This window comes from Vipera berus (assembly GCF_964194415.1).
Source record: "Vipera berus genome assembly, chromosome: 3".
Classification (NCBI taxonomy): domain Eukaryota; kingdom Metazoa; phylum Chordata; class Lepidosauria; order Squamata; family Viperidae; genus Vipera; species Vipera berus.
Genome location: NC_138204.1, coordinates 36,853,847 through 36,998,025, shown reverse-complemented (window position 1 = coordinate 36,998,025; position 144,179 = coordinate 36,853,847). Strand labels below are relative to the sequence as shown.

At 38.5% G+C, this 144,179-nt stretch overlaps 1 protein-coding gene across 2 annotated transcripts; it reads right to left on the bottom strand.

Annotated features, from left to right (window-relative positions):
• Positions 1-45,355: 45,355 nt before the first annotated feature.
• Positions 45,356-135,008, bottom strand: NGF (nerve growth factor). Of its 2 annotated transcripts, none has more exons than XM_081325695.1 (2): positions 134,836-135,008; positions 45,356-47,418 (listed from the first exon to the last, which is right to left on the bottom strand). In XM_081325695.1, the coding sequence occupies exons 1-2, from the start codon at positions 134,836-134,838 to the stop codon at positions 46,672-46,674; spliced, it is 750 nt and encodes a 249-aa protein (XP_081181821.1). In that variant the 5' UTR covers positions 134,839-135,008; the 3' UTR covers positions 45,356-46,671. The 2 variants fall into 2 exon arrangements, with proteins under 2 accessions (XP_081181821.1, XP_081181820.1); XM_081325694.1 differs by lacking the exon at positions 134,836-135,008 and adding an exon at positions 80,105-80,236.
• Positions 135,009-144,179: the final 9,171 nt, after the last annotated feature.

The following is a 144,179-nucleotide window of genomic DNA, read 5'->3' as shown; positions in this document are numbered from 1 at the left end:
AGCATATCATTATTCCATGATTCCTTTTATTTATATAATGTGGGGCTTACATCACAGCCTCTTTCAAGCCTCTGATGATAAAGTTTTCAGTAGACAGGTACAGTGAAAACACTGGTAAATTTTTGGATGAGGAGCACATTTAATGTAAAACATACTTTTTACCAACAAAAATTTTAAAAAAACTCTTTGAGGAGCAGATCTATGTTCAGGAAAACTTTTGCTCAGTGGACTGAATGAATGAAAATCTGGGGTGCTTCCACAGAATCCTTTCTTGATGTATTTATGGCAAGAAAATGCAACGTAGGGAAAGGACAGTGAAGTTGAATGCAGGGAACAGAAGATATGGAGGAGATATGTGTTCAGATCATGCAGTCTGTACTCTGTAGCAAGTGACTGATGTCTATTGGTCTGTGGATCAACTGAAGGTACCAATGTGATGAATGTTGGTACTGAATTTATCTATCAAGCCACATAGTTTTTATTAAAATAGCAATAAGAATAAAATAATAATTTAAAAACTTCATAACAAAGTATAACAATATCAAACAATCAAAAAATATATGTACACATACCTATATATATAAGCCTTATGTTTTACTGTCAGTGGCCAAAGTTCTTCCAGAAGCCTTTGTGGGACCAAATGGTTTGGGAAAACATAATCAAACAAGCTTTCTGGTCATCTGCACTTTCAAAACTTTCCCAAGCTTCATTTATGTGACATAAATTTGTATAGCTACCTACCCCCCATATGAGACTGTGGATGGCTCAAAAACAGTTAAAAGCAGTATAAAAATCTCAAGACAGTAATTCTAGAAGCTGAAAGTATAGAGGAAATTTTTCAGGCAGCTGTTGGACATCCATGCCAGAGAAGGAAAAGTATTCTTAGTTAGATAAGAAAGACAGGTGGTTTTTCCTATTGCCTCTTCCAATTACTAAAATCGCTGGTGAGGCCATAAGAACACTTATGCCTCTGGGTGCCTCCCTAAGATGAAGTGAGCTTCCTTGCACAGGTTTGCTGTTGAGATCCTTTGATATAGAACACACATGCTCCATTATGGTTGGATTTCAGGGGAATTTTAAAGATTTGTTGAAGTCTGCAAATGGTTAATTAGAGGGTTTTGAATTCTATTATACTATTATTTTCTCTCTCACAACATCTGTGTTGGCTTTATTACTGATATATTTATTTATTGGATTTATATTTCACCTCTCCTTCATGATCTCAAGGTAGCATGTGTAATATTTTCTCTTCCATTTTTCCCCCACAGCAACTCTGTGAAAGAGGTTGAGTTGAGAGACTTTACTAACTCAAAGTCACCCAGTGAGTTTTTGTGCCTGTGTACAAAATGTTTTCTTTTAGTGATTCTACTTAGAACTAGTGTTTCAATCTCACTTCCCCCTACTTATTAAAAGAGTAAGTTTTAAAAATGCAGATGTAATTCCATGACATACAAATCTGTGGATAAATCTCCTTTCTCGAATTGTCCATTGTACATGGAGATGATGCCAGAACTCATTTGATGGGAAGGGTGATTTCTTCATTCTCTGTTCCTGTGGCTTCTGCCATACTCCTGGGGGAGGGGGGAGACTATGGATGCTACAATGTATCCTCTCCATTTTCCTCTATCTGCTTGCTATGGGTGCTACAATGTATTCTCTCCGCTTTCCTCCATCTACTTGCTCTTTGATCTATTTCCTTTGATGCCAGCCTGGAGTGAGAATGGAATGTGTCTCCAGACATCTGCCTTATCCCTAGCTGAGGAAGAAGAGGTGTGAAGACCTAACCATTTAACAGCGTCTTATCATCCTTGTTCCCACAGCAGGTTCACACCTGGAGGTTGGTTCATTTGAACTGACTGGATGGACTATTGGGTGGGGTTTGCTAGTGAGTCTTTTAACCTACCGATTTACATGTGAAACTGTCAGATCCTGCTTCTATGCCTGCTGTCAACTTCTCCTAATAAAAGTTCCTTTTGGAATGAAGCTGTTCCAGGAGTTCTGCTTTCTTGGGAAGAGGGATTTGGGCAGGTCCTTACAGATGATTTCACACTTCTGGGTGGGATAGTATTATGTAAATGATGGTAATCACAGATTAAGCATTTCATAAATACTCAGCTATCATGACCAGCATTAGACATACCTATACAGTTGTCCATTATATGACAATGGGTGGATGAAAGATAGATCTTTATTAAAAAATTGTAGGTGAAAAAGTACTATATGCTTTCTATATTATTATTACTGTGACCGCAATGCTTGGTTGGTATATTTTGATTAAAACATGTTAGCTTTTTTCTGTACGTATTTTCTCTTCTATTCAGTGGCAGCCAGTACACACTGATTCTTACAGGAATAAAGTTTTCACTTTCACTCTGCTATTCCTTCAAAGTTCACTGCTGATATAGTTGAAGACATTGTTTGCAATATAGATTAACACAATTCATCACTTTGAAATACCCGGGCATTTAGATTACTTCACTTCATTGTAAAAATAAATACTAGAAATTTTAGATTGACCTTTGACTCAGAAATGAAGTGGGTTTAAACACAAGAGAATAAACAATGAGGAGGCCACAGCCATCTCAGCAGCCACGATTCTTCTTGACACCTCTTCCCATTTAAGCATTTGCACTTGATTGGACTTGATAGTGGGCCCCTTGTTCTTTTTTTTCAGAACAAAAAGGAATAAAAGTCCTTAACATCATGTTAAACTATATTTAGCAGTATTAAGTAGCAAGCAGCAATCTGATGTCTCTGGCCAGTAGTGATCTTGATATTAAAAAATATTTCCCCCTTTTTTTTCTTCTTTTTCTGGTAGCTCTGCATGAAAGATGTATTTAGGAAATACATTTACTTATTCAGGGAAATTTTAAGAGATTTTCTCTTTAATTGCATATAAAAAATGTTATACCATGATGCAGATTTGATGGAATTTTTGTAAAAAGCAAGAGGTAGCAAATATCTGAAAATAACAAAATATAAATGCTTACTTTTAAAATCAAATGAGTTAAACCTACCTATAGTTTGAGAGGTACTCAGTCTGATGATTTGATCATCAAAATGTTTATAAAATGACATTATTCAAGTATGAAAAAGAAGATACAGTATGTGATATGGTGGTTAAGGCATCAGGCTAGAAAATGGAAGACCATGAGTTCTAGTCCTGCCTGAGGCTCAAAACCTGCTGGGTGATCTTGGGCCAGACACTTTCTCTCAACCCTAGGAAGGAGGCAATGGTAAATCACTTCTGAAAAGAAATGGGACTTGTACAGAAAGTCTCTGAGAATCGGACATGATTGAACAGAAGAAAAAAGAAGGCAAGACTAATGGAGATGGAGATCAAAATGGAAATGCTTAGATAACTTCACACTGATTTTCACAATATGTTACTGTGGAGAAAAATCATAAATTATTTTAGATTAAAAGGTAGAAAAAACAAGAAAAAGTGAGAAATGCAATGCACATATTTTTGCAATTCCTGCAAAAATTATACTGGGGTTCTGGAAAGATAGACAAATATTACAGTGAAAGAACTACCATACCTGAAAATTGACTCACCTTCACTGCTTAACTGATCATCACACCATAACTAAACTGGAGTCTGTATGTCATTTTGAGCACATGATTATATCCATTTATTTCTCAGTGCTGTCTCAACCTTACCAGTGAAGGATTTCCAGATGGAGAGTTCCTAAGACTATCAACACATTTCTTGTGTTTTCAATGTACTATTTGGCAGGTTACATTTTAATGCCTATCCTGTGAAAAAGCAGGGAGTGTGCAACATATGTCCTATTGCTACATATATACTGCTCAAAAAAATAAAGGGAACACAAAAATAAGACAAAATAAGACATCCTAGATCTGAATATTTCATTCATTCCGATCTAGGATGTCTTACGTATTTTTGTGTTCCCTTTATTTTTTTGAGCAGTGTATTTTGTATGGATGTGCTTACTTTATTACAAGTGGCAATCAAGTCAAGCTGAGCTTTGTACTTGTTTTGTAAAGAAATAAAACTGATGCTAATTAGGATTTATTGTAAATAGGCACACATGCTATATCAGGTTTACTATAAATCCAGTTCTTTTTAAGCAGAAGGTCATCTTGAAAAATCAATGTTGGATAACCTATCACTTTCACATAAACTTAAAGCAGCACCTTTTTTTAATGGAAAATGAAGGTGAAAGACCTCCATTGATTTGAATACTATAAATATTCCCTGAATATAGAAGAGACTGGACAGCCATTTGTCTGAAATGGTATAGGGTTTCCTGCCTGATCAGGGGTTTGGACTAAATCAGACATTTCAAACTTGCGACATCACGTGACGTCGCGCGACATATCAGTTTCTTCATGATGCGTCCGACATCAGTTTGACACCTCTGGACTAGATGATCTCCAAGGTCCCTTACAACATTATTATTATGATTATTATGATGATTCTGATTCTGATTATTATTTTATTTATATTTCCTATTTCTTAACAGGATATTTCCATCAGATAGGGATATTTAGGTACTATAAATAAATATAAATAATCATGACTTTTAAAATTGTTATTTGGTAAAAATACTTTGGAAGCATAATACATCTTTGAGTATAGTATAGTTAAAAATAGGACTTAATTATGGGTGGATAAGAAGGGGAAAAGGAAACAATAGGAAAAAAAATCCCACATTTTTCTCCATGCAAAACATTTAGATTTGAATCCCGGTCATACCTAAAAATAGGATATTTTCTCCCATCCAAATAGTATAAAAGCCAGTTCTTCCTTACAAGCTTTTCCTCCTGAAATGGATACCAGATGGAAAGATTATGCTGCAATACAGAATCCTTGTACCCACCAGATCTCTAAGAACTCAGAACCAGAGTATATTGTTTATATTTAATGTAATGTATTAGTTTCAGTTTTTTTAAAATGTCCAACTTCAAATATCTGAGCAATAAAAATAATGTATGCCAATGCTAGAGCCTTACCATCTAAAAGTGTTTTTATTTATTTACTTCCTCATATGTAGTTAAAACCTTTTGTGTCTATCATGGTAGTTATATTCTTTGCTGTCTACCTTGGTTAACATGAGCTTTAATTTAAAATCATGCACAGTATAAAAGAAAAGGTGACATATTTTTACACATGTGAGGTGGCCACATATGCAGCAGAGTGGATAACTATGCAGTACTTATTATATTTTAGTAAAAACAAAGAAGTCACTTTTAAAATATACACAGAAGACAATAAAAAATACCAATGCACATTCCAGCTTTTCAACAGAAACCAATGCATATGAATGTTTACTTCAATGAGAACAGCATGAAATGGAAAAAAAGATTCAGTGAGAATAGCATTTGGTGTATGTCTAAATGGCTTTGGTATTTGGTTTTTGAGAAAGTGTCATATGCTAAAAAAACAGAAAGCAGTAAATGTATTGTATCTTCTGGGGGGAAAAATCATTTTTTTTCTTACTTTAAACCACTGCTACATGAACAAATAGATGGCTTGCTTAATATGTGGAAAAACAAGAAAGAAACAACTTTCTTAATCCCTCTTCTGAATCAAGAGGACCAAAAAAAAATGAAAATGTAAACTGAGTGGCTATTTATCTGCCTGTTTTAAATGATTGATATGGCCACCCATCTCACAGCAAGGACCCTGGTTAGCATACAAGGTTAAAACAACAATTTACAATCCAAACCACAATATCCAAGGTCAAAACACTAGACAATGCTCAGCATTTAGCAAATGAGAAGAATAGCATATGAGTCTGAGATTTACCTAGGTTAGTACTCCTATATTTATTTATTTATTTATTTTATTTTTATTACATTTATATCCCGCCCTTCTCCGAAGACTCAGGGCGGCTTACAAGCTTAGCAGTAGCCTTCATTCTATGTATATGCCTGCTTGTTAGGGCTTTCACACACACCCCCAAGCGGCATTATTACAAAGTCAGCTTATTGCCCCCAACAATCTGGGTCCTCATTTTACCTACCTCGGAAGGATGGAAGGCTGAGTCAACCTTGAGCCTGGTGGGATGCGAACCTGCACTAATTGCAGGCAGCTGGTGTTACTTAAGGAGGCATTAGCCCACTGCTCCACCAAGGCTCTAATCTTATTAAGACAGAGTTGTGATTTGTTCATTGCAGTGTATTGTCTGCTCCAGTGTTATCTCTTTAGCTCTTCATGCCTATAGGAAATGACCAGATTGAGCCCAAGGGAGATGTCAAACACATCATCAGTCTCCAGTCTCTTCCCGACCACAAGAGAATTAATTCAGCCCACCTTGAATCTGTTAACTCTTAGCTACTGCCAATTTCCTTTGACCGTTCAGATTCTTGTAAAGAGCATTAGCATACAATAAACCTATATTCATTTGAACTGCCTGGAGTACTATTTCCCATGCTTGACACTGCCCTTGAAACAGCATGTTTGTGGCTTGGGAGTCCTTCTAGATTTGTGGCAATTGACTCATGGATGAGTCGAGGCTGTATGTGGGACTGCATCTGAAAATTTACAAACATATACATAAAATAATATTTAAAATATATTGGACTTCACTACATTTGTTTAGAAAAGAAAAAAGCATTTTGCTGAAGACATAATAAGCATAATGCTTCTTTAAATTACATGTTTTAAACAATGTCTTATACTTACTAGGTTTGGGGAGAATGTACTGGATTATATAAATATATTTGTATGACAAAAGCTAGTTTTTTTTCAAGTGATAATATTCTGTTGACCTACATACTGTACCTAGTACTTGGATATAGTCTTCCAGAACCTGTTGAATACTGAACTATCCTGGAGAACTTTCAATGAACAAAATGATGCCCAGTATTGTTTGATTTATTTACAGTTAGGATTTATAGTTTTGACTGTAATTTTATATTTTATCTTGCCATTTTATTTACTTTAAATCACATAACTATTGACATTTAAAATGTAACTGAGTGACTGATTGATAGATAAATAATAATGGAACCAGTAGGAACTTTAAGAGCAATATAAAGACTATACAGACTGAGTTATCAAACTGAGGACACAGCATCTTTTTTCTTTTGGTGTGTTGACAAAAGACAGTCCAAACAATGCCAAATGTTAATATGCATTAATATTGCAACTTGTTAAAACAGGTAATAGAGAAATGTATAATGGGGATTCCTCCAGTAGCAGAACAGGAAAAAAACAGTTTACATTGATTTTGTTCTGAAATATAAGCATGAACAGGAGTTCAATTTCTCTGTGGCAGGATTGGGTAACATTATATAGTATGAATAACTGGGTGGTGGATCTCCCAAAGTAGTTTGATCCTTTTGTTCACAGAGGAAACATAACTAATAAGCACTGAAGGAAAAATCAAATACTTGAGACAATGATCTTGATACATAAGGATGTTTTTCCAGATACACAGCTTGGATGTAGAAGACCTTTGGTTCCTGAGAAAACTAGACCATTCTGAAAAGATTGTAGCTGAGATTCAGTGACCTTTGAAGGAAAAAAAAAAGACAAGGGCATTTTGTAATATAAATACTGTTTTGTTTTTATGGTCTAAATAGAGAAAGGGCTTGGCAATGTTGGATTTTACTCTTGTGCCTTTTGCTGAATTGATGTGGCAACCACAGAATATATAATCTGCTTTTTATGCTTAATTTTTTTAAATGTGTCTACCAAGGACAATGAGCACCTACATTTTAAATGATGATAGATGGCATTCTAAATACAGTAGGAAAGAGATTTGTGTATTAAAATAACTTACAGCTCATCCCTCACATTCATTTAGCCACCCTGGAGACTGTGAATGGGCAAGGCACGTTATTTCCCCTCCACCAAAGTGACTATACTACTTCCTGTGTTGCTTAAAGTTTTGTACAGTTTTGAGCAATTGGTCTCTTGACTAAAACTACAGAGGATGGCATGCAAACATATTGTGAAATGTTTCTATTAGCCCATCTAGGCTACCACTGATTCATAGACATGATAATTGAATGATATTAATCATTGTTAGATATAGAAAACATTTTAATCATTTGCAAACTTGTAGCATTTTGAGCAGCCAAACTAATAGGATAATTTGACACTGTAGGTAATTGAGGTGGGCTAGTAAACAAATTTGAAGCTGTACTAGCATGCAATAGATTGATTTGTTTGATTATATCCAGTGAATAGGATTCAATAAGTCTCTGCTTGAAGGTATGTGATGCATTGTTCAATTGTCACATTGCTCTTAATAATGCAAATATAACAAATAATTCTAACTGTTGTGTACTGGGTTTATTGCGCAGGAATGAAGAGGCGAGTGAGTTCAGCAAAGATCATGGTTTATTGCTTGCAGGATCTGAACTAGAGAACAGGGCTGCAGATGCAGCAATTTATACCCTGGCCTCTAGGCAGCGGCCAATAGGTTTGAAGCAACTTATTGCCACCTAGGGACAACCAATAGTGATGCTGGAGACGGGCTGTCTGAGATGCAGGGAGCCAATACCTCCCTGCTCCAGCAGCCTGCCAACCATTACCACGTGGTGTTAACAAGCAAGCCCAATACATTACATCCCTCCCCACTTAGAACGAATAACACTATAGCAACAATAGAAAGTAATTACAGCAATACACTTTACAAAGACTTAACACTGGTGTGAATAGGTTCCATTTAGTAGCACAATAAAGTACCGTATTTATCGGCGTATAACACGCACCGGCGTATAACACGCACCTCATTTTAAAAAGGAAATTTCAGGAAAAAAACTTAAATTTCAAATAAATAACTTTAAAGCAAAATAAGGGTAGCTCAGAACTCTTTGAACGGGCAGTGGTGCGCGCGCACCTCTCCAAATGGAGAGTGGCACCGCCCGTTTGGAGAGGTGCGCGCGCACCTCCCCGAATGGGCAGAGGTGCGCGCGCACCTCCCCAAACCTTTGGAGAGGTGCGTGCGTACCTCCGCACGAACGGGCAGAGGTGCCGCTCTTTGAGGAAGCTGTTGCGGCCCGTCTCCGAAGCTGCCGCTTTCGGCAGCTTTGCAGACGGGCCGCGACAGCTTCCTCAAAGAGCAGCGCCCCTGCCCATTCTGAGAGGTGCGCGCGCACCTCTCCGAACGACCGGAAGTGCGCGCGCACCTCCCCAAACCTTTGGAGAGGTGCGCGCGTACCTCCGCGCGAACGGGCAGAGGTGCCGCTCTTTGAGGAAGCTGTAGCGGCCCGTCTCCGAAGCTGCCGCTTTCGGCAGCTTTGCAGACGGGCCGCGACAGCTTCCTCAAACAGCGGCACCTCTGCCCGTTCGCGCGGAGGTACGCGCGCACCTCTCCAAAGGTTTGGGGAGGTGCGCGCGCACCTCCGGTCGTTCGGAGAGGTGCGCGCGCACCTCTCAGAATGGGCAGGGGCGCTGCTCTTTGAGGAAGCTGTCGCGGCCCGTCTGCAAAGCTGCTGAAAGCGGCAGCTTTGCAGACAGGCCGTCGCCGTCGGGCAACCGGGAACTGGTAACATCTCACTTTAAAAAAAATTGGCAACCGTTGCCGTGGTTATGCTCCGACGGCTACGAGATTTACTGCTGTGACGTATCCCTGTAGCAGGAAGGAGGAAGGCTGCCCTGGAGGTCTGTAATGCCGATGTAACATTACACCGCACCATTCAAGAATTCCACTTGCTTATATTAATGACACATTCCAGTGTAGCAGAGGAAGGCTGCCGGGGACTGCAATGCGCGCCGATCACATCCATTCGCGCTGCTGTGCGGTATTTACTATGGGTCATTAACATTATATCGGCGTATAACACGCACACATCATTTGCCCCCTATTTTCAGGAAGAAAAAGTGCATGTTATACGCCGATAAATACGGTACTTACAACATTATAGCTCCATTGTCCATTACAATCTTGTAGGTCAGCATTAAATACAAGGGTACATACAACATTATAGCTTTATTATTTCAGAACAAAATCTTGTAGATAAGCAGGAGGTTTGCGTGGCCTTGTGGAACGCTTGGGGGACCCAGGCACGTCCTGGCCTACCAGCTTGCCCGCCGGGCTGGGTAGACCAGTGTCTCTTAGTTCAAGTGATTCAGAGTGGCTTGGTGCTCTCTGGCTGGCGTTTCCAGGTTGGCCCACCCCAGAGTCAGTTTGTTCAGCAGAGTTACCACAGTGGCTGTAGACATCAGGTTGGCTTTCTCCATCAGGGGACCCATGTTGCACATCCAGACTCCCCTCCTCCACGGCCAACTCCTTGTTGCTTTGGCTGTGTGAGCCTTCAGGGGCTATGCATGGGCTGCCTTGGCTGCCGGTTTGTGGAACTTGGTAAGGACTTGTGACGGTCCTTGCTTTGTGGCTGTTCTGGGAAACGCTTTCTAAGCTGATCATTGTGGCGCCAGACAACTCGCTTGCCCTCCAGCCCCACTTCGTAAGAGAGGGGGCCTGATGTTTTAGTAATTTTGTACATTGTATTTTTTATTGTATTGCCCTGTACACCACCCTGAGTCCTTCGGGAGAAGGGCAGTATAGAAATCAAATTATTATTATTATTATTATTATTATTATTATTATTATTATTATTATTATTATTATTATTATTATTATTATTATTATTATTATTATTATTATTATTATTATTATTATTTCCAGGCACCCACAAATTCCCATGCCCATAGTTCCTGGCCCACACCCCATCGTCCACTTGCAGCCCCCTTGGGGGTTTTGGGTGCGAAGCTTCTGCTGCCACCCTATCTGGATGCAACCTGTCCAGTTTCATGAAAAGTCGCCTCCCCCAGTGCAGCTCTGCTGGGCTTTTCCCTGTAGCCGTGCAGGGTGTGGAATGCTGGCAAAGTAAAAAATCTGCCAATCTGTGATGCCAGTCGTCAGTCAGTATGTGCTTCAGTGACTCTTTTGTGGTCCGGACCATACGTTCAGCTTGACCATTAGAAGAAGGATGAAACAGGGCCGATGTTGTGTGCCTGATGAGATTTGCTCTCAGGAATGCCTGAAATTCTGCTGCTGTAAATTGGGCTCCATTGTCAGATACTATGACATCTGGCATCCATGTGTGGCAAAGAGTTTCCTAAGCACCTGGATAGTCCTAGCAGTAGTCATGTTAGCAACTGGAATTACTTCAAGCCATTTAGAGTGGCTGTCAACCACTGTAAGCTCTGTCCCTGAAAGGGCCCAGCAAAGTCTATGTGAATTCTAGACCAGGGAATGTGAGTCTCCTCCCACCTGTGAACTGGAGCGTGCGGCATTTCAGGCCTTGATTGTTGGCATGTGTAACATCCATGCACCTGGGCTTCAATGGCCTTGTCTAAACCTGGCCACCATAAGTAGCTTCTAGCTAAAGCTTTCATACGGATAATACCTGGATGACCTTCATGCAGTGATTGTAAGACCCTGTCTCTTAGTGAGGTTGGGACTATGACCCTGTTCCCCCATAGGATGCAACCCTTGTGAGCTGATAGCTTGTGTCTTCTAGTAAAATAACTCTGAAATTCAGGGCCTGGGCTTTTATCCAGCCACCTTGTGTGCACCCAAGAAAGCACTCTACTTAGTGTCTTATCAGCTGCTGTTTCTGCAGCTATATCCCCTGTATGGAGGGGAAACTCTGGCAAGTCCTGAATGGACAGTATGCGGGCCACTGGGGCTTGATCTGGTTCGATTTGTGGCAGTGGAAGCCTACTCAGGCCATCTGCATGGCCCATTTCTTTGCCGGGTTTGTGAATCAGCTTAAACGTGTACACTGATAAAAAAATAGACCATCTCAGCATTCTAGGGGATAATATATGGGGTGTCTGTTTGTCTGTGGTGAATAACCCCAGTAGCGGTTTGTGGTCTGTGAAGACTGTGAAGTCCCTGCCATATAAATAGTCATGGATTTTTTTTAACTCCAGCTACCATGGCCAATGCCTCTTTGTCAATTTGAGCATAGTTATACTCAGCAGAGGACAGTGTCCTCAAATAAAATGCAATGGGAACTTAGGTTCCATCTTTCTCTAAGTGACTCAAGACTGCACCCACCCCATATGGGGATGCATCACATGCTAAACAGACTGGTTTAGACTCCCTGAAATAAGTGGTAGTGGAACTGACCAACAGAAGTGCCTTCAGGTCCTGAAAACATTTTTTGTGAATGCTGGTCCACTTCCAAGAAGCTTTTTTTATCTAAGAGCCTGTGAAACAGCTCTGCCACTGTGGCCTTGTTAGGAAGGAATGCATGGAAGAAGTTGAGGAGGCCCAAGAATGCTTGCAGCTCTCCTTTTGTTTTAGGGCTAGGTGCCATCTGAATGGCCTTCACTTTGGACTCAGCTGGGTGGATGCCATTAGCATCAATGCAAAACCCCAAAAATTCAGTTGAGGGAACCCCAATGCTGCATTTGCTCTTTTTTAGTTTGAGGCCTGCTTCACGTAGCCTCTGCAGGATGGCTCTGAGCTGCCTTGCTAGCACCTCTGTGGATTCCCCAGCAATAAGCACATCGTCAAAATAGGGGCAAACCCCTGGAATGCCTTTGAGTGTGTGTTCCATGATTCCCTGAAAAATGCCCGGAGCTACACTGACCCCAAATTGCAAACGCTTTACTCTGAAAGCCCCCCTGTGGGTCACAATTGTCTGTGCTGTGGCTGTGGCCTCATCAACAGGTAGTTGCTGATAGGCCTGCACCAAATCTAATTTCGCAAAAGTGGTGCCACCCTGCAAGGATGCCAAGATGTGGCTCACCACTGGGACTGGGTATGCATGCTGTTTAAGGGCCCGGTTAATTGTGAATTTATAATCTGCACATATTCTGACTTCCCCGTTGGCTTTAATTGGTGTTACAATAGGAATTTCCCACTCCCCACCATCTACTGGTTGCAAAACGCCCTGTTCCACAAGCTTGTCTAATTCCATGTCTATTTTGTGCTTGAGGGCAAAGGGGACCCTACGAGGCTTACTCCTGATGGGAACCACATTTGGATCTAGTTTGAATGCTATTGGAAGGCCCATGTAAGTTCCTAGGGCTGAATCAAATACGTCTGCGAAGTCCTCGCAAACTGATGCTAGACTCGCGACTTGTGTCCGGTTGATACTGGTTACTTAGATGCCTAGTGCATCAAACCAATCAAGCCCAATTAGGCTCATTCTCTGGCCCCTTACTACAACAACATCCAGGTGCCCTGAAAACCCTTTAAATTTTAATGGCCAAGGTGGCTTCACCCTTGACTACAACTTTTGCGTTCTGAAAATCTGTTAAAAGTATGTCAGAGGGCCTCAGCTTGGCCCATCTCCTACTGTGACTGCACATGAAATTAAATGTGTCCAGAGAAATAATGGAAACAGTGGAGACTATGTCCAGCTCCATCTTACAGGGGACCCCTTGCAGCTCCACCTGAAGTCTATACTTGGATTTAAGGTGTTGGGCCCCGGTACAGCAGACACTTCTATGGCTTGAGCAAAACCCCATGCTGAATGGCCCCAGGGCCCCAGTACCTCTCCTGATTGGATCTTCCGACTGGTGATTCGATGGCCGGTCCCTCTGGCGACCTCTGCAAACTGATGGGATGTGGCCAGTTTTTCCGCAGGCCTGGCACATGGCTGTCCAGAACCTGCAGTCCAAGTGTTGGTGGAGGCCACCGCAACCTGGACATCTAGGCAAGTGATCTGCCTTGTAAGTAGTCTCTTGCTGCTTGCTGCTGCGGAGCTGTTGGTCAGGTTGTCTGTGCAACTTGTCAACTTTGGCATCTTCTTCGGAGTCCTCTGTGAGTTCTGCATCCTCGTGGTGGACAGCTTCTTTGCATTGCGTTGTTCTGGTGGGCCAGATCATTCAGATAGCTCCACTGGCAGCTTCGTCTGCCATGACTTTGTTCTGGGCATCTGCGAATGACAGGACCTCTCTGGCAAAAAGTTTCTGCTGCAGCTCTCTGTTGTGGAGGCTGCAGATGAGCCGGTCTCAAAGTCGCTCTTCGACGTCTGAAAATTGGCATAGCCATGCAGCCTGCCTCAAGGCCGCGATGTATTTGGATGCGGTTTTTCCTGGCTGCTGTATTCGTTGTTCGAAGGCCTAGCGGCATGCAATCACTGACATCTTCGGTTGGAAGTGTTTTCCGAGCTTCTTCTTCAGTTCGGCATAGGAGATGGATTCCAATGGCATGGGCACAAACAGGTTTTCGGCCAGATCGAACGTCACTGGGCTGCACACACAAAGCAGCGTGGCGCCCTTCAGTCTGTCCTCTGCGACCTTGTTCACCCGAGGGTAGTTCTCGACCTGGGACAGGTACGAGGGCCATCCTTCTGGTTGCTTGATGTCGAATTCTCGCAGTCTTCTGATCTTGGGCATTCTGCTGGTCTCCATGGCTGGATCTCAGCGTCTTCGAATCCTGCCTCTCCGTTGCCCAGGGACTGTTCCTCTGAGCGCGTGGTCACTAGTGTGGCTTAGCTAGATGACTGTGGGGGGGGGAATTTGCTTTTCCCACCAGGTGTGCACTGCCTCTCCCCTAGTGACTTTCAGCTTTGACGGAGAAGCAGGATCCCATCCTCATTGCCAGTGTTGTGTACTGGGTTCGTTGTGCAGGAATGAAGATGAGGCGAGTGAGTTCAGCAAAGATCATGGTTTATTGCTTGCAGGATCTGAACTAACTAGAGAACTGGGCTGCAGATGCAGCAATTTATACCCTGGCCCCTAGGTGGTGGCCAATAAGTTTGAAGCAACCTATTGCTGCCTAGGGGCAACCAATAGCAGCACTGGAGATGGGCTGTCTGAGATGCTGGGAGCCGTTAGCTAGCTCCCTGCTCCAGCAGCCTGCCAGCCATTACCACATGGTGTTAACAAGCAAGCCCAATACATTACACTAACATTTAACTGGCTTCAGTCTATTATTTTGTGTCCTGTTCTTCACTATAATAGGGAACAGGTGTTGGTTTTCTTACTCTGTATTGCTTCCTTTCAGGTGCTATAATATCCCTTCAGTCTTTTCTTCTCAAGGATAAATATTTCCAGATCTCTTTTTGTAAGATTTCATTTTTAGTCCCTGATTCTCCTAATTGCCTTCTCTGAATTTATTCCAGTTGGACAGATTTCTTTCTGAAAGTTTGAAATTGTTTACAATAGCACTTTTAATATTTATTGAATTTCTGTAGCCACCCCTCTAAGCCCAGTAACTCTGGGTAGTGAACAATTCTAAAACAATTAAATCAATCAAAAACAATACAAAAATAAATACATTCAGCAGTGAAAAAAATTATCATAATAATGGTTATTTATTTAATATATTTAATTGGTATATTACTTTGAGGGAACATCTACCCCTTTTAAACTCTTTTATTCCATTGGTTGTTCCTGTTTACTTATTGCTTTCAGTTTATTAAAAAACAGCTTGTTTTGAAGTTCAAAGCACACATTTCCTTAGATTTCCCTTTGGGCTGGCAAACTCCAGCACTGCTTGGTTATTTTTACCAGTTCCTGTCATTTTCACTTCATCAACCTAGACTTCTGTATTGATGTATTATGTATTGAAAAACATAACCCACCTCTTGTCTATCATTGGATATGCAACAATAGGCATTAATAATAGTATCGCTTTCCTTTGTTTCTTGTTTTAATCCAGATGCTTTCTACAGCATTACCATACTCATTCAATTGGATTCCAGACCAGCAAAATAATTCTTACAAACTTTCTATTTCATATTTTCTTTCTGAAAAAAGGTATCATTTGATTGCTATATACCAGTCATAAGTCACCCAATCGCTCTCCCTTATACCTATTATCTTTATCCCTCTATACTAAGAACTCATGCTTGATATACTTATTTCCCATAATATGTTGTTGTTGTTGTTAGCTGCGAAGTCGTGTCCGACCCATCGCGACCCTATGGACAAAACTCCTCCAGGCCTTCCTGTCCTCTACCATCTTCTGGAGTCCATTTAAGCTCACGCCTACTGCTTCAGTGACTCCATCCAGCCACCTCATTCTCTGTCGTCCCCTTCTTCTATTGCCCTCGATCTTTCCCAGCATTAGGCTCTTCTCCAGTGAGTCCTTCCTTCTCATTAGGTGGCCAAAGTACTTGAGTTTTAGCTTCAGGATCTGGCCTTCTAAAGAGCAGTCAGGATTGATCTCCTCTAGGACTGACCGGTTTGATCGCCTTGCGGTCCAAGGGACTCGCAGGAGTCTTCTCCAGCACCACAGTTCAAAGGCCTCAATTCTTTGGCGCTCAGCCTTTCTTATGGTCCAACTTTCACTGCCATACGTTGCAACTGGGAAGACCATAGCCTTGACTATACGCACTTTTGTTGACAGGGTGATGTCTCTGCTTTTTAGTGTGCTGTCTAGATTTGCCATGGCTTTCCTCCCCAGGAGCAAGCGTCTTTTAATTTCTTGGCTACAGTCCCCATCTGCAGTGATCTTGGAGCCCAGGAAAATAAAATCTGTCACTACCTCCATTTCTTCCCCATCTATTTGCCAGGAATTGAGAGGGCCAGATGCCATGATCTTGGTTTTCTTAATGTTAAGTTTCAACCCAAGTTTTGCACTCTCCTTCTTCACCTGCAACAAGAGGCTCTTTAGTTCTTCTTCACTTTCTGCCATTAGAGTGGTATCATCTGCGTATCTTAGGTTGTTGATATTTCTTCCGGCAATCTTAATTCCAACTTTTGATTCATCTAGCCCTGCCTTTCTCATGATGTGCTCTGCATATAAGTTAAATAGGCAGGGCGACAGTATACAGCCTTGCCGGACTCCTTTCCCAATTTTGAACCAATCAGTGGTTCCGTGTCCAGTTCTCACTGTTGCTTCTTGACCCGCATATAGGTTTCTCAAGAGACAAATAAGATGGTCTGGTACTCCCATCTCTTTAAGAACTTGCCACAGTTTGTTATGATCCACACAATCAAAGGCTTTAGCATAGTCAATGAAGCAGAAGTAGATGTTTTTCTGGAACTCCCTAGCTTTCTCCATGATCCAGTGTATGTTGGCAATTTGATCTCTAGTTCCTCTGCCTCTTCGAAATCCTGCCTGCACTTCTGGTAGTTCTCGATCCACATACTGCTGAAGTCTAGCTTGTAGGATTTTAAGCATGACTTTACTAGCATGAGAAATGAGTGCAATGGTGCGATAGTTTGAACATTCTTTGGCACTGCCTTTCTTTGGAATTGGAATGTAAACTGATCTTTTCCAATCCTGTGGCCATTGTTGAGTTTTCCAAATTTGCTGGCAAATTGAGTGTAGCACTTTTACTGCATTGTCTTTTAAGATTTTGAATAGCTCAGCTGGAATACTGTCACTTCCACTAGCTTTGTTGTTGCTCAGCTTTTCTAAGGCCCATTTCACTTCACATTCTAGGATGTCTGGCTCGAGGTCAGTGACCACCTCATTGTGATTATCAGGGACGTTAAGCTCATTCTTGTATAGTTCTTCTGTGTAATTTTGCCACCTCTTCTTAATCTCTTCTGCCTCTGTTAGGTCCCTGCCATTTTGGTCCTTTATCATGCCCATTTTTGCATTAAACGTTCCCTTCATTTCTCCAATTTTCTTGAAAAGATCTCTGGTCCTCCCTATTCTATTATTTTCTTCTATTTCTTTGCACTGTTCATTTAAGAAGGCATTCTTATCTCTTCTAGCTATTCTCTGGAATTCTGCATTCAATTGGGTGTATCTTTCTTTTTCTCCCTTGCCTTTCGCTTCCCTCCTTTCCTCAGCTATTTGCAAAGCTTCCTCAGACAGCCATTTTGCTTTCTTGCATTTCTTTTTCTTTGGGATGGTTTTGGTTGCTACCTGTTGTACAATGTCGCGAACCTCTGTCCATAGTTCTTCAGGCACTCTGTCTATCAGATCTAATTCCTTAAATCTATTTGTCACCTCTACTGTATATTCAACAGGGATATGATTTAATTCATACCTGAGTGGCCTAGTGCTTTTCCCTACTTTCTTCAGTTAAAGCCTAAACTTTGCAAGGAGAAGCTCATGGTCTGAGCCACAGTCAGCTCCTGGTCTTGTTTTTACTGACTGTATAGAGCTTCTCCATCTTTGGCTGCAGAGCATATAGTCAATCTGATTTCTGTGTTGACCATCTGGTGATGTCCATGTGTAGAGCCGTCTCTTGGGTTGTTGGAAAAGAGTGTTTGCTATGACCATTGTATTCTCTTGACAGAATTCTATCAGCCTGTGCCCTGCTTCATTTTGCACTCCAAGGCCAAACTTGCCTGTTATTCCAGTTATCTTTTGGCTTCCTACTTTAGCATTCCAATCCCCCATGATGATAAGAACATCATTTTTTGGTGTTAGTTCTATAAGGTGCTGTAGTGCTTCATAGAACTGGTCAATTTCATCCTCTTCAGCACTGGTGGTTGGGGCATAGACCTGGACTACTGTGATATTGAATGGTTTGCCTTGGATTCGAACTGAGATCATTCTGTCATTTTGAGGATTGTATCCCAGTATTGCTTTTCCTACTCTTTTATTGACTATGAAGGCTACTCCATTTCTTCTGAAGGATTCTTGCCCACAGTAGTATACCTGATGGTCATCTGAATTAAATTCACCCATTCCTGTCCATTTTAGTTCGCTGATACCTAAGATGTCAATGTTCAGTCTTGTCATCTCTTGTTTGACCACGTCCAGTTTTCCTTGATTCATGGATCTTACATTCCAGGTTCCTATGGAGAAAAAATCTTTACAGCATCGGACTTTCCTTTCACCACCAGACATATCCACAGCTGAGCGTCCTTTCGGCTTTGGCCCAGTCGCTTCATTCTTTCTGGCGCTACTAGTACTAGCCCTCTGCTCTTCCCCAGTAGCATATTGGACACCTTCCGACCTGAGGGGCTCATCTTCCAGCGTCATATCGTTTTGCCTTTTGGTACTGTCCATAGGGTTTTCATGGCAAAGATACTGGAGTGGTTTGCCATTTCCTTCTCCAGTGGATCACGTTTTGTCAGAACTCTCTGCTATGACCTGTCCGTCTTGGGTGGCCCTGCACGGCATAGCTCATAGCTTCATTGAATTACGCAAGCCCCTTCGCCACGACAAGGCAGTAATCCATGAAGGGGACAAGGCAGTAATCCATGAAGGGGCCATAATATGTACCTTAACATATAGACAACAAAGATCATTAAATTTATGATATTTTTTCTGATTTTTCACTGTGAATTAACAGAGACTATTAGTTTTAGCTTGTTCTAAAGACATACATCTTAAACTGAAATCCTTATTTCAAGGTTTTCATTTTCAGCCTTCAACAGTTTAAAACCTCTTTCTGAAGCCTATCATGTTTTATTTGATCACATTTTAGAAGCTCTTGTGTGTTGAAATTTTGTTTTGTACTTTGTTGTAGCTGCTCCTTATCCATGTAATTTAAACCATAATCCCAAGAATTAAATATCTCCTGTTAGTACTATGTTCAGTGTAATTATCTATCTCCAAAGTATTTTACTGTATTTTGCTTTCCCAATCCTCTTTCATGGACTAGAAGATGGAAAACAGCAACACTTTATCTCCAGTCTCTTTCTGTACTTTTGGAATCCATAGTTGTGCCTGTTCTAGACAATGTCATTTGTCCTTAAAGGTAAAGGTAAAGGTTCCCCCGCACATGTGTGCTAGTCGTTTCCAACTCTAGGGGCCGGTGCGCATCTCCGTTTCAAAGGCGAAGAGCCAGCGCTTGTCCGAAGACGTCTCCGTGGTCATGTGGCCGGCATGACTTGATGCCAAAGGCACACGGAACGCTGTTACCTTCCCACCGTAGTGGTCCCTATTTTTCTACTTGCATTTTTACGTGCTTTCGAACTGCTAGGTTGGCAGAAGCTGGGATGAGTAACAGGCGCTCACTCTGTTACGCGGCACTCGGGATTCGACCCACCAAACTGCCAACCTTCTGATTGACAAGCTCAGCATCCTAACCCACTGAGCCACATTTGTCCTTACATGTGACTAATTGTTAGTGGGCTTGAAAAGCCTTCAAAGTTGTTCTGTCACTTCCTAATCTATGGTTTGGCAGTTGGTACATTTCACAAGTCGATTGATCCAGTCAGCATGTGTTTGTTTCTGTTTCTTATAGCAGCAAGTAACTACTCCATCTTTGGAGGCTTTTAAGAAGCGACTGGACAGCCATTTGTCTGAAATGGTATAAGGTTTCCTGCTTGGTTAGGAAGTTGGACTAGAAGACCTATTCTATTCTATTCTATTCTATTCTATTCTATTCTATTCTATTCTATTCTATTCTATTCTATTCTATTCTATTCTATTCTATTCTATTCTATTCTATTCTATTGATTGACTGACCTCCAAGGTCCCTTCCAACTCTGTTCTTCCGTGTTCTATGTTCTATAAACTACCATAAAGTCTTCACGTTTGATAGTGTATAGCTTTATGTTCTCTGCCCTTCAAGGAAGTACCATAAAATCTCTTGTCCTGCAGTGTCTCTTTTTCTTCTTCAGAGCACTTGCTGCTATTACAGTATACCTGCAAATTGTTCTTATGCAGGAGTACAGACATGCCACAACATTGCAGTCATGTCCCTTCAACTTCACTTAAGATAGAACAGACGTTAACCGATGTTTCATTGCCTCTTACTTCCTTTTCTGGTATGCTGAAAACTTATTATCCACTTAGAGAAACTATTTGTTAAGGATTTCTCTTTAATCTCCCTCACTGAATTCTGCTGTCAAATTCCAGTTATCTCTCCTTATGAACTCTTTCAGTAAGTTTACCTTCTAAAAGCTGATAGTGTCATTTCGTGCATGCTGTCACAACCTGGCCACTCATGCAACACCACTTTATCAGAAGGAGTAATGAGCAGATGGACACATTTTCAAACAAAGCACAGCTGTCCCACTAGTTTTATTTTCTAAGAATGCCAAATGGGCCCATAGTAGTATCTACTTCTTTCATTGAAAGACTCTAAACAGGACATCTTCCCAGGATTTTTGAGGAATATGGCACCATTCCTGCCTGTTTAAACCTGATGGCTCCTACCCAACAAATAAAAATGCATTCATGACAGCTAGCATTTTGCTGTAGAAATATTTTGTTAGACAAATAATATAAGTATATATCTGGACACTATATTCAGAGACTGTTTGGAATACAATACTATATATGCAGCAAGATGCTAAGTTTTAATTATTACCCATATTTGTAACCAAAAGCAAGTAATGTGTAGACTTTCTGAGAAGTGTTGCTGATCTTGCTTTGTTCATAATAATATATATATGTGGGCCTATAAAGACAGGTGTCAGAAATTTTCAACAAAATGTGGTGCCTGCACAGCAAATTTATCTACTAGTGTTTCACTGACTTTGATACAGTAACTTCTGTTATATTAATAGAAACAGATTAGCTCAGGTTTTGACTCATGCACAAATTATGCAAAATAGTTCAATTAACTAATGCTAAAATGAGAAACTAGAGGAAAATTATGAACACAGATAAGTGTATATTTAATAAATTTAAATAACTTTAATAAGTTTAACTATTTATAGGTTAATCTTGTAAATATAGCCAGAAGCAAGAAGGAATCATATATAGTATTATAGGAGAATTAAAGTTTCTTAGTCTGATCCTTCTCTGCATGGACATACAAAATTATTTTTACAGATAGAAAATTTATTCCAATTCTATTAATTGTGTGCCACAATTTATGCTGACTAGATTTCTTTTTTATGATTCAAACCAGACATCACATCCAGACATTTTAAAAGTAATGCCTAATATACAACAGTGCTGTTATTTGCAACTGGGTTATATATGTTCCAAATTTAATAATCCCAAATTCTAACACCTCATAGCATTTTACCTACTGCTCCAGTAAAAATTGGTACCGCTATGAACTTCTTCCAAATTTAAGCAATTTCTATTTGTAAATCTGTTTTCTAATATTTTCCAATTTCCTGTCTCAATATTATTGCCACTTGGAATAACTATATGAATAAATTAAACATGATTCTTCTCAATTACAATAATGTTGTTCCAGATATCAATCAGTCCGCATGTTAAAATCCCATAAAATGTTTGTTCTATATTTCCAGTGACTTGTTCTATGACTTCACAATCCCAGTGATTCTTACTGATTATGAATCCATTCTTATCCTTTTAAACTTGCTTCCCCTTCCTTAAATTTCTGCTGGAAAAAAAAAGGCTTCTATCAAGGAAACAGACTGATTTCCTATTTTATGGTATTTTGTAGAGTAGACCAGGGGTGTCAAACTCAATTTCATTGAGGGCCACATCAGCATTGCGGTTGCCCTTGGGAGGGCAGGTGGGTGTGGCCAGGGTGGGTGTGGCTACTGGATGGGTGTAGCTGGAGTGCGTGTGACCTACTGGGTGGGCATGGCCAGTTCTACATTGTTTGCGTCAAGGGTGCCTATGGAGGCCTGAGCAGGAGTGAGATAGATCTGAGGGTTTCTGGCAGAAGGAGATGGGACCGGGGCAAGTGCCAAGGCATGGTACACTGGAGGAGCCTCACTGTTCCTCTCAGGCCATGCAGGGGGGGTGCTGGATGGTGGCACAGAGGTCAAATGCCTAGCCCTCAAGCACCCACGGCACTAAGCCCAACTCCACTTCCCCAAGGGGGTGCCCAGCTGCACTTACCTCCTCCTCAAAGCTGCTGCTGCTGTGCTTGCTCTCCTTAGCCAGGTTGCTCATGATAGGTATGAGGGCAAAGTCAAGAGGGAGGCCCATACTATTTTCATATTACTTGATCACAGGTATGGACCATGGTCTGTGGGGAAAAATATTTATATTGACATGGGGGGATGGTGCAAGGGGGAAGGAAGTGCCTTTTATCATTGCAACCCACTTTGATAATTATATAAGCAGAAATATAAAAACAGTAACAATAACAATAACTGACAACAATATTAATAGGGCCAGGGAAGAGAGATATACATTTGCTTAGTAATCATACTCATAAATAACTTTAGAACATTCTTATTTCCAGGATAATCCTGAGATTTATTAATGAGTATTAAATAACTTTGAGGTGTTTTTTATAAAGAATAAAGATGGGATAAAACAAACAAATGAAAAATAATGGCTTGGAGCAGTTATCGAGAAGGAGAATGTTCACTTAGCTGTGAGGAACAAGATGACCTGGATGCCCTCTTGGCCTGGAATTAGTTCTGAAGTAGCAAAATTGACTTGGTGCTCCAGATTATTGACTGTAAAAGACTCTGAGCTGGTAACATCACAAAATGAAAGGATTTTTTTTGTAGATTTATAGAAAGGAATAGGCCTCATTCCAAGGGCAGCAAATAATGCATCAGGTACATTAATGATTCAGTGGAATGATTAAAAAAAATGTAACAGGACAAAGTCTGTGTATAATCCAGAGGAAATGAAGTGCTCATTACAAGTATATTTTCCCTTCTCTTGCCAGTGTTGAAGAGGCCAGCAGAATTAGCTAGAATTAGCTGGAAGAAATGTTTTCCAAGACTTAAACACACAGATGTTTGGGAAATTTAAACAGGCTGTCATATATAACAATTGGAAAAGAAAAAAGCTGCTTGTGTTTAAAGCAATAATAACACCACTATTTAGTTCTATTTTTTTAATCTATAGAAAGACCATATATCTAAATCATCCAGAAGGGTTTCATTCCACAGTTCTTTCCATGGGGCACATGGAATATCTGAACAGCACTATTACATTTGGATTGTCCATGTTCTTTTTCCCCCTATTCCATAGCAATGTCCATGTAAAGTATTTTTAAAATATAAAATGAGACCTCTCCCTACTTATAATACTTCAGAAGAACTTAGTTCTGGCAAAATATGTAGACATTTGACTTTTGTGCACATCAGAACAATGCATGCTGGGATATCATCCAAGATAAGTAACATACTATCTGTGAGAGAAAAATGTTATATTTTTAAAAGATTTGAAGTATTTTTAAATATAACTGGGAGGATAGAATAATTGGATAGTAAATTATAGAATATTTTGTTCCCATATTGAAATAAATTATTTTTTTTCCTATTCCTGGGATGTTGGTGACCTTCACTTTCCCTGAAGACACACTGGAAATGTTTTAGAGTGAGTAAATTTGTCCATTTAAAGGAGGATGTAGAGTTAAGAACCCAGGCTAATTCTTAAAAATCTCTCTATAATAGGAATGTAAGAAAAAAACCAAAGATTGGAATAATTTTGCCAGGACTCAGATTATCAGAGAAAACCTTTAGGGGTCTCTCTCCATGCCATGAGTCTATATACTGTAAATAAAGCAGATTTATGACATTTCTTTCAGGTGAGCAGTTTTATACAGAATTTAACCAATAAGCCAATCTAATCATCAAAGTTTCATGCTGTTATTTCAAAATGAGTTATTTTAAAATTAAATCTCCATACTCACATACCATACAGTATTTAATCACATGTGAGCAATCCCATTAAATTTGGTTTGGTTCAGTGGACAAACAGACAAATATAAAATTTAGGAAGCAGCACTGCATTACAAGATGGACCTTCCTTTGAAAGCAAATTATCCTGTTCTGTGGAAAGACCATTCTTGCTTTCTGATGAAAACAAATAGAAAACTCTAATGAAAAGATATTCCTTATCATCAAAATTATCATGGCAGAAAACAATAAATGTCCTCATCATTAATTTTTTATTTATTTTAGAACTTGTATTCACCAAAAGAAAACACCAGAGTGTAGTCAGGGTGATAAAACCATAACCATGTGGAGTTAGTCCCTTTGTAAACCTCTCATGGAATGCAGTCCTGAACGGTTTGTCTCTAGAAGTTGTGGGTGCTTCATCACTGAAGGTTTTCAAGAAGAGACTGAAAAGTCTTTTTTTCAGAATGGTATAGGGACTCCTGCACAAGGAGGGGTTGGACTAGAAGACCTCAAAGGTCCTAACCCTGTTATTCTATATCAATCTATGTTCTATGTTTATGCAGAAATCATACAATGCCAATAGAATTGCTGCTAATAATGGAATGAAGTTTTTCTAGTGTCTACCAGTAAGAATATGTCTGAAGGAAATCAACTCTGTTGTCTATGGAGATTCTCAGTCATCCAGGTCATGGTTGTCCCAAAGGTGCTTTTTCAAAAGGCAACTGGACTTTCTTTGTTTTTCCTTGAAGACATTTCACTTGACATCCAGAAGCTTCTTCAGATTGGACTAAACTGAAGAAGAACTGGAGAAGTTTCTTGGATGAAAAGTGAAATGTTTTCAAAGAAAAACAAAGAAAGTTCAGTTGACTTTTGAAAAAGCACCCTTGGGACAATTCTGAGTGTTTTTTGGAAGGACAGATACTGAAGCTGAAGCTCAAATACTGTGGCCCCCAAATGAGATGAAAGGACACATTGGAAAAGACCTTGATGTTGGGAAAGATAGAAGGCAAAAGAAAGGGACAACAGAGGATGATATGGTAATATAGTGTCATTGATATGGTGGGCATGGTTTGCCTGGGAAGATAGTGGAGAACGGGGGGGGGGGGGGCTGGCATGCTGTGGTCCAGGGGATTGCAGAGAATCGGGCACAACTTAACAATTGACTAACAACAATAATATGTTTGATTTAGAACTCACTGAGTACAGTAACTAATCAAGATTTTTTGTCTCTTAACAAGCCATTCCATTTACATCTGTTGGGAATTTAACAGCCAAAGCCAAATAACATTTTAACAGATCAGCTGTGTTCCTTCATAATCTACAGGTTTTTGGCTCAACATTTATCCAAGTAACATGCTACAGTATAATCCATATTTAATATGTCCCAAGTAGAAATCTCAGGTTTTAAACATGCCTCTCATTGATATCTGTCAGGTGGCTGGTTACACAAATGGCTGAGGTCTTGCATATTCAATTTTTGTGCCAAAGAAAATTTTGATTTCCATAAAAATAATAATGCAGGAGACCTGTTGTATTTTTCATCAAGCCATTGTACAGTACATGGAGTGGCTTATTAGTATCATATTATCAAGGACACTGTAACTATCCTATGACATTTAAGCTCAAACTTGCAAACTTTGGCATCTTTCCCAATCTATTTCCTATTTTGCTTTAGAGCAAATCTAGATTATTTAACCACCATTTTGGTTTTAATTGCATCAGGAAAATCTCCTGCAACATGAATTACACAAATTGAAAGAGATTAGGTCAATAATGCTTTCAGAAGTTGTTCCAGGAATCATTAAGCAAGTCATAATGTATGAAGCATAGTTAGCAAAAGAGCAGACAGAGGTGGGTGTGTTTCTCTGTCAATTAATCACCTAGTTAAGTGGATAACTATAAAGTAGAAGCACAGCATGCTCGAATTTGGGATTCTTGCTTTGTAAACTGACTCAGTGATGACACCAAATTTCCTTTAATTTATAATCAACATTAAAACAAAGACAACATTAAAAAAACCAAAACAACAAAACAACATTAAAACATAGGCTGCTTCATCCTGTACTGCAGAGTTGGAAATATTAGAAAGATTTTTCTATATGTAGATCATCAGGTATGTAATTACACCTTTACCATTAATACTTTCTTCTTTGGCAAAGTCTCCAGTAACCCATCACAAATTGCAAAAGATGAGTTTCCTAACTGCTAATGGGATAATTTTTTCCATGGCACAATTTCCCCCAAATCTCATTCCTGTTTTTTCATTATCACCATTCACTGGAGTGTAATGCGTAACTATCAACTTATGAATTCCTTTCATATATGCATACATATGAACTCTTTCATTCAATTGATACCCACCCCTTCATTTTTATCAAATCTGGTCCACATAAACCTGGTTATAAGCTGCCTAGAGTCATCCTTTGGTTAGATGGGTGGCACCGAAATTTAATTTATTTATTTAAGAAAATTTATATGATCACCCAACTCACAGTGACAGTAGCTTAAAGAGACAAAAACAATCTTTCTTTCTTTCTTTCTTTCTTTCTTTCTTTCTTTCTTTCTTTCTTTCTTTCTTTCTTTCTTTCTTTCTTTCTTTCTTTCTTTCTTTCTTTCTCTGCCTTCCTTCCTTCCTTCCTTCTTTCCTTCCTTCCTTCCTTCCTTCCTCCCTCCCTCCCTCCCTCCCTCCCTCTCTCTCTCTCTCTCTCTCTCTCTCTCTCTCTCTCTTTCTTTCCCTAAACAGCATATAAAATTTAAAATGTTTTAAAAAATTAATGCTAAAATTTAACTAAAAGCGGGGACAGGCTTTTCAGAGTGCTAGCTGGCTGGGTGGCTGAGTGCTGTGACTGCCAAGCAAGGCTGCAGAGCCATGTTTTCACACCTTTCTGAAAGGCCAGGAGGAGGGGGGGGCTGCCTCACCACGGGGGAGAATTTTCCACAGGGCAGATTCAGTGGCAGAAAAGGCTCGCTCTTTTCCTTTAAAGAAAGGTCTACATTACAACTGTCTTTACAACTTGCCTCCATAAGCCTTTTTAGGTAGAACTTCAAGTGTAGTGAGATTTGAAGTGACGTCACCTGTGTTATATGCAGTACTGAGCATTTTTCTACTATTTATCTGAATTTTATTAAAGAAGGGAGGAATCATTCTCTTTGTCTCCCATATTTTTAGTATTTTTCTTACAGTTATTTCAATTTTCTCCACCAGAAACAATCTGTCAAAGGAAGTATGCAGGGCCTTCTGCTGATGGTACTAGGACCATCTGCCTGTAAACACTCCATGTTTTTGAAATTTCCACTAAGTTGAATGAGCAATATTTTAGTTCCCAGCATGCTGCAAGATAAAAGATGGTAAAGTATAATAAAATAGCCATACAAATATGATAAAGTAAATAAATGAAAAGTAAAATAAAAAAGTAAATTTAATAAAAAAGTAAAAAAAATAAAATAAATAAAAATTAAAAGGATGAATATTAAGCCTATAAAACTAATAACTAAACATATAAAAACTTTTCCCTTATAAAAATAAAAACCAAACCAAAACACTATCATCCTGATAATTTAAATATAACATTTAGATTATAACACAAAAGAATCAAGCATGTAAGTTATATAGCCTAGTGCTCTTGAACATCTTCATCAATGATTTGGATGAGGGGATAGATGGGGAACTCATCAAATTTGCAGACAACACCAGGCTGGCAGGAATAGCCAACACTCCAGAAGATAGGCTTAAGATACAGAAGGATCTTGACAGACCTGAACACTGGGCGTTATCTAACAAAATGAAATTCAATAGTGGAAAAAGTAAGGTTCTATATTTAGGCAAGAAAAATCAAATGCACAGGTATAATATAGGTGGTGCCTTGCTCAATAGTAGTAACTATGAGAGGGATCTCGGAGTCCTAGTGGACAATCACTTAAATATGAACCAGCAGTGTGCTGCAGGTGCTAAAAAAGCCAACACAGTGCTAAGCTGCATTAACAGAGGAATAGAATCAAGATCACGTGAAGTGTTAATACTGCTTTACAATGATTTGGTAAGGCCACACTTGGAATACTGCATCCAGTTTTGGTCACCATGATGAAAAGAAGATGTTACAACTGTAGAAATAGTACACAGAAGAGCAACAAAGATGATCCGGGGACTAGGGGATAAAACATATAAGGAACGGCTGCTGGAATTGGGTATGTCTAGTTTAATGAGGGGTGACATGATAGGAGTATTCCAATATTTCAGGGGTTGCCGCAAAGAAGAGGAGTCAAGCTCTTCTCCAAAGCACCTGAAGGCAGGACAAGAAGCAACAGATGGAAACTAACCAAAGAGAGAAGCAAGCTAGAACTAAGGAGAAACTTCCTGACAGTTAGAACAATTAATCAGTTGAACAACCTACATCCAGAAGCTGTGAGTGCTCCAACACTGGAAGTTTTAAAGAAGAGACTGGACAGCATTTGAACCATGAGTCACACGTGCCGGAGGGGGCACTTAGAGCCCTCTCTGTGGGCATGTGCACCATCCCATCCATCTGAGCAACCTGCATCAAAATCTTCCTGAGCAAGTGGCTTTTAAAGCTGGGTTTTATAAAACCTATTTGCTTTAGGCAGCGCCTATGCCAAACATCGCTTGTTTACTCTCATTGCATACCCTCCCCAGCCCTTTAAACCATTTTTAAAAACAGAACAAGAGTTGCATCACAGAAAAGCCAACACATGGCTGAATGGAATATGATGGTCTCCTTGAACTTACCATCTTACCGCATGTCAGAACAAAGCCTTTCCCACTAACAATAACTAAGACGGGTGTTCCCTGTTTTAAAGTAAGACCCCCACAAAACCCCCACCCTTTCCCCTAAAAACATGACCTGTGCTTAATCAGAAAGTTGCCCAGACCCTGCCCCAAGATGACTGGCTGAGGCTTTGCCACACCCAGAACTTTGGGAGTGGATGAGAGCTGCTTTTTAAATGAAGCGGGGAGGAGAGGAGGGGGAAATTTTTTGGACCGTAGCTTTTCTCATACTTGTGTTTCCTCCATTTTTAATCCCATGAAGGTATTTGGTTATTTTATTAAGCCATTTGTGGTAGCCTTCATAGCGCTGTTAACATCATGGTCTGTTTAATAATTTTATGCAGTTGGCTCCCATCCCCACTCCCCCCATCACTTCTGCTGAGGTACATCTTGGTTCATGTCAATTCATGTTTATCCTGCCTTTATAAATAACTCAAGCCTAATACTCTTTCCTCGACCTATTTTCCCCACAGCAACAAAAACCCTGTGAGATGAGTTCAGTTGTGAGGAAGTGACTGACTTAAAGTTGCTCAGGGTCACTGACCTAAAGTTCATGCCTAAAGCAGGACTAGAACTCGCAGTCTCCCTGTTTCTAGCCTGGTGCTTAACCAACAACCCAAATTGTCTTTCATGTTGTTGCCTTGTGGCTCCCTTGTTGAAATTCGAGCAATGGAAGTGTTTCTTTATTATTCCTCTGAACAGATCAGCTTAAAAGAGAACTCTTGATGGTGAGACCAATCCACGTGAGTTGGAAGTACTGTAGCACTTACCTTCTTCCATCCTTAGCAACACTGAAATGGCCAATATTTTTGGCATTTTTATTCTCAGTAGTCAGATCGAGCAAGGTTAAAATGATCTTAATTATGTGTCTAGTGGTATCCTTCCCAAAGTAATTATGGGTATATCACACTTGTCTTTTTGACTGCACTGTAAAAGTTCAAATCTATATTTTTATGATATAAAGTCATGAAATCCTAGTTTACTTCTGGAAATACTCCCCACAAATTCACTACCCAAACATACATATTTCTACACATGAGGATAAATAAAATGGATTCTGTGATTTAGCATCCACTGCACAAAAATGTATAATCCAGTATATATCCACATAACAAAGCTTTATAATTTTTCCCCCACAGGAACTTTAAAGTTCATAGAAGTCAGTTCTTTAGTCAAAGATGTATTTATAATGAATCACCATAGTACAAAAATGTTACTTTATACTACACCAGCAGACAGCCACCAGAAAAGACACTGCTGGGGTGTGGAGGACCAGTTACTCTCCCCCTGCTCAATAAAAGAGGAACACCCACTTATCCAGCATATAATTAACCTGTGGAACTCCTTGCCACAGGATGTGGTGATGGCATCTAGCCTAGATGCCTTTAAGAGGGGATTGGACAAATTTCTGGAACAAAAGTCCATCATGGGTTATCAGCCCTGATGGGTATGTGCTACTTCCTTATTATAGATGTGGGCCACTGTGAGGTACAGGAACTGGACTAGATGGGCCATTGGCCTGATCCAGCGAGCTCTTCTTATGTTCCTATGTTCCAGCTGCTCATACAGCCAGCCAGCCAGCCAGCATTCTACACTGCATAGCACAGGCTGAGGGAAGCAGCACAGTAGGTGACATCAGTGAGGAAGAAGCTGGTGTGTGTGCTATATGAGAGGACAGAACAAATGTGGCACTCATTGTACTGGGATTGTCAGGGGGAACTTTGTATTGGCTGCTATCCATAGGAACCAACCTGGGCTCCTGCTAATGGGAAAATGAGAGCTTGTATGAATGATGGATGAATGAAGAACTATGGACAGAGGTTCGCGACATTGTACAACAGGTAGCAACCAAAACCATCCCAAAGAAAAAGAAATGCAAGAAAGCAAAATGGCTGTCTGAGGAAGCTTTGCAAATAGCTGAGGAAAGGAGGGAAGCGAAAGGCAAGGGAGAAAAAGAAAGATACACCCAATTGAATGCAGAATTCCAGAGAATAGCTAGAAGAGATAAGAATGCCTTCTTAAATGAACAGTGCAAAGAAATAGAAGAAAATAATAGAATAGGGAGGACCAGAGATCTTTTCAAGAAAATTGGAGAAATGAAGGGAACGTTTAATGCAAAAATGGGCATGATAAAGGACCAAAATGGCAGGGACCTAACAGAGGCAGAAGAGATTAAGAAGAGGTGGCAAAATTACACAGAAGAACTATACAAGAATGAGCTTAACGTCCCTGATAATCACAATGAGGTGGTCACTGACCTCGAGCCAGACATCCTAGAATGTGAAGTGAAGTGGGCCTTAGAAAAGCTGAGCAACAACAAAGCTAGTGGAAGTGACAGTATTCCAGCTGAGCTATTCAAAATCTTAAAAGACAATGCAGTAAAAGTGCTACACTCAATTTGCCAGCAAATTTGGAAAACTCAACAATGGCCACAGGATTGGAAAAGATCAGTTTACATTCCAATTCCAAAGAAAGGCAGTGCCAAAGAATGTTCAAACTATCGCACCATTGCACTCATTTCTCATGCTAGTAAAGTCATGCTTAAAATCCTACAAGCTAGACTTCAGCAGTATGTGGATCGAGAACTACCAGAAGTGCAGGCAGGATTTCGAAGAGGCAGAGGAACTAGAGATCAAATTGCCAACATACGCTGGATCATGGAGAAAGCTAGGGAGTTCCAGAAAAACATCTACTTCTGCTTCATTGACTATGCTAAAGCCTTTGATTGTGTGGATCATAACAAACTGTGGCAAGTTCTTAAAGAGATGGGAGTACCAGACCATCTTATTTGTCTCTTGAGAAACCTATATGCGGGTCAAGAAGCAACAGTGAGAACTGGACACGGAACCACTGATTGGTTCAAAATTGGGAAAGGAGTCCGGCAAGGCTGTATACTGTCGCCCTGCCTATTTAACTTATATGCAGAGCACATCATGAGAAAGGCAGGGCTAGATGAATCAAAAGTTGGAATTAAGATTGCCGGAAGAAATATCAACAACCTAAGATACGCAGATGATACCACTCTAATGGCAGAAAGTGAAGAAGAACTAAAGAGCCTCTTGTTGCAGGTGAAGAAGGAGAGTGCAAAACTTGGGTTGAAACTTAACATTAAGAAAACCAAGATCATGGCATCTGGCCCTCTCAATTCCTGGCAAATAGATGGGGAAGAAATGGAGGTAGTGACAGATTTTATTTTCCTGGGCTCCAAGATCACTGCAGATGGGGACTGTAGCCAAGAAATTAAAAGACGCTTGCTCCTTGGGAGGAAAGCCATGGCAAATCTAGACAGCACACTAAAAAGCAGAGACATCACCCTGTCAACAAAAGTGCGTATAGTCAAGGCTATGGTCTTCCCAGTTGCAACGTATGGCAGTGAAAGTTGGACCATAAGAAAGGCTGAGCGCCAAAGAATTGAGGCCTTTGAACTGTGGTGCTGGAGAAGACTCCTGCGAGTCCCTTGGACCGCAAGGCGATCAAACCGGTCAGTCCTAGAGGAGATCAATCCTGACTGCTCTTTAGAAGGCCAGATCCTGAAGCTAAAACTCAAGTACTTTGGCCACCTAATGAGAAGGAAGGACTCACTGGAGAAGAGCCTAATGCTGGGAAAGATCGAGGGCAATAGAAGAAGGGGACGACAGAGAATGAGGTGGCTGGATGGAGTCACTGAAGCAGTAGGCGTGAGCTTAAATGGACTCCAGAAGATGGTAGAGGACAGGAAGGCCTGGAGGAATGTTGTCCATAGGGTCGCGATGGGTCGGACACGACTTCGCAGCTAACAACAACAATGAATGATGGGGATCTGCACACCTTCTGTGTATGGGAACTGTGCGCAACACATTCTATGACCTGTGTGAAACACTTGAGAAGAATGAACGGATGACAAAGGACAGCACAGTTAATTCTGAAAATGAAATCCTTAAAGTGTGGAATTCTCTGCCAAATAATTTTAAGTCAATGAAAGCACTTGGGATTGCTTTCCTTACTTTGTTTGGATCATCTTATGCTTGTGAGCAGCTGTTTTCAGCTTTGAATTATATCAAATCTGACACCAGAAACAGACTAACAGATGACCTGAGTGCTGCATGTGTTGCTCTCAAACTTACAAAGTATGAGTCAGCCAAGGTTGGACAAATTATCAACATGCATACAACAGCAAAAAACACATTAATTGTTCAAAAGCATGCCAAACGCAAACTTTTACCTTTCAATAAAAAGTTATTTGTATCATTGAAAGCTCTGTTATTGTGTTTTTCTTTTAAGACAAAAGATGTTAATATATGAGTTGGTTTTTTTTCTAAACTAAAACCTCAGTATTCAGGCTAAATTGTTGTGTTGGCACTTTCCGATAAATAAGAGGGTTTTGGATTGCAGTTTGGGCACTTGGTCTCTGAAAGGTTTGGCGCCACTGGTAGGGTTTCCTGCCTGAGCAGGGGGTTAGACTAGATGATCTCCAAGGTACCTTCCAACTTTATTATTATTATTATTATTATTATTATTATTATTATTATTATTATTATTATTATTATTATTATTATTAATAATAATAATAATAATTATTATTATTATTATTATTATTGTTGTTGTTGTTGTTGTTGTTGTTGTTGTTGTTACTGTTATCTTTTGATATGTGCAAGCAATGTAGCATTTTTAGAGACATTCAGAGAGACTCTGTCACTTCTATAACGGTCAGTTTGGTGTAGTGATTAAGGCATCAGAATAGAAAGGAGGCCATGAGCTCTACTCCTCCCTTAGGCCAGCAGCATTATCTTAGGCCAGTCACTTACTTTCAACCCTAGGAAGGAATCAATGGCAAACCACTTACTCCCAAAACATTGCCAAGAAAATTGTGCAACTTGCCCAGGCAATTGCCAGGAGTAAAGATGCCTACCCATTCTCTCTCTCCCTTTCCCTCTCCCTCTTTCTCCATCCATTATAAGACAATAGATAGCAAAGCTAAAATGAGTCTGGGTGCCCTGACTAATTTTGCCAATGGTGCTATTAACTAATGTGCTCATATATCCATGTCAAAGGGTGGTACAGGAAAAAAATGTTGCAGCAGTCTCAAAATCAAGAACCAAATCACAGTCTATGTGAGCAAAACCATTCATTTTGAGGAATTTTGTTATACATCCCTTCAAAGGCAGCAGTGGGTAAACCTTAGACTTCCTGTAATTAATCTCTAAAACTTCCTATGTGCAAAGCTCTACAGTTCAGCCTTGAGTTACATATATTTTCTTCTACAGGCAAAAACAAAGTAAACACTATCATAGACTAAGGAAGAAAAAGAAAAAGAGAGAAATTATAGACAGGGCTAAAAAGTTCCAAGAAAAAAAGAAAAGAAAAGAAAAAGAAAGAAAAAATACAAATAAGTAGCTTCTAATCTGTTTTGCAACACTTATAAGTTCAATTATAAGTTTACCGCTTTCCCTAAAGTTATATCCTGACTCTTCTTTCTATAATCTATCTTAAATCATAAATCATCAAAACCATAAATCATGTGTTCATTTTTTTTCTGTTTGAAGCAAAAAGTCCATAAAAGGTTTTCAGTCAGCAGTAAACATAATTTTTTCACCTATCAAACAAGTCAGTTTGGCCATCTCATCAAGTTCTAGCATTTTCAACAAATGCTTTCCTGTATTCTAGGTATATAGGGACGTGGTGGCTCAGTGGGTTAGGATGCTGAGCTTGTCGATCAGAAGGTCGGCAGTTTGGTGGGTCGAATCCCGAGTGCCGCGTAACAGAGTGAGTGCCTGTTACTCGTCCCAGCTTCTGCCAACCTAGCAGTTCGAAAGCATGTAAAAATGCAAGTAGAAAAATAGGGACCACTCCGGTGGGAAAGTAACAGCATTCTGTGCGCCTTTGGCATCAAGTCATGCCGGCCACATGACCACGGAGACATCCTCGGACAAGCGCTGGCTCTTCGGCTTCGAAATGGAGATGAGCACCGGCCCCTAGAGTCTGAAACGACTAGCATGCATGTGCATGGGAACCTTTACCTTTACCTTTTATTCTAGATATTGCTGCAACCTAATCATTTTTAAATATTCTTACCAGACTTTTACATCATGTTTACTTGGACATTAAATTTATAGTATTCATTTCAACTCCACTTTTCAATATACTTCTATTGCTCCCATAAAACAATCCCAAATACTCCTTTTAGTTTCCCTCACATCAGTTTCAACTCAAATCACTTCACCACATTTATTTTTAATTTCATTCACTTTGCTAGAAGCTCTTTGGTTTATGATCCATTTTCCAACCAATTTTTATTTTCATCAAAATCACTCTTGATTTTCATACCTTCTCTTAAATTTCATTATTTCTTGCCCTTTTTGACTACAATTTGCAACTTTTCCTCTTTGTACATATATCTCACCCTCCTTATTTTGCAGAATCAAAGTTTTTCTCAACTACTGCCTTTTTCATCATCATTTCACCATCATCCCTTCTCATACTTTCCATTAATATAACTGTACAGTTTCTGCAATGTTTTGTAACGTAATTCCAAACAGCTTTCATGTCATCTTTCTTTATGTCCACTTCCCATTTTTGTAGATTAATCTCCTCTAAAATTGTTCTTATAGTTGTTCTAGGTTAGGGGTGTCAAACTGCTGGCCTGTGGGCCAGATGCACCATAGCAAAACTGCGCCCACTCCATTGCTGGCAATGGCAAAAAGGTCTTGATATGTCACGACACATCATGTGACTTGAGAGTTTGACAACCCTGTTCTAGATTCAGTCACATTTTTTTCATGTCTTCTCTTATCTTCCAGGTCCATTTCCCCCACATTTAGAATCTCTCATCACACTTTCACAAATTTAGTCTTTCAACATACACCATCAAGTAAATAATACTTTTAGATGTATTTCTTTGCTAGTATATGCACAAATAGATTTAAACTACCTATTCAAAAGGTGTATTTTTCTCCTAAGCATATATTCCCTAAACTATCACCCTTCTCATTCATACATGAAGATCTGAATGGCTAAATCATTATTTCTGTATTCTCTCATCCATCCGTTCCTATCTGCTAATGGGATAAATTTTTTCAGCCATTCTTTAAACAATAAGGAAACCAGCACAGATGTGGTTCTTGTCAACTCTACAATGAACTTGGCTGCAGCCATTTTCTTCATTCTAAGTTGCCACAGGATTGGGAGAGGGATGGAGGATTTCTACTAGTCCAGGGTTAGGCAACCTTGGCTCTTTTATGACTCGTGGACTTCAAATCCCAGCATTCCTGAACCAGCATAGAATTCTGGGAGTTGCAGTCCACGAGTCATAAAATAGGCAAGCTTGCCTACCCTTGGACTAGTCTAAACATTTTACTGTCCCGTGGGAACCAAGCTCATTTCTGTCAGTTAGATAGGGGCTGGAGCATTTAGTTAGAAAGCCCGCCAAACTCTTCTATTGGGGAGTGTAGTTAATTGCATAGCACTGGGTTGGGAAGTTCAACTTTGTAATATTGTTGCTTTCTGAAGGTAATTTCAGACATTTGACCATGTCGATGTTATGTAACCAATAAACATGTTCTTTGAGGAAATCTAAAGCCTCGGAGTTCTGTTTTATTTGGTCTTGTTTATTGGAACCTTGACAGCTCTTCTTACTGAGAATACAAATCAGGTTTACTTCATTCTCAAACATTATTTCTAATTGTACCAGTTGTATCCTTAATTGTAATAGAAACAGAATTTCCCTACATTTTGTGTTGATTGATATGAAAGCTCTAATCTGAAAAGGCCTGGGGGCAAACATTCAACTTTTGCACTGCAATGTTCCAATTGGTTGAAGCAAGCTAAAGCATGTAAAGTACATTTATGTAAAGCATGCTTAATTTCAAATAAAGAATACGGGGTTGTTTGTACAAGGCATTTGGAGATTTATTTTGAAATTATGTAACCACTTACATCTTATCTTTAGCAAACATCTATGATTCCAAAATGTATTGGGAAGAATTAAAATATGTGACCCCAAAGGAATACTCCACATTTTTTTAAAAAAAAATGTTAATATTGGGTTGAATGTAAATCTTGCATTTGAAACTTATGGACTTACACTGTGCTAAACCATAATGTAGTTTGATTTCTGTCCATGTGACCCTATCCACTATAAACCCGTCATATGATTTATGACAGTATTCTGCACAAAGCCAACCAATTATTGTTTAACTATCGATGTACCACATAGCATGATGTATGAATTTACCCTTGTGCTTGTCTGTAACCATCAATTGTACTTGTTATTATGGTAAATAACTGAATCTTAGCCAAATACTTTGTTCAGATCATCATCTACCTGATTAATAGAAATTTTATTTACAAATCATGCCTTGAGTTTTCTTGTCTGGACGGTGGTTAGATGATCTTGGTGGGGGCTCTCCAATTATTATGCCCCTGTCATGGACCGATCATCATCTCCTGCGGCTGGTCTTCCGTTTTGCCACCCCCCGCCGTGGGTGTTTGGAACCAATTAAATGGTACCGCCCCAGACGCTTAATGGATCCCCAGAGGTTCCAGGCGGCGCTGGGGTCCCCACCTGCCTCCCTTGCTCACAGCTCGGCAGATGCCTTAGTGGAAGCCTGGGAAAGGACGGCCACTGAGGCTCTTGACCGAGTTGTACCCCTGCGGCCCCTGACCCGGTGCAGATCCCGTCGAGCTCCATGGTTCTCTGCGGAGCTCCGGGAGATGAAGCGTCGGAGACGGGGCCTAGAGAGCGGTTGGAGGTCCAGCCGATCCGAATCCGACCGATTGCGACTAAGAGCCTACATTAGGTCTTATCTCGCTGCGATAAGGGAGGCGAGGTCTAACCACTTCGCCACCCTTATCGCGTCCGCAGATAATCGCCCGGCTGCCCTGTTTAGGGTGACTCGCTCCCTCCTAAATCAGGAGGTGAGGGAGGATCCCTTGCAGGGTCGTGCCGAGGAGTTTAACCAACATCTGTCGGACAAAATCGCTCGGATTCGGACCGGTCTGGACTCTGACTGGGCAGAGTCTGACGATCAGGACACGGGCGGTCTTGTCGATATCACCTGGGAGGAGTTTGATTCTGTGACTCCGGAGGAAGTGGACAGGATCATGGGGAGGCTGAGCACCACCACATGTTTATTGGACCCGTGCCCTTCCTGGCTGGTCTATGCAGCCCGGGAGAGGACACGCAGCTGGTTCCAGGCAGTTATATCAGCTTCTCTGAGTGAGGGTAGCTTCCCCGCCGTCTTGAAGGAGGCGGTGGTGAGGCCTCTCCTCAAGAAGCCTGCCTTGGACCCAGCTGTATTGAACAACTTTCGTCCTGTCTCCAACCTTCGCTTTCTTGCGAAGGTTGTTGAGAGTGTGGTGGCGCATCAGCTCCCTCTGGTCCTGGATGAAGCGGATTATCTAGACCCGTACCAATCGGGTTTCAGGCCCGGGCACAGCACGGAGACGGCATTGGTCGCGCTGGTGAATGATCTCTGGAGGGCTCGGGACAGGGGATATTCCTCTGTTCTAGTCCTATTAGACCTCTCGGCGGCTTTCGATACCATCGACCATGGTATCTTGCTGCGGCGTCTCAGGGGACTGGGAGTGGGAGGCACAGTCTTACAGTGGTTCTCCTCCTATCTCCAGGGACGTTCGCAGTCGGTGTTGGCAGGAGGGCAGAGGTCGACCGCGAGGTCTCTCATTTGTGGAGTTCCTCAGGGGTCGGTCCTCTCGCCTCTCCTGTTCAACATCTACATGAAACCGCTGGGTGAGATCATTCGTGGCTTTGGAGTTGGGTATCATCAGTACGCTGATGATACCCAACTTTTCCTTTCGACCCCAAACCACCCCAGTGATGCCCTCAACGTGATGTCCCGTTGCCTGGAGGCGGTTCGGGTCTGGATGGGGAGGAACAGACTTCAACTCAACCCCGACAAGACTGAGTGGCTTTGCATACCTTCATCCCGGGTTTATTCGGACATTCCACCTCTGGCTATGGGGGGTGAACTATTACCCCCCGTAGATAGGGCTCGCAACTTGGGAGTCCTCCTAGATTCACGGCTCACCTTGGAAGACCATATAGGAGCTGTGACTAGGGGGGCCTTCGCCCAGGTTCGCCTGGTGCGCCAGTTGCGGCCCTATCTTAGCCGGGATGATTTGTGCACGGTCACTCATGCGCTCGTGTCCTCTCGTCTGGACTACTGCAACGCCCTCTACATGGGGCTGCCCTTGAGGACCACCCGGAAGCTCCAACTGGTACAGAATGCAGCCGCGAGAGTTGTGTTGGGAGTCTCCCGATACTCCCACGTTACACCTCTGCTCCGTGAGCTGCATTGGTTGCCAGTTGTCTTCCGGGTGAGATTCAAGGTACTGGTAACGGTGTTCAAAGCCCTCCATGGCATGGGGCCGGAGTACCTTAGGGAACATCTGCTGCCGGCATCAAGCTCCCTGCGCCCTGTGCGTTCCCACAGAGAGGGCCTCCTCAGGGTGCCACCGATCAGAGAATGTCGATTGGTGGCCCCCAGGGGGAGATCCTTCTCTGTGGGCGCTCCGGAGCTGTGGAATCAGCTACCGGTAGAGCTCCGGATGGTGCCCGATCTTCGCTCCTTTCGTCGCGATCTCAAGACGTTTTTGTTTGTACAAGCCGGCCTAGCCTGATGGGGATCGGTGGGGTTGTTTTATTTTTGGTGTTTTAATTTTATCTTGGGGTTTTTAGAATTGTATTCCTATTGTTTTAATTTGGGCAATCATTTAATCTCTTTTTAATGTTTGTATTTGGTATTTTATTCTGCCCTGTGAACCGCCCTGAGTCCTCAGGGAGAAGGGCGGTATATAAATATTATTAAATTAAATTAAAATTAAATTGATTCAATGGAGAATTATCTGCATCTTAAACATTTTTAAGATGTAAAATATTTGGCACACTATTGCTTTTTACTCTGTCTCTATTTTAGCATCTGGAAAGCGATATGATAATGACATTAATAACAAAACATGTTAAATTGGGGATTTTGAATTGTGTTACTGAATCCTAGGATACCAAGAATATGCAACTGTTTTATATTTTCATTTTCCTCTGAAGTTTATGATTTAAGGCAGATGTAGAGCAGAGACTATTTTTATCTCATTGCCATAGGTGGAGATGCAAAATACAAGTGTTTATTTTTTTAAACCAACTTGAAAATAATTTGAGTTTAATGAAACAAATAAAGAGTGGTTGGTCATTTTAAAAGCCTGTGCATCTTCTGCAAAAGAACTTGAGTGGCAGCTGTCACTGTCTCCCCTGGCAACAATCTAAAGTGGAGGTGTAACAGGAAGAAGCCTAGGTTGGCTGGAAGTATACCATCTGCCAGTCCTTCAACTTATTACAGCGATCTGAAGACTGAGTCTATATCAGAGTTCCCAAACTGTTTGAAGAGGTGCCAGGTCTAACACATGTTTCTGATTAACTCATTACACAGACAGCACTGGAGCAGCAGTCAGTGCTGATGTCGGTGATAATCTCTTAGCTGAAGTTTGATAAAACCTCACAAGCTTTCACCATGCCAGAGCATCATATCTCTTTCCCAGCTCAGAAGACTGGTCCACATAGCACTTCTCACCTTAGAACATTTACTTGATGCTCCCAAATTCTTCTTAATTCAGTTCTGGGCAGTGTTTTAACTACATCTGCAAACTTATTTTCCTTTACTTTTCTCCAAATAAACCTATACATTCCTTCCATTGCTAGGACCCATTCCCATTCCTAGAATCCTCTTCTAAAGTTCCCTTTTAACTGACACTTCATGTGACTTTTTTTCCCCACTGGAAAATGTGGTCTCAGAAAATTAAAGAGCTACTAATCTTTCCACAATATAAAATGTCATGTATGTATTTTATTTATTTTGCAGTTGAGAGGGATTGTTTCAACCTATTCCCATCTGGTATCCCAAATGATCACCTGCCATAAGACAGAGATGGAAAACAATTGCTTTGAGTCAATTTCCCAGTTTCCAAAAAAAAACAAAACACCCCCAAACCAAAGGAAAGAAACAAAAGCTGAGAAGATTGAATTCAATTATAATCTCACTGGAGAAGCTGCTGAAAAAAGCTTCTTTAAGATTGCACTCCATATGTTATCACATTTAATATATAGCCTAGATTAATATAAAGTTTCAAGCATTTGTGACAAAAATACAATATTCTCAGCAGTATTGAATTGTTAAATTAGTAGGGACTATTTAGCTAACTGAAAAGGGATGCAGTGGCTCAGTGGGTTAGGAGGCTGAGCTTGTCGATCAGATGGTTGGCAGTTTGGTGGGTCGAATCCCGAGTGCCGCATAACAGAGTGAGCGCCTGTTACTCGTCCCAGCTTCTGCCAACCTAGCAGTTCGAAAGCACGTAAAAATGCAAGTAGAAAAATAGGGACCACTATGGTGGGAAGGTAACAGCGTTCCGTGCGCATTTGGCGTCTAGTCATGCCAGCCACATGACCACGGAGACGTCCTCGGACAAGTGCTGGCTCTTTGGCTTTGAAATGGAGATGAGCACCGGCCCCTAGAGTTGGAAACGACTAGCACGCATGTGCGGAGGAACCTTTACCTTTACTATTTAGGCAACCTAACTTAATTTCCTCCACCATAAGACTCATCAAATCATAGGAATGGAAAAGAAAGGAACCTTCCTTCAGTAAATCTTCCCTATTGGTTCTTGTTCTACCCTTAGGTGCTATAGTTGGGGTAGCCAGCACACTTATAAGCAACGAAATCGGTGGTAGTAAGAGGCACTGAAAATGGCGGCAGTTAAAGCGGGCACTCAGCCACGCCCTGAAGTCTTTGGAAATTGCCTCACTGATTGAGGACCTCCGTAATGGCTGGGAGGCTGGAGGCTGTTGTTGTTGCCTCTAATTGTAATAGGAGCTGCCAAGGAGCCTGGAATTGGAGAAGCAGCACCCTCGAAATACCTCTCCTTAATTCTGGCCTTCTGGAATGGCCTGAGAGTGTTTGTAAGGCTTTCAAAATGGCGGCCGCTAGTAAGTGATCCCCTGCTCCATCGTTATGTCCAAATTGATAAATGCGGCAGCTGCTTGTATGGCCCCGACTAATAAGAGTGGTGACAAAATTCTGGCCGAAATTGACTCTATTTGAGTCTAAACAGCCCTCGCTAGAAGGGAGAGTCCCTCCCCACCTAGGAACACTAAAGGCGGCACTCAAAATGATGACCGCTGCACTTCTGCCCTGCCTGGAAGCTATAAATAGTTCAAGGCTACAGCCAAATCATGCAAAACCGCTCTTACTCTCAGCGGTTTGAAACAAAGTGCTGATCTCAGCACAGAGAAGGGAAGGGAAGGGAAAGGTACAACCTGTGAAAATCCAACAGTTTTGTCTGCTAGAAACAAGAGCCAATTTTCACCATGTCTCTCTTGGGCTAAGACTAAGTCGTGACTGGGGATTCCTAGCCAGAGGAAGAGAGGCGTGGCAAAGGTTGATTGACTTAGTTTCTAGGGCAGAAAGGCAAGATCAACCCATCTGTGGATTCTCCATTCGTCATGTTGGAGAATAAATATATACTATATAATAAATCAACACCCTGTGACACCTTTTCAAGTATTGAAAGGCTCCTATCATATGTCCCTTTAGACTTTATTTGAAAATCTCCTGTCCCTTTAACCATTCTTCATTGGATTTAGGCTTTGAACACTTCACTTTCTCTGAATTATTTCAAGTTATTCATTATCTATCCTTCTTGTATTATATCAGGGGTGTCAAACTGCTGGCCCGGGGGCCGGATGCGTCATGCCCACACCACGCCCACCCCATTGAGTCTATGGGAAAAAAGTCGTGATACATCACAACACACCACATGACATCACGAGTTTGACACCCGTATATTATATTGACCATAACAGGATACAGAATACCAAGTGTGGCCTGACAAACCTAGCATAAAGTTTCCTATTATTTCCCATGATTTTTATCTCTGTTGATTGGGCCCAGATTAAAATAATGTGTGCTAATGTTTCTGGAACTTCCCCTGTATTTCAGGAGTTCAAAGATAACATCTGCTTGTTCAGCACCCATGTGGTTCCAGAGATTTGAATTCACCCAAAATAAAACAACTTTCTTTACATATTTTGATTTGACCATTTTTTCCTTTTGTGAAAAGATAGATGCAAACTCGGAGTTAAACAGTTTAGCTTTCCCCATGTTTCAAATCACCATCTTGCCAATTCCAGCCAGCAGATCAACCCATTTCTTGACTTTCCCCATGTTCCACACACATCCAAAGAATGCTTTTTTGTTACTTTTGATGTTCCTAACAAGCCTTAGTTCATTCTAAGCCTTAGAGTTCCTTATAGATTCAGGCTATTTCCTGATATTCTGCTTTCATTTTTTTTCTTAGTTAATCAGACTTTTTAATGCAACTATGCCAGTTTCAACAGGTGACTTCCATTTGTTTTTCTCTTTGGTATTGTTTGGGCCTTAATTATCACATTTTGAGAAATTCCTAATCTCCTTGTTTTTCCCTTCAAGATTTCACCTATGGTATCCTTCCTACTCTGTTTATTGAAATCATCTTTTTCAAATCTAGAGCATGAATCTGTTTCCCTTCATGCCTCCCTCCTGCAATATGATCAATTCTTGAGTCATTTTCTCTCAAGGTTCCACTTCTTCAATTATTTCTTCCTGGTTATTGAATATTAGGTTCAATATAGCTGATCTCCTAATTCTCCCCTCCACATTTGAAAATAAAGTTGCTTGTAAAGGATCTAAAAAATACGTTGGCTTTCCACTTGCTGCAGCCTTTGATTACCAGTTCATGTTTGGGTAGTTGAAGTTGCCTATTGTCCCTGTGGTGTGTTTCTTGGATACCTTGCATTTGTGAAATTCCATTCATATCTGCCCAATTGGGAAGCATGTAATAACACCCACAATAGGATTATTTTCTTATTTTTCTCTTAATTTTCACCCAGACAGTTTTGACTGGATTTTCACTCTTGGTATCATAGATTTACACAGAGATGCAATCTTTCTCTCTCTCTCTCTCTCTCTCCCTCCCTATGCATCTGAATGAAAATATATATGGGGGGATGACCCCTCCTCTTTTACCGAGTCTGTTTCTTTTGAACAAATTATATCTTTCTGGCACCATACTCCAGTTATGAGTTCTGTCCTACCAGATTACAGATTTTAATACTACCAACAATGTCATATTTATCCTTCCATACTAGGGAATCAATTTCTCCTTGCTTCTTTCTCACATTTTGTGCACTGGTGTGCAAACATCCAAGTCCTTTAGGACTGCCTTTCTTAGGCTTGCCTGTTGCATCTCCTGATGTAATTGTAAGCATGTCTTCCTTTTTACTACTCCCCCATCCCTATATGCCAACTTTGGTAACAATGCTGACAATGCTAAAGCAAAAGGTGTCATTTTATACTTCTCACCTAGGACTTAAAGAATTTCAGTGATAAATTTATAACTGCTTGCAAATACCAGGATTGTTGTAAAAAGCAGATATTTTTCCAACTGAAATTTATCAAAACTGTTTTCATGGACTCCTTTACATAGACCCAAAGTGAAATATATATAGCTGTCCATGAGGCAAAAAGCCCACTATTCTTAATTCTGAAAGACTCTGCAGCTTGAAATTTGTATGATACTTATCTTGAACTGGCTTTTAAAAAAACAGATGCAACATTTTCAAAGAAAACAATGAAGTTAAGCTTTCTTTAATGCAGACTGAATTGGCTGAAACACACATTGTAGGTCTCACTCCAATGAGTCACTAAAATTAAAAATCTTTCTCTAGTGTGGGAGAGAAACTGAGAAAAGAAATTTTGCCAATGGGTTATATTCTTTTAAAAAATTGCCAAAATCTATTTTTAAAAGTTGTGTAAACAAACTCACTTCCAATATCAGTTAGCCGAAGGAAGTCATCTGCATTTATAAACAGTATTATAAAAAGTGTTTCCCAACGTGTCTCTCTCCAGATGTGGTTGATTTCAGTTCTCATCATTTCCACCTAGCATGTACACATGTAATATTAGTTGGGAATGATGGCAGTTGAAATGTAAACATGTGTGGATGGCACAAAGTTTGGGCAGTTTAAACTATATTTATATTAAAAAATGCTTGACAGTCCATATTTTTAACTCCAATGAATCAACACCACATTTGGTGAACTAGTACTAAATACCCTGCATATGCACATCAATGGTGATTCTTTCCGCCAATCTTCCAACTGCTGCTGGCAATCAATTATGCACTCAAGTTCATTCATTGTCTGAGTGAAAACAGTTGGCAATTCTGGGGAGAAGAGGGGAGAAATATCATTTGTAACATTTTCATCAATAACTTCCACTGACTTCAAAGGACCAGGATGATCTTTATTCCTATAAATCAACCAAAATGTACTTTTTTATTCTATCAGAAACACTGTTTTCTCAGGAAGCTTCTCTTATTTATTTTGTGTATATTCAGCTTTGATTAGATGAAACTTCTATTACAAAGGTAACATTTGGAGTGTAAAATTATCAATGTTTAGATTAATCCATGTACTGATCCCAAACCCTAACCAGTTGTAACTAAAACTGCAATCTTGCAATTACTTACGATGGAGAAAGTCTGCTAAATAGAACAGAGCATGAATAAATCCAAAGTATGAGATGATAATCTTACATATACTTACTTTGAGCAAATAATATAGAAAATAGTGGAACTTATTTTGAAACATGAATGTGTGAAATTGGATTTTATATCTTGACGAAATAACAATCAGAACACATTTGTTCTATTGATTTAAATGTGATGGAGTTAGACATAAACCTAGCTGGCCTCAGGCTGGTTTTAGTTTTGTTAGCAGATGACTAAAAAGTAGTTGCTTTTAACTACATGTTATAAACTAGGAAGCAAAATGTTTGCTTAAATGTTTCCTATAAAAGGAAAGATAAATTTATATACAATTAGAAAAAAAGACATCAGGCTAGAAAGCAGGAAACCATGAGTTCAAGTCCTGCCTTAGCCATGAAAGCCAGCTAGGTGACCTTCAGCCAATCGCTGTCTCTCAGCCCAATCCACTTCATAGGGTTGTTGTTGTGGGGAAAATGTGTGTTTGATATGTTCACTGCCTTATTTAGTTGTAAAAAAATAATGCAAATGGGATAAAAATAAAAATAAATTAATAATAAATTAGATGAATATATGTGTATGGGACTCCTTTGAAGACAAGTTTAACAGACAAGTTTATCTGAAAACAATGACAGTTATGCTTATCCTCATATCCTCAGATGTGTAATATGAACCAATGAAAAATTTCTGGGCCAGGAGAGAGAGAATTTTCCTAATGGACTTGTATATAATGAATTTTGATCTAATGCAGAGTAACAGAGCATTGCACATTAAATAAAAAGATCAAGTGCAGGGCACTGAAAACTACCATACATTCTTTTCAGAAACTTTTCTATGACAAGCATGTCAAACAAAAGCTAAAATATTTAACAGGAAAAAATGCCATTAATGCTCACATCGTGTATTCAGTTTTCAAAAGGATTTAATAAATTATGATGATTTATTTATTTCATTGTATAAACTATAAATATATCATAGAGCCCTCATAATTTAAAATAATTTACAGGTTGAGGTAGGGGGTGGGGAGAAAGTGAGTATTGGAGCAATCAATGGTCTATCCAAGGTTGTCATTTTTTCTACTGATTACACACACACAGGCAGTGTCGATCCGAATGAAGCGCCAAGATGCCTGATTGCCTTCCATGGTTAATGCCCTGACAAATGTGTCTGTTGTGGTGCAATACGAATTCCAATGCTTGGCATCAATGCCCCTGCACCCACTTGGTACTGGATTTGGATTTTTGCACTTGGTCTCAAAAAAGTACTGCCTGTAGACATTGTTATTAAGGTTTACATCCACCATCACAGTCACCACATTGCCTCTGATGTCCGTTGCTGTGGTTTTGTTGGCAACCCAGACACTGACACTGTCACACACAGAAAATTCCCCTCGGTTATGCACAGGATGAGTTCCACGTTTGGCCCGGATATTCCTATTAAGAGAGTCCGCATTGTCCAGGAACTCCACACTTTGCTCATCTCTTGACAATGGTGGGGGCTGAGTGCTGAACAGAACACGAGGCGACTGGAACCGCCTCTTCTGAAAAAGCTTTGGATCCACAATGATGTTTGCTGCTGACCCAAATTCTTGATCCTCTGCCTTTTTAGGAGCAGGATAGTGCTGATCTGTGTTTCGAGATGTTTTCAGAGCCTCATGAGTTTTAGCACAGCTGGTGTCAGAAAGGTCAGGTGTTGCAGGGGACCCCAGAGAGACATTATCTTCAGATTTTGGTGCTGCCCATATGCCAATCAGAAATGCTATAATCAGAGTGTAGCACAGCATGGACATTACGCTATGCACCTAGGAGAGATCAAATCAAGAATGTTACTGTGAGCAAAGACAACATAGAAAAACATCCATTCCAAGATGAGTGGAGAGATGTGCTGATGCAGCAATGCCAGGGAAAATGTACAGTTAAGACATTTCACCATCTTACGAGAGGCCCAGCCATGTGGATAGCAGATGTTGTTTTTTCTTTCCCACTGCAGAAAGGATCATTCAAATAGCAAGCATGCTTAATAAAATGGGGACCCTAGGAGTTAATACGCCACCCAGAGTTGCTTTATCAGTGAGATGGGTGGTATATAAATTAAACAAACAAACAATACCAGGGTTACTGTTAATTCCTGAAGTACTATAATATAACTTATTTCAAGCAGTGTTCTGGGTTTATTAATAGGGACAACAGATACTGACAAGAACCTCTACAGGCTAAATTGGAAATTCTACAGTAAAAAATATGAAAAAAGGAAAAGTAGCTAAAAATACTCTATATTTGCATCTAGATTTCCAGGGGCCATGTGTTCACAAAAAGAATCAGAAAGGGCAGCACAAAGATATTGCTAAATTAGACACACATAGTGAAAGAATAATTTCTTCTAAGCTGCACTTCAATTTCTCAAAAGCTTCTTGATACCAAGATGTAAAATGCTACTTTTGCTACTGGAATAAAAGCTATTATGCAAGTCCTGACCTGATATTAGTTATAGAATTGTCATTTTCCCCAGAGAACTATCAGTACAATGAACCATGGGACAAATCCAACACCCAGTTAAATCTGCTTAGATTCATTGACTTTAAGGGGTTTAATCTCGTGTTGGATTGTGGCCATGGTTTAAATTGAGTAAAAGTTCTGAAAACAGATTCTCTTTCTCTTGCACTGAGTAGACAAAAGCCTAAAACCTCTTAGAGGAGAATGATTCAGACTTTGTTGTTTATCTTTAATTCTGCCACCCATTCTGAAATCCTTCAAGACAAAGGCCAGTCATTATTGCCGGGACTCTTTGACAAACCATAGATCCTCTTATTTCCTGCAGTTATACTTTGCTAAAGCCAATAATCTGTCAAATTCAAAGTTCTTTTTTGCTAGAATTCTTCAGATAATTTATACTTTGAGGCATACCCACAGATAATCTATACCTTTAGTAGTAGATTTAATAGATAATCAATACTCTTAATCTGAGTATACTCATCAATAGCTCAGAGTGGTTGCTAAGGTAGCAGACTGTATGCCAAGTATTTGCTAAAATTACAAGAAAGGAAAATTCCAAGAGGCAATGTAACTAAGTTTTGAGCTATAATATTTCAGCTTGCAAAAATACAGTCAGCCAGAAGATGGCAGCAGCAGGTTTGAGTTTTATTTTGTAATGGCCATCTAATGTTTATTTTGATGTATGCAGCCCATATAACATATCCCTATCCATCTTCACCATTCTGGCTGCACTACAAAAGCTGGAGACAAACAGAGCTAGATGATTGTGCTGCAAGAGGAAATTACTTCTAAACCAAATGTGTTACAGTACAGCTCAGAGAGGCACCAGAAGCTTTAACTTCTCTGATTCACTTGGAGCACTGAGGCCATGGTAACAATTCAGAACATGTCAAATGTGTTTCTTGATGTCAACAGATATGCTAATTAAAAAAGTTCGTGCAACAAAACTTAAAGACAATATAGGCACACCCTGAAATAGATCAACATCAGATTTGTTTACTGTAAGTCACTTGAGATTCATCACTCTGTACTAAAAAGGAAAAAGAAATTAGGTATGTGAATAAATGCTATTTGTATTTCTAACAGCGTGGAAGAAAGGGATGTTATGTAAATATAGCAACATTTAAAGATGAATTTTTGAGATTTTAAACATAAAAATCTTAATCAGAAGTTTTATTTAGAAATTATATTAGCAAGAAATTTAAAAAGAAATAATTAACAGCAAGGTGATAATGGAAAATACAACATACCAGTTTAAAAAAAAGAAGATTGGATAATTTGTTCAGAATCTGGAAAATAGTTTAGCTTCTTAGAAAGTAATTTTATAAATATACACAAAGCCCATTGTGTGCAGCTATTTGCTCAAGCAAAAGTGCAAGCTTACTCAAAGAAGATTTTTACAATAGCTGAAACAGTAGTGCTTCTGCTAAATTAATAGGTAGAAAATATAGTGTGGCAGATGTAAAGATCAACTGGTTCAGCAACCATTAAAATAATAACTAGCAAATTATCTCTACAGATGAGTGACCCTGGTTGTTCTAAGATATTTTGTTGTCCGCCACAGTAAGGCAGTTTGCATCAACTTCAAAAAAGTTCTGAATCTCCAAGAAAGATCCAAGATCATTTATTTCACTCAATCTCTCCCCAGTTTCCACCCCCCACTATTTTTACATAGTATAACCCAAATCAGTTGCTCTTACACCTTCAGTTCTACATGGGAAAAAACCCGACTGACCAAAGATCCATATATATATATATATATATATATATATATATATATATATATATATATATATATATATATATATATATGTGTGTGTGTGTGTGTGTGTGTGTGTGTGTGTGTGTGTGTGTGTGTGTGTAGGTTCTTGGTGTATTCGGGTCTTTTCCCGTGTAGGATTGAGGGTGTCTTGGCGATGTTTTGACGAGGTCCCACTCATCATCTTCAGGCTGGTGTCTTCGGTTTCGTGCTTGTGCGAGCGAAGCGTGATTGGAGCTGTGATGTTACATCATGATTGGTTGATGGGGTTATTGTTAGGGGATTAGTTGGCTGATTTGTAACATCCTGTGTGGCTGAGGTGCTGGCTGTGTGCTCGTTAGTCCTTTGTGTTGTAACTACCTGGGTAATGGGCTGTGTGATGACATCCTGAGCTCTATTGTAGTGATTTCCTGAGTTCTGTGTTGAAATATCCTGGGTGGTTTGCTGTGTTGTGATAACCCGGGTTTTAGCATTGTAACCTCCTGAATTCTGTGATGTAATGTCCCGAGCAGAAGGCTGTGGTGTAACATCCCGGGCTTTGGTTTGGCATGGAACCAAAAACACCAGCCTGAAGATGACGAGTGGGACCTCGTCGAAACTTCACCAAGACACCCTCAATCCTACACGGGAAAAACCCCGAATACGCCAAGACCTACATACCTATACCCATGAAAATCTACAAACACACACACACACACACACACACACACACACACACACACTGACTATTAAAGTCTACATTAATCTTAATTTTATTGTACCATAGAAAACTATGAACCTTAGATCATGCCCTTCTAATTTTAAAATTCTTACTCCTCAGAAGAATCCACTCTTTCATCCAGATTAAACATCAGGTTGCAACTATCAATCAAATATTAAAATCATTTAATGATGTACATATCTATATGTTAAATCAAATGGCTCTTTTGTATTAATTATAATTAAATAATATAAATGGAGCCCTCATAATTCAAACCTATCAGTATAATTGATATGTTTTGATTATTCTGAGCAGACAAAAGAAGACAATAGTTATTTCATATACTGTAGATAAATCTAGAGGAAATCACACTGTGTTTTAAAAAGAACCATTAGCACTTTGCAACTCAAATGATGTGCTAAGAAAAGATTAAATACAAAACAAAACAAAACTTTCCATACTGCTAAAGGCAATGTACAAAAAATATAACATATTCTTTTGCTAGTAGCATAGTGTCAAACAACTGACTGGGATTTTGGGGGCATAGCACATTTCTTAGTCTACGGTAAAACTAATGGCTCTAGAGTTCTGTAATAGTGATTTATTAAAAGAAAAGAATTTGAATTTTTATGGATTCAGAAGTCTTCAATAAATTATGGCTTTATGTTTGCTTTTTCAAAAGTATAAAAAAACCATATACATGCCTCCAAACTAAAGGTAGATAAAGTTAATTAAAGGCGGCAATATTTAGGCAATAATTATGCCACAAGTAGAAATTAGAAAATGTCCACAAAGTGTGCTACTGTAGAGTTTTGTGAAAGTCTTTGGTGGAATCTGCTACATGAAGGAATTAATTTCGAAAACATCCAAAGAACAATTTTTGTTACTATTTATTAACTTGAATGTATCCCTGTTCCTCAAAGAGTTCAGGATGGTGTATGGGACAGAAATAATAAATGAATTGAAGTCACCTGCTGAATTCCATATCAAGTGGGAACTTTAGCCAGAATCTTTCTGGTCTCATATCATCATTTTAATCAAGATTCTCCAAAAGTAAGATTTTTTATTTTATTTTTTATTTTAATTCCATTTATATCCCGCCCTTCTCCAAAGACTCAGGGCGGCTTACAAATTTAGCAGTAGCCTTCATTCTATGTATATGCCTGCTTATTAGGGCTTTCACACACACCCCAAGCGGCATTATTACAAAGTCAGCTTAATTGCCCCCAACAATCTGGGTCCTCATTTTACCTACCTCGGAAGGATGGAAGGCTGAGTCAACCTTGAGCCTGGTGGGATGCGAACCTGCAATAATTGCAGGCAGCTGGTGTTACTTAAGGAGGCATTAGCCCACTGCTCCACCAAGGCTCTTTTGGTGTTGGAGACAAGCAAGCTACTTTCTCAAGAGAGAAAGCCCTTTCTAAAGGGAGGAAAAATAGGTACCTCCTCTGTCAAAAAAACTGTGGGAAGGAACAGAGATTTGCAAAGCACAGAGTATCTGTCAGATGCCGAGAAATGGCCTCCCATCTCAACTTGCAAGAGAAGAATGATCAACCCATGCCCCTATAGAAGACCATGTTACATTGGTCAGTATCTACAACCTGTTTTCAAGAAGTAGCCTGCATCATTCAGTTTCACACATATTATAGAATTTAAAGTAGTGAACTACACCAGATATGTCTGTAGGAGACACAACCATTTACAAACACACACACAAACACTCACACACGGAAACACAACTTGTACATTTCAAACAAAAAAAAAGCAAACATTTGCCTGTATTCGCAATCCTCATTAATGTCAAAGTTTTCGTAAAATAAATTCAAATTGGATGACTTGGGATGTTCTCCTTAGACAAGGATTAAGTAGAGAAGAAGAGGTTCCTTTATGGCTCCCTCTCTGTCTTGTGCTTTTCTGGTCACTTTGGGAGTCACCTTATTATTATAGTCTATGGGTATAACATGGTGATTAGCTGTGGGTCTGGGGTTGGCACAACGTCTTGAATAGATTCTATACTGGGCCCTCTAATAACAAAGATTACTATTAAAAACCCAGACTGCAAATATTTTGCAGCAGAAGGGAAGCTTATTAGCTAATGCATTTTTCTATGATCCTTTCCCCTTTTCTAATTCCTTATACTTCACTTTTCTACGTATCCCATGTCTTCTTGCTTTCCATCATTGTTTTTTTTGTTTTTCCTTTTTCCTCTATTGTCCCATGAGCTTTTTAAATCTCAGCAAGAGATGCTCTAGCCGACAGAAAATCAAACTAATTATCTGATCTGCTTTCTTGTCTGTAAATTATACTGATAACAATATTTATTTTCTTTAGATTTAGGCTCCTTGTACCATTTGAACATTTTTAAACACGCTGTTTGGGAACAGATGATGGTTCTTAGTTTAACACCCCCAACGATCACCACCAAATCTTCCAAAATTTTTCTGAATTCTCATTCTCTACCTAACACTAGCTTCAGAAAATAAAGTCTGCATGTTTTGTTCTTTCTTTGCTCTGATCTCTGCATTAACACATTCCATAACTGGGAGGAGAGAGGGAAACTAAGCCATGATTCCCAAATGTCTTGGTCTGTTCCAGAAGAGTTCAATTATTGAGAGCAATCTTCATAATAAAAGGTATTTGGCTATTTTGCATAGGCCTTTGAAAGGATTCCAACAGTCCTACTACTTCTATTGAACCCTGTCCAAATGTAAATTTTATTATCAGGAATTACAGAGTTGGAAGGGAACCCAAAAGGATTCTTAGCCAATCCCAATCCCTTAACAATATATTTCATTATACTGTAATCTATGTTCTGGAGTACAGCCTTTGTTAATCTTTTTTTTTTGTTCCATACATATGCCAAAATTCGTTCTCATCTTCCCACAAATGCAAAATGTATTGGATTATATTTGTGTAGGACTATCTTATTAAAAAAAATTTCTGCCATAAAATCTACCACTTTAAGCATTGTTAAACACAAAGCTACTAGCACTGGCTCACGCCAAAAACAATTGAATAGGACTTCCAACTACTGCTATACTAAGAAAACACAAGTTTCTATTTCAAACCACAGTTTGTTTTGACAAGGAAAAAAAACCCAATTCAGCAGTATCTTTAATATTCTTTTTTTATATATTTTCCAGATACTGTAACAATAAGTCCAATAAATGAAGCTCTATCAAGCAAATTAAGGACAGTATGTCAGTATGTCAGTATTTTTTATTATCTATCCAGTCTTCAAGAATTAACATTTTACTATATGCCAAAATGAAAACTTTATTTGTAAGTTGTCAATCCAGATCTAAATTATTTTTGCTTTTCCTATTTGAACTATATGAAACCTATTCATTTTAATCATTTTAATAGTAAGCAGCCAAATCTATGCACCTTCTCATGTAGGATACCACTGATGCCCAAACTAGGTTTTTCAGTGGAATAGGGTGGAGTGGGGGGAAGAACCTTCTATTTAAGAACAATACAATTAAAACTAAAAATCACATTATAAACTATGACCAATGATTATTGCATTACACAAACATCTAATGGTAATATCCAAACCAATATAAACATTCAATATTTCTAATTTTCATATGAGTGTTTTAGAAACTTTAAACATAACTTATAATATTATATATTATAAACATTATAACAGAATGCCAGTTCCCATTCATGGGAAAAGTAGATAACTTTTTTTTATCATTGTGGGACCTAGTGTCTTTGATGAAGTGACTGGTAAGGTTTAAAAATATGTTTATCATTTATTGGTGATCTGATTAAAACATCTTCTCACATATGCCAAGCAGTCTACCAGCTCTTTAGAACTTTGTCTGGATACATATCAATATTTGAAATCTTCAAAATATTCTGTAAACCTATGCAATTTTTACTGAAAAATTACTTAGCAGTAGTCAGTCACATGCTAACATAACAATGAGTCAAATACCTTAACTTCTGCAAAACATTAGTAGGATTACATATATCAGTTAGAGGTTGCATCTGATGTCTTGCAGTGGTTGTATCTACTTAAAACAAATGGTTACCCTAAAAAAAATCTATGACATAAATGTGTTCCTTAATGAACTAAGATTGGATAACTCATATTCTTGATCTTTGCAAAATTCTTAGGAAATCTGAGAAGGTTTTGATGCAAAGTAGATAATCTAAAATGAACAATTTATATTTCTGAAATGTAGAATTTTGTCTTGGTGAAATACCTCCTGCAGCTATAATCAGAAAATTTAAGAGAAATCATCAATATAAATTTATTACAAAGGAATTGCTTAATATAATTACCTATATAATATTAACTTTGATGTTGAAAACTGAGTAGATAAAAAAAATGAAGAACCAAGTTGGCAAAAGCTGTTTGAGCTTTTCATATATATTTGAAGGACTGCCACAAAGAGGAAGGGGTCAATTTATTTTCCAAAGCACCAGGGGGCAGGACAAGAAACAATGGATGGAAACTAATCAAGGAGAGAAGCCACCTGGAGTTAAGGAGAAACTTCCTGACAGTGAGAACAATTAACCAGTGGAACAGCTTGCTTTCAGGAGTTCTGAATGCTTCATCACTGGAAGTTTTTAAGAAGAGACTGGACAGTCACTTGTCTGAAATGGTATGAGCAGGGGATTGGAGTAGAAGACCTCCAAGGCCCCTTCCAGCTCTATTCTAATTGATTGTATAGTGATGTTGTTGGATGATATATTTAAACTCTGGTTTGATTGTCTGAAATAGTTGTTCATATTGCTAACATGAAGGTAACAGAAGATTTGCTCATGTCAAATCTATATTCCCTTTCCTTTTTGTGCTTTACAGAATAAATTTACTTTTACATAGGGCTAATAATTAAAGAGCCTCCCCAGAGCTATGGAATCAGTTACCGGTTGAGCTCCGGATGGCGCCCGATCTTAGCTCCTTCCATCGCGATCTAAAGACATTCTTATTTGAACAAGCCGGCCTGGCCTGATGGGGGATTGGTGGGTTTTTTTTATTGTTATTTTAATATTTGTATTTACTGTTTTTAGTGGGCATATATTTAATCCTTTTTTTTAACTTTTGTAACTCTGTATTTTTTTATGCTTGCCCTGTTCACCGCCCTGAGTCCTTCGGGAGAAGGGCAGTATATAAATAAAATTATTATTATTATTATTATTATTATTATTATTATTATTATTATTATTATTATTATTATTATTATTATTATTATTATTATTATTATTACATATGACACAAAGGTTATATTTTCATCAGTTTTTCAAAAATGACTCCTTATTTACTTCGTTCAATAGATTTATAGTTTTTGAATCTGTATTCTTGTAATTACTATTTATTGTAGCTTACTCCAAAGTTGTTCAATTGAGATGTGTTGTACTATAATTGACCTCATTCCCAAAAGATAAAGAGTAGGTTGCAGGAAGCTGGTTTATGAAAATATTTTAGATTGGAATATAGTGACTCTGATACAGGATTACCGTAATTTTTAATTTTTTGGTAAAAGCTGTCTTGAGCCTGAGATATTTTATACCCAGGCAAACATGCCTTTCACTATTCCATGAACAGAAGATGAGTGCTTATGGTCCGATGCAAAAGGAAGTAAATAGGATCCTTAACTTAAGATTTCCATCTCTCATTCTTGCCCTTCTCCTAAGGCCTCTGTCAACTGTGACAACTTCTTGATTCCACCTCATATTAGGATCAACTAGACTTGAATTCTGAAGAGGCAATATATAAATATCGTAGTTACATAAAACATACTCTTAGTATAACATACCATGACGACCCTATGCTATATTTAAATAATAGGGAACTATAATGCTTTTGATATCTGACAAAATGTCAATGATAGGGATGGCTATAATAAAGGCTGGGCTATTGAAGAGTGGTTTCAGGTCATCAAGAGTTTCACTAACTCAGTAGCAAAGGTCAGGGGGAAGAGATGAAAACCTGCTATCCCAAATTTGCTTGATAAACATATAATTATCTTAAAAAGCCTCACAATCTTCTAGGGTTTCATTTTTCTGGTTACATTTGACCATGACATCTTGAACAAAGAACAACTCTCTAGCCAGGGAACTGGCTTGGGTTAACAAGAGCACCATAGATCCCATCTACCTTAAGCGATGTGGTTTATTTGAGTAAAAGAATCCTTAAGATTAAGTGCAGGTTTCTTTTCCCCCCACACCTATAGAATGAAGGAAAGCAGACACTCTCTCGCTCACCACTAACTCCATTCAATTTAGACATTTAAGTCCAAAAAAACATAAATTCAAATAATTCCATTCAGAAATTAGAATTTTTTTCCATCCTTACAGCAATGATTTTCTTTCAGTTATAACCAATGCCCAGTACTTAGTCATTAACTTTAGAGAAGAAAAACAATCTTAATTTCTTAATAAACAGAAATAAACCCCTAGAGCAACTAGATGAAACATAATTCTGGTGGATTAAGAAGAAGCTCAAGTGGAAATCTGGCTTTAATTTCATATTATGGTCATTTTGGATTTCTTTCACTCTCTAAGAATCAGCAATTGGGTACTCTTGATATCTCATTTTACAATCCTGATTTGGTTTATAGTTTTGGAGTTTCAGTTTTACTGCGGAAAGCCTATAATTTGTAATAGAGCTGTGCAAGCATGTCCTTTTGAAATTATCAATTCTCTTTCTGAGTACAGTAACTGAGGAATCACTTCACAGAATTTCTTCAATTGGAAAAGAAAATTCTGATCAATCTCTCAGATATGAGGATCACCACATAAATATTAGTAACGTACTTGTTTTCTAAAGGTAACAAAGGCAAAAAACAATCTGGGAAACTTTCTCAGAAAAAAAAACCCTCCTTTGAAAAATAAAGGGTGACTATTTTTATTCAACAGCAGTTTGAAGACAATCTTCTATTGATTTCTGCCAACTTCAAAATACTGAGATCAAGAATTACGGATTTCACATAATCGCTGTCTTTCTCCAAGTTTCTAAGTTCTAGACTAGAGCAACAAAAATCGTCTTATTTCATTCCATACAGAAAGGAAACCAAACCAAACCAAAAGCTCAACCCTCACCCCCACCCCCAACAGTTACATCTTTACTTTATATTAAAAAGGATATACGGCCATATGCAAAATAAGAAAAGAGAAAGAAATTCTGGCAGTTTCTGTGAAAGGGAAATAAAAAGCTACCAAGCTGCTTTTCTCTTTAAAAAAAAAACTGTTAGGGAGCTGGGAGGTGAGGTGAGGAAAGAGATTGTACAAATGGATAAACAGAACACCCACAAGCTCCACAGAGTAACAACATTTTCAAAAGGGATAGATTTAGATACACCACAAATGAGCTTTAAATACACCACAACTGAACACAGGCAGCTTTTGAAAACATCTGGCAATGGGGAATTGCAAAGCTTGAGAGTAATATTGAACTCTCTTCTGGGACAGAACTCTGGCTCAGGCCCAAATCCTGTCACTTCAGTATTGCTACAGAAAAGCTATCTCAGTTACGGATTAATTACAAAGGAAGACTTCTTGATAGTTATATAATTACATGGCCAGCAATATACCATTTTTAATTATCATTTTGAATGTGATATATTTTCTCTTAAGCTTCTTTCAGCTATCTGATAGCAGAGTAATGGATTCACAGGTGCTAATTCCTAATTCACTATTAATGCAATTACCACAGAGTTTTTCCCCTATACAATTGTGTGAGATTGAAGATATTAGAGTGTGATAAAAATTGGTTCTGTGTACAACTGGATGTTCATTTAAATGGGTACAGATTATGCATACATGTTCATTATACAGCTTCCTCATTGGCTAGAATCACCAGAGGAATGTAGAATTTTTTTAAAAATGGTATCAGAATAGATCAAGAAGAAAACAATGAAAAACACTGGTAATTTATGCATCTTTTAAAAATCCTCAATTTTTAAAATGCTCAAGTGTGATGGATTTTTTTTGTTTCTAGCTAGCAAAATCAGCCTACATTTTAACTCACCCATATAAATACAACCTGTTTCAAAGTTATTTTTGATAGTTGATAATGTGCTATGTGTGTTGAAAAAGTTCTAAATCTTAGGCAAACATGAGGGCTAAAATATTTCCACTGGTCCTCTAATAAAGGGAAAATGTGCTGTATTAGTTCATCATAATTTTCACTTTGTTTCATTGTAATTGGCTTACATTTTTCTTGTGAACTAATATTAAAGTTTCCTTTCAAGTTCTTATTCTCCTTGTTCTCCTGCTTTGTAAAGTAGGTGTGTTCATTGGTTTGCCATGGCTCCTAATACAAAACATGAAGAACAGGCACAATACATTTAAAACTTGTGTGCAATGAGTAATTAAAGGCATATTGTTGGGTTGTATACTTTTCAAACAAAAGTTTTACATAAGGACACTCATGAAACTTTTGTTCTGTTGAAGAAATCGTCCCTAACAGAACTAGGTGGCATCAATTGGAATTTATTAATTTTTTTTTATTGAAAAGTTTTTCAATACATTTTGTCTTTAACAAAACAACCCCTCCCCACCCACCCACCCCTTCCCAACCCAACCCAACCCTCCCCCCCTCCCCTTGCCCCCTCCCCGACTTCCCAGAGCTAAATACAAGGTATAAAAGTAGAAACAAACATAAACTACCATATGCTAACAACAATGAACTATTAGGTCTATCGCACTTTAGCTCTTATAAAATGACTACAAGCAATATAAATATCACATCAATACTTATTCAAATGCTAAATGAAATTTTTTAGTCCCATATTTATTCTGGATGTAATCAATCCATTTTTTCCACTCCACAATATATCGTTGTTGCGAATGGTCTTTCAAATACGCCGAGATCTTTGCCATTTCCGCCAGGTTAGAAACTTTTAAAGTCCATTCTTCTATAGTCGGCAGTTCTTCCTTCTTCCAGTATTGCCCTACTAAAAGTCTCGCTGCCGTAATTAAGTTCAACATCAACTTAGTGTCCACAACAGTAGTATCAGTAATAATGCCCAGTAAAAACAATTGCGGACAAAACTTTATCCTTTTCTTAAATATCTTCTGCATATTCCACCAGATTTTAATCCAAAATGCTTTAACCTTTTTACAGGTCCACCATATATGAAAATATGTTGCATCCTCACCACCACATCTCCAACATTTAGGCTGGTAGTTTGGATACATACTTGCTAACTTTTTACGATCTAAATGGCACCTATAAAACATTTTATAAAAATTCTCTCTTAAATTTTGGGCTTGCGTAAATTTTACATTTCTCACCCAGATCTTTTCCCAAGTATCCATTGTAATAACTTCTTGAATATTCTGAGCCCACTTTATCATGCAATCTTTAACAAGTTCTGTTTCTGAATCAATTTCTATCAATGTAAGATATATCCGTTTAATATGTGCTTGACCCTGATTTCTAATTTGCTTTACCAAATTTTCATCAGTCATTGAAAAACCAAGGAATTTATTAAGTTTTTATTGGAAACAATTAGCAAAGCAGATTTTAACAGCATCAATATATTTTTAATGTTCTATAATGTACTATCAATTTTCTCCTGCTTCTATTTAACAATCATAAGAATTAGTAAGTTTTGGGTGTCAGAGCCTGCAAATTTATCAACTTGGAATGAAATAGTTTGGAGTGGTGGCTGCTGAAAGAATGTAATGGACCACATGGATGCACCAAGCTTCCTGATTTCATACCAGATACAGCAATACTTCTTGGCATTTCATTTAGTCAAACTTGCATTTAGGAACTTGCTTATATCATACGTTTCACAGTGTTACACAGCTAGTAAATATTTACTTAAAGGGTTAAGCTTACAACAAGACAATTCTAGTGAGTATTTTCAAACAAGCAGCCTATCTATAGACAATTTATAATAGCCAAACTTCATTTGTCCATTTTTCTCATGTTCTTATGGCTGGTTTCTACCTCATCTACTTCAGCCTTACCTAACCTTGCAAAATCAGTTAAAATAGTTTTGACTAAATTTTATTAGTGCAATTTGGAACACTCTATGGTTATATAATGAAGCCTGTGAAGATCATTCATATTCTTTACCTGAAGAAAATCCTTTTTCATGGGCATCTTTCACTCTCTCAGCTTACATGTGAGGTGATACTTTCAATAAAGAAAAATAATAATAAAGGAAAGGAAGATTACACATTTTCTGAAATCCATCATATGTTCCATTCCACTGAACTCAGCAGCTTTTTGCCATCCCAAAAGGAACATTTTTGTTTGCCCTTATTTGAATCACTAAGTCTTTATGATTAGTAATCTGGTTCTTATGTAACTTTGTAGGTCTCTGTTTATTAAGTTTAGAACATCTTTTTCTTCATGGAACATTGAGGTTCAAAGAACAAAAAGTGTAATAGTTGAGACAAGTGGTGGGATTCAAATAGGTGAACAACCAGTTCTCTGTGTGGATGCCACTACCAGAAGTCCATTTTGGGCCTGGGCAACCAAAAATTAGCTACTGGTTCTGCCGAAGTGTTGCAAACAGCTGAATCCCACCACTGGTTGAGACACAACAGAGAAAATCCTAATTCAAATTATGCCTCTGCCATGGAACCATCAAACTACTTCTTAGATAGTGAATCCTGTCACGATCCTGTCTCATATGAAAGCTTTAAATCATTAAAGGGGATAAAACATGCAAACAACAAAATGCAAATATTCAAGATAAATAATTTCATTTTTCTAAATCCACAAAATGTGTTTTGAGATTATGAACTGGTAAGTAACTAGCCAATGCTGACTGATCAGGAAAAGGTAAGCATGCCAGACCTGAATACCAAGAAATACCAGGGGTAGATATAATATAGGTCTACAGAATATACTTTGAACTAGAAAGTTAAAAATATGCCAGAAAATGACCATGGAAAACCACTTGTTTTTTGTTGTTTTTGCCAAGAACGCTACGTAGATGTATCTATGAAACCATTAGAAATTAAATTTGACACAGAAGAGACATTTAAATGCATTTTCCTACATGTAAATTTAACATACTGTGAACTCTACAATTAATGCTATCTTCAGCCAGTGTTTGGACAAAATTTTTTTACTAGATTAAATAGATTTCAGATATTTTATTCCTAGGAACTGCAGCCAACAACAGAATAACAAATAGATAGATAATGTTTATTTAACAATCAGGGCTAATAAATGAATACTAAAGCATCTTTTTACAATTATCTTGGATGAATGTTGGCAAAAAGCTGATTATTTGCTTTTGATGAAAGAACCAAGACTAAGATTATTAGTAATGAATATTTAAAGGTTAATAATAACTTTGTTAAGTACACTGATCAAGGATGCTGACAGATATATGCAGATATTTACCCAGATGTATTTCTTTTATATCTCTCAGAAACTGATAACAGATCTATGCTACTATCTCAGAACAATGATTTTACTGGTAGAATTCTTTATCTATTGGTGATGTATTCTTCAAAAAACAGATACTGAACTACAATTGTCCACTAAAGCCAAATTATTCTCTTGTCCCTTAAAATTGAAGCAGGAGGTCTAAAGAGAAGTGGAAGATCAGGATAGAAAAAAAGGTGATAGGGTCAACCATAGTCCTAACTCTGAAGTGCTATTTTACATTGGAAGGAAGATAAAATGTTAAGTTCAACTAAGTAGCAATATAATGTGACGTTGGCTGTTTTTGAAAAAAATAAAAAAGAAAAAAAATGAAATTTTGTATTTGAAAAAAAAATAAGAAAAAATGCTTGGATGGTAGATTACTGGGAAATCCCAACAATGTGAGCTTTACTGGGAACCTAATAACATCCCAAGAAGACTTTTTTACAATGCTAAATTCTGAGTGTTCATTTCTGAGATTATTTTATAAAATTAATTTATGAAGTCATTATTTTTTATGAGATCACCTTTCACATTTACAGCATGAGTGTACGTCTTGAATGCACAACAGCTCTCTGCAGTCTAATACTCCTCCTGTTGCAAGACTAGAAATTCCAATGTTTTCAACCATTAGAGGTATTGATTTAACATGCCAACTTATTCTCTCTCCTAAACGACTTGTAGCACCCTTTCAGAATGTATGCTGGGCAGAATATTTTTTTATTATTTTCCACACTAAAAGTTGCTTTACTAAACTAGAAACAAATGATAAGCAATCTCCTTATCTATATAGTTCTAAAATTTATATTTAATTAAAAATAATTTAAAAGTAATACTGCACATCAGTTTGAATAAATCAGTCTGTGAATTAGCCTTAGGTGAAACTGACACGGGCCAGAAACTGACACCACTTGCTTATCTGTTCCTTGTGATCTTTGATGGCAAATTTAGTCAATATGACTAATCAAAGCACTGACTTCATTGCAACAACCTACATTCTCTGAATTATTTCAACACATTTCCATTATGACTGGTTACATATGCATGTGAGATTATAGCACTCAGGCTGATATAGCACTTCATAATGCTCTGCAGCCCTCTCTAAGCAGTTTACAGAGTCAGCATATTTCCCCAATAATCTGGATACTCATTTTACTGACTTCAAAAGGGATGGAAGGCTGAGTCAACCTTGAGCTGGTGAAAATCGAACTGCTGGCAATCAGCAGAATTAGCCTGCAATACAGCATTCTAACTACTGTACCTCCATGGCTCTTATTATGACCCTTAATTATCTGGGACCATTTCTTTGTGATCAGAAGGAAATACAAATAAGTGGCAAAAGGGAGATGAGCAGCCTGAAAAATAGTAAAATAAATGTTTTTGAGAAATAAATGTGATTGGGTGGCTGAAATCACTATTTAATTTCAGGACATTTGTATTCTTACATTATCATAAATGTGTAGCATCCGTTCTGTCAAATCAAGAGGAATATATAGTCCTCAAATCCAAGCATATTGCCTCAGTATACAAGTTACAGAAGTAAATACATCTAGGTAACATAGAACCGGCAATTTTACCTCTTTTTACGTTTAAACAGTACTGCATATCTTAGGCTTTAATTTCTTACTATCTCTTCTTTTCAGTGAGATTATTTTATCTGTCTTCTAAGGTTGACATTTTTTCATACAAATTTTTAAACACCTTATATTTCGCAGAACAGTTTGTGGAGAGGTGTACAGTTTTGTAGCTCAAGTATGGTTCTATCCAGATATGCAGATATAATCAGATATAATCAGACATCCTGCTCATTTATCTGGCTGAGATTTCTAAAATTAATAGTTTATAAGAGCAGAGTTACATAGAACAAGGGCAGCTGCATTATCTGTTTCATAGGAAGCTGGGTGTGAATAATTGAGATAAGAAGTTATTTCTCTGTTCAGTTTTACCATCCAGGCCAATCTATAGTAACTATAGTTTATGGTATTGTTGGAAGATAGTATAAGCTGTTTTTAAAAATCAGATTAAAATTTATAATGCAAGCATCAATAGGATTTTTATAGCATTAGGAGGCAGGTTTTTCTGGTGAGATAAAAGAACAGCAAAGGGAAACACCTTTGCAACACTGGATTGCAACACTGGATTGTTATCTCAAAAAGTGAGCAAAATGTTGAACCTGATGATCTCTCCCGTGAGAATTTGCAAGGCAGAAGCAAACACAATCTATTTCAGTTCCTATTAATTCAACTTGATAATTGGCATGGATTCATTTACAAATTAATTTATAACTAAAAGTTGAACATGTAAATAACATCCACATAAATACATGCTTTTAAATACCAACAAGAGTTAGTGTCAGCCCATCCCTTTAAGGCCTTATCATTCTCTGAAGAGCTGGTCCCAGAGTTCTGTATTGTTGCTTGGACAATTCTAAGTGCTAACAGAGTGACACAGCCACTGCTGAGTTCTGTTGACATACGAGATAATTTAATCCAAATTAGATACTTGAAGACAAAAATGATCTCTGAACAAACAGTTCTAAAATTAGCACTCTGAAAACCAAGCTTGCCTATGAACTGTGGAAGTGGCTTTTTAAAATATATGGTGGAAAAGTTATGTATCACAACTTTTCTTACAAACATTTCCTATTACATTTCAAAAAGCATCTCTGACTCTGTAGTCTACATATATCTACTCAGATCAGTTAAGCTTACTCCTAAAATAAGTGGATAGAGAAATTCAGCCTCAGTCAACTACATTCCCAGTTAAATGAACTTGGACTGAGGCCATCCTTTGATGCAGAAGTAAGGCAATAAAAATAATTCAATTAAATCAACACAAATTGATAAATGAAGTTTATCAAAAGGTAGAAGTCTTTAATGAGATCTATTAGAGTCAAACCTAAAGGAAGCCCTGGGAGTATCTCAGAGTGCAAAATTCATTGCTAGGTCAGATGATATAAACATAAATGTAATGCACATGTACACAGATCATATTGAAGAGAACGCCAACATTCTTAATAAGACATTTTTATCCACTTTATATGTATGGGGCTAACATGATTATTTACAAATATTCCTTATTTTTTAAGTTGCTTCTATAATCAGTAGGACTATGCACACTTGTAAAATAATTCAGAAGTGTTTTGGGCTTAATCTGAGCAGAGCACCTATCCGCTATTGATGAAAGCATACCTTTTGCACGCTTCTAAATAGGCCTGGAAAAATGCTCCTTTTGTTATATTTAAATACCACTTTGAGCAGCAACCTTAGGAAATTCATGCAACAGCCACCTTATCTGTCTTCCACCAATCATGATAAAATTTTCCTCCCCTTCAGCCTTTGGGTTAGGCAGGCAGGCCTCTTTAAGTTGGAGGTGATGCAGTAATGGGATTTGTTGTCTTTGGCCAATTGTTATTTTTATATAATCTTTTGACCTATGAAGACATCCAGAGATATTTTGAAATTGAGTACCCTAGATATCCATTCAGCCAGTCAACTCTTTAAAACAACACCAGCCTTTTTTTTCCAGATTGCACAAAAGCCTGAAAAAGTTGGGCTGCTTTAAGAATTCTCTTACATGAGGTTCAAAACTCTTTTCCCTAATCATTTTCCAAATGTGTGCAGCCCAAATAATTAGCCATCTGTGCTGGAATAATCAGATGTGATTACACTTTCACTCTTAATTTATGTAATTTATATTTTAGGTTTCTATAAGAACAAATCTAAGGGTAGTAGTGATAAATTATATACTAAAAGACAATGATATTATTATAATATAAAATGGGGCATTTTCATTTTTAAGAATTTGCTTTAACATACAGAAGCTAGCAATTCTCTTTAGGAACATTGAGGCAATAACTATCCATTTAAACTTGCCAAGGGGGTTAGGATTATTGCTTTTTATATTGGGCTTTTATTCTTGTAAGCTGCCAAAGTCACTGAGATAAGTTGAGTGGCCATATACATTTTCTTAAATAATAAATAAATAAGACTGGACTGTGCACTGAGGCTATTATAGAACAGACAAAAGCTGTACAATTAAGAATGGTGAAGCTTTCCCAAATAGTAAATTCCATGAATCATCAGGGTGGAGTTGAGGTTGTGGTAAGAGTTATTACTTCTAACTATATTTCTTCTATGTGCTTATGAAATTGTGCAAACATAACATTATATAAGTGCCAATGCTTTAACTATAATATCAGTTGCCTAAGGCTTCTGAAGAGTCACTTTCTACTGTTCCACTGTTCAAATTATTCAGAAAAAGGCAGCCTCTTTTGAATTCCCCATATCCCCCCATTAATTGCAGAGATAAGCCAAATAATTACAATTTCACACAAAAAGGTCGGAGATCATTTCTAAATCAGCCACTCCCATCAATTCCTGAGTTTCAAGTATTATAAGTACATATCCTCCAGGACAGATGTGATTTTCATGTAAGATGAACAGCATGAGGCAGACTTTTGTACACTAATCCTTTATGCCTCACTGATATTCTTTTGTTTTAAAATATGAGTAACAAACTGGAAAAGATTTGGAGAATGCCAATGAGAATGACCAGGGTATAAGAATAAAGTACAATATGTACACATTAATTTCAACAATCCATTTGAGTAGGTATCACATGCAATTCTGAGTAGGAAGCTGGATAGCCTGTCAATTAGGTGAATATATTGTTTGCTTGAAAAGCATACCCAGGGAATGCTTATCAGTCTTTCTCAAACAAGTGGGTTGCCCCAAGTCCCAGCCTCAGCTTTCTACTCATCAAGATTCATATTTATTTTCTAAATGAACAAATAAAGAAGTGGAAATGCTTATCAAATTTGCAAATGGCATAAAATTGGATGAGATAACTAATATCCCAGAAGACTGAAAGAACATTCAAAACAATTTTGTTAGCTTTCAGAAAAAAAACTGCAAATAAGAAACAGATTTTTGCATTTAACAGAAACAAATGCACTCTGTTAATAGAAAGGGGAAATTAAATGAAGCATTTCTGACTTGATAATAGTGGTTCTAAAAAGTATCTTCGAATACTATATGATTACAAGTTAAATATGTATTAGAGATATTGGTTACAATTATGTTTTATTTTATGGAGAGTATAGGTAAAGGTAAAGGTTGCCCCGCACATGCGTGCTAGTCGTTTCCGACTCTAGGGGCCGGTGCTCATCTCCGTTTCAAAGCCGAAGAGCCAGCGTTTGTCTGAGGACGTCTCCGTGGTCATGTGGCCGGCATGACTGGACGCCAAAGGCGCACGGAACGCTGTTACCTTCCCACTGTAGTGGTCCCTATTTTTCTACTTGCATTTTTTACGTGCTTTCGAACTGCTAGGTTGGCAGAAGCTGGGACGAGTAACAGGCGCTCACTCTGTTATGCGGCACTCGGGATTCGACCCGCCAAACTGCCGACCTTCTGATCGACAAGCTCAGCGTCCTAACCCACTGAGCCACCACGTCCCTATGGAGAGTATAACCTACCCCAATTCTCTGATGTATGATATGAGAGAGAAAAAACTATAATATCAAATAATTAGATCAAAAACTGCATCAAAAAACTGAAAATCAATGCTGATGTGAACAGGTATTGTGAAACATATGTGAAGCTAATTTCAGCAAAGCATCAGGGGAAAAAGCATCCCACTGTATGACATTCTAATTAGCACTCACTAAATATAAAAAAGGCCAATGCACTCTTAGCTGTATCAACAAATACAAATCATAGGAAGCAATAATTCCTTTTTATTTCGCATTCGTCAGACTTACTTTAAGTCCTTTCTCCTGTTTGGGGACCTCACATTAAAGTATTTCAAGAAACAGAAATAGGTTTGAAGAAAGGTAAGAAATATGATTAGAGGCCCAGGAACTGAATCTGACAGAATTTGAAGGAACTGGAAATATTTAGACCTGAGAAGATTGATGAAGTATATGATACCACTCTTAAATGCCTGGAAAATATTTCATTGAGAACAGTTAAGACCTGTTCTTTATAACCCCAGAATGCAAGGTTTGAGTTAGGGAATGGAATAATGAATTCAAGTTAAAGAAAAGCATGCTGCAATGAAGTACTAAAAAATCCTAAAAGCAGATTGATAGTAGAGGCAGAGGAGTCCCAAGCATTCAAGCCAAGCCTGGAGGCTGAATGAGAATTTATTTACAAATGACTTGTTCTTGCAGAAATGTAGAGAACATATGAAAGAATTTTTTGTTACAAATATGCATAAAGGTACCTCGATGGAAATGGTTTGGGATGCTAGTAAAGCCTATATGAGAGGGGTTTTGATTTATATGAATAATGCTTATAGGCGTAAGCAAGTGCAAAAACGTTTAGATATCGAGGAAGAGATTAAAACTAAAGAGAAAAAGCTCATCTTGAATCCATTGGATAATAATTTAAAGATCTCAATACATTTATTGAAAGAACAATTTAATATGCTATTGGCTGATCAAGTAGCAACTAATTTGCGTTATGCTAAACACAATACTTTTTGTAATGCCAATAAGCCTGGTAGATGGTTGGCTTATCAATTAAGGAAAAAACAGAAATCACGTACTATAGACAAAATAGAATATAAAGGAAAAGAAGTCTACCAACAAAATTTGATTAAGAGGAGTTTTTTAGATTTTTACTCGAAATTATATTCTAAAGAAAATATACAAGCTTTAGATATAGACAAGTATTTACAGGGAGCTCATTTTCCAAGACTTTCACAAGAACAACAACTTGAGATGAACTGCCCAATTACATCAGAAGAAATTTCTTTAGTTATTAAACAGTTGAAATTGGGCAAGGCTCCGGGAACAGATGGATTAACAGCAATTTATTATAAAAAGTTGTTGCCTGAAATGATTGAACCCTTAAAGACTTTGTTTAATGAAATTCAGACTGGAGGTGTAGTTCCTCCATCATGGAGGACAGCTTTTGTATCGTTGATTCCAAAGGAGGATCAAGACCTTACTCAACCTAAAAATTATAGACCTATATCGCTTTTAAATACAGATTACAAGATTTTTGCTAAAGTATTGGCTAATAGATTAATGCAAGTTTTGAAACAAATGATTCATAGTGATCAATCGGGATTTATATCTGGGAGGTATATGAAATATAATGTAAGACAAATTGTTAACTTGCTTGAATATTTGGATAAGAACAAACAAGTCTCTGCAGCATTGATATTTTTGGATGCAGAGAAAGCCTTTGACCAATTGAATTGGCAATTTTTATTAAGAGTTGTTGAGGAGATGAATTTTGGAGAAGGTTTTCTACATGCTATTAAAGCTATATATCAACAACAAACTGCACAAATTATAGTTAATGGGGGATTAACAGAGACTTTCAAAATTGAAAAAGGTACAAGACAGGGTTGCCCCCTATCACCATTATTGTTTGTTCTAACACTAGAGATTTTATTAATTAAAATTCGAGAGTCCTCTATGATAAAGGGAATCAAAATAAAACAGAATGATTATAGACTGAGAGCTTTTGCTGATGACTTGGTTGTGACAGTATCCCAACCGTTACAATCGGTTATAGACTTGATGGAAATTATAACTCAGTATGGTAAGGTTTCTGGGTTTAAGGTGAATAGTAATAAGACTAAGATATTATCCAAGAACTTATCTATGAGTGAAAGGGATATGTTATCTAAATTAACAGGTTTTGAAATAGTGAAGAAGGTTAAATATTTAGGAGTATATATTGCGGCCTCAAATGTAAAATTGTATAAGAATAATTATGAAACACTATGGTTGAAGGTACAAAGGGACTTAAATAATTGGAAAAAATTACAATTATCATTACCGGGAAGAATTGCAGTTGTTAAAATGAATGTTCTACCAAAGTTTCTCTTTTTGTTTCAAATGATACCTATATTGAAAAAGGATGCCAACCTTGATCAATGGCAGAAGGGTATTAACAAATTTATCTGGGCGGGGAAAAAACCAAGAGTTAAATTTAAGATTTTACAAGATGCCAGGGAAAGAGGGGGACTCAAGGCGCCGAATTTGAAATTGTACTATGATGCGGTTGCCTTGACCTGGATTAGTGATTGGCTTAATTTAACCAACAAGAGAATACTTCATCTTGAGGGATGGGATCTGGTATATGGATGGCATGCATATTTGCTTTACGATAAGAAGGTGGACAGGGCTTTTAAATCCCACATTCTTAGAAGTGCTTTATTGCGTGTCTGGAAAAAGTATTATTATAAGTTAAATTATAAAATACCGATTTGGGGAATTCCTGGACACGCGATAGAGGGCGTATCTATGGGAGTGAGTATGGATATGGTTTCCTACAAGGAATTACTTAGATTGCAAGGGAATGATTGGCAACTTAAATCATTAGAGGAGTTAAGACAAGAAAATATAAGTTACTCTTGGTTTCAATATACCCAATTGAAAGCTAGGTGGAAGTTAGATCAAAAGGTTGGCATCACAATTACAGATCAAAATTTAGTAAAACAAATTAGAGATTTAAATTGTGCACATATAAAGAGGATATATAATGCTTTAATTGAATTGGATTCGGAAACGGAATTGGTTAAAGACTGTATGATAAAGTGGGCACAAAATATTCAGGAACCAATCTCGTTGGACACCTGGGAGATAATTTGGGTCAGAAATGTTAAATTTACTCAGGCTCAAAACTTAAGAGAAAATTTTTATAAAATGTTTTATAGATGGCATCTGGATCCCAAGAAGTTGTCCAACATGTATCCTAATTTACAGTCTAAATGTTGGAGATGTGGTAGTTCAGAAGCTACCTATTTTCACATGTGGTGAACTTGTAGAAACATAAAAGCTTTTTGGATCAAAATTTGGTGGAACATTCAAAAGATTTTTAAGAGAAAGATAAAGTTTTCTCCGCAATTATTTTTATTGGGTATTGTTGTAGATTGTGATGTTAAAGAAACTAATTTGATGTTGAATATGATAACAGCAGCACGGTTACTGGTGGGACAATATTGGAAGGATAGTTTGCCCACTATAGAAGAATGTGTGTTTAAAGTTTCGAATCTTGCAGAAATGTCTAAGATTTCTGCTTATTTGAAAGATCATTCACAGGAAAGATATATTTCAGTTTGGAGGAGATGGATAAATTATATTCAGAACAAATATGGGACTAAAAAGTTCAATTTAGCTTATGAGTAGATTTTAGTGGGGTATTGTTATTGGTACTTTGTTTGTAGTTATGTTAAAGGGGAGTTAAAGCACATTATGAATTTGGTTAATTGTATATTATGCATAATTTTTATTTAGAATATGATTATTGTAACTATAATCCTGTATTTAGCTCTGGGAAGTGGGGGGGAAGTGGGTGGGTTTGGGGTGGGAGGGATTTGGGGATATATTGTAAAATTTTGTTTTTGTAAAACTCTTTAATAAAAAAAAAAGCCAAGCCTGGCTTGGATTTCTTGCGGATACATTCATTTGGATTGCCACACCAAACAAGTAACTGAAGTTAGTACCTGCTTTTTCAGGGTCTGTTTTCATTTTCACATTTTCTTATCTTCTTTGGATGGTCAAGGGAAATGAGTTATGATTCTATAATTCTTCTTTCCCTTCTTCTAGATTTGTTAGATGGGCAAACACATTGGAAGAAAATGGAACCTTTTTCTTTTACATGGTAGCAGCAACAAGGCTTCTTAATGTGCAGAGATAGAAGGATACACAAATACCAACAAGGGACAAATGGATGGTGAACTTAAAGGAGCTGGCAAAGATAGTGAAATTAACTGTTTTGATTAAAGAAAAGGCTTTATCTAGCTTCATTGCTACTTTCTGCAAACTACTTTTGGACTTTTTGCTTGAAATTGAAAGAAACGAAATTTTAACATTGGGATTTGATGACTAGAAGAGTTTATGACTACTAAAATACTGTATGCTATGGTTTACACTAGCTCAAAGGGTCATTGTATTTTATGTTCTGTCTGTACTGAAAAAAGGTCAGAAATTACTTTTTCCTATAGCTTTGTTCCCTTTGTGTCTGCACCTCCCAATTTCTTTTTTCCTCCTGCTTCCTTTTTCTTTGTTTTTCTTTGTTCTGTTGTATTTTATATTCTTTTGAAATTCAATAAAGTTTTGTGAAAAAAATATTCTCATGCTAAAAATAGGCATTCTTCATAAATATAAATTCAATTAAATCAAGTAACGATGTGAAAAATAAATACAGTATTGTGTTGAACTGATGCTATAGAATAACACGACATATGAAGTTTTCCTCTCCAGGACTGAAATTGAAAATAGTTTCATTTGGCAAACCAAAGAAGATAGAGAGAATATTGGAAAAATACAGTAAGAGATCTTAAATTTAATATTTCATATTGTCAGAGAGGGGAACCTTTGGCCCTCCAGAAGCTCTTGAATAGAGTTCCCAGCATTCCTCAACACTGGTCACACTATCTAGAGTTTCTGGGAATTGAAATTTAGCAACATTGGAGCGTCTTAGGCCCCTCAACCAAGATTATGTTACAAATTAATCTTTCCTAATTTAGAGCCCTCTAAATATACTCAGTAAGGGACGCGGTGGCTCAGTGGGTTAGGACGCTGAGCTTGTCGATCAGAAGGTCGGCAGTTTGGCGGGTCAAATCCTGGCTGCCGCGTAACAGAGTGAGCGCCTGTTACTCATCCCAGCTTCTGCCAACCTAGCAGTTCGAAAGCACGTAAAAATGCAAGTAGAAAAATAGGGACCACTACGGTGGGAAGGTAACAGCATTCCGTGCGCTTTTGGCATCTAGTCATGCCGGCCACATGACCACGGAGTCGTCCTCGGACAAGCACTGGCTCTTCGGCTTTGAAACGGAGATGAGCACCAGCCCCTAGACTTGGAAATGACTAGCACGCATGTGTGGGGGAACCTTTACCTTTACCTTGAATATGCTCAAATTTAATTAGTTCCAGATAGGATCTCTGATAATTGAAGTCATAATGATCAGCAAAATTGAAATCACTAATGATCAGCAAAACTATCATTTTTACTTTTTATTCTCATGTCTGAGAATCTGTCAGTTTCTATAAATTTTCCATGAAAATTTATGCAGGCTTTCCCTTAATAATTCTTGCATTCTTTGGGAAGCTGCAAAATCCAGAGAAATATGGAATTTGAAGGCTAATTAAATTTCAATTCATATGTAGGTTTGAAAATGTGAAATTAAATAAGTTTGCAAAGTAAGTGTCTCTTGTCTCAGGATATTGAGTGGGCATCAAGTTGTAAAAGTGCTAACAAAAGTAGTAACTGATTCACCTCAGCTTTAAATATACATTCAGATATTGCTTGTACCTATCTCTGGGGGGGGGTCATAAATATTCAGCACTTAGGCTTATATCAGTCTATCCAATAATATTGTATTTGGGAAGTATTTGGGTAATAATTTTAGCATTGTATTTAAATAGAAGTAAAGAATTTGCCACAAAATTCTTAATAATAATAATAATAATAATAATAATAATAATAATAATAATAATAATAATAATAATAATAATAATAACAACAACAACTATGGATGCAAAAACCATGCATATGGATTCACTTTAAAGACAAACTGAATTAATTTCTAAAGGCTATTTGTTTTTCTGAAAAGAAAAAAGCCTGAAACAAACTGTTGTAAAATGATTGCACTGCGTAAAGGATAGAGAAACACATGATGAGTTAAGAATACAAAGGAGCTTTCTTTTTTCTTTGTGCCATTTATTTGCCAAACCCTGTTTCGTTAACAAAATGAAGTCTATACAACTGTCTAAACTACTTTTTTGTTTTATAGGCTGTCAAGCCATTTAGCACCAGAATTTTTAAAGTGCTAACACGGCAAACAAAATGTTTCAGAAAAATACTGAAAGGGGGGAAACTGAAAATGTTTTTGATGGCTAGATTCATTCTCCAACTCTTGCAATCTAACATAAGAACAACGGCTGGGAAGAATACATATTTTGAGAAGTTCAAACAAAAAATCACAAAATGCTTCATTATATTTCAAATACTGAACAAAAATGTCAACTTAGAAAAACATTTCAAATAAGAAAAAATGTAAAAATGTTTGCAGAAATTTATTAATCATGGAGCTACATCTACATGGGGGAGGTATGCAATGGGGTACTGCAGTGAGGCCACATCTACATGCAGTGGGAAGTATGCAGTGGGAAGTATGCAGGAGGAACGGGCCAACCTGCCATGGGACAACTCGCCACAGGACAATTCAACAAATTCAGAAGTTAAATTAATTTCAATGGAACCATGGCCAATAATAATAAAATAAAGAAAGTCAATCCAAAAATATATAAGAGTTACAATAATTTTGATGAAAACATGCAGAGCAATAATAAAAGTAATTGAATGAAATGATTAATACAACGTTGAATTGTCCTGTGAAAAGTTGGACATGGCAAGTTGACTGCAGCAAGTTGGCCATGTTAAGTTGTCCTAGACCTACCTCAAGGCTCTGTGTTATGCTCAATACTCTTCAATATTTTCATAAATGAGTTATATGAGAAGAAAGAAGGGGAAGTAATCAAATTTGCAGATGAAACTAAGCTAGGGGGAATAGCCAACACTATTCAGAAGGATCTTGACATATATAAATACTGGGCCTTATCCAACAAAATACACTTCAGCAGTGAGACAAGTAAAGTTCTAAATTTAGGCAAGAAAAACTATGTATAAAATGGGTGGTACCATGCTCAATAGCAGTTCTGTTAGAAGTATCTAGGAGTCCTAGTGGACAGCCTCTTACGTATGAGCCAATAGTGTGCTGCAGCTACCCAAAATACCAATGAGCTGCATCAACAGAGGGATAGTATCATGATCACATAAGATGTTAGTGCTGCTTTATACTGTATTGGTGAGATCACACTTGGTATACTGCATCCAGTTTTTGTTACCATGATACAAAAAACAAACTGAGACTCTAGAAAAAGTTCTGAGAAAAGCAGCAAAGATGATTAGGGGACTGGAGGCTTAAATGTATGAAGAATAGTTACGGGAACTGGCAATGTCTAATCTAATGAATATAAGGACTAGGGATGACATGATAGCAGTCTTCTAATTTTTAAGGGGCTGTCATTCTATTTTCCAAAACACTTGAAGGCAGGACAAGAAGTAATGGAGGGGAACTTATCAAAGAGAGATCCAGCCTAGAATTAAGGAGAAATTTCCTGTCAGTGAGAACAGTTAATGGATTGGCTTGTCTTCGGAAGTTGTGGGTGCTCCAACACTGGAGGTTTTTAAGAAGAGATTGAACAGCCATTTGTCTGGAATAGATAGCGTCTCCTGCTTGAGCAGGGTGTTGGACTAGAACAGGGCTTTTCAACCAGTGGTACGGGTACCACCTGTGGTACATTGGCACCTGGCAGGTGGTACCTGACCATCCTAGAAAAGTGGTAATGGGGGAGGGGAATGAGCTGAACTGGTGGCAGCATTGCACAAGGCTGAGCGAGAGATGGCCGGAGCTGCAGGGCTGTCAGGGCTCAGCGGAAGCGCCAGGATCAGCACTTCTTCGGGGCTGTCAGGGCTCAGCGGAAGTCCCAGGAAGAAGCACCGATCAGCTGGAATGTTGCAGCATCTCCAGGGTCTTGTGATTTACATTCAGATGCTTGGCAACTGATTCATATTTATCATGGTCACAGTGTCCCAGGGTCATGTGAAGTGACCAAAACCTGCTGCAACCACCCAGCAGATGGGGGGAATAAAAACCAAACACCCCTCCACCCCACCGCTGCTGCCAATCCTCAACAGAAATGCTCACAACAATGAAAACCTCAGATAGGAGGAGGAGCGCCGCTCAGCTGTGGCTTGGGGGGCACTTTTTCCAGTGCCATTGTAACTTCGAACAGTTACTAAGTGAACTGTTGTAAGTCGAGGACTACCTGTACTTGATCACTTTTTTCCTTTTTTTTTTTGGTTATTACGTTTTTGACACCTTGCTAGGCGACTGCTGGTACTTGGATGTTGCCATATCCTGAAAGTGGTACAATGGGTGAAAAGGTTGAAAAGCCCTGGACTAGAAGACTTCCAAGGTCCCTTCCAACTCTTTTATTTTGCTATTCAGTAATGCCTCATTTATATAGAAACATGGAAATTCAGTTGTATTTAACTTTAGGCTTACAATTATTTCAAAAAAGATCTATATAAATATATCAATCCTGGGAGATTGCAATTTACACTTAATGGTTCACGTGGCTTTCACTAGAGCTATTATATGTTCATAATAATTTCCAATGACAGAAATTTGTGTCAATAACTTTACAGTTTTATCATGCAGCTGTATATTTTATGTTAGTTTGGCTACCTGATATTCAGACAACATTCTAAGATTAATCATCTGCCATCTGTCACCCAAGTAATTTGGCAACTACTTCTGGTTCTTGAATGTTAAAATCTGCATTTCACTGGGTAAAAAGAAAAGAAAATCTTACACGGCTTTTCACTTATTTGCATTCAGCAAATTCAACAGCTGGATATTTTTTCTGAATACTGCTGGATTCTTATAGAAAAGGGCCCTGGGATAGCAAGGAGACTTCATAGAGCTTCAGGATTTACTTAAAAGGTATCATTACCTTCATTTCCAGAACAGGGTTTGCACCAACTAAAGTACTTGTGCGAATAGTGAATATGCGTACCTGCTGCTTCCAGCAATATTGGATACCATATGCCAGACATGTCAAACACAAGGCCCGGGGGCCAGATCTGGCCCGCGAAGTGGTTTCATGCGGCCCGCGAAGCCATCCTGGAAACAGTGAGGGAACGGCCCCCACTGCCTTGGCCCTGGCCCAGAGACCCTCCTTCTGCCAGAGACCCTCAGATCTGTCCCACTTCTGCCCAGGCCCCCCATAGGCACCCTTGATGTGAACGATGTAGAGCTGGCCACGCCCACCCAGTAGGCCATACGCACTCTAGCCACGCCCACCCAGTAGGCCACGCCCACCCAGGCCATACCCACCCGGCCCCCTGAGGGCAACCGCACTGCTGATGCGGCCCTCAATGAAATTGAGTTTGACACCCCTGCCATATGCCATTGACTCGCCAGGTTCATTGACAGAAATGACAGGTGAATGACTCTCTTTGGCTGTGCCAGTTCTACTTTTACAGGTAGATAATATGGCACTAAGAGAAGCACAGAAAGTGTTCTCAACCTGCTACAGCTGTTGGATTTTTGTAATTCAGATTTGCTGGTTAAGCTGCTCCTTAACTAGAGACAAAAAAGCCCCACAAACCAGACACTGTGAGAAATGTGCAGTTGCTTTTTTTTTTTTTTAAAAAAGGGGGAATTTAGGACCACAGTGGATGGAGAAAAATCTTTCCTTTCCTGCACCACTGCCATTTGTACAGGGAGAAAAGCAGCCCCTGATGCTACTGGCAAACTTGGATGCTTCACAACAGATGCAATAACAAAGAAATTGTTAATGGTAAATAGATCACTGTGCATTAACCTTTACTTCAAAGACAAGCATCAGTTTATAAACACAGGCGATCTCACTCCTCTCACAATTCTACCATTAAACTATGGAGTTGGGCACCTAGGAGGAAAATCCTAGAACAAAGCTCTTTGACAGTATCTTTTCTTTATAGCAGATGCATTTTTGCTCTCTCTTTATGTTCAAGAGATTCTTTCCTGTTCCTAAATGAGAGAGGTCTGTTGTCCATATGAGATCTTAGGGATTTGCTGTTTCTACCACATGAATTCTCTCTTTGTTGCCTCATATTACAACTCAAAATCTTGGAAAAAAAATAATTAAAAAAATCTAGTGGGAGCTTGAGTTACTTTACATTTAGTTCAATGTAGGTTTCAAATAGATGAACAGATTCAAATCTTAGTAACATTTACTCTATATGAAAATTGCTCATATAACTTTTGATTCAGTTTTAATCATGTTATTTAAAAACAAGGTAGAAGTAGATGAAAGATTCATTAAATTGGTCTTAGTAATATTCTGTTGTACAACCTGAAGTCAGTTATCAAAAGGGATAAATTTAATGCTTTTCCTCTAAACAGAAGTTAACCAAAACAACAACAACAAAACCATCCACACCACCCTTCATGTTTAAATTCCCGAGATTCTATAGTTAAATATAAATAAAGAAAAGCTATGGTAGTTGGTGAATGTAAGTGCATATATTTGGTTTTTTTGCACTTAAGTTTCAAGTTGCATGTTATGTGGCCATATGAATTGGCAGACAATACTATGTATCCATACAAACACTACCGCAGCATGCGTTTAATCAAAACAACTGCAGCTTTTCAGATGGAAAAGGCAGATTTTAAAAATTACAGACCAAAACATATTTGAATGGTAATGTTCTATTTACATTCCTTCTGCTGCTCATTTAAATTCCTAAATCGTTGGTGCTGATTCAATTACTATAAAGATCTAAAAATCTCACTAACTTAATATGCTGGGCACCAACATCCATGAAGCTCTATTCAGATAAGAAAGGTAGGTATGGGTGATTGAAAATTCAGAACATTTAAGTATTTTGAGGATGTACTGATCCTTCAATATTTGAAATCTAAATACTATACGTTTGCTGGAATATACATGCAAACACACACACAAACACACACACACACACACACACGATTTGCATTCCGGACACAAAAGGAAACTGTTACAGTAATTCTATCATGTTATATAGGTTTCTATTCATGTTATCTTGATTCCACCTGGGGAAGTTAAATTTCTTATTTTCCTTGGTACTCATTTTTCTATAATGCATCCAAAATTAGTAGTGAATGCTATTGCTTCTTTATTTGGTCGATCTTCTTGAAAATTAATGCAAATTAATACAATGCAAAGTAAGATGTAATAATTCTTCAGATAGTGCACATCTCTGAATGAATTACATTCAAGGATTATGTACAAAAAATTATATACTCCAGTAAATACATTATAACTAATCATATACCTAGATATTTTATCTATGTATCATAAGTAAATTACATATTAAATATTTCTTGCTTGATGAAACTGAAAATGGAGTTTCCTGATGGTAACATGACTAATTGTCAAATGTATAACTTTTCTCATTATGGGATTTATTAACAAATCTATTAATCTGAAGAATTTTGCATATATATATATATATATATATATATATATATATATATATATATATATATATGTATGTATGTATGTATATGTATATGTATATGTGTATATATATATATATATATGAAAGTTGCATAAATTAACAGGAAATTGGATACAAAATATATGTGTTGAGACAAGTTACATCTGCATTTTTTAAAAAAATAATTTGGAAGTATGATACAAAAGCACCATAGGGCAAATATGTGAATTGACAGATCAGATTACCAACCATTCAAATACACCTAATGGGCAGAACAGTAGGAGGCACGTGCAGAATGATGGCATTATACAAATAATAATTCCTCTAATGTGGAGAGATAATATAGTCCACAAGAATGTTTCTTCAGCACAGTTAGTTTATTCACAAAGCTTTCCAGCTGTGTTAGCTGTGGTCTAATCAAAAACCAAGAGGAATCCTATTCAAGCCAGAAATACTTTTAGTTCTAGGCTGGAATCCTACGAAGGTATCAAATGCAGCCCAGGCCACCCACTGTTGCTTTGGTTCAAGGCTCCCATTCAGGTAGGTAGAAAGAAAGGCAGGCTTGAATTGAATCTTGGCGTGACCGCCCCAGAACCTGGGAACAGGGATGACTGGGTGTTCTCATTGTTTGTTTGCCAATGCTAGAGGGAAAGCAGCTGCTTCAGACCTCAAAAAACAGGTCATTTTATTGCCCATGGAATACATTAATGAGGCCTGGAAAAAGAGTCAACAAATTCAGGAAACAGAGTTTCCTTTGACACCTTCTCTCACAATACTCTGTAGATATCTCTTTCTTCAGAGCTACCTAAGGTATGGACTAAAGCAGGGGTGTCAAACTCGCAATGTCACATAATGCGTCATGACGTATTATGACTTTTTTGCCATTGCTGGCAATGGGGTGGGCACAGTTTTGCTATGATGCATCCAGCCCGCGGGCTGGCAGTTTGATACCCGTGGCCTAAAGTGTACAAGTCAGCAGATAAAACAAGTTTTCCAAATGGCAGAATACATTCAAATAAACCTAATGAGCAGAACAGTAGGAGGCACACGCAGAAAGATGCATGGGTACTGTATGATAGTTTTCAATGCTAAGACATGTTTTTTAAAACATGGAATGTAGACTGACCTTTTCCATGTTGGCCAGTTGGTTGTTCTCCAGATTTGTAGGTGTAGCCTGGGTTAGAACCCTTATTGATTCTTCTGTTGCTTTCCATATTTCTGTGGGTATTCTATTCCATCCGTTCCTGCAACCTTCCAATTTGATAATAACCAGAGTGTTGATCTAACTTCATCTTCTAGTACTAGCACTAGAGGTTCTTGCAAGTACAGAATATCTTATATGGTATCTTGCATGTTGAACATCCCTGCAATACAGTATTTCAGTATACATATTACCGGTACATCTTTGTTTGATCTCCTTTGAAGTGGTTACTATCTGTCTATATGCATCCTTTAGCATATCAATTTGAGGTTGGAACCTTCTGAATTCAGAGACCTATGTATACTCAAACTGTGAGTAAGAGAACTAAAATATGAAATTTCTAGAATAGAGCTCTAAAATACTTACAGGAGAAAAATCTACTAAGAACTACAAGTAGTACTTGCACAATGACCAGTCACTTAGCAACTATTTGAAGTTATAATAGACCCCTCCCCCCTCTCTTTTAGCTTCAGAAAGTGGCAAACCATTCCTTAAACTGTTGTCAAGGAAACAGCAGAGACTTAATGCTCACCTCATGTCAAGAGAAGAGATCAAAGTGTTAAAGGTACTCATCTCCTCAAACTTATAATGTCAACTATATGGTATCTAAAAAGAACTGTCCATCCACTGGAAAAATATTACAGGATTTTCAGGTATATTGCTATCTGGTTTACTATGGCTCTTGAGTGCATACTTACTATTAAAGGAATCATTTTTATTCCAATGTTTTGATAAACATACTTTTTTCTTCTTATCCCAAGAAAGAATTTCATGCTGCCTCTAGAAAAGCTTCAACTCATGTCTCTCCCTCCTGCATTTTTCATGGAAAAAGAGCATAGCTATGATATTGATCTCAGTGTGGGATCAATACAGAAGTAACTCTTCAGTTATTCTGTTTTTAGACTGTTCAAGGCTTTAAATAATATTAGGCAACCTGTGAAGATGTAAGAAAACTGGTGTAATGTATTCCATATGGCGTACATCTGCTAATAATTGGGCTGCTACTTTTTAAACCAATTTTTCAGATACTCCTTAAAGGAAGTCCTTTGTAGACTATGCCACAATAATCCTTTATATATGTAATTCAGCCAGATTAAGCCATGAATAACCATAGGTCATTGCCAGAAAGGGGCTCATCATTCTTTTGTGAGATTGCTACTCATTTATTCTTGGATGAATAGAAAGACCAAATCAATTTTACTTTCAAATCTCCTGGTTGAAAATTTAGTTTGTACATCTGCATATTACTCCCAGGCAACAATTTAATGACCTTGTTTAATGACCCTATTCTATCCAATAGACAGAATAAACAGAACTATATCCACCATCCAAAGATCTATTTATGACACATTGACTACAATGAATGTTAAGACAGACTTGTATAAGGCTACCCACGCCAAAATCCATGGAATGGAACAGCAATCCCACAGCACTAATCAGTATAGGAAAGAATCTTGTTAAATCAGACCAAACTGTTATAAAGTGACACTAATAGTACAAATAGTGAATTTGGAGAGTTTACAAGCTGAGGCAGTAAGGCCTCCACATCACCGTTTATTTCCCAGGAATTATTACTTAAGGTATTCTATTCATGAGATATTAATATTAGTAGCCATTGATCAAAGATATAGGTTTTTTTGGAAAATGTTTGAATATAAAGGTTTTCCTATGCAAATGAGTTCAATTCAAATTAGCATATTTATCTCAATAACCGTGTTGTGCAATCATTTGGAATATATTATTTGATGTGAAAAAAACAAGCTCTATTTCATGAGTTCAGCACACAAAGAAAATCAAACCTTTGATGTTTGGAGAAAAATAAGTTTTACTGGACTGTTGGAAACAATGTTGGGCAAAAGCAATAAAGTAATGTGCAATGTCAATTTTAACTTAACATCTTAATTTTGTATAAAATCCACTGAAATGAAAAACTGATACAACTTTAAAACTCTCAAACTTGGCAGAAGTGGAGTTTTTTCCATAAAGCTTTTGATCCTCCACAAAGTTTCCTGTAGAAATTTTCAGCTCACATTTCTGGTGTTGATAATCTAATCTATCACTATCATCCAGGCCCCTTTTAAAACCATCCAAATTTGCTGCTATTGTCAGATTTTTCATAATAGGAAAATGCAGTTATTTAATTTCTGCACATTCTTTGGTTTCACTAAGATAGCATAATGGCTTTATTTAATAATTTATTAAATTTGTGTGCTGCTCAACCCAGAAGTACTCATTCATCATATTACTACTCTAATTTCACATTTTTCCTAATCCTTTCCAGGCTATATATATATATATATATATATATATATATATATATATATATATATATATATATATATATATATATATATATATATATATATATATATATATATATATATATATATATATATATATATATATATATATATATATATATATATATATATATATATATATATATATATATATATATATATATATATATATATATATATATATATATATATATATATATATATATATATATATATATATGGTGGTTTGGAATATTTTTGAACTATCCTACATTTCTATAGTAGAGGTCCCCAACCTTTTGGGTACCAGGGACCAGTTCCGTGAAGAAAGGTTTTTCCATGGACCGGAGAGTGCATAGTTTGTGTTCTGCCTGCATCCCGTGGATGGGGCTTTGCTTGTTTGTGCAGACCGGTTGCTGGAATGCTGTGGCCTGGTACCGGTCCACGGACTGGGGGTTGGAGACCCCTGTTCTATAGTATTCCTTTCCTGCTCAGTCACATCCAGCTGAGATCCCAGTAATAAAAAGATGAAGGTTTGATTTTTGTGCCAACTTCCGTTGCTTTATACTTTTCGGAACTGGCAAAAAATTGAAAAGGATACAATTATTCAAAATCCAGATGTCCATTGTGAACTCCCCATGTTTATTCATCACTCTGCTGCCCATCATATGACCTTACAGGAATAATCCAGCCACCCAAGTGACAATTCCTAAAGCAATCAGACTGAAGGATTTCACTCCAAGCTATAATCTTCTTAGAAAGACTGAGGAGAATTTACCTGAGATCTCTACCAAAACATATTTGCTGCTCTGAAAATCTTTTATGAATCTTACCATATTTGATACAAATGTGGAGAGACACATTTTGCAGAATTTGTATACATATTCTAACCACTATTTCCTTCGAGTTACTAAAATTCTGGCTTAAGCAAAGTAAATGCAGTACAGATGATAATATTAAAAAACGTATACTTGACATTTCTTTAAGTAAAGGGAATTCCCAATCCCAAGTAATTATAGATAATATGCCTTTAGGAGAGACAGAGAATTGCATGAATATGGTGATTTTAAAATGCATGATTTCTTGCCTGCTGTAGGCATTTAGTTTTAAACAGATGGTCTTAAAAGGGAGCTGAATTGATATCTGATGATAGAAAGGGCTGTGTAACAGGACAATGTATCAAAGGAATGTTTGTTTCAGCAAAGATTCAAATGAAGTGTTTTGAGAAACACTCTGGTTCCTTAAAGGTAAAGGTAAAGGTTCCCTCGCACATGCGTGCTAGTCGTTTCCGACTCTAGGGGCCGGTGCTCATCTCCGTTTCAAAGCCGAAGAGCCAGCGCTTGTCCGAGGACGTCTCCGTGGTCATGTGGCCGGCATGACTAGATGCCAAAGGCGCACGGAATGCTGTTACCTTCCCACTGTAGTGGTCCCTATTTTTCTACTTGCATTTTTACATGCTTTCGAACTGCTAGGTTGGCAGAAGCTGGGACGAGTAACAGGCGCTCACTCTGTTATGCGGCACTCGGGATTCGACCCGCCAAACTGCCAACCTTCTGATCGACAAGCTTAGAGTCCTAAGCCATTGAGCCACCGGTTGCTGGTGTGCCGCAGCCTGGTGCTGGTCCATGGACTGGGGGTTTGTGACCCCTGAATTAAGGCATATCTTCACATTCAGCAAAGAGAATCATGTTGCCTTCAAGATGCAGCTTTTGCAAAGCAAATCTAAATTTCTTTGCACAGGCAGAGTTTCTAGATAATAAATATCAGGTTTGTGTCTTAACACTTATACATTTCTCACTTCTAGATAAGCAGAAATTGAAATAAAAATTAAAACTCTTTGGGATGGGATAACACTTCTGAAAATCAGGTCTGAAAGTGCTTCTGATCTCAGTTTTGTACCTGGATTTCTAAGATGTTATTACAGATAGTCTTCGTTTAGAAACTGCTTTGTACAGGGACCATTCACAGGTAGAACAGTGATGAAAAATTAACTTTGTGACCAATGCCTGCATTTATGACATTCTCTCTTGGTCATGGGTTCATCATGACAATAAATTAATATACAATGTCTTGTGCCTGATCTGTTTCCCATTTACTGAGCAGTGGATATGCCTAAACAAGCTATTTCTTCCTGAGCTGCTCTTCACCACAGTGCAGTGTGTCCCTAAAAAGTTAACAAGCTCAGTTCTGTGCTCTTAATTGATTAAAACTCTCACCTGGCTTGCACTGCTATTTCAAACTGACAAGACCCTAATCAGTTTTGCCCTAAAGGCTTTCATATTCCCCCTAAGTGGGTCCTGGCTCACAGCCTCACACATTCCTTTTGATGTATAATTCCCATTGTGTACCTGCTTACTCTTTTGTAATTCCTTCTTCTCCAATGAATGAAAATGCAAATATCAATTCTGTTCTTGCTAATTATTCCAGCAATGGAGTAAGTATTCCAAGGGAGGGTGGGAATGGCTATAAAATTTCCCTGTTTCCTCATGAGATGATTACTGTGTCCCTTCTCTACTCCTTGGGCTCACTGGATGTTTGGGATCATAACCTTCTGGTGCTGTAAAACAGAAAACTTCAAGTAAAATTGTAAGCACAGTTGAGGTCATGTGATTTTCAGTTAGCAATCACTTAACAACTGTGTTGCTGAAACCAATTGTAGTCTTTAAATGAGGACTCCCTTTATTCTTATTCTTATAAATTTAATCTTCAATTTGATTCATAGTCTTGGACTGGTAAAAACTTAACAGTTCAAGTCCTAACTAAGGACCTAAGAGCTATTAAGGCAACATCTGAGTATATAGGCAGTTCTGAATAAAGTGGCTTTTTGCAAAGTCAGAATTTTCAGGTCTAATAAGTTCAAAATTTGCATTTATCTAGGCAGCCCTTTGGGTATTGCTTCAAAGGCTTCTATTACTATTGGTACAACTATTGATATCTTCCTCCACTATCACTCAACTTCAATTTGCAGATTGCGATGTTTTGTTATTTTTTTTAGCTGTCATATTATTATTTTATCCTATCTTTTAAATATATAACTGAAGGTGGTTAACATCTATAATGTTATCTCTAAAACCACATCTTTCTCCTTCTGTCCTGGCCACTTTTTACAGCAGCACGATTGAGAACGTTTTAACAAACTGCATCACAGTTTGATTTGGTGGTAGCAGTGCCTCAGATAGAAGGTCCATAAAGAGACTGGTATGACAGATGAGAAGATTATAGGAAATTCGCTTCCTATTATTCAGGACAATGCTTATAAGTGTTATGTGCTTAGAACTTGAAGCATTGTTAGAAACACCACATACCCACTTTATGGTCTGTTTCTGTTGCTCCCCTCTGGAAGGAGATTTCAAAGTATTTTCAACAAGACTACTCAATTCTGTAACAGCTTTGTTCCCTATGGCATCCTTCTAGTAAACTTGCAAGATTTGTTTTTCTCGCCATGTACATGTATACATCCATACTAGACTGTGTTGTTTCTCTGTGCCATATATGTGGGTATGTGAGTATATGCAATTTTTTGTCATATTTATGTAATGTATATTGGAGGTGGTGACCTTTTGAGAGCTGTATGCAATGAAATTTCATTTTAATATAGGCCAATTAGTGTACATTTAAAGTGACAATAAAGCTATTCTATTCTATTCTATTCTATTCTATTCTATTCTATTCTATTCTATTCTATTCTATTCTATTCTATTCTATTCTATTCTATTCTATTCTATTCTATTCTATTCTATTCACTCCTGTCCTTATTTTCTTCACAACACAACCTGTTGGTTAACTGCTCTTAAAGGTTCCCCTGGACATGCATGCTAGTCATTTTCAACTCTAGGGGCCGGTGCTCATCTCCATTTCAAAGCCGAAGAGCCAGCGCTTGTCCGAGGATGGCTCCGTGGTCATGTGGCCAGCATGACTAGACACCAAAGGCGCATGGAACGCTGTTACCTTCCCACTGTAGTGGTCCCTATTTTTCTACTTGAATTTTTACGTGCTTTTGAACTGCTAGGTTGGCAGAAGCTGGGACGAGTAACAGGTGCTCACTCTGCTACGCGGCACTCAGGATTCGACCCACCAAACTGCCGACCTTCTGATCGACAAGCTCAGCATCCTAACCCACTGAGCCACTGCGTCCCTTTAACTGCTCTTACTCAGCTTAAATTGGTGCATCAATTACATCTGCTCTTAAAAGATGTCAGATCTGTCAATGTCAATTCCCCTCAGTTTCCTTAAGTGTCAAAAATGTAAATACACTTTCATTAGAACTAAAATGCATTTTTATTGGCACATTTTTAATGGATTTTTCAAGGGAATTTTCTTTAATGTAATGCATTTTTGTCTATATAACTCAATAGATTAATTTGTAAGCATATATTTCTCTTACAGAGATATTACAAATGGAGTGTGGATTCAGTTCCATGAAAATACAGATGCTCCTTCCAGTTTAGCTTGACCTCTGATAACTTTATATACCATAAGGTGGTGATGGTAGTGGGAGGCAATAATGTAGAAATGATTAGCCACTGCTGCCTTTGGGAATTTTATCCAACTACTCACTCTTATCTAAGTTCATGGAATTCTCTGATCGTTCTCCATCCAGGAACTAAGTAGATTTAATTGGCAGGCCAGGTATTATGAATCAAATGCAAATGAAGGAAGGGAATGGAGGGGGGTTGCATTTAGAAAGATCTAGAAGACCATGAACTAATTGGACTGTTATGTTGCTTAATCTAAACCTTCAGAAGAAAACAAAGACACATTTAACCAAATTCAAGTAACGTGAATGAGCTTGAATTAAACATTAAGAATGCAACTGTGCATTTATTTATTTGAAGCTAAATTCCACTGAAGTAAAATGGGATTCACTTCTAAGAAACCATAATTTTAATTTAACTTCCATTGGAACTAATGGAAATTAGGTTATTTTATTGCTCACTAGGATGCTATTCATAAGTACTTTTCACACTAAAAGAGCTCTTAACTATCCCAGTTCCATGGGAAGGGTGTGATAATCAGAAGCATCAAACTGAATCAGAAATATTTGGTAGACTGTGTGTTAATAGCAATTATAATAATATGTTATAATTATGATAGCAATCTCATATCCCTCAGGGAATTTGTGAAAGAGGAAAGGAATGAACAGCCTCTGATGAAATACATTTCAGTATATATCTGATTAACTACACTAACTGTCTGTGCACCTGCATCGCAAAGGAAATTCCAGCTTTTCTAAAAATAGGAATCAGATTTTTAATATTTTATTTTTTGACACTGTTTTTATTCTTTCTTAATATTTATCAAGGGGAGAGAATTTGTGGACTGTCAGACAATATGAATATCACTATAACATAATTTATCATTTGCTATAACACCTAAGCCTGTTTGTAGCTTAGTAATATCTGCAGGACCTGAACTCTTTAAATGTGGTTTTGATTCTGTGAAATGTAGATAGGATTGGCAAGATTTTCCAGTTTATTCAATAATCATCACTATTGGGAAATATTACATGTCATCCTGTCTAGCAAGAGGCAATAGTAGAACTATAGGAAGAGACGGAAGGAACATTTTATTTATTAATTTGATATTTAGAGCATCTCACTAAAATTCTTAGGTGATAAAATATGTAAAGCACATTAAAATGGTAACATCTCATATTCAGTAGACCAAATCAAGCCTTTATTATGGTCAAAGACCAGCATAAGAAGGTTTGATGTAAAAATATAAAACACAGTAACATAAAATTATGTATAAAAATTGTGTGGCAGGAGGAGGAGCCACAAACTGGACAACTGGCATGTAAAAGATGTTTCAGCCCATGTGAAATGTTTCAGAATGTGTCCTCCCTAATTTTCTAGTGAGTAAAAGGAAAAGAGGGGAGAAATACTTCCAGTCTTGCAAGATTCTGTAATGTAACCTTACAATAGAGTTGCCAGTCCTAGTTATGCTTCTTTTCTAGGCTACCTCACAGGGCTGACACCCAGTTTCATGTTTGTGTAAAAAGAGTATCAAAGACAAAATGGAGTTTTGAGGGACCATATCACTCAGCTTCTGAATGAGTCTATCTGGAAGTTTCATGATAGGAACAGAGCAATAACAAAATTTCCAGATGGTCCACAAGGATTTTGAAATTTAGGAAAATCCAAACAATAATTTTCAATCTCTCTCCAAGGATCATCCATCAGACTGACCAAGGAGCCTGCCCTAAAACTCATTTGAAATCAATCTAAAACATTTGTTTCGATTACCTTGTCTAATCATGGAAGAAACTGACCCACAGTTGCCCATGTCTGAAAGGTCGAGGAAGGACCTTAAAATGTGATCAAAGGTACCTTTTTTAAACAAGGAAGTAATTTCCCAACTCTTAGAATTGTATTAATAATACTGTACTTATTAGTCAATTCCTCTAAACAAGGATGTAAGATATGTTGAGTAATGATGAGGAAGATTATACTTTCTTTTTTCTTTTTTTTCCAGACCTGCATCATTTATTGGTTGTTATTGTACAAGAAGCATCACTCATAACCTGATTTACAAAACCTTAAATTCATTCAGTTCTTAAAACTATTAAGATATGATGATTCTAGGTAGGACTTTCCAGAAGAGTCAGAAATCCAATTTTTTGTGGGGAGGTATTCTGGAAAATATATATTATATTGAGAAACCAAAGGACACTTATTTGCAGCTTCACACATTTCCCAATCCTGAAGATGGAAACTATTACCTAGGGAATTAATTGCTAGGTCCTGCCAAAGTTAGAGAAGCCACATAGGCATAGCGAAATTAGTTTCAGAACATACGAACACATATTGATTCAAGGAGGAGGTGATTATAAGGGCTGTACTTTATAAATTCATCCAGTAAGTATAATTACTGTGTAAATCAGGATGAAATCTAATTAGTCAGACTTATAGGATACATTGTATGAGAATAGGGAACATTAATACATTGAACAGTCCCATTGTTTCAATGTAGCAATTAGGCAAAATCTTACAATATCCATATTTCAATTTACAACTCAATATCAAAGAAATAAAAAATATATTGTCATGGTTACACTTTCCATCATTTTAATGCAATATTTCATTGTATGGTTTCATACACACTTTTTCCTTTTTCAGTTATTGAATATATATTTTAAACTGGTCCTTACTTCAAGACAGTTGTTTCCCAAACTCATTTCCTTTTGATGCACTGTATAGTTTAATTTTAAGTCTTTCTTACCTGATTTCAGCATTTTTTTATACCATGATGAAATTTAACCAACTATAAATGTGGTATTTTATAAGTCTCTGAGAAACTTATACAGGATGCTAAAATCTTTATTAAACTTCTAGAGAAAATATTGGTTGTATATTAATATATTAGTAGTCACAATCCCATGAACCATCTATTCTTTGATCACAAGATACTCTCTATAATATAAAAGCAATTTTCAAGGTAATTGTTGCATTCATATGCATATTTCAGCCAGGATTTTAAAACCATGTTTTGCTCAACACACTATAGTAGCATAGTTGGTACCTGATGGTAAACCATAATGAGCGAATCATACTTCATGTTTAAGCTCAGCCAAAAGAAAACAACCCATATTATTTAACAAGATCCAAAGGTTAAATAGCACATTAACTAATAAACAATATTTATTCCTTGCTCCTGCTTTCTAAAATTCAATTAAAGCCAAATAATTAACATTCTCATCTATATCACGAACCTGAACTTGAAAAAAAACTTATTTTCCTGACAAATACTGGTTTTCCCTTACAAGTCTTTGTTATGTTGACCAAAGGATAGAAAATAAAATCCTACGACATTACATTTATTACAGTTAAGTGATGAAAGACATAAATATCAAATGGGAAGTCCTGAAAAGTACTGAATGTTCCAAGGGAGATCACTTTTAAACAAATTACTAAAATTGTAAGGATGAAAAACAAATTCCTACTTTTCTTTTAAAATTCCTTTTCTGACTTCATTGTTTATCAGAGGCAAAGTATTTGAACATAACACTGGCTGATACTTCCCATGTTAACATAAATACATTCACAATCCAGTTTCACACATAAACTGAAGAATGGAAACAAGAAATAAAAGTTTATATAATATGAAAGGTTTTCATTCTGCTTTGAGTAAATGATTGTGTGAAAATGTAAGAATTTTTTTGACAATATAGGCAATCCTCTATTTACAACTGTTTGTTTCATGATGGTTTGGATTTAGAATAGCCTTGGAGAGAATTATGATCTGTTCTTGAAGTTATAACCACTGTACCACCCCTGTGATCACATTACTGCAACTTTGGTGCTTGGCAATCACATTTCCTATGGTTGGAGGGTCTTAGAATAATATGATTATGATTTGTGAACTTCACAGACAGTGTCCAACAAGCAAAGTCAATTGGAGAAACTGGATTCACTTAACTACATGTGACTCACTTAATGACCATCTGATTCATTTAATGAGCACAGTAAAAATGGTCATAAAATCTAGTCCAATCACACGATGATTCATTTTATGACTGCATGAAATTCCTGGTCTCAATTGTCATTACGAGTCAAGGAATACCTGTAGTAGCCTGAATGAGATATTCAAGAATTGAGTACTCTCCAGGATAAAATCTCAGGTGAGCTGTACCTAGCAAGTACTTCAGATTCATGTAGACTCACTAATATCCTGGTTGAAAGTAAAATGGTTAAAAGAGAGTTAGGTTACCCCTTTTTTGAGAGGTATATATTTGGCAACCTCACTGGATTATTTTAACAATTATTTTTATTATAAACACTTAACAATATGTTTATCAAGCATATATGCGAAAAGACTTGAACATTTTTTAAAAAAAATGTTCTAAAAAATTTGTAACTGTTTTAAAATTTAAGGGAATACTGAACTGAATAGTGAACATTGTATTACATTGCAAATATTAGATTTCCCACATAAGGTAGATCTATGATTTGTATAGTTTACAATGTTAATATCTATCAGTTAGATTGTATTTCCTGAACGAACATGGAAATTGGAACACAATGATTGAATCCTTTGGCTTTTCTCTATATTCTAAATTTTGCAATATAGTTTTCCAATCGAAGATGCATTTAAAATGCACTCATTAGGAGAAACCGTACACAAAAATAAATACATGTGAAAACTATAGAAATGTGAAATAAAGCCTTCTCAAAGGCTGTTTCTGGCCTCCAGAACTCCCTGACATTTTGACTAATTGTGGTGGAATGCAGTCTGGAATGGCAGGAAGGACCAGTTCTTTCCAAGAGGGCAAAGAAAAAGTGGAGTTTGGAATGTCTGGTAGTCAGGAAGAGGGCCAAGGTGGACCCTCCCTAGCAATTCCCAACAATATATCTAATAGTTATGCACATAGTTGCTTTGGTTGGGCAAGATTAATATCAGGCCCGAAGAATCAAGAGCTACACATGGAGTTACTTCTATGTAGTTCTTTACTGTTATTTGCCTACAGACAAAATCATAACAAATATTACCAAAGCACTAAATCCCCTCCTTATAAAAAGAGGGAATCTTTGCCTTTAGATGCTGAAAGTTAAGTATGGTTATTTTTATTCAGAAGTCTTCAACTATAGCAAGTAATATTGAAGTGAGTAAATATTTCAAGCCGAATCTATCCAGAATATTAGCATGGACCACATCACAGGCACAGGGCATTTAGCTTACAGCAGTCACAATCAATATTACCTGAGAAATGAGATGGTGAAAAGGAACACCATTTAAGCATTAAGAAAAGCGAATGGACCATTATCAGCTATTAATTTGCAATAGAGAAAAGGGAATATATGCCCACAAGGGAGATAATAATTGATGAAAATAATTTAACCATATGTGTATAAAATAAATAAAAATACTGAAAGTGGTGGGACAAGATTAGTTCACATGGCCTTATCATCTGTGTTTTGCATGCATGGAGCGTTTTGCTTAAGTGTCAGCAGCTTTCTCTCAAAATATGGTTAATTAGGCTACTACTCATATTTAAAGAATTAGGATTAAGCCTGTGTCACTATCACTAGTCATAAGTAGATTTCAATATCTGTGCCTATACTGCCTTACAGTGACATTGTGCACACAATTTTAACAGATCATTTTTAACCCCAGCTCCAGTGGTGGGATTCAGCCAGTTCGCACCACTTTGCAAGAACTGGTAGCTAATTTTTTGTTGCCCAGGCCCAGAATGGACTTCCGGAAGTGGCATCCACACAGAGAAACAGTTGTTCTTATATTTGAATCCCACCACTGCTCTGCTCTATATGAATAGTTTCAGTTTATTACATAGCCCATGCAAAGGAAAAAATAACAGTGTCTCCTAACTTAATCTTCATCAACCAATCTTCATATGGGCAGCTACAAACATTTTTCTGAAGGAAGTAATTTCTTAATACTGGCTAAGATAGCCAAGTCTGCTATTGCTCAAAATGAATGGTAGTATCAGTCTAAATTGAAAATTTACTTTTGACTTGTGTTGAGAATTGTCTGTTGTGTTGACAATTGTCTAAAAGAGATGAATTCATACAGTATTGTTTTAAGAATTGCATTAATCCACAAATATGTTTTTTTCATATGCTCCCACTTTGTTCACAAAACATCTAATTGGAGGGCCATATTACTGAAGAGTTACTATGTTATACAGAGACATAAAATCCAGTCTGTTTCAAGTGGCTTTTGTTTTTGTTTTCCTGCTGTGTAAGATTTTATGGGTTTAATTGTAGTTTTCTTTGTTTTATATGAAATGAATTGAAATTTGTTTTCAATTATTATAAACTGCTTTGAGGAGACAATCTAGATCAAAAGGTGTAATTATACTATTTATATAAAAATAAATGTGAAAAAGAAACTTGGAGTTATATATGCTTAGCCTTCACTCACAGTATACATTTAAATAGAAAGTGGCAGTGTACTAAGTGTTATGTGATGTGTCGCAATGTATCACAACTGTTTTGCTGTTGCTAGAGCTGGGATGGGCGTGGCTTCCATGTGACGCATCTAGTGCAATAATTCATAAATTAAACCATAATACAGTGCAAGCATGATAATTACAATATTTACTAAAATGCTCCAAGCACTGTTGCCAACGTGTCAGCTGGCAGGACTCAGGAGATGGGCCTTTACTGCCATGGCACCTGCCCTCTCAAACATAAGGCCTTCTGAGATTAGATTAGTTAGATAAGATAACCTTTATTGTCATTTTTTACTGTGGGCATGTTGGTACACATTAAAATTGAAATTTAGTTGCTTGCTCTCAAAAGTGTACACATACATAACACATATTTAAACAAGCTATATACAACATATATATAAACCTTCACCCTTACATATAAATATTAATCACTGACCATCTTGAATATGTTATGGAAAGAGGAGGCTTTAGAGTTCACAAGGTTAACACTGTAGGGAATGAAACTACGTCTGAATCTGGATGTTCTGCTTTGGCTACCACAAAGTCTCCTCCCAGAAGATAACAAGGAAAACAGGTCATGAAGACGATGTGTAGGGTCCCAGACAATCTTGCGGACCCTGCTCAAGCAATGTTTATATGCTATGTCCTGGATGGAAGGGAGGGAACTGCCAATAATCTTTTCTGCCATCCTCACCATTCTCTGCACTGCCTTCCTGTCTGAAGCAATGATGCTTCCAAACCAGACTGTAATGCTGTATGACAGGATGCTCTCAATTGTCCCTCTGTAGAAAGTAGTAAGGACAGGGTAAGGAAGATGTGCTTTTTGTTCTGAACCAGCCTGCTACCGGCCTTACAATAAGGAAAACCCCTGTTCAAACAGTAGAGACTGGAGAGCGTCTAAGGCTGGAAAGCGTCTGCCAAGATTTATTACTAAAATAACAGAACAAGAAACAAAAACACTGGAACTTGAATCCTCAAACGGAAGGGTTGCTTTCAGCAACCAGCCCTTCCCCAAACACTCCTTTTATTTAGAGATCAGGGCGTGGCCTCCCTGTGCCTCCTCCCGAGGAGTCCCACAGCCTTTCTCTGTTTGGTCCTGCTCGACTGCCTCCTGCGTCGGGCGTCCTTGAACAGGGCCAGCTGTGGGTCATCATCCTCCGCACTATCGGGCTCACGCAGCTGAGAAGAGGGCCCCGGCTGGGGGCTCTGCGAAGCCTCCAAACCATCATCAGCCGGTTCGTCTTCCACACACTCCTCCTCCCCCTCATCTGAGTCATCCGAGACATCTGAGCCGGCTGCCGGACCCACAGGCTGGCCCTGAGTCACAACACTTTTCTCATGCGACACAGAAAATGCAGGCGCTGCTGTGCCCGCTTCACCAGTGTCTCAGTGTTGAGTGACCAAGCCAGTCTACTTGTTAACTGCACACCCAGGAATTTGATGCTGGTAACCATCTCCACAGGTGAATCATTAATACACAGAGAACTGTGGTTGAGCCTGCCTTTTCTGAAATCGACAATGATCTCTTTGGTTTTTCCAATGTTTAAAACTAGGCTGTTTTTTTATACCAGTTCACCAAACCCTCAACTTCCTTGCGGTAAGCACCCTTATTGTCATCTTGAATAAGGCCCATTACTGTTGTATCATCCACATATTCCACAATATGGTTGGTGGCAAACCTAGCACAACAGTCATGGGTCAACAGGGTGAACAGCAGCAAACTTAGGACACAGCCCTGAGGAGAACATGTGCTCAAGAAAATGGTGTTGGAAATATTTGTTCCAACTCACACATACTGGGGCCTGTCAGTAAGAAAATCAAGAATCCAGTTGCACAAAGGAGCACTTAAGCCTAAACGTTCTGACCCTCCTAGCCTTTTGTAAAGCCCTAAAACTTGTTTTGTGACCAAGCTTAGTGGCACAGAATTTTTGGTTTTGGTTCTGTTGATGGTTACTTTATGGTTTTGAGCTGCTATGTGTTTTTATTTTATATTATGTATTTTATTTGTTTTCATTTATTTTACTGTAAGCTGTCCAAGGTTATATATGTGAGATGGGAGGTATATAAATCAACTCAAATCAATCAATGAATAAATAAATAACATTCCTAGTACCTGAAAAAATGAATTCTGACCTGCATTCATTTGTAGAAAATTACTTAAATTATTTGTGACTATAGTTTTATGAGTTTTCATATATGCTATCTTACCTCTTATTATGAACCCCAGCCTCTCCCCTGAAAATCTTGTTGCATATATGTGAGTCAAATCCTCTGCAATATATTTTCCCTTTTGATTACTATCATCAATCTTAAAAACTAGAAAACAATATAGTTAAATACATAAAACTAAGGAATTAGATAGACTACCACAAGTCAAGCATATTACAGCAGGAGACAATTTGCAGTAGATAATTAGATAATTATAGGATTTACTAATCATTCTCATTACATTTAAGCATATGAAGAAACTTACAAGTCAGGCATCTGTTTAACTTGGTGTTGCCTATTTTGCTTGAAAAACTTTCCAAATAAATGGTTCACCAGGATATTATGCTATATACAGTTTACAAGGTGTCCTAATAATTAAAGTTCAATGCCCTGTAACCTTCTCTATGAAGAAAAACTGAGCTTTAGTATTAATATTTTAAACATCATAAAAATCATTGTACTGCATTTATGTCTGAATTGATGTGATATAGGAAACCATATTTTGACTTAAAAAATAGTCTCTAGATTTTTTTAAAAAAAAAATCAATGTAAGCATATTTAATGTAAAACTGGGCACTTTTGGCCTATTGCCCAAAAAGTATCAAACTGACTAGTACTACTGATACAATTGCACATGTATAACTAAGACTAATAATCTAATTGACTCTTTCTCTTCCTAGTATACAGCAAGACATGAAAGCTTTGGTAATCGAAAGGCATGATCAGCAGAAATCATTAACATTGGCAAAACTGGCAAAAACTATACATTAATGAATACAAGAAAGGAAAATAGTACACTGTGGGCCTGTGAAACTAAGAGAAAGAGGAATAATGTAGTAGATCCTGATGACAATAGTATGACATTGTGAGCTACAACAGATAAATGCATGCAGGAAATGGATTGGAATATGGAACAGACTCCTCTACCTCTCTCATACTCCTCCCCCATAAACACAGCATTCACAATCCTCTTCGTTATGTTATCATACAAAACAAAGATAGTATTTTGTCTCTAAATATTGAAAGTGTGAATGACCAACGTGTTACAACTTGTAATTCATATTCTCAACTTTTATTTCAGCTGGCTGTATAGAAAGCAAGCAATAGCATGTAAGCGAACAGGGTTTTATCTGTTCAAAAATCTTTGATTAATATAAGCCATTATTTTGAAAAATATAATGAAATCCATAAAGGAAAACAATTACAAACAGCTGCAATAGTGCTTATAATACTCAAAAAAGTGCAGCATAAAATGTCATCGCAGTAATTCACCACTCACTATACAAGAAAACTCACTAATTTCCTTCATGTGGTCCAAAACTGTCAGAGTCAAATTTTTTATCAGTTTTCCAAGTAATCACCATCTCATTGTGAAAACAAATAAGCTTTAAAAAATAATAACTCTAAACTGTAACCTGTCATAGAAGTAATAACAAAATAAATGACCCATTGCTAGGTTGCAAGTTTTAGTCATGTTTATTGCACTTTAATGTTAAAGAAAAATTTTGGTGAGAAAGAAAGACATACTCATTCATTTTTAACAGTTGTCACGTTTAAATAAGACAGAGGAAAATCCCCCAAAGCACAAGCAAATAAATCACTATATCTGCTGTTGGGTGAATTCCTGTATCTTTGCCTGAACGTGTTCAGCTGGAAGTCACTGCATTCTCCGATAACTAACTATCAGCAAAACTATAATTGAACAGGAACAGCAGAAACTCCCCAACTCTGCGCTTAATACTATTGATTTCAGTGGCATCTACTGCTAGCACATTATTATTTTGCTTTTGACAGCTCTAGGTCCCATTTATTATTATGCCAAAAGGAGTTGTACTTCTAAAATTTGAAACAAAAAGAAAAACCAGGAAAGTAAATTTGGTGAATTATGTAAAGCAGGAATTGTTTACAGGAGAGAGGTGGAAGAACTGTGACAACTTGAGATTACAAGAGATGAACTTTGTGTCTTTACTGACAAATCACAAATGGACTAATCACTGGATACCAGTTCACTTAAAAGTTTTGCAAGAACTCAAATATAAAATTGATTATCTTATAACAAAAATATGCAATATTCATAAATCATCCTCAATACTAAGAGAATAGATCTGTTTTCTTCACTATTGTTTATGTATTTATTTATTTTCAGTATATACATCCCACTTCAGCCCTGATGGGTTGTGGGCTTTGTGAGTGAGATGGGAAGTCTTTAAAGGTAAAGGTAAAGGTTCCCCCGCACATGCATGCTAGTCATTTCGGACTCTAGGGGCCAGTGCTCATCTCCGTTTCAAAGCCGAAGAGCCAGCGCTTGTCCGAGGACGTCTCCATGGTCATGTGGCCGGAATGACTAGACGCCAAAGGCGCACGGAACGCTGTTACCTTCCCACCGCAGTGGTCCCTATTTTTCTACTTGCATTTTTACGTGCTTTCGAACTGCTAGGTTGGCAGAAGTGGGAAGTCTTTACCATAAGATAAAACATCTGATTCAGCCCTTCCCAAAATAAGAACAGATGCCCAAGGCTCCTAAGAACTACTAAGGCCTGAAAGAGTATTCATGCAAAATTGTTTTTATCTGTTTTATTATAAGCCAGCAGGGATGGGCTACCAGAACCTCTGGTTGAGAGTATTCCAAATGCTGAAGGACATGACAAAGGCAATTTGTTGGGGGTTCTGTGCCCTTTAAACTCCACAAAGAAAGGAATGTATGACAGATCTTTTCTAGATCTCCAAGCTGGATCGGTAAATGTTTTATTGACAAGATATTGTCTGATATTTCTCAGTACTGTGCTTCATGGGGCTTTAAAGGCAATAGCCAAGACTTTTTAGCAGCCAAATCTGGTGATCCAAGGATTAGTATTATTCTACACTGGACGCGGTGGCTCAGTGGGTTAGGACGCTGAGCTTGTCGATCAGAAGTTTGGCGGGTCGAATCCCGAGTGCCGCGTAACAGAGTGAGCGCCTGTTACTCATCCCAGCTTCTGCCAACCTAGCAGTTCGAAAGCACTTAAAAAATGCAAGTAGAAAAATAGGGACCACTACGGTGGGAAGGTAACAGCGTTCCGTGTGCCTTTGGCGTCTAGTCATGTCGGCCACATGACCACGGAGACGTCCTCGGATAAGCGCTGGCTCTTCGGCTTTGAAACGGAGATGAGCACCGGCCCTTAGAGTCGGAAACGACTAGCACACATGTGCGGGGGAACCTTTACCTTTACCTTTTACACTGGTTAGATATTCTCGTTAAACTGGCTGCCACATTCTGTACTAGCTGCAGCTTTGAGTTGTTTCCAACTCAGCCCAACACATGCTACAGTAATTCAACCTAGTAGTGATTAAGATGTGAGATTCCATTGCTAAGAAATTCTAATCCAAATAGCACACCAGCTAAATCTCCCTATCCTTGCTTCCTTCTGCTGCTGGCTGGAGCCAAGAGACCAGGTGATCTGAAAGTCACAAGCCACTTTCTTTAGAGTGACTCTTTCCACAGGAACCATAGAAGCCAAAGAGCAGCTCTGATTTCCTAGGATTTAATCTGAGCTTATTTCACCGCAATGAAAACTACACAGTTTCCCAGCACTAGTTTGGGATTTCTCAGGCATCTTAGTTGTGATTTTTATTTTTATTTTGTTCTGCCTGCATCTACAAGACGAAGGGAGAACACTGGTTCTGTTAAAACAAGAATTGTTGAAAATTCAGTGATAGCACCACTATGGTATTTTCTATCTGCCTGTCAAAATATTAAGGCATAATTTATGTCATTTGTTTGATTGTTCATTTACTTTTTTTATTTATATCCCATAAGGTAAAGGTAAAGTTTCCCCCACACATGTGTGCTAGTCGTTTCTGACTCTAGGGGCCAGGGCTCATCTCCGTTTCAAAGCCGAAGAGCCAGCGTTTGTCCGAGGACATCTCCGTGGTCATGTGGCCGGCATGACTAGACATCAAAGGCACATGGAACGCTGTTACCTTCCCACTGTAGTGGTCCCTATTTTTCTACTTGCATTTTTATTTGCTTTCGAATTATAATCAAATAAGTTCTACCAGTGAATGTCTTTATTATTTATATACGTAGTATTACTCGCCTAAACCATTTATTCCATTTTGGAAAGAAAGATTAATTATGTAAAGTAATTATGTGACACACATATAACAATCGCCTGTGTTTTAAACAGCCTTCAACAATAGCATACAAGCAGTGCTTGATCACAGGACAGATTATTCAATTTGCTTTCAAAGAATTATTCCCTAAATATATGAGCATCAATTTTAATAGAACAGGATGGTTTATGTATGTTAAAGATAAAATTCTCTTTTAATAGCATTAAACAAACTTTGAATAAATTATCACTAATGAAACAAGTTTTAGGCAAGGTAAATCATTCTGGAATGCAACATAATCATATTTTCCCTTTCAAGGCACCTATTGACATTTTTAATGTTCACTTTTAAGAATATTGAATAGTGGAAACTTTACTAAGCAATTGTGTAGATAATTTGTTGTTTTAAAATAAACTCCTTGGAGTTCATGGTAATACAACTATGGTTTGGAAACCTAGATACCACATAAAGTAAGTCAGTATATAGAATGTGGGCTGTGATTGCCCACTGTTCTAGCAATTTAATCAGAATATATTCTTACAATGCATATTATCCTTTCCAGATTTGGTTGAATAATCTGGAAAGTGTAATCATATGGAATTTGATATGGCCACTTGCCAAAGGGCCCCTCTTCTTATAAATCCAGTAATACCATAAAGTCAGAATCTTTGGAAAGAGAAGAAAGAATGTGTCCTGGGATGCAAATATTTCTTTCTTCATAAAGAAGTTTGTTAAAATGAACACTGACATATACAGATGGAAAAACAGAAACAGAGCAATCCAAGGATATAGTTTCTCTAGATTTTCAAAATATTGTTTGCTACCAACATGTATACAATATTTAAAGTATTTTACAGTATATGTTACCTACAAAGTTTGTTTTTATCTGATAACCATTTTTAACATAAAGCAATTAAATTAAGATTAAAACATGTCATGTTATCACTCAGCCTTCTTCAATTTGCTGACTCCCATATGTGTTGAACTAAATCTCCAAGAATACTGGACTTTTCACAAGTGTTGTTATGATATCCTTTGGAATGAAAGTGCTTTAAATATTTTCATATTTTAATTACATTTTGAGCTCCATTTTGAAACCCCTATTGTAATAAATCTCACAAAAGTACATTCAAGGAGTATCACAGACATAAGTTTATATCTGAGTTAGAGAGTTTAAGAAACATATAGACTAACATTTGGTCATGAACCCTTGGTCATGATAGATATCATAGTCAAACACAGATTGGATAAGATTGTAGATATAGTGAATGAGTTCACAGAAGGGTAACAAAAATGGACAGTAGTCAGAAAATAGGTTCTACAAACAATAGGAGGGAACTGCAGAAGTTTAGAATAGAAGATTAAAACAAGGCATGAAAGCAGTTTTCTCTCCAAAGAAAAACAAAGACTTCTCTGCCAATCAATCAAATTCACTTAACTTATAAGAGGATAGATTTAAATTAACTTTCAGAGAAATGTCCTAATGGTACATGCAGTTCACAACAGAGCTAGGTAATTAGATGTGCAATAGTACCTTTTCTCTATTCAAACAGGAGTTGGATGATACTTTTCAGGAATGGGTACTGAACTAATGCAGCCACCTTTTCAGTAATACTGATGTAACCTTACTGATTCCAGTTGAGTTTCATCTATACCGTACGCTCTATGTAAAATTAATGCAAATTGCTCTACAATTTTTAAACCACTCCTGGGAACCTTAATCTCTTGCATTAGACACTAAGGTATGAGAGTACTAATATGTGTGTGTGTGTGTGTGTATCTATGTATGTATGGTTAAGGTTAACCATGCACATATTTTTTGATATGAAACACAAATCAAAATTGACATAAAAGAAGAATTCAAACTTGAAAAGAGTAATACAGTTATTCTTTTGAGAATTTTTAGAGTCAAATGTAGAGTACATATCATAAATCAAATAAAAGAATTAGATGGGCATTTTTGTAATCTGAGAAGTTGCAATGTAAGAAGAGATAACAGCATCTTCTTAAATTCAATATGAATTTTCCTAGGATTGTAGCCATTGGAATGGCTACAACATTAGCTATGGAAAGACACAGTTTCCTTACAAAAGTACAAGCAGGCACCCCTCAAAACCCCCTTCTGAGCTTTGGATCCTTAGTGCAAATCATCCCAAACACAAGTATTATTTGCTAGAAAGTGCAGAGGGGAAATATTGTATAAAGATCTAGACATCAGCTGATAGCTCTAAATGCTTCAGAATTCCCTCTAGTAATATAGAATGGAATACATCTGTTATAAAATAATATGTTTAAATAAATAGTATAAATTGTCGTTAAGTGCACTAGATTAAATGTTGAAGAGTAGAAAGACATGGAATAAAGAGCAAGAGTATGTAATACCAAATGTTAGTGAAAACCTTTTTAGCAGTCATTTCACATTTTCATAGAGTTAAAATCTAAAATTGATTTGAGGACTATTTAGAAATTGGCCCACACTACTATCATTTATGTAAGGATAGGGGTTTTTTAAGCACACTTGATAAATATAGTTTTGTGACTTATTCTTCTATTTTTTTCTTCTGCATCTTTTTGCATAGAGAATATTTAAAAGCACAAAAAGACCCAAGCTCAATAAAGAAAGCAAACACCAGAACTTCTCTAGTAATCAAATTGCTACTTGTCTTTGTTTTATAATTTTCTTGTGAAAAAAAAAGTTAATTCCACAACCAAAACATATTTTAGACAACAGAAGCTAATTATTTGCTTATAAAAGGTAAAGGTTCTCCCGCACATGTGTGCTAGTCGTTTCTGACTCTAGGGGCCGGTGCTCATCTCTGTTTCAAAGCCAAAGAGCCAGCGCTTGTCCGAGGACATCTCCGTGGTCATGTGGCCGGCATGATTAGATGCCAAAGGTGCACAGAACGCTGTTACCTTCCCACTGTAGTGGTCCCTATTTTTCTACTTGCATTTTTACATGCTTTCGAACTGCTAGGTTGGCAGAAGCTGGGACGAGTAACAGGCGCTCACTCTGTTATGCGGCACTCAGGATTCGACCTGCCAAACTGCCGACCATCTGATCGACAAGCTCAGCATCCTAACCCACTGAGCCACCGCATCCCCTATTTGCTTATAATGTATGCTTAATGCTATTTTAAAGTAGCAGTCCTAACCAAACTCATCATAAAATAAGCCATGCTAAATTCAGTGGCTTGTCTCAATAAATGTTTACAATTACGTGCAAATTCTCTCCTATATATCTTACTCTCCTATATATTTTACTCTTACATCATGCTATAAAAGTGAAACATTTATCAAACCAATGTTTAGATAGTCCACATTGCATTTCAGTTAGAAATAATTATATATTTAGCTTTTACTTCTTAATGTTGTCTAATTCAACTAAAATAATTCCAGATTGTTTATGCTTTTATTCATTTACAGACACAAAAAGTTGTAAATTATATCTCTGTATAATGCATCTCTGCTCACAATTAAGCATAATACACAGTCTCTAGCCTATGTTTCATTCTCTGGAGAAAAGGAAATTAATCTTCTATGTGGTTAATACTAAAATATACCAAGTACAGCTACAAATCATTCAGTGAGAAATGAATTAGCAATATTTATGCATTGTGCTAAATTCATCAGATTTTTAAAATCAGGAAAAACCTACAGTAATAAAATGAAAAATGTACAAGTAAGAGAATATATTCAGAAAGTTGTATATATACTGGCTGCTACCACTGCTGAACAGCAGTCAGCTATGGTGAAGTCAGCAGGAATTTGGAACTTGCCCCCATTCTGAGTGGTAATCCTATTTCTGTTTAGGTAAGGAAATATCTATGAAACAATGATCCTGCAAATCACAGGTTGTCTAGTATGACATTTCTAATATATGAAAATGATATAATTTAATTATATTATATCTTATGTTGAGATATATATATATATATATATATATATATATATATATATATATATATATATGCAAATTATTCAAATTGCTAATAAAGAATTTTGGGAGGCTGAGATGGCCATTTCGAACTCTTTATGTTCTCATCAGTCAGTCATACCCTTTATCTGAGATTCGAACCTGTGCTGATTGTATATTAGGCAGTTGTTTAACTTGCTGGGCCACAGGTTCTTTCTCTCTTTTTATTAGCTAGAAGGCAAGGCTAAATATATGAGTTAATTAGCAAGGTGCTTTCACAAAGCCTTGACAAATACTTAACATATATTTAGCCTTGCCTTCTAGCTAATAAAAAGAGAGAAAGAACCTGTGGCTCAGCAAGTTAAAACAACTGCCTAATATACAATCAGCACAGGTTCGAATCTCAGATAAAGGGTATGACTGACTGATGAGAACATAAAGAGTTCGAAATGGCCATCTCAGCCTCCCAAAATTCTTTATTAGCAATTTGAATAATTTGCACAAATAATGAGCTGTCATAGTTGACTATATCCTGTGGATAAGCCTTGAGACAGGCCAAAGCAGGAACGAAAGAGTTAATTAGCAAGGTGCTTTCACAAAGCCTTGACAAATACTTAACATATATTTAGCCTTGCCTTCTAGCTAATAAAAAGAGAGAAAGAACCTGTGGCTCAGCAAGTTAAAACAACTGCCTAATATACAATCAGCACAGGTTCGAATCTCAGATAAAGGGTATGACTGACTGATGAGAACATAAAGAGTTCGAAATGGCCATCTCAGCCTCCCAAAATTCTTTATTAGCAATTTGAATAATTTGCACAAATAATGAGCTGTCATAGTTGACTATATCCTGTGGATAAGCCTTGAGACAGGCCAAAGCAGGAATGAAAGAGTTAATTAGCAAGGTGCTTTCACAAAGCCTTGACAAATACTTAACATATATGTATATATATATATATATATATATGTGTGTGTGTGTATATATATATATATATATATATATATATATATATATATATATATATATATTCCTATTCGTGTAATTCTGAATGTAAGGAAAAAGAATTGTAGGAGATAAAATGCCAGGAATAACTAATTCCGCAGCATGACTCCATTTATGCAGACGATACTAAACTGGCAGGAATAGCCCAAACCCCAGAAGACAAGCTCAGGATCCAAAAAGATCTTGACAAACTGGAACAATGGGCCCTATCCAACAAAATGAATTTTAATGTGGAGAAAAGCAAAGTTTTACATTTAGGCAGGAAAAATCAAAGATATAAGTACAGATTAGGCGAGACCTGGCTCATAAACAGTAACTGTGAGAGGGACCTTGGAGTCCTAGTGGATGATCACTTAAACATGAGCCAGCAGTGTGCAGCAGCAGCCAAAAATGCTAATACAATCCTGGGTTGTATAAACAGAGACATAGAATCAAGATCATGAGAAGTATTAGTACCGCTTTATAAAACCCTATTACGACCACATTTGAAATATTGCAGCCAATTTTGGTCACCATACTACAAAAAAGACGTTGAGACTTTGGAAAAAGTTCCGAGAAGAGCAACTAAAATGATCAAAAGCCTGGAGACTTCAACATGAAGAACGGCTGCAGGACTTGGGTTTGGCTAGTCTAAAGAAAAGAAGAAACAGGGGTGACATGATAGCAGTATTCCAGTATTTGAGATGCTGCCACAAATAAGAGGGGATCACGTTATTCACCAAAGCACCAGAGGGCAGGACAAGAAACAATGTTTGGAAATTAAACAAATTAAGGAGAATTAAGGATTAAGGAGAAACTTCCTAACAGTGAGGACAATTAACTAGTGGAACAGCTTGCCTTCAGATATCGTGGGTGCTCCATCACTGGAGGTTTTAAGAAGGGACTAGACAGTCACTTGTCTGAAATGGTATAGGTTCTCCTGCTTGCGCAGGGGGCTGGACTAGAAAACCTCCAAGGTCTCTATTCTATTCTATTCTATTCTATTCTATTCTATTCTATTCTATTCTATTCTATTCTATTCTATTCTATTCTATTCTATTCTATTCTGTTCTTACGTGTAGGTAGATTCTACTGAATTACTGGTATGAGAACACAAAATAAATGCGATGCATTGATAATCATATACAGTTTTTGAATGGCAAACTGCATCACAAACTTCAAAACATAGAGATATATGAAGCTATATCTGCTTCCCTGTCCATGTATCAGATTGGGAAGTGCATAGTGGATATCTTTGCATTAAAGCAAGAGCAAATAAAATTTCCCCATCCCTATTTCAAAGACCCTTGAAAATAAGGCACACAACCATAGTAAATACTGATCATGCCACACTGAATATAATACATTGATAACATGAGTTAAAAAGGAGGGATGTCAGATTTTAGAATTTTAACTATCTAAAATTAATAGGGGACGCGGTGGCTCAGTGGGTTAGGATGCTGAGCTTTTCGATCGGAAGGTCGGCAGTTTGGCAGGTCGAATCCCGAGTGCCGCGTAACAGAGTGAGCGCCTGTTACTCGTCCCAGCTTCTGCCAACCTAGCAGTTCGAAAGCACGTAAAAATGCAAGTAGAAAAATAGGGACCACTACGGTGGGAAGGTAACAGCGTTCCATGCGCCTTTGGCGTCTAGTCATGCCGGCCACATGACCACAGAGATGTCCTCGGACAAACGCTGGCTCTTCGGCTTTGAAACGGAGATGAGCACCGGCCCCTAGAGTCTGAAACGACTAGCACGCATGTGCGGGGGAAACTTTACCTTTACCTTTAATGTAACCATTCTTTTGGAAGTGACAGACTAAAGCATTCTGCCACAGCCTTAAATAGAGAGGAAATGATGCTGGCTTTGGGTCCAACTAAATGCCACATATGCCACTGTGAGAGGGCCAAAAAGACACCTTGTTACACAGACAAGAGATGCCAGAAAGATAATACCAGACAGATGAACTAGTGGTACATCCAACTGAATAGTAATTGCATTGAAACTGACTGAAATGGCAGACTTTCTTTTACATACCCCCATTTTTATCCCAACTAGTTCTGAAAGAACATTTATACATTGTAAAAGCTATAATTTAAACATTTTAGAGTATTTTTCTTAGCTGAATATTAAATATGACAGCACAAGTTATTTTCTATTAATAAATAGCTCGCTTATGGTCTAAGAACAGCAGTATTTATCAGATGTAACACTCTATTCTGAGCCAATGAACAGCTCTTTCCTTGGCAGATAAAATCTAAATGATTCAACAGAGTTTATTTCTTAAACTCTAGTTTACGAGTATTGCTAAAATTTGTGTTATTTGGCTATTTCTTGTTTGTTTCCATCAACCATCATGTACAATCTTATATGTTGTCTATTTCTAATTAAATTTTACTTGTTCAGGAAATTAAAACCAAAATACAGATAAATTTAGCAAGCAAGCAACATTAATGGACAGTCATATGGTGTTTTTTTGGGGGGGGGGGAAATCGCATTTTCTTTTAATTTCCTGAACTCCATTGCATATGTACTTCATTAGTCTCCTGGCACAAAGGGTGGGCATTCTCCGTTTCTACCAGTGAATTAATTTCCAATTTTTAATGTATAATAAAAATAAAATATTTTTTATCTAAAAAAAATGAGATATCCACATGGCAGACTTTCTTTTACATCCCCCCATTTTTCTCCCAACTAGTTCTGAAAGAACATTTATAGATTGTAAAAGCTATAATTTCAACATTTTAAATTATATTTTGTTTTATTATTGCAGTTACTCATTTACTATGAAGAATCAAAAGGGCTCCTGGTGGAAGATATAATTGAAAATTAGGTCTTATATATAATCTGAGGCACAACTCAATATATAAACTAAAAGCATATCTACAGAGGAAATCTAGTTTTGGCTTGTTTCAATTTTTTAGCACCATGATTCCATGTATATTTTGGCAGACATAAAATGCATTAATTTTAATAGAATTTAGGATTTCAGAAACACTCAACAGATTATTACAGATATTAGATGGAGATTTCCAGTAGAGGTCACCATTGCTTTAACAACAAAGTAGACAAGGATATTATTTTTATGGTTTTTTTTAAAGAAAACATGATATGAGAGGGTTACATTTCCCAAGATTGGGCTAACATTATATGATCAAGGCTGTTTTTCATTCTTTCTATGCATGTTAGCTTTTGGTTGCTAAGCAAAAATGTTTAGTGATCATAATATGGCCAGAAGGCAACAAAATTAAATGATCTAGTTGTAACAAATGTACCTCTTTTCTAGGACTTGCAAAAGTGTATATTAGACTCAGAAGACGAATCTTTAAATATACCTAATTTCAAGTGAAATCTAAACAATAGTACATTCAGATTCACATATGAGTTTAATTTCAGCAATAGTGTAATCATGCATTTTCTGTTCATACAGAAGCTACACTGTCTAACAGATTAAAGCAAATAAAATGACTTTTTTTCAAATTAGAGTTGCTACTCGTAGTCAAAATATAACAAAATATAACAAAATATAGAAGCACCAAAATTTGTGTTGTCCCTTTAGGGCAAGTTCTCTGCATTTCTCAGGTTTTGAACAATTATAGTACTTTGAAAAGGACTGTATTACTCAACAATGTTTCCAGATGTTCCCCAGATCTTTTAGCAATGATTTAGGCATCTAACATTAAGACCAGATCCAAATAACTTGGCTTTTGTTCATTATCATCCTTACATTATGAGAATGAGATAAGACTTGTAAGCTCTTTTTCAAGAAGAAGTCTATGGACCCTAATGATATGATTCTCATTTTCATTTAAACTATATAAAAAAGCTTCATAAAGCCATAGAAGGTTATTATAACATATATTAGTTAGTTATGCCTACACTAAAAACATCGTAAGAACAAGGATACTTTAAGTTATCCACAAAAGTGAAGTTCTCCCAAGGAAAAGCAGTCTTAGTACATTTTAACAGCCAGGGGTTCAGGTGTAGTTATGTTCTCAGCTGGACTAAGATATGATTAGCTTAACTAATATAGTTTTCAATTTTCCAAGCAGTAACAGTTTGGAAAAACTAAGCTGGCAAGCAAGCATACAACTATTTATAAATTATTTGTGCAAATTTCAGACTGGACAAGGAAACAGGATGTCCACTGGAAACATTAAAAAATCCAAAGATCCATAGGGAATAATAGGAAATGAGAATAGCTACTGACATGGCCAAGATTTAATTAATATAAGCCATAAGTTAGTGACAGTAAAAATAAAGCAGAGTGGATCTTCAGATGCCATGGAATGGGTCACAACCAGGAATAGCAGTAATTTATACAGCTTTTCTTATTGTTGATTTTAAAATGGTGGCAAAAATTGTAATCTTCTTGTCTTATTCACAATATTACATCTATGTGTGCTTTATCATAATTTGTTCGCTGATCAACAAAAATGCTGATATTACACATGGATAATGATCAACAGTGGGAAATAGCTATAAGGTTTATGATCAACTTTTTTCCCTTTTTAGTGTAGTTAAGCCATGTTATTTGTGAAACTTCTAAACCACTATCAGCATCAAAATTTACCCCGAAAGGGCACCAGAAACAATACTGTTTCATTTCTACTCCATCCTGTAGCCTTTCCATCCTCTGGCATAATTTCAGTGGATCCCTGTTATTGTCAATAGCCATGCTCAGCTCCCAGTGATCTCCTACAGACCTGCATATGGTGGCTTTCCTCCTTTCCAATGGATGTTCTTGTCCTTCATTTTATACATCCTTTGGGAGATTAAAAAAAAATCATAAACTTCCGACAAGCTACTAAAACAGAGAAACTTCTCTCAGCTGATCGCACCTCTTTCCTCCCTGTCTGGCGTTTCTCTTCTAAAAATACAGCTTAATCACAAAACAAGAAACACAGAGCAGCGCGCTCGCTTTCCATCCTTTCGCTGGGTAGACAAACAGCAGAGAGTTTGGGGAGGGGGAGGGAGGGAAAGGGGAGAACCTGACTGCAGAAATGCAACCCGATTAGTATCTGTCTGGTGATTAAAAAGTAGAAAAAGGACCGTGGAGGAGGGAACCGGGCGCGCGGGGGGCGGGGGCGGGGGGGGGAGAACTTGCTCCGACTGAACAAAAAAGAAGTAAAACCCCTAAAGCAGGGGTCTTCAAACTTGGCCCTTTTATGACTTGTGGACTTCAACTCCCAGAATTCCTCAGCCAGCAAAGTCCACAAGTCATAAAAGGGCCAAGTTTGAAGACCCCTGCCCTAAAGGGATATCGAGCTGCTATCCGAGTCCGCGTCCAGATGTCTTCCTGGAGATGTTGCAGGAGGGTGGACTTTCCTGCTGGCAGACACCAGATCTCCCACCAAAATGTTGCGATACAATCCGTGGCAGCAGCCAACGGAACTGGCTGCTTGAAGTGGCAGGTTCAGAGTTGGCTGGTGCCCGCTAACGTGACCTAGGAAAGGAATCCCGGAGTCCGTTTACTCCCGCCAGGGCGCTCGGCCCGGGGACTTTCTCCCTCGCAACGTCGGCGGGCCCACTTACCTCGGCGCTGCGGCCGCGGGCAGGTGGAGAGAGACCCCCTAGGGGCTGCTGCCGCTGCTGGACGCGCCGGTGCCCAGCCCGCCGGGAATCCTAACGCGCCTTGCTCCGCGGCCCCTTTGCCGACGCACCCCAGCCATTCACTTTCACACGGCCGCCGCAGCCTCATTCGGAACTCGCGCCGCTCTGCCTGGGTCCTAGCGCCATAAAACGCGCGTCCGGGGTGCTGCACGGACTCGCCCGGGCGCCAAACGGAAGACCCCCCCCACCCCGACGGGGAGCTGTTTGGCTCCTGGGGGGAAACGTCGGCGCTGCGAGGCCGCCCGCAACTCTTCCCGCTGCTCCGCGGGGCTCGCTTCCTTCGCTCCGGAGGTTCGCGCTCAAATCCCGTCTCCCGAGGAGGATTAGTGGAAATGTGAGCCACGACTCCGGAGCCTTCCAATTTCTGCGCGAGGGAGGAGGCTGGACCCCAGGAGAACCCCCCGCCCCCTGCCATCCCCAGCCGGCCAGCGGGCGGGTCTTTGGCATTGGCGCGGTATTAAGTGCAGTTCAAGCCTGCATTGGACGAAACTCCGAAGTTTGTCTCCCCGGGCGACCATCGAGGGACCGCTTAAGATTCGAAGCAGCGCCTAACGAAACGCGGGACGATCCAGCGAGGAACGCGAGGCTCAGAAACGGTGGTCGCGAGTCACGTCCAAGGACGCCGCCTCCAGGAGTCTCGAGCAGCAGGGAATTCGGATCGTAAGCAAGTGGCGGTTAGGCGCAAAGAAAAGAGTCGGCAGTGGAGACTTAAGATATGAAGAAATAACTCGGCAAACTGCCTGAATCCAATCGAGGGCGAAAAACGCTTTGGAAGTTCCGACTATTTGAACCGAATTCTAACTGGATGGAATTTTGACGCGGTCCGGTATTCTTAACGCTGGCACGCATAACTTCTCAACCGGTTTCCAGATGGGTAACAATCTTATAGTCTTGCAGTCAAAATAGTAAAGACACGTTTAGACGTTGCAGCAAACCCTGATATGATTTGCTACTTTTGGAGCTTGGTATGTTGTTCAAATCAAACCAGGGTTCAACAAACGGCGGCTAGTATATTGCATGAAAGGCTTTGTGGCATCCAAAAGAGCAAAAGTCTGGATCACAGTTGACTTCAGGAAATACACGAAACATTAACCTGAGATATATACCCATTCTTGGGAGGGAGGGGGAATAGGGGGACAGTAAACAAAGGAAACAAATGCTGAAACCTCACTGCTAAAATCATCATCCCAGTCTTGCATCAAAGAATGCAAAGAGCACTGTTTAAAAGCCAGGTCAAAAGCCATAGTGTATGTAGTATCTCACAATAGCTAATTATGTGATCTGATACTAGTAATGAAGCAATCTACCATTCCTTCATGTACTAATAAAGTGTCAGCAAAATTTATAAAAAGAACACCCGCTTACCATTCCATAGAGCAGGGGTTTGCAACCTTGACAACTTTAAGGCTTGTGGAATTCAGCTCCCAGAATTCATCAGCCAGCATAGTCCACAAATCTTAAAGTTGTCAAGGTTGCAGACCACTGCCATAGAGGCTACTGGATGCTCCTAAGGTCTCATGAAGCTTTTTCCAAAGACGATGCCCTGCACAAGTGCAGATCTCAGGTCCCTGAATTGTTAGGCCAGCAGAACTATGAGCCATCTGGAAGCACCAGGATGAGGGAAGGCTGACCTATTTCCTGTTGAAAATGCCCCCCCCCCCGCCGTATCTGTGATAATACCTAGGTTTGGGCTACCAGATTATTACACGATAAGGACGAGGCCAGTGATGACAGTCATCAAGTAGATACAACATTGGTGTCTAAGGGGTTCTCTGGATTGTCAAATGGTATCACTCTTGCATGGAGTTTCAAATATGGAGCATTTTTGGTTAGTTTTTTAGCTTGATTTATATATTAAATAGATTTATATGGCTGGCCAAGTCACCCAAAGTGAATATTGTCGTATCAACTATACCAAAAGGTGTTTAATATTAACTGAGCTGTCTCTTTTCTCATGGACTACATTTCCAAAATATTTTCTTTTACAAACTTCTTATATAACAACTGTAGGGAAAATAGAAGAATAATGTTGAAGTGCTGCAGAAATGAGAAAAGACAGCTGACAATAACTAAATAGGTGTTAGATGTGCAAATAGAAGAAAGAGCATATAAAGAAATCTTGACTAGAACAAAATAGATTTGCCCTCAGCTCCCAATCAAAAATATTCATAATATAATGTAACATTTCTGATTCCATCCAGCAGAGAGCAGAATTTTGAAATATAGACCATCATCGTTAACCAGACTACAAAAGATAATTTGGGGTTCAGCATGTATCTTCTAACCAAAGAGTAAATTGAACCAAGTGGATTTCCTTCCTTTTCTCCCTGACATGAGAGGTGCTTTTACTAGTGCTGATGATGCTGTTGTATAATTACGAATTTAAGCTTCATTTCTATTGATTCCTGTTCCTACATGTCAATTGTACATTATCTCCAGCAACAATACACAACTTTAAAGTTGCAATATGATTGTACATTGCTTTATGCAAAACTTTAGAATAAATTATTAAGCAATTGGACTTGTAATCAAGCAGGGAAAAAGCTTTACTTGTCAGGACATGCCAAAGCCAACTGGTTTCCTTTTTTGATATAATATCAATTTAGTTAACCAAGGAATGTGGTAAACATAGTACTCTTCATCAGAGCATTTAATAAAGTCTCCCACAAAACTAGCAGAGAAAGACATAGGAGGGAGTGGGCTGTGCTATCAGTAGCTGGGTACAACTCCCATCGTCAGGCTATTTTCTTGGCAACATTATTAAAAGTGGTTTGCCATTAGGGCTGATAGAATATGAGAATGTGACTGGGCCAGCACATAATCTCTCAGTTTCTAGCCTACTGCCTTTAACCACTACATCAGTCTGGCTCTCATTACCTCAGAGACTAATCCACTTATAATTACATAAACTTCCATATATGATAATGTTGTTTGACGTTAAGCTTTTATAAGCCTTTTTTGTTTTTATTTGTAGAAAATGAAAGTTTCCCATTCCAGAAGCTCATTAATTGCTTATCCTTATGTGAATGCTGCATATATTTTTAGCTATCAAATGTTTTGACAGCTTGGGTGGACTGCTAGTTCTAAGGGATGGTATCCAATAAACTTCCAAATCCAGTCAAACATGCTGGTTTTGATCTATAAAACCCTGGATCCCTTTCTCCAGGATACTTCGGGACCACTTCCTCCAGGTAGAGTGTGCTCAGACTGTGTTAGCATATAAGGAGTAAATGCTGACTACCTTCCCTATGAGATGTCAAAGGGACATAGGCCCAGAGACAGTCCTTCTAGAATGCCCAGTACTATAGTATCCCTTCTCCTCACTACTAGCCTTCTGTAAGGCAATTAAGACAGTACTTTTGAATGTGGGAGCTCTTTATGATTGGCTGGCCATATTTATTCATAGAAGAAAATAGTGGTGGAGTTATATATTTTCCATTGATAGTGCTACTATCATAAAGGTATAGGGTGAAAAAAATCTGATAATATTTGAAATAATGGTCAGTTTTTTGCTGTTTTTAATTGGCATGACCTCAAATCAATTAGCAAGCAAAGTATTCATTGACCTAGATAAACAATAATTGTAGTTCCCAAATGTACAAAGGCCTGGAGTCACATAGGTCCTTGGGAGCAACAATTGTTTGTCACTTAGCTACTGACTATCATTTATGGTGATGCAGCTCAGAACTGATCACTCTTTCAAATATAAACCACATTGGGAAATCAGACATAAATCAGCAGCAGAAAGAGATAAAAGATTCAAAAATTGTATTGCCTGTGCCTTAAGTTTCAAGGTGGCTGTTAAAATCCAGGGATAGCCAACATATTCTACACAACTGTAAAAATTTGAGTGTAGCATCTTTGAGATCAGTACTCTTTATGGGAAGGGAAGGGAAGGGAAGAAAAGGGAAGGGAGGAAGGAAGAAAAGATCAGTAATCCAAGTTTCAAAGTTTTGTTGCAATTATACAGACCACTGAATAACATTCCTTTCTAATACTTTAATATTAACCAGTTCAGCTGATGTCATTGCTATTCTATTATGCAAGTTTCTGTAATCAGGACTGTTTATTCTCTGGAGAGCAATTTTTTTATCATATTGTTATTTTAATTAATAGAAGAAATCCTTGAAGACCACTCGGAGGCTCCAACTGGTGCAGAATGCAGCTGCGCGAGTTGTGTTGGGAGTCTCCCGATACTCCCATGTTACACCTTTGCTCTGTGAGCTGCATTGCCTGCCGGTTGCCCTCCGGGTGAGATTCAAGGTGTTGGTAATGACTTACAAAGCCCTACATGGCATGGGTCCGGATTACCTACGGCAACACCTGCGGCCGGCGTCAACTTCCCTCCGTCCAGTGCGCTCCCACAGAGAGGGCCTCCTCAGGGTGCCTCCGATCAAAGAATGTCGACTGGTGGCCCCCAGGGGGAGGGCGTTCTCTGTGGGCGCGCCAGACTTGTGGAACTGCTTGCCGGTCGAGCTCCGGATGGCCCCCGACCTTCGCTCCTTCCGGCGGGATCTAAAAACTTACTTATTTGAGCGATCCGGCCTGGATTGATGGGTTTGGGGTTTGGGGTTTTAACATGGTTTTTAATTATTGTATATATCGGGCATAATATTTAATTGTTTTTTAACTTTTGTACTTTGTTTTTTAATATTTATTGCACTGTACACCGCCCTGAGTCCTTCGGGAGAAGGGCGGTATAAAAATTTAATAAATATAATACTTTACCAGCCCATGCCAAGTACCAAGCCCATAGAATGAAGATTCACTGATGACACCCAGCTGACAAATTAGACAACTTCAAATACTTGGGAAGTGAGGACAAAAAAATTGACTTGAGGATCAGCAAGGCCAGCCAGTTCCTGAGGCAGCTGATACTAGAATGCTGAGTCAGGACAACATCCATATCTTCATAAAACTAAAAGTCTTTGGAGTTATGATTATCCTTCTCTTCTAAATGGAAGTGAGTCCTGAACTTTGCACCAAAGACACATCAAACAACTGGAGAAATTTCAAGCAAGACCATGTCTCCAACCTGGAGGTCTCAAACTGTGTAGAGGCCACCAGCATTGAGTCCCTGATTATCAGGGCCTACATAAGGTGAGTCGGATGCATGATCGGAATGGAAGACCAGCATATGCCTTGCCAATAGCTCTATGGTGTACTGGAATCTGGTGACCTTAAGGTCAAGCACACAACTGTTACAAAGATGCTGTGAAAGAAACCCTATGCCACTGTGATAGCCAACCAAAGAAACTAAAAGCTGTGGCTGCTGACAGAACCTGTTGGCAAACCCTGTGGTGTGAAGCCTCCACCAGCTTTAAAGAAGGCACCACTGAAAACTGAAAGAGAAAAATGAGCATCATCACAGAATAACACCCACAATTACTACCACAGGATTTTGGTGTCCCTCATGCTTGGCTCTGCATTTCCAGACTGGAACTTTAGAGAACTTGTTTATATGTCATGTTCCATCATGGTTTTTAATAATTAAAATGATTTGTTTAATTAGTAATTCTTATTGATTAATATAATTTGTTTTTAGGTGTTTTACAAATGGGGCTTGTCATCATTCTTAACAGGATGGCTCCTGTTTTTCCCTGCAAAGGGCATGATATGAAAAAAATTTGCTCACAAGACCCATTTTTTTCTCTCCTTAAGCATTCATTTCTACACTAGGCAAGTGACCAAAATGGAGTTTATGATAACAGAGTTTACAAAATTGTCTGGGGACGTAATCTCATTCTCAGGATGATATCCATTCTGCAATCTGAAGTAGACCCAGTAAACAATTCAGTGTTCCACACAAACACACACGTTTTGCACTTTCTCTCCCGAATTAACCAACCAACCATAAATAAATAAATATATACCTTTTCTTTACATCAATATTACCTATGTCCAAAGCAGTGTTGTTGATATCTGTTCAATAAAATAGTCCTCAAGCAATTCCTTAAGCAACATGCTTGTTAAAGCCAAATTTAGAAGCTGCAATCTTAATGGAACAAGTCTTTACAGGGATTAATACCTAATTTATATGCTAATTTACCCAGAGTCCAGAGTCTTAAAATATTTGTGATTACTTGTAGAAAGACATATATAGCTACCCATTTAGTTTAAGCCATACATTAATTTTAATTCCTAGAAGTATATAAAGAAGGGAAAAGCTGTGGCCAAAAAGAATGAAATGCCACAAAAGAAATAGCTGGGATTTGGAGCTAGCCAGCAGAGATTTAGAGGTTATGACAATATAATAAAATTGTTCTACTAGATGATGAATGATTTGCTTTGTGTCCTTTAACTGTTGATGGAGAACAGAACAGGGTTTGAAGAAAATGCTATTCCAGATTTTGCCAACACCTTTCACCATTGGCTATCTTTTTAGGGGTGCTAGAAATTATAGTTTAGCAACATATATAGTGCTGTAGATTGTCAGTTTACGACAGAAGGCTCTTTGTCCTCAAAGTAATCTCAGTTATTTTTCATCACAGACCTTTCTGACAAATAAATATTCCTATGTTCAAGAACTGTTGCTGATTTTGACTTAAAGATGTAATTAAAATGTAATTAAAAAACTGATTTTAGAATATATTCTACTCCACAAAGCTTAGTTCATCATATTTTTTGTAAGTCTCTGAGGACAACTTTGCATACAGAAACTGGATGTTAAAAAATGGTGGATGCCGGTCGCTTGGCTTAAAAGATCCATTTCTGTGCCCTTCCGCCCAGGCTGGTGAGTGAGAAAACTGGGTTTCAAGGTTTTGCCTCTTTCCTCATCAAGGAAACATGTTGAGATCCCTGGTCACGCAGCATGAATTTTCAAGAAGACATCATGAGGCTATACAGGTAGTATTGGAAACTGCAAGGAGGGTTGTGTGTCAAATGTATAGTGGACTGGAGTGAAATAGGAATGATTGAGGCACCATTAAGGTAAGAAGCATTACCACAGCTTTACACAGGAGATGCCATCCAGAAATATTTGGATGGCAACAAATAGGATTTCCAGCCAGCATAAATGGACAAAGGGTGATAGCATCAAAGTGAAGAAAGCTTGGCCATCTGTGTGCTATTAGTCAATTGCCTCTAATTGTGATTTTAAGGGCTCTCATTCCATTAAGATGGCAGCTTCTCTATATTTATCTCTTCATATGTTTACTGAGCTATTTAGTTCTGTATTTTCTATGTTATTGCTACTGAATATGCTTTAAATAAACATTTTAAATATTTATTTGATCATCCACCACAAAAGCCTAAGGTACTTTGCAGTTTATATATATAAAACAGGCCATATTTAAAAAGCAGGCAAGACTAGGCAACAAATGAAGTGGGAACAATATGGTTAATATTAGAGTACATTTGCAGAAGTAGGCTATGGAAAAGAGCCCAGACAAGTAGAATATCCAAGACACCTTAATTATGGTAAAGATTAAAAGAACAAAAGAAACCCAAGAGTATGTTAATGGCACGTAACTGCAATAATATTTCCAAAATGTATCATGTGAACTCAGAAAATTTTTAAACAAATTTGATTTGGGGAAAGTTGGGTTTATTCCAGGACACGCACCGCAGTGCCTGAAAATCATGGGTAGCGTAGCATAGTACAGTTCATCCTTTTTATGGGGACATCTGTGTTGCAAAGAAAGCAAATTACTTTGAACCATGCTGTATTAGTTAAAACTTTTCAATAGTCTTTGATATCCACAGCAAATGCTTTACATAATACAGTTGTGTTATAGTATGCCAACAGTAATAGATTCTGTTTACATCTGTCATTTTTGTGGATAACTAGGTATTTGGTGCAGCATTTTTTAAAGGTTAACTAAGGTAGTTTCAATTAAAAGTTTAACTGAGTTACGAAGGACAGTGTTATGTATGTTTCCCTTGCTTTTTAAACTAGATGGTACTGGGTGTTCTTTTACAATAAAAGGCTTGACTGATTTATATGGAATTATGGGGTTTTTTTGTTTGTTTGCTGGTTTTACTTTTTTTTAAAACTGTTTTTTGATCAAGTTAAACTTGAAGGAGACTATTTTACTGTTAATTGCTCAGCCTCAGGATACAAAAAGTCTTGGGCAGGACCTAAATTGCCTTTCAAATTTCATGGCTCGAGGTTTCTAGTATTATCACTGGAAGTGCTGCCAAAATCCAATCCAATCAAATCTGAATGCCAATATTAATATTGATAATATTGTTGCTTTTAATTCCCATTATCTAATTTTACTAAATGTTCAATTTGTTTGTTTGAAATTAGCCTCTTAAACCCTTAGTTAACTTGGCCAGATTACATTTCCTTTTTCGTCGACCAAATCTCATAGTAATCTGGCTAGAATTACTAGCTTTACTTAATTAAGTAGAGACAGATAGGGAGAATTCTCTTTCTCTGCTGTTGGTTGGGCGGGTGGTATGGCTAGTTACGGCAAAACACCAATGAAAACAGAGAAGTGATTAAGGAGGTGAAAAAAGAAAGGAAGTTTCTGTAAATCTGCTATAAAAGAAAGTTACTTATATCACCTTAGGAAAGAAAGAGCTATTTTCTTTTTGATATTCCACACGCTACCCCCTCCATTCTGGTGCAGTTTAAGAAATGTGCTGGCAAATCCTGAGCAGGAATGGGGATGGAAACAACCCTATAAAGGGGATCTGGACTTAAAAGAAGCTTACAAGTAATAACCTGCTCAGATTGTTCTATTAGTTTTGTGTAAACCTTTTCAATGTTCTTTCAGTCTATAGAAGGAGACTGTAAAAGCAGCAGAGAAGAGAACATAAGAAGGAGGAAATATACATCTCTGTAGTTCAGGTAAGGACAATGTACAGTAATCCTGGAACCCCCTTTTTGTTAATGTTGAAATTCATACTTGGTTAAAAATCCATATCTATATTTTGGTTTGTTTTACTTATCATTTTTAAACATATATAATCTAGTTATGTAGAAATACAATGTTTTCCTTCCTTCCTTCAGGAAGACTTGAAATCAACTACCTAAACAAAAGTGTTTGTTTTTTCTATTCACAAATGTACAACCCATGAGCTGAGAAAAAACAAATTCTAATTAGTAATTAGTAGTCTTCCATGATATTTTTCTTATTTTTCAGAAAAAAAAATATTTTTGCCTAAAATTACCAGAAAATGGAATCCTTATAAATGGATTTCAAAAATGGCAAGCTGTAGGTTTAAAAAAATCGAAAGACATTTTGGATATCTGAATACTCCTTTTTCTTCTTTCTCAAAATCAGGAGGAAAAAAAAAGATAACCGGATAGCCTTGCTATTTGTTCCATCAAACTAAAAGCAGGGCAAGTCATCAGTCTCAAAACATCTCCCCTAGATAATTTTGCAGTCTAGTTAGGCTTACATATTTCTGAGATTTTATGAGGATTTGAGATGAATTCTACAACTAAAGGCAATGGGTCTTCCCATAGTAACTACAAATTTTTGCCTAAAGGTATATTTTTTGCCTGAGCAAAGCAATTAGACTGAGCAGAGAAAGTGTGACCCAGTGATGGCTTTCACTGTATTGTTGAGGTACACGAAAAGCAAATTTTGCTGCCTCCTTTCAATCAGTCAGAAAATAGTTGGAAAAGAGATTGGGTATCACTTCCTCACTACTGTTGTTTTCACTCTCTGAAAAGTCAAAAATATTGTGTGATTTTCAATCTCCTCCTGCTGTTAAACAACAGGAATATGCAAAAATTGGCATCCAACTGAACATAGTCTCCATCTCTGAAGTTTATGTGGTGCTCTCTTGTCTGCTAATCTTTGGGGAAAGGTAGCAGTTGCTTGTCAGGAGCTGCAAAGCTATCCTGCTTTATTTGAAAGCAATGTTGTACACAGTAGAGCAGAAGCAGCAGACTGGCGGCGGGGGGCGGGGGAGAGAGAGATAGTTCTGCACGAGTGGCTGGCAAGTGAGTACACATGTGCAGCTCCATTTGCGTGAGTGGCATGCATGTGCACCCACCACTCACGCAAATGGAGCTGCACCCGCTCACCCACTGCTCATGCAAGTGGGGGTGTGCATGCGCGCTTGTCTGCCATTTCTATGGCCTGGTTGCAAACAGCTTACCAACTAGTGGGCTGCAGCCTAGATGTTGGGGACCCCTGATCTACAGGGACCTTGAAAATAGGGCTCCAGTGAAACTGTTCTTTTTAGCCTCTTCTGTTCTCTGTATTATTGCTGCATTGAAACATATTCTGGTTTCATAGATCCCACTCCTGCTTCTTTGGACAATGCTTCTGTTTCATCTTCATAGATACAGATATTCTAGTTTTCAGATTTTCACTGATGCACTGACTGAATATTATTGTTCTGCTGGAAAATATGACATTGAGTCACATTGTGCCAATCAATCAGGTTTCCGTGTGCTTCACCAGCCCCGGGCTCAGGGAAGGGGTGGGGGTGTTGCGGTGGTTGTAAGGGAGACCTTGTGTCCGCGGGAGGCTACCGTTACTCAGATATTCGGGTGTGAGTCACTCCTCTTGAGATTTGGCCCTGGGGTTCAGTTGGGCTTGTTGCTGATGTATCTTTCGCCTACCTGTGTAGCAGCTGCCCTGCCCAAGCTCCTCGACATCCTCTCTGGGTTGGCGGTTGAGTTCCCCAGACTTATGGTTCTGGGGGACTTTAACCTGCCATCCTTGGGAGGTTCGTCGGGGTTGGCTCGGGAGTTCATGACCTCCATGACGGCCATGGACCTGACCCAGGTAATTCAGGGCCCGACTCATGAGGGGGGTCACACACTTGATCTTATTTTTATATCTGGACGGTGGCTTGATGATCTGGGAGGGGGATCTCCATTTACTACCCCCCTGTCATGGACCGATCATCACCTCCTGCGGCTGGCCTTCCGCTTCACCCCCCCTGTCGCGGGGTTATGGAACCGACCAGGTGGTTCTGTCCCAGGCGCCTAATGGACCCTGAACAGTTCCAGGCGGCGCTTGGATCTGTGCCTGCCATCTTCGCTCACAGCTCGGTCGATGCCTTAGTGGAAGCCTGGGAAAGGGCGGCCGCGGAGGCACTCGACTGTGTTGTTCCCATGCAGCTCCTGACCCGGCGCAGATCCCGGCGGGCACCATGGTTCTCCATGGAGCTCCGGGAGATGAAGCGTCGGAGACGGAGCCTAGAGAGCTGTTGGAGGTCCAGCCGGTCTGAGTCTGATCGATTGCGACTAAGAACCTTCACAAGGTCTTATCTCGCAGCGATGGAGGCAGCGAAGTCCAGCTACTTCGCTGCCCTCATCGTGTCCACTGATAATCGCCTGGCTGCCCTGTTTGGGGTGACTCGCTCCCTCCTGAACCAGGAGGTGAGGGAGGAGCCCCTGCAGGGTCGTGCCAAGGAATTTAGTCAATATCTGGCGGATAAAATCGCTCAGATTCGGGCCGGTTTGGACTCCGATTGGGCAGAGTCTGACGACAGGGAATCGAGCAGTCTTGGGAATATTATTTGGGAAGAATTCGATCCTGTGACTTAGGAAGAAGTGGACAGGATCATGGGGAGGCTGAGTTCCACCACTTGTTTACTGGACCTGTGCCCCTCCTGGCTGGTTTATGCAGCATAGGAGGGGACACGAGGCTGGCTCCAGGTAGTAATAACTGCTTCTTTGAGAGAGGGCAGCTTCCCCGCCGCCTTGAAGGTGAGGCCCCTCCTCAAGAAGCCTGCCCTGGACCCGGCTATTTTAAATAACTATCGTCCGGTCTCCAACCTTCGCTTTTAAGCGAAGGTTGTTGAGAGTGTGGTGGCTTATCAGCTTCCTCTGTTCCTGGAGGAAGTGGATTATCTGGACCCCTACCAATCGGGCTTTAGGCCCGGGTACAGCACGGAGACGGCATTGGTCGCACTGATGAATGATCTCTGGCGGGCTCGGGACAGGGGTTGCTCCTCTGTCCTAGTCCTATTAGACCTCTCAGCGGCTTTTGATACCATCAACCATGGTATCTTACTGCGGCACCTCAGCGGGTTGGGAGTCGGTGGCACTGTTTTACAGTGGTTCTCCTCCTACCTTCTGGATCGTTCGCAGTCGGTGTTGACAGGGGGACAGAGGTTGGCCTCGAGGCCTCTTGTTTGTGGAGTTCCTCAGGGGTCGGTCCTCTCGCCTCTCCTGTTCAACATCTATATGAAGCCGCTGGGCGAGATCATTCGTGGTTTTGGGGTGGGGTATCATCAGTACGCTGATGATACCCAGCTTTTTATTTCCACCCCAGATCAACTCAGTGATGCCCTCTCCGTGATGTCCCGTTGCCTGGAGGCGGTGAGGGTCTGGATGGGGAGGAACAGGCTTCGTCTAAATCCCGACAAGACCGAGTGGCTGTGCGTACCGGCATCTTGGGTTGTCCATTCTATTCCATCTTTATCTATAGGGGGTGAGGTGTTATCCCCCGTAGATAGGGCTCGCAACTTGGGCGTCCTCCTTGATTCACAGCTCAATTTTTAAGATCATATAGGAGCTGTGACCAGGGGGGCTTTTGCCCAGGTTCGCCTGGTGCGCCAGTTGCAGCCCTATTTGGACTGGGACGCCTTACACACAGTCACTCATGCGCTCGTGACCTCTCGGATAGACTACTGCAACGTTCTCTACATGGGGCTGCCCTTGAATACCACTCGGAGGCTCCAGCTGGTGCAGAATGCAGCCGCACGAGTTGTGATGGGGGTTTCCCGATACTCCCATGTAACACCTCTGCTCCACGAGCTGCATTGGCTTCCAGTTGTCTTCCGAGTGAGATTCAAGGTGCTGGTGATGACCTATAAAGCCCTAAATGGCATGGGTCCGGGTTATTTACGGGAGCACCTTTTGCCAGCGTTAACCTCCCATCGTCCTGTGCGCTCCCACAGAGAGGGCCTCCTCAGGGTGCCATTGGTCAAGGAATGTCAACTGGTGGCCCCCAGGGGGAGAGCATTCTCTGTGGGCATGCCTGCCCTCTGGAATCAGCTTCCGGTTGAGCTCCGGATGGCTCCCGACCTTCGCTCGTTTCGCCGCGAACTGAAGACTTGGTTGTTTGAACAGGCCGGCCTGGACTAAGGGATTGGATTTTAGTGTTTAAATTTAAAAAAAATTAAATTTTAGATTGTATTTATTACTTAGGGCTATTGATTTAATCTTATTTTAATTTGTATACCTTGTGTGTTGTTAGCGTTTTAATTGCCCTGTACACCGCCCCCAGTCCTTGGATAGGGGCAGTATATAAATCTAATAAAATAAATAAATAAATAAATAAATAAATAAATAAATAAATAAATAAATAAATAAATAAATAAATAAATAAATATATATCTTTCAGCCCAACCTTTGAGAAACATTGGAATAAAAGTGCTATGAACACTACCTTTAGCTGTTAAAGTTATAACAGGGTAAAAAAATGAAATAATAAATGAGTAAATGAATGCATTTAAAAACTGTCAACTAGACAAATAAACATGCTCAGAAAAGAACACAGCCCTATTCATGGGGCAAGAAGTTTCCAAATTATGGCATTATTACTTAAAAGACCCATTGTTGCATTCTACCTCTCTGTTCTTCGGTTCATTCATTCATTCATTCATTCATTCATTCATTCATTCGTATCTTGTGTTTTTATTCTATACTAATGTAATTTAATAAATAAAAACAGAATTATTCAGGATTTAAATCATACATTAATGGCAAAAATCTTTGATTAAGCACTTCTATGCTACAGTATATGGCCAGGATATTGCAGTTGAGAAATAAATACTTTCTTTTAATGTTTCTATTCACCAGATTAAGGCAGCTCCAGGTTCTGGGAGCTCTATTTCTCGCACTCAGGGAAGACAATCTTGGAAATTGTATGGTAGAAGCAAGTCAGAGTGAGGGTATGAAGAACCAGAAGATTTCCAGAAGGATGGAACTCAACCCTGTATGTGCAGGAGTTTTAAAAACCTTTCTTTTTACTTTTTACTTTACTTTTTACTTTCTTCTGCATATTCACTCTAGTGTTTTAGAGAAATCTCCAGAAATATCAAATGGAGTTGTGGAGGGAATTGGGAAATTAGCAGACGTATTTGATTCATGAGAAAAAATATTTCATGTTGCTATAGTTTTTGGATTCCATTCCACGTTTGTGGAAGTTCACAAAAAATCATATGAAAATCCATGTCCTTTTTCATGTCCAGAAGTTATAATCTATTTAAAATACTGAAATAAAAAGCACATACTTCTTGATCTTTTGGGGCACAAAACCAAAGCTAGGGATAAATTGCTGCATATGTACTCTGGGCACTAAATTTAAAACAAGTGCTTACCTTGTTGACAGTACTCTATAATGAACTAGAGCAAAGGAAAGTAGCAAGTAAACAACTAGGTTCACACATTACATTAAACCTTAATGTGGTTTCTTTGTGTTTGCCTTAGTTTATGTAATCTCACAGTGGTTTATAAGTGACTGTAAGTTTGTCTTGAAGACTTATGACTTATGGTTTAGTGAACTGGACAAACCAAACAAATCAGATAGATAGATAGATAGATAGATACAAGGCTTTTTTTCTCATAGAACGCTCAGAACGGAGTTCCGGCACCTTTTTTGGATGGAACCTTGTAGGGTAGGCAAGGTGGGTTGTATAACATGTGTGAGTTCTGGCACCTTTTTCTTTTACAAAAAAAGCACTGGATAGATAGATAGATAGATAGATAGATAGATAGATAGATAGATAGATAGATAGATAGATAGGTAGGTAGGTAGGTAGGTAGGTAGGTAGGTAGGCAGGCAGGTAGGCAGGCAGGCAGACAGATAGACAGACACATACATACAGACAGACAGACAGACAGAAAGAGACAGACAAGCAATTCTTGGTTCTTTTCTTGCACTTGATAGTTGTATGGAAAGACACTATATTATTTCTCTCTTCATTAACTATATAGATGTTTTTAATTGATGTAGGACAGAATCATAGAAAGGTATCTTCCATATCATCCTTACAAGATATGAATTAGCTCATAGCTCACTCAATGGGGTTTATAATACTATAAAGACCCAATAATGTTTTTACTTATTTTAGATATTTTGAAGTCTCTCACTACCTTTGTTAACATTGGTTTTTATTTTTGTATCATAAAATTAATTCAGAGAATTATCTGATCAATGTCTCCTTTTTTATGTCACTGAATCAATAATTTCTCACACCAATAGTCTCTTTTTCACTGGTTTCTTCTCCTTTCATCTGACTCCATTTGTCTGAGGGTTGTACGTACATTTAAGCAATGCGTTAGCTTTCCCTCTTTATACTTTTCACATACCTGTGCCATATTGAAAGTTTTTCTTCTGATAATCTTTTAAACTCTGTCCCAAATGCAGGAGATGTCTTGGATATTTTGTCTTCAAATAGTTTGGTTCATGCTACTTGTGACTAACCACATGCCAGCTGTTACCAATTCCTGTCTTATAAATGTTAGCAGACCAGGTTGACTGATGTCGTACATGTAGCACAGTTCTCATAGATGTCCACTATGCTTTCTATTTATAGTACTATTTCAAAAAATCCTTCCATTCTAGATAAAAATACTACTTTCAATTAGAATCATAAATTAATAGAATTAATATTTAACTAGCATAACCTGATCATTAGGAGATCATCATGAGGGAGCTGGCAGATGTTATCTCAGAACCATTGCATCACATATTTCATAAATCCTGGAGCACCAGGGAAGTACCTGAGGATTGGAAAAGGGCTGATATGGTTCCCATCTTCAAGAAGGGGGGGAAAAACAGACTCAGGAAACTAGACAATCAGTTTAACATCAATACCTGGGAAGATCCTAGAAAAGATAATCAAAAAATAGATCTGCAAACAAGTAGAAGCAACAAAATTATAACAGCACAGGTTCGTTAAAAACAGACCATGCCAAACCAATCTTATTTCAAATGACTAAACTAGTAGATCAGCAAAATGCTGTGGATGTAATATACCTAGATTTAAGTAAGGCATTTGATAAAGTAGACCACAATCTACTCCTTGGTAAGCTAGAAAAAGGTGGAATAGACAACATCACCAGCAGATGGATCTGTAGCTGGCTGGCAAACCGTACTCAACAGGTAGTCCTCAATGGCACTACATCCACAAGGAGAGAAGTAAGCAGTGGGGTACCACAAGGTTCCATCTTACTCTTCAATATCTTCATCAATGACTTAGATGAGGGAATTGAAGGGGAACTCATTAAATTTGCAGATGACACCAAATTGGCAGGAGTAGCCAGCACCCCAGAAGACAAACTAAGGATCCAAAAAGATCTTGACAAACTTGAACAATGGGCCCTGTCCAACAAAATGAGTTTCAATGTGGAGAAAAACAAAGTTTTACGTTTAGGCAGGAAAAAATCAAAGGTACAAGTACAGATTGGGCTTAAAAACAGTAACTGTGAGAGAGACCTTGGAGTCCTAGTGGACGATCATGAGCCAGCAGTGACTATGAGCCAGCAGTGTGTAACAGCAGCCAAAAAAGCTAATACAATCCTGGGTTTTATAAACAGGCATAGAATCAAGATCACGTGAAGTATTAGTAGCGCTTTATAAAACCCTACTAAGACCACACCTGGAATACGTCAGCCGATTTTGGTCACTATCATAAAAAAGATGTTGAGAATTTGGAAAAAAATTCAGAGAAGAGCAACTAAGATGATCAAAGGCCTCGAGATTAAAACATACGAAGAATGGCTGCAGGACTTGGGTTTGGCTAGTCTAAAGAAAAGAAGAAATAGGGGAGACATGATAGCAGTACTCCAGTATTTGAGGGGCTGCCACAAAGAAGAGGGGGTCATGTTATTCACCAAAACACCAGAGGGCAGGACAAGAAACAATGGTTGGAAACTGATCAAAGAGAGAAGCAACCTGGAATCAAGGAGAAATTTCCTGACAGTGAGGACAATTATCCAGTGGAATAGCTTGCCCCCAGAAATCTTGGCACTCCATCACTGGAGATTTTAAAGAAGAGGCTAGACTAGGGGTGTCAAACTCAATTTCATTGAGGGCCGCATCAGCATTGCGGTTGCCCTCAAGGGGCTGGGTGGGTATGGCCAGGGTGGGTGTGGCCTACTGGGTGGGCGTGGCTAGAGTGCGTATGGCCTACTGGGTGGGCGTGGCCAGCTCTACATCATTCGCATCAAGGGTGCCTATGGGGGCCTGGGCAGGAGTGGGACAGATCTGAGGGTCTCTGGCAGAAGGAGGGTCTCTGGGCCAGGGCCAAGGCAGTGGGGGCCGTTCCCTCACTGTTTCCAGGATGGCTTTGTGGGCCACATGAAACCACTTCGCGGGCCATATCCGGTCCCCGGGCCTTGTGTTTGACATGTCTGGGCTAGACAGTCACTTGATTGAGATGCTATAGGTTCTCCTACTTGAGCCGGGGGCTGGACTAGAAGACCTCCAAGGTCCCTTCCAGCTCTATTCTATTCTATTATAACCAGGTGCTAGTTAACCAGTGGTGGGATTCAGCCGGTCCACACCAGTTCAGCAGAACCAATAGCTAATTTTTGGTTGCTCAGGCCCAGAATAGACTTCCAGAAGCAGCATCTACACAGAGAACTGGTTGTTCACATATCTGAATCCCACCACTGTAGTTAGCCTTTAATAATTACATTTTTGTAGTAGTTGTAGATTCCAAAAATATTCAAAGGCAGACTCATTTGAATAACTTGCACTGATCTAAAACCTAGAGATTACCAGGGCATATAATACCTCTTGAAGTATTCAACTTTCTCATTGTTTGACTTACATCATGTGTGTAAATATTTAGAACCCCGCTCCTGCCTTCCCAATTAGAGACATGTCATTTGTTTCTCTTTCTTATTGTACACACCAGAGTTTGTAAATATTTACATTGCAGTTATGGTTCCACAATTTAGTCTGGATTCTACATTTAAGATGTCAAATGAATAGCCATCCTGCCTGGCAGTTAACCTGAGAATTACAATGGCTGCTATAATAAGAGAAGATCTCAGACATATAAATTGCATAGCCTATAAATTCACTTCATCTCTTCCTGTAAAGAACTTGTAAGACTTTTGCTTCTGTTATAAATGAAATAACAATTATCCTCTTTAAAGCAATTAAATCAAATGTTCTTCGTTACTTCCTACAAAACACAAGTTCTAAAATTTAATTATTTAGATTTCTGAGAAATACCCCACGAGGAAAAAATGTTTTTCTATGTGCATTCCTGATGCAAACCAAAATAGATTGCATACTGAACATCCCAGTGCAAACAGTGTGAGACAGATGACAGTATAATATTATTGTGCGAAAAGAGGATATGATTCACTTGCTGCAATAAAATCTCTTTATGTGACAGTCTACATTCCTGATCCAATTCTTAAGGTGCATCATGATGATGCCTCAAGAATTTGTATATGGCTTATACAAAAATGGAAGATGCTGCCAGATGAAGAGTTACGATAGTAATGGAAATTTATATCATACCATTTAAAAATCTCACTTTATATTTGAATGAAGGGAAGGAATCTGATGAACTTATACTGTTCTGAGATTAACTGGTGATACGCTCTTTTGGGAAATAAAGAAAAAGCTATTTCTAAAATATGGGATTGCAAACTGTCAATCCCAGCAGATTGGGGTATAATTTAGTTATTCTTCACTTCTGTGGAGGAAGAAAGCTGAGAGGGTTTTTAGGATTCATTCTATCGAATATTTGAGACATACTATTTACTGAATAGGCAATCTGAATCTCATCCAGCAACTATATTACGTGATACATTTTAAAGAACTACTAAACTGAAATTTATTTCTGTAGTAGTGGAATAATAATCTTATTATCAATCCAGTGACAAAAAAAGTGTTGCCACTTCCTTTCTCAATTTTTCTGTGTTCTAGATAGTACCCCCAGCAAAGGGTATATTGTAAGAGATTCTTAAATATTTTGACATTAAAACTAGCATAATTTGTTGATTCTATGCATGAATAATATTTGTGCATTCCCCCATATTACTTGTGAATTTTCTGATATCAGCTATTCTTAGAGGAAGATCATGTGGCACTTTTAAATTTTCTTTGCAATAGTTTGAAAAGTTGGAATCCAGTTACACTCGATCAACTGGAATAAAATATTTTAATATTGTTGATGGCAAATTGAACTATTCTCCAAAGATTTGGTGGTTCTATCAAGAGTGAGCTATATGCTGTTCCATACCAACTACTTAATGTTGGCCTTAACCTCATCTCTGGGAACAAGAAAATCTCTCTTTCCCAGTAGTTTTCTTCTGCATCTCTCTTTATATCAAGAGAACTTCAGTGAAGACAGTGAAAAAAAACAAGTCCTTCATTCCAATGGCAAATTTGCAGTGAGAATCTTTCTATTTTTGTTCAATTCTAGTTGGATATGATTCAAGAATCTGATGCTTCCCACTACTTTTTTTTTCTTTGTACTTTAGCTAACTCTGTAATGGCATGGATTCAGAAACCAAGGATAAACCGCAACTTGAGTTAAAGCAGGAGGACCATAGACTGTTTGTTTGTGTGCATATCTGGAGAGAGAAAAAAAGAAAAAGAAAGAGTAGCAGAGTTGAGAAGTCATAATACATATCCTACTCCCTCTATACATTTCAGGCCATCAAACACATTTTAATTTATTTTAGGGTTATGGCTGCATATTACATTACAGACTTTGTAGAAGTAGAGTTGTCTGGCTATGGAAATAAAAAAAGTCAGGAGTCTGGTAGTATCCTTTCTGACTAAAGCATTAGCTTTTCTAAGCCGCATCTCATTTCATCAAACACACAGAGTGATTAAATTGATACAGGATTTAAGTTCAAATGAGATGGAGGAGACAGGAGAGAGGGGAAGACAAGGAAAATACTCGTGAAAGCTTGAGATTAAGATTTACTACATCAGTGTTACTACAGAGAAAGCTGCAATCTCTATATGTCCTATAAAGGTTTTGAATTGTGGAGTTGTTACTTCTACTCATGCTATTCCCCCAAAATCTAGTTTGCTTTATGTTAACTTTTGAACCATTCTCTTACGTTTCTACCATGTTCATAGAGACTATTATAGATGTGCACCTAGTTGTCATGTGCCACAGGACAATATGGAGGATTTATAATACAGATGAAATCACTGAGCTGCTTATATACAGTATTATAGCTAAATCAACAAGGTAGAAAACTTTAAGAACCCTGCTATGAATTTAATGTTAAGAGTTTGCATGATTCTTTCTCTTCTGTTGTTTTAGTAGAGCAAATGCCAAACAAATGAATGCTTTGACATAGAAATGCCTACATGTGACACGCTCACATTTTAGAATTTCTTAAGTCTTTTTTGTGGCAGTCATCCAGAAATAGTCATAAACACATCTCTCTCTCTTGGGGTAAGTTTGTTTTTGTAGAATGTAAAAATTCCTCTGAAAAGTCACTGCAGAAGCCAGTCCACCATCGAGTGGCAGCAGGCCAGCAGAGCACATGGGCACAAGTGCAGGCGTCCAAGAAGATAGATGTCTCAAATCAGATTTAGAGGGATAGGATCTGCCTGATGTCTGAACAGCTAGAATCAGTATGGTAAATAAGTGTAAATGTAGATAATCCACATTTTGGCAGAAGCAGCATGGATAAAATCCCAAAACACAACTTCTAGGCCACATCATATACATTTTCCAGTTCAGCAGAAAGTGCATCTTAGGAGAGTTATGGAGCTCACATATTTGTAATGTGAGAAGTAATTTATTCAATCCCAGAGTGTAGAAAGACATTTCTGAATTTTGTGAAATACAAATGGCAAATAAATAGAGGATCTGTTGTTGGTCATATTAGAAATCTAGCGTCTGCTATATTAAAGGTAAAGGTTCCCCCACACATGCGTGCTAGTTGTTTCCGACTCTAGGGGCCAGTGCTCATCTCCGTTTCAAAGCTGAAGAGCCAGTGTTTGTCCAAAGACGTCTCCATGGTCATGTGGCCGGCATGACTAGACGCCAAAGGCGCACGGAACGCTGTTACTTTCCCACTGTAGTGGTCCCTATTTTTCTACTTGCATTTTTACGTGCTTTCGAACTGCTAGGTTGGCAGAAGCTGGGACGAGTAACAGGCACTCACTCTGCTACGCGGCCCTTGGGATTCTACCTGCCAAACTGCCGATCTTCTGATCAACAAGCTCAGCATCCTAACCCACTGAGCCACCGCATCCCTGCTATATTACTCGAGAGTAAATGGTGCCAAAACCTTTGCATTTCCTTCCAGGATTTCAGTTAGATGCTTACAAAAGCAAAAAGAAAATAGTTGCAATTCTTTGCAGGGGTCATCCCTCACATGAAATATTAATGGAAAACTATTATTAACAGAATTTGATATCATTTAGTTTTAGGAATCAGTTATTATTTATAAACCAGCTTATTATTCAGTCATTACTCATTTATAATTCACTTTGGACAAAATATTATTTTTTTCTGTTTGTAAATTATTCTGGATATTTTTAAATAGAAATAAGATATAACTGTGAAGAATATAAAATAACATTTAGTAAAAATATTTCTGAAATTTCAACAAAATACATAACCTAAATAGTAGGATATTTCAGAATCACTTGGGTGGGATTGTATAATGCAAGAATATAGACTTGATAGTGGAAAGTAGAAAGTACAAACCATGCAACTAAATGGAGAACTATAAAGAATGAAGAAGTTTTATACTTATTGGATATTTTGTGAAATCATTATATTCTTTATTTCTAATTCTTTTCAATTCTTTATATTTATTTCTTATCATGCTAAAAATGGCTAGAAACCTGTCTGAAAAAAGAAACTAGAATTTCTCAGGAAAAAAGTATATTCTGATACCATTAGAAAAGTATTTACAGGAAGGAAGAAGGTACTCTAATGTTTTTCTTCTCATAGTATTTTCACTGCATGCAGGGGTATCTACAAGATGAGTTCAAGAATAGCAATAGCAATAGCATTTAGATATATACTCCTTCATGGTGCTTTACAGCCCCTCTAAGCTGTTTACAGAGTCAGCCTATTGCCCCTAACAATCTGGGTCCTCATTTTACCGACCTCGGAAGGATGGAAGGCTGAGCCAGTCAGGATCGAACTGCTGAACCACTGGCAGCTGGCAGTCAGCAGAAGTAGCCTGCAGTACTGCACCACCACGGTATTGGTTACAAACTCAAGGTATTGGCTACAATTGTATGATTGAAAGGAGGGAGGGAGGGAGGAAGGGAAGGGGGTGGGGAGGAAGGTTTCCAATACTCCCTGCCAGCTTCTCCATTGAACAGAAAGTTGGGAGTTGCTCCCATTCCCACTGATTTTTTTGCCTTCTTGGGGTCATTCTGTTTCTCGGTTTAGGTAAGGAAATATGTCTGAAATGATGACTTAATTGGTCATAGGTTGAATAGTAATTCTCTATTTTATATGATCCCGTATGTTTTATAAACCAAATTTAAACCTTAATATAAGCATTGTTTCCAACAGGAAGTGAAAAGGAATTTGCTTCAGGTTTTCTATTCCCTGCTAAGTTGGAACTTTTTCTTATATGAATGATCTTTACTGGATAATCTTTCAATATGTTGGGTGTACATTCTCTTTCCCTGCACCAACGCAATAGGTAGAAACATTTGCATCTATTTACTTTCAAAACTCAAAAAAGAGAGACTTGGAAGGAGAGTTAATGGATGGTTATGGACATACTGTATTATATAATATTATCAACTGCTTATATGCACACATCTGGACTGAGATGCCCTACGTACGGTCACTCATGCACTCGTTACCTCTCGGATAGATTACTGCAATGCTCTCTACATGGGGCTGCCCTTGAAGACCACCCGGAGGCTCCAGCTGGTGCAGAATGCGGCCGCGTGGGTAGTGATGGGAGCATCCTGATACTCCCATATTACACCCCTCCTGCGTGAGCTGCATTGGTTACCGGTTGTCTTCTGGGTGAGATTTAAGGTGCTGGTACTCACCTTTAAAGCCCTACATGGCTTAGGCCCGGGATATTTGCAGGACAGTCTGCTGCCGGGGACAACTTCCCATCGCCCGGTGCGCTCACACAGAGAGGGCCTCCTCAGGGTGCCGTCGGCTAGACAATGTTGGCTGGCGACCCCCAGGGGGAGGGCCTTCTCTGTGGGAGCGCCAGCCCTGTGGAACCAACTCCCCCTTGAGCTCCGGATGGCCCCGGATCTCCGGTCCTTTCGCCGCGGCCTCAAAACACTCCTTTTTCATCAAGCTGACCTGGATTGAAGACGGGTTTTAAAATTGTTTTAATTTTTAATTGTTTAGCTAATTAATTTTGGGGCTGTTTGTTTAATTTTTTTTAACTTTTGTATTGTTGTTTTTATTGTTGTTAGCCGCCCTGAGTCCTTCGGGAGATAGGGCGGCATATAAGTCCCAAAAATAAATAAAATAAATAAATAAATGTATGAATTTAAATGACCTTTTAGGGCAAAAGGTCTGCATTAGATTGTGAAAACAGTTTAGTACAGCAAACAAAATTAAATTAAAAGCCCACAGCTGAAAATAACAAGAACAATTTTGTTTCAGCTCAGCAACTGACAGATAGGATTTGGAATTTGTGGAGCTCAAATGCTGTTTTCTGTGCGTTTGATAAATGTGGTCAGAAATAATTAGAAGCAAATATTGCCAAGTTTGATGAACAGTTTGTATTTTGCAAGTTTGTAATCAACCTGAAAGAAACAACAGAAACTCCTTGCCCTGTACGTGCATGCTTTTTTGGGATAACTGAGTACATTAAAAAAAAAGTTAAGAAAAAGAAAAATGAAAGAAATGCACAGTACTAGAATGGGGGTGTTTTGAGAGTTCTGAATGGTAATTTTATCACAAGGATTTAAAGATACTTCATTAGGTCTTGTGGTAACAAGCCAAGCTATGCAAAGCGTGTTCAGAGTTGCTGGTGCTGTCGCTAAAATAAAAGCCTCATCACACATCTGAGGTGCCTCTTTTGGTGTTGGGGTGGGAGGAGAGAATCCACCCTGAAGTCGCTAAGCTTTTGGATTCCAACAATCCCACAACCCCTGTTTTTATAATGCACAGACTTTAGCTGGAGACCTTCATTTTGGGACCAGAATTCACTTCTTTATTTTTCTGGTTCATGAAGCATTGAAACATTTCACATATGAATGAAAATATGTTTAATTATTTTTTTGATCTAAGTTGCTTCCTTAAAAGAACTGATGATCTGCATTCAGACTGTAGTAGACTGAATATATGTACTTCTTGGTCCCAAAAGTATATGGTAGATATTTATCTTTACAAATTGCTGTCAAAACATCGCCAACAGTGAGATCCATTAGTATCTATTTTAATTAGTTAAATATGCAGTTGGTTAATGCAAAGTAGTACATCAAATACACTGATGTTTACTTAATGAAATTATCAGTGTTACTTTTTCTTTACCTGATAAACAATTACTTCTTGGTAAATATTTACCCATTATCTGATATCAATCACCATTTCTTAATATTTATAATGAACACTACATAACATTTGAAGATCATTTACTTTTCTCTCTGTTATATCTATTTTTACTTCAATCAAAAGATGTTGCACTATTGTGGGCCTTGATAAGCATATTAAAAGTGATATATCTTAGAAAACTGAATGTAATACTTTATTCTACAAACTTCAAACAGATCAGACTCATAGTTTCAAAGGTGAAGTACAGAAGGGATTGCAGTTATCATAAAAGTTCAGATGTTAAAAGTCCTTACCATCCCCTGGCTCCAACAGGAAACAAGTAGTAGAGTTGACAGGTGGCTGGCTTTAATAAAGGAACGTTCTGGCAGGCGTTCAGTCACAGAAACAGCAAACTGACAGCAAACAAAGTTAGCACAGGGAGCAATCGCCTCCCAGCACTTTACATATACTTTTCCCAACTGGCCCCACCCCCCGCCCACCTAACCAGCATCCAGGGCGTGCGCTGATAAGAGCAATTAGGTAGGACATGCTGCAGGCTTTCAGCTTCCGGCTCCTTGTTGCTTCCCTGCGCCAATCAGCTGTTAGGCAGAATGGCCGTGGAGCCATGCAGCCGATGGTCGCGTAGCTATGCTCCGCCAGGTTCCCTGCCAACAGGCCAGGTAACAGGAGAGGGAAGGGCTGTCACCGCCAATTTTGTCACTGGCCTTCTCCTCATTCCTGCTGTCCTTGTTCCCCTCCCGTTAGTGTCGAGCCCACAGGAGCTTGACAGGTGGCCCCCTTACCAGGGCTCCACCTGGAAGACAAGGAGAAACGTGTGATTAATCACAGGTTGTGGTGGATGATGCAGCTGACCCCCCCTCCTGGTTGATGGGGACACCATTTGTGGAAAAGCCGCAGCAACCTGGAGGCTTGGATGTCCGCTTCCCCCACCCAGGATGTCTCCGTAACAGGGTACCCCTTCCACTGTACAAGGTACTGCAACCGACCTCGTCGGATAGGGAGTCTAACACCTCTTGGATCTTATAATGGTCCCCTGTGATAGGGCCTGGTATCCATTTCATGGACCCAGAGGAGGGGCTCCCCACTGGCTTTAGTAAGCTGCAATGGAAAACCGGGTGTATATTTCCCAAAAGCTGGGGTAGTTGTAGCTGCACAGCGACTGGGTTAATAACCTGCATAATCCGGAACGGGCCTATGAATTTGGGCCCTAGCTTTTTGCAGGGTATTTTCAGGCGCAGGTACTTAGTTGACAGGTACATCATGTCCCCCACCCAAAACGGCTTTTGAAGCACTCTTTTCTTATCTACCTGCACCTTTTGAGTCCTCCTCTGCCTTTAGTAAAGCTTTCTTCATGGTCTCCCAACCACCACCCCCAGTTTTATAGGCATGCTTAAACTTCTGTTCTAAAATATCCTTTGTCAATTTGAAGATAATTAAACATCCTCTGAAACAGGTCTGTTTTTAATTACTTCCAGAAAGCAGCTCCAATAGGAGCTAACTTAAGTTCCAGTAGGAGCCCATTTCAGAGGTCTGGAATTGCTATGTAAAAGCAGCAACTCCATACTTTGTCTTGCCTTCCAGTTGGTTTTCCTGATAAGATCAGGAAATACATAGGTCATTTTGTACTAGGCATATCTGATTTTGAAGGTACTTAGTGCCAAGCCAGGGACGCGGTGGCTCAGTGGGTTAGGACACTGAGCTTGTCGATCAGAAAGTCGGCAGTTTGGTGGGTCGAATCCCAAGTGCCGCGTAGCAGAGTGAGCGCCTGTTACTCGTCCCAGCTTCTGCCCACCTAGCAGTTCGAAAGCACGTAAAAATGCAAGTACAAAAATAGGGACCACTACGGTGGGAAGGTAACAGCGTTTCGTGCTAGTCATGCCGGCCACATGACCACGGAGACATCCTCGGACAAGCGCTGGCTCTTCGGCTTTGAAACGGAGATGAGCACTGGCCCCTAGAGTCGGAAGCGACTAGCACGCATGTGCGGGGGAACCTTTACCTTTACCTTTAGTGCCAAGCCATAAATATCTTTATAGGTTAATACTATGATACTATCGCTATAAATTACACCCAGACCCAATAGGACAGTGGTGGCAAACCTATGGCACGGGTGCCAGAGGTGGCACTCAGAGCCCTCTCTGTGGGCACCCGTGCCATGCCCCGGAGGTGGCAACTGTACCTCCTCAACCAGCTGCCTGCTAATTTGCTGAGGTCCCATGTGGCTGAATGCATCCCGGCACAGCTGGTTTCCCTCCCCCTCATCCTGTCCCTCCTGGCCTCACATGCTCTCCTTTTCCCAGGCATGACCCACTGCATCACCTCCTCAGCTGTTGGCCGACCATCCATCTCGGAGGCAGCTTCTTTGAACTGGCACTGCAGAGCTCCAGAGTGCGCCTGTTGAGGGGCCAGCAGGCTGTGGCTACTGACGGACACTGTTGGCCCCTATGCACTCACTGGCCTCTGTGTGCAGGGACCGATGGTGTCAGGCAGCATCTGCCCCAGCCCTTGCCTTCCCCCATGGCAATGCCACCCCCACCCTGCCTCACCTCACTCCACAGGATGAATCTCCTGCCTTCCGTCCCACCTGCCAGAGACCTCCTGGAGCTCTCCCAACCCTGCCCACCCCCCACAGGTGTCCCTCCCCACGAGCAACATTGAGGTGACCACACCCACCTTGGCCACACCCACCCAATCTTCCATGACCACTACAGCCACACCCACCCAGTGGGCCACACCCACCTGGCACCCAGCGATAAATAAGTGGGTTTTGGGTTGCACTTTGGGCACTCGGTCTCTAAAAGGTTCGCCACCACTGCAATAGGAGATTGTTTTAAGGCACCAAAATTGATTAAAATAATTATGCAGTTATTTGGATTTAGTTTGGGAAACATTCCTAATCAAGCACAGTGGAATCATATAAAGTGTTTTTGAAGAACAACTCTAGTCCATTTCAAATTCACTGAGCAATCATTTTTTTCTCAATATGTATTTCAGAATTTAAGTGTGGTAGATAAATATTGAAATAAAAGGACTCTGGACATAGTAAAATAACACATCAGGCTTTACCCAGCCACCCTAACTGTACTATTTCTATTTGCAGGAAGAAAAACGTCTGTGGGTGTGCGCATGTGCGTGCGCATGTGGTATTCAAAGATATGGTCATCCACCTCTTGTTATATTCTGTGTATAGTTGGCATCCACAAGGCAAGAAGGCTGGTGGTTGCAGCACTGTGGATAGCTCCCAGTGAGGAACTTTCTTTAAGGAGGGCTAGAGGTGAACTATAAGGCATGACAAATTTCTGCTTCAATGTACAGTAGGATATTGTCTGTTCAAAGAATGAAGACTTTTAAAAAGTGAATGGCCAGGCCTAGAAGATATTGAGCAGAGATGGAAGCATAGGAAAATAGAAGTTCAGAGCTGGTGCTTATGAGGGCCTAATTTTAGTTCTTCACACTCCTTAGCAGATTGGCCATCTCTGCTGCCTCCAGAATCAAGATCAAGATCTTGACACTGCAGTCTAAAATGTCAATCCATTTTAGGGCACACCTAGAAGAAACTTTGACTTCATACTATTGCATATTCTCAGGAGCCCTGAGATAAAATAATAAATATTTTCTTTTTAGGATTACAATAAATGTCAATTAAACAAATAAGATAGCCAATATCTTATTTTTTTCTAGGAATTAGGCCAAAATGGGAGTTTGTATGTTTAAAAACATGTATGTTTAAGATACGAATGTTATGGCACTTTGGTTGTGAAAAATAGTTTTATTTATTTATTATGTATTGATATTTTTGTACATTGTTCTCAGTTGCCGAGAATTATTTTGTATAAATATTTTAAATAAATAAATAAAGACGTACTCATTAAACCATGAAACTGATTCAAAAATATCTTGACCATAGTGCTCTAAGGAGGATGTTGGGTTAATTGTGGTCTATTAGTTCAGCTTTCTTAATATGCAAAAGAAAAATATAAAATGAATTATTTCATTCATACATTATATTAATAAAAAGCCACAAAATTAATATAAAAACAGATATGGTAAGAATTCCATCTATATGTCATGACTTGTGTCAAATAATTGCCACTAATAAGTCCATGGGAAATAAGAAAACTATAACGTTTTGGAATACATTTCAACTGTGCATCAATATAGTTGTACATACACTTGCATGCTGAGAATTGCATGCTATTTGATCTCTCTTAATTCAATATACTTATATACAGAAAAATGAAAATTCTGTGAACTTTATATATGAGAAACTTCAAGATGATGATGAAATAAACAGTAAAAATAGTATGCGGTTGGGAACCCACTTACCAACACTAGCTATAAAAGTTGGCTGGGAGTGTCAGCAACCAGCTGTGAAAACATGTGGAATTTGGATGGGAAAAACTGAGAAATGTCGAAGAATAGATTAATACTGTATCAGTGGCTCAACTGAAAACAGTATTTGACACGGACACAGGTTCTTTATGAGATATCTTCACTTAAATATTCTTATGTAGCAGAATTGTGAATTAGGTAAAAGGTAAAGGTAAAGGTTCCCCCGCACATGTGTGCTAGTCGTTTCTGACTCTAGGGGCCGGTGCTCATCTCCGTTTCAAAGCTGAAGAGCCAGTGTTTGTCCGAGGACATCTCCGTGGTCATGTGGTCGGCATGACTAGATGCCAAAGGCGCACGGAACGCTGTTACCTTCCCACCGTAGTGGTCCCTATTTTTCTACTTGCATTTTTACGTGCTTTCGAACTGCTAGGTGGGCAGAAGCTGGGACGAGTAACAGGCGCTCACTCTGCTATGCGGCACTCGGGATTCGACCCGCCAAACTGCCGACCTTCTGATCGACAAGCTCAGCATCCTAACCCACTGAGCCACCGCGTCCCTACCATACCTGTTAGACATAAAGGTAATAGGCTAATACTGGGCTAAAACAATAAATGGTAGTTACTATATGATTTTCAGAGATAAACAATTCTGTGACCTATCATAGTACATTGACCAAAAAAGTGAGTGGACTGGCAGTGGGGACTGGATGCTGAGTGGGCCTGTGGTATTAGAAAATAAAAAGAAATTGGGAAAAAGAAGTAAGGGGTCTGCTGATAGAAGGAAGAGCTCTTGAGGGAGAAATAAGTAAAAGGCACTTACAGCACCTGCACAGAATTTACCCCATATCTGTGTGAGCCATGAGTAAGTAATAGCAGGTTCCTGTTTCTAATCTTTCAAAACTTTCAACCTATAAAATCGATAGCTGACAGACAGGTTAATAGACTGATGAATATGAAACTTTTCTCATACAAAAGGGAGTGGGGAAAAATGCAACTTTGCTAATAGCATGAAGATCTTTATATGTAAGATGCCAAAAACTCCTCTCAGTGGTTGCCAGTGATTTAGTTCCCCTTCACAAAAGGACCAGTGGTTGCATAGTGAAAATACCTGGCACATCCAACTGAGTTGTGTTGTGTTTTCTCACATTGTATTCTATGAGATTCCTCTGGATGGCATGTAGAAGAGAGCTTCCTAGCAAGAAGAAATGATTTTTTTCCCAATACAGAGGTTCAGTTATTTTCACATTTGATCAATGTAAGGAATCATTAGTCCTTCACAGACAATTCAGGACTCCTAAACATAGAGTTCTGAAGATTAAGTCTTAAAACATGGCATGTTTCCTCTGGAGGCCTTCTCTTAGAAAGAGAACTGAAATTCTTTCTGTGATGACTATGGAGATTCTCAGTCATCCAGGTCATGGTTGTCCCAAAGGTGCTTTTTTCAAAGGCAACTGGACTTTCTTGTTTTTTCCTTGAAGAAAGACATGAAGCTTCTTGGATGAGAAGTGAAATGTCTTCGAGGAGAAACAAAGAAAGTCCAGTTACCTTTTAAAAAAGCACCTTTGGGGCATGCTCTTTCCATGAGACTAGCAAATTACTTCTGGAAATTCTGAAGTGGAAATGTAGTTTCTAGACAGTATAATTGACAGAGAACACAAACCAAAATTAATAAATAAAATATTTTTCTTTTTTAAAAACAGAACACCTCCTGAGAAATATTCTATTCACAAGTAATGCCTTTTCTGTGAGCGGAAAAGCTTTAAATATTTTTCTAATGGCTAGAACTTTGACAAGAATTTCAGTTCCATACTATGTTGTTTGTTACAATATTTACCAATTCTCTGATAATTTTCTTGTGCCTTTACTCTGGTTGATCTTCCTCCCTCAAAATCAGATGCAGTTTTCTATCAAGCATGCAAAACAGACTATGGAACAGAAAAAAAATGAATGTGTTTTGGGGAAACCAGTCTATGAATGGAGAAAGATGTAACAGCTGTAAAGTAATGGTTCTGCCTTGAAATACTTTTTATATATTTAAATATGTCCAAATCTAAAATAGGATTCATTTAAGGGATTTTGCTTGGAAGGATTTGCTATTCCAATATCTAGAACATTATATTTATACTATAAAACTGTATTTATCCATTAATAAACCAATGATAATACAATTCTTTTAAAAATGAAAAGCTGGCATGGAAGAATAAACAAGAGTGATGGGTGAACTACTGGACTTTCTTAAGAAGTTAAAGTGCAAAATGCCTCCTCAAATGTCACATGAAGCCTTCTTCATAGTCTCTTTCCAGTCTTCATATAACCGTCTCTTTCTTTCTGATTGCTCTGCTTTCCAGCCTGACACGTTATGATATCTTTTACTTAGTTTGGATGTAGACTGTTGTGGATTTTTAACAGACAGTTGTGATATATTTATGTTGGATTCTGCAAATCTGTTGGCTCATATGCTTTGCTGATAGAAATGTTCATTCTGAAGGGAAAGGACTATGTCCAATAAAAGCATGCCTTGTTGGGCTGGTTTAGCAGCTCCTCCAGACAGCTTTGCTGTTGCAGTCCTGGGACAATGCCAGCAGTTCAAATGATGGTAAGCTGCAGTGTCCTTTGAGGAACTCTGAAAATTGAACAAGATTCAACCTTAGCATTAAATGGAATCAAGCAACTGCTTCAGGAAGTGGACTAGAAAGCCAGTGATGTGAGAAAGATCTCTATTTTCTGTCCTCCCAGCCCAGTGTCCAAGCTGATTCGTTGTATGTTTCCTTCGGGAAAGGGCGGTATATAAATCTAATAAAATAAATAAATAAATTTCCAGACAAGCTAATTGGTTCATATGCCACAGCTTTTTTTAAAAAAGACTTTTTAATCCCACCTTTATTATTTTAGTAACTAACTCAAAACTCACCTCATGAAGTGAGTTGGGCTAAGAGAGAGTGACTGGCCCAAAGTCACTCAATAACTGTGAAAAAGAATAAATAAGGAATTATATGAACACAATGTTTGGTCTGCTGCTGCCTTAAACATGCCATTCTGCCATATGTATTTGCTTCTTTCTGAAGCTGACTTTTATAATAACACTCTTACTCAGACATCTCAAGCAGGTTTTTCCCACAAAATTGCTCGCTTTGACAGCTTCTTATATCTTTGTTATTTTACATCAAAACAAGTTGCTAGGGGAAAATTAAATCTTCTAATTAAAATACAATGAGGTTGTTAGTTTCCCAGAACTACTCAGGCACAGATCCACAAAAGGGAAAAAAAATACAGAAAGAAATAGATTCCCTATGTCATATTGTAGTTTTCCAGGTCTGAACAAAAATTGTTAGGGAAAATACTCAGCCAAAAGCTTTGATCCGTACAATTCCTTCTAATCTAGATGAATCATCTTGCTCATAAACAACATTCTGGAAACCCTGTAGCAGAAGGCAGATGACAATTTCTTCACTGAAAAGTATAGAAATTCATTCTGTAAAGCACTGTTTAAATTAGTGTCCCATAAGGTAAAGGTAAAGGTAAAGGTTCTCCCGCACATGCGTGCTAGTCGTTTCCGACTCTAGGGGCCGGTGCTCATCTCCCTTTCAAAGCCAAAGAGCCAGCGCTTGTCCGAGGACGTCTCCGTGGTCATGTGGCCGGCATGACTAGATGCCAAATGCGCACGGAACGCTGTTACCTTCCCACCATAGTGGTCCTTATTTTTCTACTTGCATTTTTACGTGCTTTCGAACTGCTAGGTTGGCAGAAGCTGGGACGAGGAACAGGCGCTCACTCTGCTACGCGGCACTCAGGATTCGACCCGCCAAACTGCCGACCTTCTGATCGACAAGCTCAGCGTCCTAACCCACTGAGCCACTGCGTCCCAGCTAGTGTCCCATACAAGGAACCAATTATTGATTCTGGAAAAATCAACTGCCAAGTATTTTTAATCTCAATTTTTAAAATTAGATTCTGTTAATGATTTGCCAGATTGTACTGTCACAAGAACTGGCAATCAACTCTGGAGGACAGAAACTGATCACATAGTCCTTTACTTATTCTCAGCCCACTGTGTCTGTGACCCCTTAGTCTGCCATTCAAGCGGGGTTCTGACTGCCCGCAATTGAAGTATTTGTAATGGGGTTTACATACCACACTTTATTTTCTTTGGGGCAAATCTCTGTGCTTTGATTGACTATTGGATGCAGGGATAGGAACCTCTGCTTGCCCAGATCAGTGGTAACTGCCCCATTAATAAACAGTACTTCCTTGTGTTTCCCCAGGTTTGGCTCCATAAACTCTGCTGCAACTACTCTTAATCTCTAAGTAATCTACTCGTTACACAATGTGCCTCATGTTCCTAGGTCACTGGTTGGAACCTATCAGAAACATTTTCTTTTCTTAATCACTAGTTTTCTTGAGCTACCCACCTCATCTGCTTGCTTAAAAAAACACCCAACAGTTTATTATTATTATTGTTGAAATAATGGAGCTTTCTGTTTTTTTTTCTTTTTGTAAGCACCCAAATAGCCCAAATAAATAAATACTGCAAATAATAAAGGAGCTAGGATAACTTTTCCCCCAAAGTATCTGTATGTAGTAAAATTCTCACAGTAAAAAAGGTGTTTGCTTTTCTGGTGTCAAAAGTTGGGACAGCAGCATGGAAATTGTGGATGAGTGGATGGATGGTTATATTTTGTTGATGCTGGGAATCTAAGCTAAACATCTGGCAAGCAATTACTGATACCATATGTCCCAAACCAGACAGAATTTTCTTAAACCAACTTGGAGTCCAGCTAGGCATCAACAGCTTAAAGGCATAGTGGACAACAGTCCTAAATCTTCTCCTATAGAAAAGTGGAAATGCTCTGAATCTTTCAGATGCATACATACAATCCTTCAAACTACTCCATTGCTCAACTGATCCTACTTCCTATCTCCTTTCAGGACTTGATGGGAATTAATTTTCCATCCCATTATTGAACAGGGATAGAATTGCCCCCTCTGTTTATCCTTCATACAACCACACCCTCCTCTACACACACACACACACACACACACACACACACACACACACTCTATTATTATATAAAGTCATAAAGAATTCTTTTGTGTCCTATTTCACTGATAGTACTGCGGCTAATTGGCTGTGTCGGACTGAAATTCTCAACAAGTTGACTTGCATATCTATGAATGTAAAAAATCCCATTCATCCTTAATTAATGGGTTTATTCTTTTTGATGTCTAAATAGTTAGCAAATTATTTACTTACATCATTTTCCTTTTTGAGAAGTCAAATCATGTCTGTCAGAAAAATTAGAAACGGT